The sequence below is a fragment of the Ceratotherium simum genome, chromosome 4, assembly GCF_057802395.1.
Source record: "Ceratotherium simum simum isolate JZ-2026a chromosome 4, ASM5780239v1, whole genome shotgun sequence".
Classification (NCBI taxonomy): domain Eukaryota; kingdom Metazoa; phylum Chordata; class Mammalia; order Perissodactyla; family Rhinocerotidae; genus Ceratotherium; species Ceratotherium simum.
Genome location: NC_141903.1, coordinates 8,740,557 through 8,882,762, shown reverse-complemented (window position 1 = coordinate 8,882,762; position 142,206 = coordinate 8,740,557). Strand labels below are relative to the sequence as shown.

At 48.9% G+C, this 142,206-nt stretch overlaps 2 protein-coding genes across 4 annotated transcripts; both read left to right on the top strand.

Annotated features, from left to right (window-relative positions):
• The first annotated feature begins 23,618 nt into the window (after positions 1 to 23,618).
• NPM1 (nucleophosmin 1) lies at positions 23,619 to 39,546 on the top strand. Of its 3 annotated transcripts, none has more exons than XM_087429432.1 (11): positions 23,619 to 23,785; positions 25,902 to 25,981; positions 26,585 to 26,704; positions 27,051 to 27,144; positions 27,498 to 27,604; positions 27,704 to 27,741; positions 31,834 to 31,882; positions 32,246 to 32,329; positions 33,268 to 33,369; positions 35,739 to 35,813; positions 39,190 to 39,546. In XM_087429432.1, the coding sequence occupies exons 1-11, from the start codon at positions 23,728 to 23,730 to the stop codon at positions 39,226 to 39,228; spliced, it is 846 nt and encodes a 281-aa protein (XP_087285558.1). In that variant the 5' UTR covers positions 23,619 to 23,727; the 3' UTR covers positions 39,229 to 39,546. The 3 variants fall into 3 exon arrangements, with proteins under 3 accessions (XP_087285558.1, XP_014641594.1, XP_004428585.1); XM_014786108.2 differs by having other exon boundaries at positions 27,704 to 27,771; positions 31,825 to 31,882; XM_004428528.2 differs by lacking the exons at positions 35,739 to 35,813; positions 39,190 to 39,546 and adding an exon at positions 34,441 to 34,787 and having other exon boundaries at positions 27,704 to 27,771; positions 31,825 to 31,882.
• Positions 39,547 to 39,709: 163 nt separating this feature from the next.
• On the top strand, positions 39,710 to 80,994 carry FGF18 (fibroblast growth factor 18). Its single transcript, XM_004428524.3, has 5 exons — positions 39,710 to 47,405; positions 47,574 to 47,610; positions 61,357 to 61,537; positions 73,143 to 73,249; positions 79,943 to 80,994. The coding sequence occupies exons 1-5, from the start codon at positions 47,374 to 47,376 to the stop codon at positions 80,207 to 80,209; spliced, it is 624 nt and encodes a 207-aa protein (XP_004428581.1). The 5' UTR covers positions 39,710 to 47,373; the 3' UTR covers positions 80,210 to 80,994.
• Positions 80,995 to 142,206: the final 61,212 nt, after the last annotated feature.

Here is a 142,206-nt window from a genome sequence, read left to right as displayed (position 1 = left end):
AAGTATGGGGAGAAAAGCATTCTCCATATCAATAGTTTATTAGCAGGTCCTTGGGATATGTAGATTTACTCCAGAAAAGAAATCAAATCTGGAACAGCAATGCAATAGAAGTCACCACTGATTACTTTTATGATAATCCATTGTCATTCTCCAAGATCCATCTGTCTTCTGCACAGGCAAAAAAGGTGAGTTCAAGGAGAGAATGGGGTAGGACTCACCACCTCTTCATCTTCTCTCAAATCCTTGATAGTGGCACTGATCTCTGCAATCCCTCCAGGAATGTGGTATTACTTTTAGTTTACTATTTTCATTGGTAACCATAAGTAGAGGCAGTTATGGTGGCTTCCACTTGACCTTTTCTCCCATAATAGTCCTCATTCCACAGGTCAGGGAACCAAGTGGAGGATTCTGCCAGCTGATGAATATATCTATGCCAATTATGCATTCTGAAGAAAGAAAATGACGAGCTCAGGTTGGCCAATTACCAGTTCAGTACACAGTGAGAGTCAGAAAGCCTCCATGGTGAGGTTTAAAGGCACTTTCATCCAGAGGGCAAACCACACTGAAAATTGGATCCAGGCCTTGATAGTAACAGAACCACAGAGGAGCCTGAAATTGTAGTCTCAGTAAGTCTCTTATGCCATGAGAGGGAAGGAATGGGCCCCTGAGACCTGGAATGGTGATATCTGGGGAGACCTTGCTTGACCTCATCGAAACTCCAGATCCTCTGATCACGTGGGCCTGCAAGAGTGGTCCACTGCCCCTTGCTGGAATCCCCTTGTCTGAAGATTACATATGTTCCAACCAAGGTAGATGCCTTTCAAGATGTTACTTGCCCTCCCCAATATCTGTCCACAACTCTCTTATTGGCTATTAGATCAATAACTAGAGTCAAGTCACAGCATGGCCTGAACCTGCTAGGGAAGAAAAGGGATTATTCCCTGAAGAAGTTGCAGGGCCTAGAACTGGGAAAAAATATCCACTGACAGGGAATCTTAAGGAGTGATAGGTGAATGCAAAGCTGAATAAGGAAGAGTTTGTTGATATGGAGGATCCTTCTGTGGTTTAGGATTCAGTACCTTAGCAAGGGCTCCTGGAGCAGCTCTAGCCAGGGTGGCTCCTGCAAGTTTGGAAAAAATGATGGCTTACATAAATAAAGGTGGATATACTAGAAGGTATTGGAGTGGAGTGCTGAGGAAGGGATCAGAAAGCTTATTAGGAGGACCTGAGAATCCACTGGATGATCAGGCGAGAGAGAGCCCAAAGGCTCTTCTTTTCACGGAGTGTTACAGAATGTCTTAGTAAGGGAGCCATTGTTATCACTGAGAAGCTCAGCATTGGCTGTTCTCTGGGGCTAGGTGGTGATTCTTAACTGCCAAAGGCAAGGTGGGTAGAATTACCCTAAGGGGCAGTAAGGCTGGAATAGTCACCAGAAGTCACTTGACTCCCAGTGATCTATTATAATGGCTAATAGACAACGGTGTTCCTTGAGACAAGAGGATGGGCAGTCAACAAAGAAACAGCAAGTATTTAGATGCTCTGATAAGATATACGTGGTTTAGAGGGTTAGAAGTTAAGCCCTACAAAGATTCAGAAGCCTACTACATTAGTGAAGTATTCAAGTAACCAGTATGGATGCAGGAGATATCCTCTGAGGTTAAGAACAAGTTACTGCACCTGGAAACTCCCACCACTAAAAGATGCCCAATGCTTATTAAACCTCTTTGGGTTTTGGAGGCAGCATGTTTCATACTAGGGAATACTGTTCTGACCATATATCAGGTGACTTGGAAGGATGCCAGTTCTGAGTTGGGTTCAGAGCCACAGAGGGCTCTGCAGCAGTTCCAGGCTGCAGTATAATGGGGCCTGCCACTTGGGCTATATGACTAACAGATCCCATTGTGCTAGTTATCTGTGGTAGATGAAGTCACCACGTGAAGTTTCTATCAAGCCTTTATGGGAGAAACACAATGCAGACCCCTAGGGTTCTGAAGCAAGGGCATGCTGTCTGTAATAAAGAACCACTCAAAAAATGGCTTCTGAAGTGTTACTGTGTTCTGGTAGAGACTGAGTATCTGACTGAAGGAATCAAGTGACTGTCAGACTTACTAAATCATAAGATTGGAGAGACAAGCAACACTCCACTGTACAATGGAAGCACATCCAGAACTGGGCTCAAGCAGGTCAAAAGGGTACAAGTTGTATGAACAGGTGGCCCAGACCCCATGTCATCTACCTCTATTGTACCGATGCTTGCCTATGGCCTCAAGGGAGGTTCCCTATGCCCAGCTGACTAAGAAGAAAAATTCTGGGCTGGTTCATAGATGAGTCAGTTCAATATGTAGGTGCAAGCTGGAAACTGACTGCTGTCACACAACGCCCCATCCAGAGGTGGTCCTGAAAGACAGCGGAGAGGGAAAATCCTCTCAGTGGGCAGATCTTTGGGTGATGCCCTTAGTCATCCTTTGTGTGGACAGCAAAGTGGTCTCGTGTAAGGAAATACATGGACTCATGGGCAGTAACAAATGGCTGGTTGGCCAGGGACTAGAAGGAACAGGATTGAAAGATCAGAGATAAGGAGGTCTGATAAGGGGAACAGGCATGTGGGACCTATGGAGTAGACACAAAATGTGCAGATCTTTGAATCACACATTGATGCCCGTCAGAGAGTATCCACTGCAGAAGAAGTACTGAATAATCTATGAATAAAGATGACCCATTCAGGAGATGTCATCCAGCTTCTGCCCCCACTCCAGTGCTCACAGAGTGGCTCATGAATGGAGTAATCATGGTGGCAGAGATGGATACTATTAGCATTGGCTTGCTCTCACCAAGGCTGATGAGGTAGTGCCCCTGCCAAACATCCAATCTGTCAGCAGCAGAAATTAATATTGAGCCCTAAATATGGTACCATTCCTAAAAGAGACCAACAAGCTACTTGGTGGAGATTTGGTAATATCGTCCCCTCCACTCCAGAAAGGACAGTGACTCATCCTGCTGGAATCTCACAAAGTGTTTGAATTACTGACACAGGATCCCATGTAACATCACCTTGGACCAAGGGGTCCACTTTATGGCACTGGGGAGTATCAATGGGCATGTAACCATGGGATCTATGGTCTTAGCTTATATCACGTCACTCAAAAGCTTCCACATTAACAGACCGTTGGAATGGCCTTTACAAGATGCTGCTAAGTCTGGAGATGACCCCCTGTCGGGTTAGGGTGCTATCCTTCAAGATGCGATATATACCAGCTGCCACTCTATGGTGCTGTTTTCCCATTAGATAGAATACATAGGTCCATGAACCAAGGAATGGTGGTAAGAGTGGCACTCTATCCATCACTCCCAGTGACCTTCTTGGGGACTTTGAAGTTCTCATCTCTGCAACTTTAGGTTAGGTGCATCTAGAGGTCCTGGCCTTTGATGGGAGGGTGGCTACGGTAGGTCAAGATATTTCCACCAGGGGACAATAAATATTCTGCTGAACTTAAAGCTATGGTTGCTATTGGAAGACTCGCAGACAAAGAAAGGAGTTATCATATTGCCAGGAGTAATTGACCTTTTTCTTCTTATAAAAAGGTAGAATTGCTTTGACATAATGAAGGAAGGAATATATCTGCAACTTAGGGAATCCACTGAGCAACTCTTGATGCTGCTATGTCTGGTGTGAACTGTGACAATTCAAGAAACATGGCCTGACAAGTAGACCATAACCAGAGGCTCAAGCCACTGGGGGTGAAGGTCTAGATTGCCCCAATAGGCAAACAACCCAGACCAGCAGAAGTGCTAGCTGAGGTGAGCAGGAGTCTAGAATGGTTGAGTGGTAGAGGAGGGAGATGATGACTATCAATAATAGCCTCAGGACCAACTACAGAAGCAGGCACTGTAGCTCATTCCATATCTCTTCCCTTGTACATCTATTTGGCTAGAAATTGTGATGATTTACCCTCCTGGAGAATCACTGGTTTGGACCTAATATGAGGCACAAGAGTAGTGAAAGTTATCAGTATTCTCCCCATCTCCTCTCAGTTTCCTTTACCATTTTGGAGCACATGAGCTCCCCATGTGCTTTTTCTTCCAACAGCCAGCACCTGCGTCCCTTTGTCGAAGGGCTGCCCTTAGGCTTCTGGGACCTGTGCCTCTGGGCACAGAGGGCCAAAGTGCTTGGGAATTCACAATTCCTGCTCCTCTCCCCCACCTTCAACACACACTCCCCAGCCCTTAACCAATCACTGAAGAGCGTGGAGGTCAGTGGATACTCCAGTAAATACTCCGGCTTCCTTGCCCCGCATCAGGACAATGGAGTAGGAGATCACTCAAAAATAAAATTAGTTCCTTACCCTCAAGGAACTCACTATGAGAAAGTCATGTAAATACAATAAAACATGGCAAAGTTAATAGTGGAGGTCAATGGAAGGGAAGTCCCTTCTTCTAACTAGCATGAGCCTCAACTGCTGCAAAATTTCTCCATCTTGAATGAAGCTGTTTGAGTACATCTTGAAACCCATAGCACATCTAGGTCACTTAATCATCAGGACCGCCCCCCCCCCATGGTGGTCCTTACATTTTCTCTCATTGAACTTTGACCTCTCCCCTCTAAAGCTGGAAGTGTCAAGCAAGGACATGATGAGAGAATGGGTTTAAAATACCTGCTAATAGAAGAACAGAGGTTAAGAAGGCAGTTTAGGCTCATCTCTAGATCCAGTCTCCAATTTGATATTGTGCAGTCTTTGCATGGTGTCTTTCAATGAAGTACAGCTCAACAAAATATATAGATGAAAGCAATTCAAATCTTCACTAAGTCTCTTGAAATAATGCCAAAGTGACAAAGTGGGAAGTAAATTTCTTAATGCAAAGAAAAAGTTATTCAGAATCTTCTTTGGGCAGGTGGACTGGAAATGTAGGAGGAGGATGGGGGAGAGGCAGTGAGTAACAATAAATCAATTATCTTTATCCCTACCATATGCATTTATATAAAATTATCTTTATTCATTTCTAATAAGTGGACATAGGAGAGAAGTATGTGCTGACTTAAATGGTCCCACTCCCCGCATGGAAAGCATAGTGTCTTGGGCAATGATTATCCATTGGCAGCCCAATAGCAGAGAGGTAAATGCATGGGTGTAGAAGGCAGGCAGAGATCTGTCTCTCCCTTTTACTAGCTATGGGTTTAGGGGAAGTTACTTAACCTGTTTAATCCTATTTTTGCATCTGCAAAATGGGGATTTTTATGGGTTAAATTGTGTCCTCCCAAAATTCATATGTCAAAGTCTTAGCCCCTAGTACTTCAAAGCGTGACCTTATTTGGGAGTAGGGCTCTTGCAGATGTAATTAGTTAAGTTAAAATGAGGTCATACTGGAGTAGGTTGGGCCCCTAATCCACCACAACTTATGTCCTTATTAAAAAGGGAAATTTGGACACAGACAGGCACACAGTGAGAGCGCCATGTGAAGATGAAGGCAGAGAGCAGGATAAGGCTTCTAAAAGCCAAGGAACCAACCCTGCCAACACCTTGAGCTTAGACTTCCAGCCTCCAGAACCATGAAACGGTACCTTTTTGTTGTTGAAGCACCCAGTCTATGGCACCCTTTCACGCTAGCCCTTGCAAACTAATACAGAGATTACAATAGTTACCTGCCCCATAGAGTTGTAGTGAGGATTAGACGAGATGATGCACAGGAAGTGTTTACTACAGTGATTGGCACATGGAAAGTACTTAAAAACTGGTTGCTATTATTATTGTTTAGAGTAGATTGATAGACCCAACCGACTATAAACATATGCACTGGGACAAAACATGTCCTGAAGTTGCCTCCCCAGTATCCACCCCAGGTCCTAGAGGATCTTGAGTCTTCCAGCCATGTGTCTTGGGTAGGCCTGACTCCTCCCTCAATTCTAGGATGTGCCTTCATGGCCTAAACCCTTCCCTGTAATCCCCATTCCCCTCCCACAGGGACTGGATGACAGATGAACAGGTAGCCTAGGCCTGAACTAACCATCACATAGCACTTCCCAGGCCATGGGGAGGGGGATGCTGGAAAAGGAACCTGCAACTGAAGATAATTCAATCAGAGAGAATCCCCAGACTTTTCTTTGACAGTTTGAAGAGAGATAGGCCTTCTGTCTCACCCCTCCCACCCCCCAGCCCCAGATATGAACAGAAAGCATGTCCATGTTGGTCCTATGAGGGAATTCAAACCAGGAACAGAGCTGATGAGAGTGGAGTTGAGAGAATTTCAGCGCCATCGTGGCCCTGATGACACCTTACACCACTGTACACCAAATGCCACCTGAATGCTGCCTCACCTCTTTGTTCCCAGCCCATTTGAGTCTGAGCTGGGTTCTATTATGAATGCGGCTTATTAAGCAGGCAGGACTTGGTAGGAGAAAAGCAGAAAACAGCTTTATTCTTTCTCACAGCTACTCTTTAAACTTACTTGGTTGATTCTCCTTCTCCGTCAGTGCAGCACGTTGAGCAGACCACTTAGTGTTCCCGCTCACTTTCAGGTATTAGAATAGTCTCATTTTCAGGTGCTGTAAGTCCAGGTCGAATTGAGTCAGAGCTTCAATTTCTGGTGTAGTTGAAAGCTTCTCAGGCCCATCAGGGCTTGAAAACCTGCAGGAGTGAAGGAGAAAAGTGGTCTCTTTTCTATTTCTTCACCTTGTTCACTCTTCCTCCCCTATGCATCCTGCAGTTTGGGGTACCCCAGGGTCAGGATGGAAGGCAAAGATGGGAGGAAAAAAAGCAGGATTTACCTTGATGGTGGTGGTTTAATCTGGCATCAGTGTCCTCCAGTAGTGGATGCCCAAATGCCAGCCTTGGGTCTCATGGGATGCTGTCATGACTTCTTCACAAACACACCTCTGATGCGGCACTATGGCATTGGAATTGTGCCCTCTGGCTGACCTTTCAGAGGTCACTCCCCTCGGCCTCTCTGAACCTCTCTGTGAACTAACATGGAGTAATTTCCAGGAAGAAAAAAAGCAAAGTAGAAAAAGGGCGTCTATAGTATGCTACCTTTCTGTAGTAAAGAAAGGGAAAATAAACTCCACAGGCATCTGCTCAACAGTGCCCTGTGAGCCATAGTGGAGCTTAGGCAAAAGGAAAAATACACACTCTTGGCTCTAATGGACGCAAATTCAAGAATAATGTTTTCAAATCTACTTCTTTGCTTACATTATTTTCAGTTGAGAGAATTGCCACGTTTGATCATTTCTTTTGACCAACTGGTGATCTTAAATAATTTTTGATTAACTTAAGCTGAAGTGAAATTATAATAAAATCTGTTTTGATATAAATAGTATTATTTAAATAATATTGTGAGTGTTAATCTACCTACATTTCAAATTTTCAATATTTTTTTTCAACAGCCTTAATGTTCTGGGGAAAAATTAGCCATTAAAAACTACTTAAGGGCCGGCCCCGTGGCTTGGTGGTTAAGTGAGCGCGCTCCACTGCTGGCGACCCGGGTTCGGATCCCGGGCTCGCACCGACGCGCTGCTTCTCCGGCCATGCTGAGGCCGCGTCCCACATACAGCAACTAGAAGGATGTGCAGCTGTGACACACAACTATCTACTGGGGCTTTGGGGGGAAAAATAAATAAATAAAATCTTAAAAAAAAAAAAAACTACTTAAAAACATGTACATAGGGGTGCACATTTTTCCTTTTCCTCAGGTCCCCATACGGCTCAGCTCAGTTATGATATTTATTTAAAAATTTGATCTTTTGTCATCATGAATTTTTTGCCTTAATTTTGATTTTTAAAAATATTGCTCTAAAATATTATTTATCTTGATTACTGATATTTTGGCCACCCTCTTACCTTAATTTTTGTTCCCAAGGTGAGTTCCTCAAACACCTCATCTAATCCAGTCCCTGCAGCTCAATTGTGCAAAAGAAACACAAAAAGGATAAACCAGAAACTAATACGAGATTGGTTATCTACAAGCAGTGGATGGGAATAGGGGAGAAAGAATAAGGGGGACCGACACCTCTCTGAGCAATTCTTTTCATATATTTCTGACTTTTAGAGCCATGCAAATGTTTCATATACTAAAAAAATGAATAAAATATAATCAACAAGAATGAGATAGGGCCCCAAATGGAACACCCACAAAAACAAATGAACCTGACCTTATTACAAATGAACAACATAACTATACGGGTGGCAGCAGAAAAGAACTAACCTAAGCAACTTTGGAATAGAATATTTTGACTATATACTCTAAGGCCAAAGGAAATAATTGAGCACAAATATTGAAATGGCTGATTCCAGGGCTAAGGCATGGCAAGTACAAGATGAATGTGAAACAGAAAATAGGAACTGAACACACAAAAAATAATAGAATAAGTCAAAAGGGCATAGGAGCCCATTTGAAGGGAGTCCAATAGCCAAATGCGGGAAAATTTGAGTGAGAAAGTAAATTCTAAGAGCAATAGATTATAATCCATAGAATAAAATAAGAATCATGAATCCATACTAATACAAATAAATAATTGAATAAATACAGAGGCGAGCAGGAAAAGTTCTTCTTTATAGCAGAATCCCAACTAGTAAATGGAAAGAGAAAAACGTTATTTGGCAAACATTATGGTAATAACTTTTTCTGTGTGTGTGTGAGGAAGATCAGCCCTGAGCTAACATCCATGCCAATCCTCCTCTTTTTGCTGAGGAAGACTGGCCCTGGGCTAACATCTGTGCCTATCTTCCTCCACTTTATATGGGATGCCACCACAGCATGGCTTGACAAGCGGTGCCTTGGTGCGCGCCCGGGATCCGAACCCAGGTCACCAGCAGCAGAGCGCACGCACTTAACCACTAAGCCACGGGGCTGGCCCCAGTAATAACTTTTCAGGTAAGAATCATGAATGCAAGCCAGAGTGAGTGAGTAAAATACCACAAGAAATGGGATATTTACTTAGTCTCAAACATCTTCCCACAGGATAGTTATTAATTACAAAGGGAAAAAGAGTAGCTTTATAGTGAAGAAACCAGGTGATCACTGGTTTGATCACTTAATCAAGTGATCAAAGTGAACATCATCAGAAATGGGACAAACATCATGTGCCTCCTGATAGGAGGCACTGGGAAGGACACAGCATCACTTCTGTGGTATTCTTAACAAAAGTGCATAACTTGCATTTAATCATGAGGAAACCTCAGCCAAACCCCAAAGGAAGGCTATTCTACAAGATAACTGACCAGTTAGCTTCACAAGTGTCGAGGTCATGGGAGACAAAGGCCTGTAGGAACTGTTCCAGATTAAAGGAGACTAAGGAGACATGACAGTTAAATGAGCAGTGTGATCCTGCATTGAACCACAGACCAGAAAACGGATATCAGTGAGACATTTGGTGAGATATGAATAAGGATTATAGATTAGATAATAGTATTGTATCAGTGTTAATTTCCTGGCTTTGATAATTGTATTGTGGTTATGTAAGATGGCAATATGTGAGGAATCTGGATGAAAGATATACGAAAATTCTTTGTACTATTTTTGCAATTTATTTAAATCTGGGAAAAAAATCAGCCTTGGTAGTCTGGGGTTGCCTCACCCCAGCAGGCAAAGTCCTCTTGGTAAGTCCTTTTAAGACTTCTATAGCCTGGCTACTTCTGGATGTGCCAAATTCTGGAAGTGCAGGCCAAGCCCACTACAGCTCTCTTTGCTTTGCCATCACACAGGCAGCTCTAGCCAGCCTCTGGCCTTCAGACTTTTCCAGGCAAGAGTCAGTCTCCAGGGGACATAGGTCAAGTTTTCCAGAACTCTCTTACCAGCCTTTGCTCCAGTCCGTGGTAGCACTGGGGCTAGCGGAGCCTCTTGACTTTGCTTGAGGTAAAGGCAGGGAATAACCCTCACTTCTAGGTCAAGAACTTTCAAAGAAATCCTCTGCCTCCTCTCCTCACTGACTCTCTAGTCTGGAGATGTGTGATGGGCTATAGGCCATAGGACTGGTTTAGCTACCTCCTAGTAGGTTCTGCATGGATGGTACACTTTGTCATCTGATTGGAGGCTGAACCCAGAGCCCGAGAAAATGGTTAAAATCCCATTTAACATCCTGTAATACCTGCAACTAAAAAAAATGGTGACATTCCCAACCAACACTTTCCTTTGTTTTGTTTGAAGAGACTCAATGGCACCCTTGTGAAGGATTCGTGCAAACACTCCTGAAGGCAAATGGAGCTGGTGAGCTGCCCATCAGCTGCCTCTTGATTAGAGACACTAGATGGTGAATTTCGGTGAGAGTGACATAAAACAAGCTCATATATAAGAAAGAATTTATGTAAGAGGAGGTTATCTATAAGATATCAAATATATCCAAATGTATTGGCCATCTTTTATTCAAGGCAGAGCTATGTGTTGGTTTGGATGGGATGGAAAGAGCCTTATTTTCACTCTATTCCTTGCTACTATTTGATGACAGATTAATCTTCCTCTCAAAGATCTTCAATGGCTACTCATTGACTACAGGAATCTTTAATCTGATATTTAAAGGCCTCCATGTTTTAGTTCTAGTTTTATTTTCCCAATTTTTTTAAACTCTAATTTTGCTTAGTGTAACCTCAGGCAAAAGGATGACTTGCTGGTCCCTTACATGCCCTGGGTTCCCTTCATTTATTTTCTCATTTCCTTTCCCTCACCTAGAACATGGTTCCTCTCCATCGATGCTTCAGGAGTCAGTTCAAATGCCAACTCCTCTGCAAGGACTTCCTCAGCTCCTTGAGTAGGGCATGAACGGCTTGAATCCCAGAGCTTACCACCTAGGCAGCTCTTCTGGCACTTGAACTTTTTCTGTACACCTTAGTTCTTCATCAATGATCCATTGGTTGTTCAGTAGCATGTTGTTTAATCTCCACATTTTTGTCACTTTCCCAGTTTTTTTTTCATGGTTCATTTCCAGTTTCATAGCCTTATGGTCTGAAAAGATGCTTGTTATGATTTCAATCTTCTTAAATTTATTGAGGCTTGCTTTGTTTCCCAACATATGGTCTATCCTAGAGAATGTTCCATGCGCGCTTGAGAAGAATGTGTAGTCAGCTGTTTTTGGATGGAGTGCTCTGTATATGTCTACTAGGTCCATCTCGTCCAGTTTTTCATTTAAGTCTACTATTTCTTTATTAACTTTTTGTCTGGATGATCTATCCATTGCTGTAAGTGGGGTGTTAAGATCCCCTACTATTATTGTGTTGTTGTTGATTTCTCCTTTTAGGTTTGTTAATAGTTGCTTTATGTACATTGGTGCTCCTATGTTGGTGCATATATATTTATAAGTGATATGTCTTCTTGATGTAGTGTCCCTTTTATCATTATATATTTCCCTTCTTTGTCTTTCTTAACCTGTTTTATCTTGAAGTCTACTTTGTCTGATATGAGTATGGCAACCCCTGCTTTCTTTTGTTTGCCATTAGCTTGGAGTATTGTCTTCCATCCTTTCACTCTGAGCCTGTGCTTGTCTTTAGTGCTAAGATGTGTTTCCTGAAGGCAGCATATTGTTGGGTCTTGCTTTTTAATCCATCCTGCCACTCTGTATCTTTAGATTGGAGAGTTCAATCCATTTACATTTAGGGTAATTATTGATATATGAGGGCTTAATGTTGCTGTTTTGTCACTTATTTTCTGGTTCTTTTGCATTTCCTTTGTTTCTTGTCCCATTTGTTTTGGACTGCCAATTCAGTTTGGTTGTTCTGTCTTATGACTCTTCCAGTTTTCTCTTTGTTTATCATATGTGGTTTTGCTTTGATTATTTGTTTAGTGGTTACCTTGAGGTTTGGGCAAAAAATCTTGTGTATGAGATAGTCCATTATCTGATGGCCTCCTATTTCCTTATACTAAGTCAATTCAGTCACTTTCCTCTTCCCCTTCTAAGTTGCTCTTGTTATACCTTATTCTATCTTGTGTTGTGGCTGTGTGTTTACAGTGATGAGGTTAAATTTATTTTTGGTGAATTTCTTCCTTTGATCTTTGAATTTAGTATTTAAGTGGTTGCTAACCTATTCCGGTAAAGATCTACTATTTCTCTGAGTTTGTCTACCTACTTTTCTCCTTCCTCCAAGCTTTGTGTTCCCTTTCTCTTCTTTTTTTCAGGCCTGAGGGCCTTCTTGAGTATTTCTTGTAGTGGGGGTCTCGTGGCCATGAACTCCCTTAGCTTTTGTTTATCTGGGAGAGTTACTATTTCTCCATCATATTTGAAGGATATTTTTGCTGGATAGAGTATTCTTGGCTGAAAGTTTTTGCCTTTCAGTATTTTGAATATATCATTCCAGTCTCTTCTAGCCTGAAAAGTTTCTGTTGAGAAATCCGCTGAGAGCCTGATGGGAGTTCCTTTGTACACTATTTTTTGTTTTTGTCTAGCTGCCCTTAATATTGTTTCTTTGTCATTGACCCTGGCTAGCCTTACCACTAGGTGTCGTGGTGAAGGCCTTTGTCTATTAATATATATAGGTGTCCTGTTGGCTTCGCTTACTGGTATTTCCTGCTCCTTCCCCAGATTTGGGAAATTCTCAGCTATCATTTCCTTGAATAGACTCTCTGTTCCTCTTTCCCTCTCCTCTCCCTTAGGAATACCTATAATTCTTACGTTACGTTTTCTAATAGAGTCAGGTATTTCTCGGAGTCTTTCTTCATTTCTTTTTAGTCTTAGTTCTCTCTCCTCTTCCATCTGGAGTATATCTGTATTCCTATCCTCTAAAGTACTAATTCTTTCCTCCATATTGTCAGCTCTGTTCTTTAAAGATTCCAGATTCTCCTTTATCTCCTCCATTGTGTTCTTCATCTCCATCAGCACTGATTGGTTTTTCTTTATGATTTCAATCTCTTTTGTGAAGAAACTCCTAATCTCATTGAATTGTTTGTCTGTGTTGTCTCGTATTTCATTGAGTGTTTTTATGATAGCTATTTTGAAATCTCTGTCATTTAGTTTATGGATTTCTGTGTCTTCATGGTTGATTTCTGGGTGCTTGTCATTTTGTTTCTGGTCTGGTGATTTCATATATTTTTGCATTGTGGTTCCTGTGTTGGTTTTGTTTTTCCTCATCCTGGAAATCTCTGGTTGCAATTTCCACCTGCCGCCACTGTCTGGTGGTAAAGGGCTGTGTAGTCTAAGCCCCCTGCGCTCTGCCCCGGTTTTTCTGCTGCGATCTGCAGTTCCCCCCCCCCCCCCGCTGCGATCCACGGGGTCCAATCGTTTAATCAGGTCTGCCGCGGATCACTAGGTCTGGTCTGGTTGGTTGAGCTGCAGAGTCCGGTTTGCGGGGAGGGGGGAGCTCTCTCTTTTGCCCTCTGGCTCCCTGACGTGGGAGGCTTCTCGTTTGCCCCTCTTTACCCGCTCTCTGGGGTGCTCAGATGTTGATGGTAGCCCTGTGGCTCCTCTGAGTCCTCTGTGCGGGAGTTTCCCACTGGCTGAGAGAGTCCAAAGAGCCACGGTTTCCCCGCCGCGGGCCGCCCCTCCCCCCTTTCTGGGAGCCGCGGGGACCGGGATCGCTGATCTGTTGGGGAGGGAGAGGAGTTCTCCTTACCTCTCCCCACTTCCTCCGGGGGCCCAGCACGTTCCGCTCTCAGATGTGCGGCAGTGTGGATCCCTCCACTCTAGCTTTTCACTGTCTGGGATTCCGTTGTTGGTCTGTGACTGTTGCTTTTGTTGTATCTTGTCGGGGGAAGAGTTCACGGGAAAGCTCACTCCGCCATGATGCTGAGAATTCCACCTTAGTTCTTGATATAGATGAGTTGTCTCCCTACACTGTAAGCATCCTTAGGGCAGTTTTTTTTTTTTTTTTTTGGTCTCATTTCTATTTGTATCATTGTACTTAATATAATTCTGTATCAGTTAGGAATGTGTTAAGCTGACTGACAGTGGCCAAGAAAAAAACGGGGTTTTCTTCTCTTTCATATAAGAAGTTCAGAGCAGGCATTGCTTATGTTGGTTCAGCTGCTCCACAACACCATGAAGAACCAGTTTTTTTGATTTTTATACTCTGTCATCTTTAGTATATTGGCTTTCATCCTCATGCTTTTTGTCTCATGGACATAAAATGACTACTCTACCTCCAGAAATCTTGTTCAGGTAGGAAAAAAGGAGATAGAGCAAGGGGCTTTTGTACCTCTCCGCCCTCATCAGACTTCTATTTACTTGTTTTACCCAGAATATATCACACAGCTTACCCCTACCCACAAGAGAGGCTGGGATCGAAGTATTTAGCTTTCCAGCCTCTATAGGAGAAAGTCCAGGGGGTCAGAAATGGGTGTTGAGTGAGTGCACTTACAGTATCTGACATGGTGCTTTGCATATATTTGGCATTCAATAAAATTATGTAGAACAAATATGTAAAGAATTATCCACATTATAACATCCAGTGAAAAGTGGCTTTTAAAATAATAACAATAAACAAGTGTTTTTGTTTCACTGGGAAATTTTAGGGGAAACTGCAACTTCAAACCTTAGGTTAAAAAGCAATGGAACCTATGGAATGGGAGAAAATATTTGCAAATCATATATCTGATAAGGGGTTAATATACAAAATATGTAAAGAACTCATACAACTCAGTGGCAAAAAAAACAAACAATTGGACTAAAAAATGGGCAGAGGGTCTAAACAGACATTTTTTCCAGAGAAGTCAGATGGCCAACATGTACTCAAAAAGATGCTCAACATCACTAATCATCAGGGAAACGCAAATCAAAACCATACAGAGATATCACCTCATACTTGTTAGAATGGCTACTATCTAAAAGATAAGAAATAACAAGTGTTGGCTAGGATGTGGAAAAAAGGGAATCCTTGTGTTGGGGGGAATGTAAATTGGTGCAGCCACTATGGAAAATAGTATGGAGAGTCCTCAAAAAATTAAAAATAGAACCACCATATGATCCAACAATTCCACTTCTGGGTATTTATCTGAAGGAAAATGAAAACACCAACTTGAAAAGACATCTGCACCCCATGTTCACTGCAACATTATTTACAATAGCCAAGACATGGAAACAACCTAAGTGTCCATTGACGGATGAATGGATAAAGAAAATGTGGCATATACACAATGGAATATTATTTAGCCATGAGAAAGAAGGAAATTCAGCCATTTGTGATAACATGGATGGACCATGAGGGCATTATGGTAAGTGAAATAAGTCATACAGAGAAAAGCAAATGCTGTATGATCTTACATGTAGAATCTAAAAAAAAATCATGAACTCATAGATACAGAGAACAGATTGGTCATTGCCAGAGTGAGGAGTGGGGGGTGGGCAAAATGCATGAAGTGGTTAAAAGGTACAAACTTCCAGTTATTAAATAAATAATTTAAAAAAAAAACAATTTTCTTGAACTTCTGTTTCTGACCAAGATGGATTAATAGGGACTTGATTTACATTTCCATTTTAAACAACTGAAAAATTGACAAAATATATAAAATAACCATTTTCAGACATTACAACAGACAGCACAGGGCAGTAATGCTTGAGAGAGAAAAAAAAATGGTTGCCCAGCTGAGTGCTTAGAGAAAGTTTCCAGGCCACAGCAAAGGGAGGAGGAATGCAAGTGGAGCCCTGTGGTCTCCTTGAGTCAAGGAGATAGAGTTGGGAGTTCAGGGAGGCCAAAGTGACTAGAGTTTGCAGGGCAGAATACTGGAGAGGAGAGAGCTACACATTCACACAGAGATCCAGAGATCTGCAGAGGTTCCTCCCAAATCCTCAGCTGCAGCCTGATCAGCCCAGGCGTGTGAGGGAACCACCTGAGATGGAGAAAGAACCACCCAAAAAGACCATGCAGAACAATCCCTGGAGTTCACACAGGGCTGGGGATGGTTGGTATTCCCACCAGCAAGAGTGGAAAAACCTCACGCTACCCAGGGCTTTTGGTAAAGTACTCAGAAGAGTTTTTGCCTCAGTAGTGGAGAAAAACGTAGCCTGAGATTAGAGCCTGCTTTAATTCCACCTAATGAAACTTGAAAGGAAGATTCAAAATAAATTAAACTCGTTCTATGTATCCTAACTGTTTGCCAGAACAAAACTCAAGAGTATTTTTTAAAACACAAGAATATTCAGCACCCATCAAGGTAAAACTCACAATAGCCAGCATCCAATAAAAAATTACCAGGCTACAAAGAAGAAGGAAAATTCAACCTACAATGAGGACAAAAATTAGTCAATCAAAACAGACCCAGAAGTAACACAGATGATAGAATTAATGGGGAAAGACATGAGAATAATTATTATATTACATACAGTCAAGAAGGTAGAGAATTATATAGCCATTATAAGGAAAACATGAGTGATGTAAAAAGACCCAAATAGAACTTCTAGAGACAAAAAATATGTCTGAGATGAAAAGTGCACTGAATGGGGTTAACAGCAGATTAGATATTACACAAAAAAGATTAGTAAACTTGAAGATATAGTAATAGAAGCTATCAAAAACCAAACATTAAGGGAAAAAAAGCCTGAAAAGAAAATGAATAGAGTATCAGTGACCTGGAGGATAACTCAAGCAGTTTAATACGTGTGTAATTGGAATTCCTGAAGGAGAGGAGATAAAAAAGGGGACAAGTAAATATTTTAAATAATAACAACTTGAAAATTTCCAAATTTGATGAAAACTATATATCTACAGATCCATGAAACGGAATGAACCCAGGCAAAAGGAACATGAATAAAACTATATTAAGGCACATTATAACCAAATTGCTTAAAATCAGAGATAAAGAGAAAATCTTAAAAGCAGTAAAAAAAAAAAAAGACACATAGAGAAGAACAAATATTAAAATGACAGCAGACTTCCTATTAGAAAAAAAATGCAAGCTAGCAGACAGTGGAATGACATCTTTAAAGCACTGAAAGAAAAAACTTCTAGAAGAAAATGTAAGAGAAAATTTTCTTGTCCTTTGGTTAGGCAAAGATTTTTAGATACTTCACCAAAAGCATGGGCTGTATAAGAAAAAATAATGATAAATAGCACTTCAGCAAGATGAAACACTTCTGCTCTTCAAAAGATATCTTTAAGGGAATAAAAAGACAAGTCACAGATTGGGAGAAAATATTTCCAATAACATAGATGATAAAGGACTTGTATCCAGAATATACGCAGACCTCTCAAAACTCAACAATAAGAAACAAACAACTCAATTTTAAAAACAGGCAAAAGATTTAAACTGACACGTCAACAAAGACGATATACAGATAGCAAATAAGCACATGAAAAGATGCACAACATCATTACTCATTAGGGAAATGCAAATTAAAACCACAATATGATGCCTCTACACACTTATTAGAATGTTTAAAATAAAAAAGCATTGGCGAGGATCTGTAGGAACTAAAACTCGCATATACTTTTGGTGGCAATGTAAAGTGATACAACAACTCTGGAAAACAGTTTGGCAGTTTCTGAAAAAGTGAAACATGGATCTACCATATGAACCAGGATTTCTACTCCTACATATTTATTCAAGAGAAAGGAAAGCATATACCTATATAAGTCTTGTCCACAATTTTGTATTATCCAAGACTGGAAACAACCAAAGTGTCTGTCAACAGAAGAATGGATAAGCAAATTGTGGTATATCCATACAATAGACTACTACTTAGCAATAAAGAGGAATGAATTATTGATATATGGACAACAGGGATGAATCTCGAAATAATTATTCTGCGTGAAAGAAGTGAGAAAAAAATACAGTGTATGATTCCATTTATATAAAATTCTAGAAAATGAAAACTAATCTATAGCAATAGAAAGCAGAACAGTTGTTGCCTGGGAATGTGGGGAGAGTGGTGAGGAGGGGTAGGAAAAAAGCATAACAAAGGGGCATAAGGAAGCCCTTGGGGCAATGGAAAAGTCGTCAGGCAGTGCATGACTGTTTATGCTGCCATGGAGTGAAGTCCAGGATATATTGCTAAGTAAGGGAAAAAAAAAATGAAGATGCAAAACATTGAGGATAGTATATTACCTTTTCTCTAAGAAAGTATTTCCTAGCTCTGTCCACTGAAGACTCCTAGAAAAACAACCAACTTAATAGCAACGAGCACCTTTCACAACCAGAATGTGATCTCTAACACCACTTCCCTCTAAAGGAATCAGGGTCCTTGCAAAGAAATGGCTGACTCCAGGTCAGGGGCAGGAAATATATAAGATGAGCCTGGAATATTCTTTCATACAAAAAAGTAAAAAAGCCGTCAAAGACCACTGGAGTCATTTCACAAAGACATCAAAGTCACCTTGAAGGGGCTTTCACTACCAAAATGGGCCATTTTGAGCACCAAAAAAAAAAAAAAAAAAAGAAAGAAATTGAAACACTGGCTATGTTAAAGTTCATGTGCTGCGGCCGGCCCGGTGGCGCAGCGGTTAAGTGCGCGCTCCGCTGTGGCGGCCGGAGGGTTTGCTGGCCCGGATCCCACGCGCACACCGACGCACCGCTTGTCAAGCCATGCTGTGGCGGTGTCCCATATAAAGTGGAGGAGGATGGGCACGGATGTTAGCCCAGGGCCAGTCTTCCTTGGCAAAAAGAGGAGGATTGGCATCGGATGTTAGCTCAGGGCTGATCTTCCTCACACACACACACACAAAAATCATGTGCACATAAAGATACCAAAAAAAAACTAGTCACCTTTGGAGACAGGGTTCCACCTATTATTTTGAAAACAAGTAAATAAAAGGAAAGATGCAATCATTTATGAACTATTTTTCAGGGTAACCAAATAATTGATAAGGGAAAGTTTTCCTTTATAGAAGGATTCCACTTAATAAATGCAGAAGGAATGACAGAATTAGAAATAATGCGTGGAGGCAATGATCAGTTAAAACTCTTAGGTGAACGGAGGATTTTATAAGGGAAGAATCAGACTGATAACACCTGAACTTATCACAAAGGACAGACAACCAAACATTGTGTGTCTCTTGTTGCAAGAGGATGTATACTTGCCATCTATGAAGTATTCTTGCCAAGAAAGTGAGCACGAGGCTGGTAAGACTACGGCAGAGCTGTCCAACAGAACTGTCTGCAATAGTGGAAATGTTTTTGTGTGCTATCCAATACGAGGAGCCATTAGCCAATAGCCACGTGGCTATTGAGCACTTAGCTAGTGAGAATGAGGAAGCGACTTTCAAATTTTAATTTAATTTAATTTTTTAAAATATTTTATTTATTTATTCCTCCCCTCCCCCCCAAAGCCCCAGTAGATAGTTGTGTGTCATAGCTGCACATCCTTCTAGTTGCTGTATGTGGGACACGGCCTCAGCATGGCCAGAGAAGCGGTGCATCGGTGCGCGCCTGGGATCCGAACCCGGGCTGCCAGCAGCGGAGTGCGCGCACTTAACCACTAAGCCACGGGGCCGGCCCTCAAATTTTAATTTTAATTAATTTAAATTTAAGTAGCCAAATATAGTTAGTGGCAACCACATTTGACAGAGCAGCTGTTGATCTACTAACTCATAGAAAACACAAGGGATAAGGAAACATGTTAAATGACAACATGTCTCAGTGTATAATGTGTAGACCTTGTTTGGATATTCACACAAACCAACTACAAGAGACATTTGGGGAAATTTGAACTGGATAATTCATAATATTAGGACTTATTTAAAACTTTGATTTGTATTATAATGGTATTATGTTTAGGCTTTAAAAATTGTTATCTTTTAAAGATACATACTAAGTATTTATAGATGAAAATATACATATCTAGGATTTTCTTTAAATGATCCAGCAGAGGGGGAGTGGGAAAGATGGTGGGAGGGTATATATGAAACAAGATTAGCTATATGTTGATAATTGTTGAAGCTGGGTGATGGGTATATTGGTGTTCATCATAATATTCTATTTCTGTGCGTGTTTGAAGATTTCCATCACCGATTGTGTTAACAAATGAAGAAATAAATAAAACCTGGAAATAGTATATATGTTCATCTTATGGAATATAATGCAACTCCTAAAAAGAATGCAGTGAGCTTCCATATATAATATCATGGAAAGGTAACTAAGCCACATGAAACGAAGAAGCGAAGTTGCAGAAAATTGCTATGGCCTGAACGTATTCCCCCCAGATTCATATGTTGAAATCCTAACCCCCAATGGTGATGGTATTAGGAGGTGGGGTCTTTGGGAGGTGATTAGTTCACGAAGGTGGAGTCCTCATGAATGGGATTAGTGCTCTTATAAAAGAGACCCCACAGAGATCCCTAGCGCTCTCCACCACCTGAGGATACAGGGAGAAGTCTACCACCTGGAAGAGAGTCCTCACCTGACCACATGGGCGCCCTGATCTTGGACTTCCAGCCTCCAGAACTGTGAGAAATAAATTTGTTGTTTATGAGCTACCAGTCTGTGGTATTTTGTTATAGCAGCCTAATGGACTAAGACAACAATATATAAAGGATGAGCCTATTTATGTAAACAATTAAAGTTGCATTTTTATGTACATATATTTGTAAGTAAATACCTGCCCTTTTACTGTACAAGTCCATTTCTTAGAAATACATATTACAAAACTACTTTAAGACATCCATAAGGATATATGTACAAAGATACTGTATCAGTCTGCTTGGGTTGCCATAAAAAAGTACTGCAGACTGGGTAGCTTAAACAACAGAAATTTGTCTTACACTTTTGGAGGCCTGGAAATCCAGGATGAAGGTGCCAGCTAATCCAATTCCCGGTAAGTGCTTTCTTCTGGCTTGCAGACAGCTGCCTTCTCACTGTGGCCTCACATAGAGGAAAGAGAGCGAGCTCTTGTGTCTCTTCCTCTTATAAGGAGGACACAAGTCCTATCAGATTAGGGCTGATCCTATGACCTCATTTAACCATTTAACCTTTATCACTCCCTCACAGGCTCTAACTCCAAATATAGTCACATTGAAGATTAGGGCTTCAACATATGAATTTTGGGGGGACACAAACGTTCAGTCCATAACATTTACTAAAGCATTATTTCTTTTCTTTTTTTTTTTTTAAAGATTTTATTTATTTATTTTTCCCCCAAAGCCCCAGTACATAGTTGTCTGTCATAGCTGCACATCCTTCTAATTGCTGTATGTGGGACGCGGCCTCAGCATGGCTGGAGGAGTGGTGCCTCGGTGTGCACCCGGGATCCGAACCCGGGCCGCCAGCAGCGGAGCGCACGCGCTTAACCGCTAAGCCACGGGGCCGGCCCTAAAGCATTATTTCTTATAGCAAAACTATGAAAACAATTTTAGCGTCTATCTATGGAGGAATGGATATTAAATCATAACATTTCCATATTATGTACTAGTTTGGACAAATGTCCAAAATATATTTTTGAATATGCAAAAAAGGTGAACAATATATAAATCACACACATTTAAAAAATACAAAAGAAAAAAAACCCAACTATGTAATCTCTCTCTCCCTATATATATAGTCTGGAAGGATAATCACACAACTATTAACAGTGATTACTCCTAGGGAATAGAAACAGGGATATGGAAAGAGAGGCATTTTACTTTTTCACGTGTATAGACCTAAATAACTTTAATTTATTAAAAAGATAGTGAGCATTCATTACATTTGTAAATCTGAAAAATGCAATGTGATTTTTTTAACTGCTTGATTCCATGATATCATATCTAGACTAGGTGCCTGAAATATTAAAACAACAAATGTATTTATAAAACATGAGCTATAGCTCCCATATGGTTCAGGCTCTGTACAGAGCTGAATTTGAATAATCATGGTCGAGAATCCAGAAAGAAATTACAAAGTAGTTCCAACTTTTACTTGCATGGGCTCAAAGAACATTAACCCCTTCTCCTACACTGTCCTGTAGCTCCTCTTGAGACTTTCTCATTCTAAATCCCCAGATTCTTCTCAGCCACAGTCCTCTCCTCCCTTTTATCAGCCTTTCTCATTCCATTACATAAATATCCTTCCAAGTCTCAGTTTTTTCTCTAGCAATTGTTCATCTTCTCCAACTCAAAAGATCCAAGAACCATGTTGGTGAAGGCTCTTCTTCACTTAGGGGTGAGGAAAAAGGTGGGGAACAGCTTGGCCTCATTCACATACTGGTCACACTGATTTCTCCAAATTTAGGATTTTGATTTTGTTAACTAATAATTGGTTCATGTGTTCTGTAGTTTATCTTCCCAACTGGATTGTCTTTGGGGAAAAAGTGGTAGGGGCATCACTGGCACTATTTTTACTCTTCACAGTACTTCTTATTGTCTGATCTGTTGACATAAAAGATTGTTAGAGGGGATCCTCAAAACTCACAGTGCCCTGGAGCTGCGGAGGTCCTCAGTTTGTCAAGGTGTAGCTGGTTTAGAATGCTAATTTCCAGGCTCACTCCCCAAGAGTCTAATTAAGGTTGCATTTCTTACAAGTTAGACGCTTTCTTTACAGCTCAGAACATTCTTAGGAATGTTCAAGATTGAGTAGTGCGCTATCTCACAGACTGGTCCCTACATAACCCTCCCAGCTCTTTTAGAAGGATGTTAGCACGGGACTCGGAGCTCGGGAACCATCTCATCACCCATTTGGGTACCTTACTTCATCTCTCTCACCCGTTTCCTTGTCTGCAAAGTGGGGATAGTCACACCGGCCTCACGGGACCTGATGTGGGGACTTATTGCAGGTACACAGCCCTCTTTTTTGTGTGTGTGAGGAAAATCAGCCCTGTGCTAACATCCATGCCAATCTTCCTCTTTTTTGCTGAGGAAGACTGGCCCTGCTCTAACATCCGTGCCCATCTTCCTCCACTTTATGTGGGACGACACCACAGCATGGCCTGACAAGCACTGCATCCGTGGGCGCCTGGGTTCCGGACTGGGGCCGCCAGCAGCGGAGCGCACACACTTAACCGCTATGCCACAGGCTTGCTCCAATACACAGCCCTTGTCTTTAGGGAGAAATCACCCAGCCCTGGTTCTTGCGGGGCTTCTATGGAAGAGGCTGACTCAGTTCTCTTTTGGCCCCAAAATGACATAAAGATGAGAGATTTCAACTTCGGAGATGTTTCCTCAGAAAGTACAGAGCTGTAAAAACAGAGTTGGGTAAGTGCGGCCAGCAGCTGCATCTTTTCTCGCCAACAAAGAATAATCCGTAGTCCACTCTTGTCTCTGGCACCTGAAGCTTTTAACTTGGGGGATACAACCCTGAGCCCGGGCCTTTAGGCAAGTCAAAAATCCTGAAGTGGTTATGCCTGTTTGGAGGTCTGCGAGGCACGAAGGGATGGAGAAAGGTGAAGCGAGCTGCTTTCTGGGTCACTTCTAACTGGCTGGCCCCCCACACCTAACACAGCTAAAACTTGCCGTCGCCATTTTGCAGGGTGGGCTGCGCAGGCTCTTGGCGCGACGCCCGCGCGCCTGGGCTGGAGAAGACGTGGAAGGCTTGGAGGCGGGGGAGCGCGCGCTACCAGGGGAAAGCACGCGTGCGCACGGGCGGCGGCGGCGGCGGAGGGGGTGGGGCCGGGGTACGAGTGCGCGTGCTCGGTGGGAGCCCGCGAAGTACCTGGAGGAGGTGGGGGGCGAGGTAGAAGGGAGTAATGTTGAAGAGCGCTTGCGCGGGAAGGCGACGGTCCGGGGAGGGGGGCTCCCGAGCACGCGCGCAGAGACGGGACTTGGTCAGCTCTCGCGAGAGCTTCAAGATGCTATATATGTGCGCAGGGAGCCCGCGTCCTTTCCCTGGTGTGATTCCGTCCTGCGCGGCTGTTTTGTGGAACAGTGGTCGTTTGTCTCCGTCCGCCTTCTCTCCCACCGAAGTGCGTGCCACCACCCCATGGAAGATTCGATGGACATGGACATGAGCCCCCTGAGGCCCCAGAACTATCTTTTCGGTAAGTGCTGGGGGGGCTGGAGCGAGGCCGAGCAGGCCTAGTGGCTTTGAGGTGGGGGGGGGGGCGGGAATTCTGAGGCCTGGGCCGGTGGAGAAAGGCAGGCAGGCTGGAGGCCTGGGGAGTGGGGCGCGAGCTGCCGGGGCCCTGCAGCCTGAGGGATGGGGAGCCAGGACAGGAGAGCCTGCGCGCCAAGGGTGGGACGGAGGGGCGGCCTGAAGCCTGGGGCGTGAGCGTCCGAGGCCCAGGGCCTTGGGGAAGGTGGAGCCGACAGGCTGAGGGTTCGGCGTTGCCTAGGGCGCACAGTCGAGCCCGGAGCGTGATTTCTTTTTAGGGGTGTGTGAGTTCGCAGGCTTCCGATTCCGCGCCGGTGTCTTCGGTGCTGGGCCTCGGCTTGGTGCAGGAGGTCGTGTGGGCTCGTCGTGTGAGCATGGGCCTCCTTTCCGGGGGAGAGGATACTTCAGCCTGGCGTTGTCCTCCGGCCTTGAGGCCTCAGGGTCAGGAGCTCTAGGGCCGAGAGTCGGCCCGGGTGCGTCGGCTGGTTACCGGGGGAGGGGAGGCCCGGCCGGGCGTGAGGAGGCCGCAACCGCTGGGAGCACGTGGTTGCCACGTGGTTGGGGCAAGGTGGGGGTGTGGGCGCTGCATCCGGGGCTCACTGATGTCCTGTCACCCCCGAGCCTGGGGTCCTGGGTTTTAGTTGAGGCTGTTGGGCGGGAAATGTTAGGTGAAGTGGCTGGTAGCGCCAGGATTCTGGAGGTCTTTGTTCATTGCTTAACATTTGCGTACTATGATGGTAGTTCTCATTTCTAGAGCCATTTTTCTGTCTTACCGCGATGGATGGAGTAGCCACTTTGCAGATGACGATACTGATGCTCAGAGAACTAAAGTGATTTAAAGAACGTTGCACTTGTAGGTAAATAGAGACTAGATCTAAACCAAGACCCTTGTCTCCAGAGCTGGTGCGTTATAAAGGATTGGTTTTTTGTTTTTTTGGAGAGGCCCATGGAGACAGTTTTCTTTGTGGCATCGAGCAAACAGTTTTTTTTTTTTTTTTTAAAGATGAGAAATGTGCCGAGAGTTCAGTTAGGTCGATAAGACCTGGTACTGTACTTGTAATTCTATACCAAGGTTTTGAGATCTCTCCCCCTCCTCAGCACACAGTGACATACTAAGGAGAGGCCTGGTTTGGCTTTCAATCGCAGTGAATTTGGTTGTTGAAGCCATTTCTTTGTGTCAGTCAGGCTTGGAAGTAAGCGCAAATCCTGCCCCAAATTTATTTTGTTTCTTTATATACCATGCTGAGATTTGTTAATTGAGCGATAACATTTAAACATATGCACCAGTAACTGTTAGATGGCAATTGAATGGAATCGTTTAAAGTTTCATTCTGATGGTATTTAAAACAATTTTCTTACTTGTGGAGTGGGAGTAGGTAACATGCACTATACATTAAGGCTTTTATTCTAGGCATCTTGAAGAGCTGAGGTTTCTGATCAATTTACACCCAAATATTTTTGTGTTAACCGTTTCTATTGGAAATATCTTTAGGATATATCTATTCTTTAAACATAATTTTTGAATGTGATTTAATGTACATCATTTCAGTTACTTGAAAGATGGAATGCTGGCCCCTTAACAAGTTTTAGGTCTTTGACATTTGTAGTTTTTCTGTTGTAAATACAAACTGTTCATGTAGGCATTTGTGTAACCATTCTCATTTCTAAATTTGCTGCTTTTCTTGGGAGTTGAGGTAGGTAATTTCAGCTTTTTTAAACAGTGGGATTTTACCAACATCGTACAATTTGGTTTCAGATACTTGTTTCAGTTACAGATTTACTAAATCTTTGAGCTTATTTCTGTCTGAGAATGGTAATAGTGTAGTTGAGAATCAAATAGTGTAATGGGAAAGTGGAATTTATAAAGCCCTAAGCCCTGTGTGGATGTTATATGATGTTTATACATGTTTGTGTTCAAGAGATCCAGAAAGAGATACTTCTGCCTTGCCTTCTGGTAGCCACAATAGTGAAAAACTAGTTCACAAATACTTTTTTAGTTACCCACACTGAAGTTTCATTGTTATTTTTTTCTCTGTTATCGTTGCTTTTTTCTTCATTTACAGGTTGTGAACTAAAGGCTGACAAAGATTATCACTTTAAGGTGGATAATGATGAAAATGAGCACCAGTTATCTTTAAGAACGGTACTTAAACTTTTCAAAATAAACTACTTAACCTTTGTCCATTTCAGTCTCTTAGTTCCTCCTCGTATGGCTTAATACTTAAGTATTTTTTATAACTGAGTGTTGTATATACCTGATTATACACCTCTGATAGAAAACCTGGCATTTTCACCACTCATTTGGTAATTATGTAAAGTCCAGTCACACTGTTGGTTCAGCTTTCCATATTTGTATACTTTGATGCCTCAGTTCCACTATAAAGCCCTTGAGGGTAGTGATAAATCTTTTGTGCCCTCCCACAGAGACTAGCCTCTGTTAGTGTCTAGACTGCTCAACTTGTAGTAGGTGGTCAATAAATGTTAGGTGATCCATACTGTGGATAGGTGGTGACATATACAACTATGTCATCAAATGCATTTTTATGCATTTGTTCAGATTTACTGAATATGAGAAATTGATGGGCAGGGTCAAATAAAAGTTGAAGACAACATTGTGCTCAAATTAGTTTTCCATCAGTGGTAATAATGAAAAGTTTATAGTTTTGTTTTTAAACAAACTTATTTTGGGGGGGAATTGTAAAAGAGTGGCAACTTAAAAGTTGAAGTACTATTTTTCTGTTCACAGGTCAGTTTAGGGGCTGGTGCAAAGGATGAATTGCACATCGTTGAAGCAGAGGCAATGAATTATGAAGGCAGTCCAATTAAAGTAACACTGGCAACTTTGAAAATGTCTGTACAGCCGACGGTAAGGACACTTTGGATTTTTGTCAAGGTCTAATTCTATTGCGTTAAAGGTAGGTATCATTTAGGTAACACCAAGGAGATAGAAAGGGGAATTAGGTTTGGTTCTTCCAGTAGTCACAGCTGCATCTTCTGTCACTAGGGTTAAATGATCAACTCTTGAACATGGTGGTTGCTGCTTGTTTATCAGAGGTGGAAAAATGGGTTCATTGGTTTGTTCATTTGGTTTACAGGTTTGCCTATAATCCTGTTACATAAATAATTTGTAGCTTATGAACAGGTTTATGCCAAACATTTAACCTTTTATTTTCGTTACAATATTTGGTGATATAAAAGTTTCTCTTTTTTAGGTTTCCCTTGGGGGCTTTGAAATAACACCACCTGTGGTCTTACGATTGAAGTGTGGTTCAGGGCCTGTGCATATTAGTGGACAGCACTTAGTAGGTATGTTATTTTTATGTATTATGTACTGTTTATTCTTTTTACTGCAGTTACTTTGTTCCCATTTTGGACTTTATAAAGCATGCTTAGTTCTAATACTAGTGTCTTTATAATAGGCTCATGCGAAACTAGTAATTTATAACTGGAAAAGCCTTTTTTTTGTTTTGCATTTAAAAACCTAGTAATAAGTATTAGCTCCCCAAATTCCTTTTTTGAAAATTTGTTTTTCTATTTGCTATTTTCCTAGTAGACTCACTTTTTAAACACTCATTACTATATATTGTCAGTGCCCTTTTTTCTGAGTTCTTGCTTCTTGGTGGAGTTTTAGTAGTGGCTAATAAAGAATTTTGTCTTAGCTGTGGAGGAAGATGCAGAGTCAGAAGATGAAGAGGAGGAGGATGTGAAACTCCTTAGTATATCTGGAAAGCGTTCTGCCCCTGGAAGTGGTAGCAAGGTTCCACAGGTATAGATGTAATTTACCACAGATATCTTATTCTGGAGTTAGTTTGGTGATTAGAATCAGCACTTGCTCATGAATATATACATATATTTTTTCCCCAAGAAAAAAGTAAAACTTGCTGCCGATGAAGATGATGATGACGAAGATGATGACGAAGATGATGATGAAGAGTAAGTAGTATGTTCTTAGAAACTTGACATAGTTACATGGGCGGAACTTTTAGGAAAATTATTTACCAAAGTCATCCTGTGGAATTAAATAGTAGTTTTAATTAAGTAAAGGGTAAATGGTTAGTGCTTGTCAGTTTGGGTTACATGAGCTGAGTTAAAGGATATTATCGGGACGGTGAACCTTAAAATATAGTGCATTGCGGATTTTCAGAAGGATAGAGTATGCAGCACTTCCCAAATGGATTTGACTAGGTACCTTTTTCCTGAGGAAGATTTAGTGGACACATTCCTGTACCCTAACAAGTCTGGTGTATTTTATGCTGAACAGCTTGTGATAAGTGGATTTGGTGGAAGGAGACTGTAAATCGCTCCAGCTACATTCATTTTGTAAGTTGTCACATGAGGATTTTTTTTCCCACAAAGGATTTTGGCCCATGGTTCTCTGGTCCTTATTGAGAAAATAAGATCCTGTAAGAGACTAGGATTTTCATGGAGAATTTAAAATTTGGTTGGAAACAAGATTTGATGGGTTTATTAAACTAGGTCAGGCTATGCTAAAGTTAATGCATGCTATGAAATAAAATGCTATTCATAATTGGTCTTTCGTATATGCAACAATAGAAGTCAGTAACTTCTAGTACATTGAATTTTTAGTTGCCTGTCAACATTGTCCCTGAGTCCTAAGTTTGTCTATATATATTTATTGAAAACAAAATTAAAATAGAATCTAAGGAAGACTGTGAGAACATGCACTAATTAATGATCGGATCTGGAAGTTAGGTTTTCAGTAACCTCAACTAGCCAAGCAGATAGTTCTTAAGGAAGACCTTTGAACATGACAGCAAAGGGAGAAAATAGGAAAAGGCTGAAAGAGTTAAATGCTTAAAAAATTCAAAATTACCTGCATGTCAAACTTATAAACAAATTCAATATAATTGGTGTTTGACTTATTACTTTAAGAAGATTTACCGTTAGTAAGAATTAAAATAATACACCCCAAGAGAAGAATGGGAAATGGGCTTAGAAAACAGAAATGAGAAATATGGATGGTGCTTAATTAGGCTTGAGTTTATTTAGTCTTTGGTGATTTCGAGTTACCTTTGTGTACATTTGCAAGTGAATGTCCGATAACATATTCACTGAGACTTTGGAGAGAGAGTCCCTTTCAGGAAGGTTTTGGAGTAGGACCTGATTGGGCTCTTGATTCTGCTTGGGCTTTGGAAGATTTCCTGTCGTTAAAATGGGGGTAATTCCTCATGTACTCACAATCTAAGATAGTTTGTGTTCTTGTTGTCTATGTCTCCTCTAAGTTGTCTTAAATTAGGTAGTGAGGGAGGAATGAAAAGTATAGATCTTGTCAAGGTCCAAATCAGTAAGTTTTCATACAAGGAAAGAAAGGGTTGTCATATGCATCGGTAGGGACAGTTAGTGGAGACCTTGAGGGTAACAAGTCTTAGTAGAAAATTGCACTAGTTAGGGGGCAGTGAAAATGTCAGATGCCTCAAGGTTTGTTAGTTGAAATAGTTATTATGTGGAAATGATAAGCCATGGTCCCAGAAGAATTGGAACTCACAAGATAAAAGAGAAATCGATAGGTCCTGTTTGGGGGATGGAAAGTATGGTGTGGGGTTAGTTGACTGCTATTGATGTAAGCAAGAAAAACAAACCCATTTAGTGCATTAAAAGTTAGAAACTTAATATAATGTGTGGTCCTCCATAAAAATACTCTTTTCCCTGTTTTATTAGGGGATATCCTAATAAAACTGGTTACAATAGTGGTTTTATAGAAATCATTGTAATCTTGTTTCTAGTATGGGGAGGCACATGTAGGAATGGGGTTCTAAGGCCAAAATTGACAAAAACACTTTCAAAGATCACTTAAAGACTGTATTTTTTATATGGCTTTATGTATATTATACAATGCTTGCTCTAGTTAACACGGTAAATTTTACTGCCCCAGTTTTGGGAAGATGGGTGTTTCTTTGGTTTCGCATAGATGAAGCTCCTCCTGTTTTATATTTAAAGTGTGGAAAATGGGGGGCCGGCCTGGTGACGGACGTAGTGGTTAAGTGCGTGTGCTGTGCTTCGGCAGCCCGGGGTTCGCAGGTTCGGATCCCGGGTGTGGACTGACACACTGCTTGTAAAGCCACGCTGTGGCAGCATCTCATATAAAGCAGAGGAAGATGGGCATGGATGTTGGCCCAGGGCCAGTTTTCCTCAGCAAAAAAAAAATGAAGTGTGGAAAAGAAACATTTTGGTCAGTATGTAATATTTGGTTTGTGAAGTAATTAAAACATGAACCGGTTCTACTGTTTGTTAGTATAGACTTTGTGGGCTTCTACAGTGATTGGATATCCCCCCCAATTCACCCCGTTAAAGTGTACAATTCTGTGGTTTTTAGTATATGCACAGTTGTGCAGCTGTTGCCACAATTTGAGAACATTTCAGCACCTCAGAAAGAAACCATGCTATAACCCCTCATCTTCCCCAGCTCTAGTCAACCACTAATGTACTTTGTTGTGTATAGATTTGCCTAGTTTGGATGTTGCATGTAAATGGAGTCATACAATATCTGCTCTTTTGTGACTGGTTTCTTTCACTTACCACAATGTTTTTAAGCTTCATCCATGTTGTAGCTTGTACCAGTACTTGTACTTGTCTTTGTTACTGAGTTGTGAGAATTTTTTTATGTTATTTTGGAAACAAGTCTCGTATCACATATGATTTGCAAATATTTTCTCCCATTGTGTGGGTTGTCTTTCTAATCTCTTGATGGTGTCCTTCGCACAACAGTTTAATTTTCACGTCTGGTTTATCTCTTGTTGATTGTGCTTTTGGTGCCAAACCTAAGAAACCATTTCCAAATCTTGTAAAAGTTTTACAGTTTTAGCTCTTATATTTAGATTTTTGTTTAGTTTTGAATTTATTTTTGTATATGATGAGAGGTGAGGGCCAACTTCATTTTACATGTGGATATCCAGCTGTCCCAGCACCATTTGTTACAGACTTCTTTCCCCTATTGAATGGTCTTGGCACTCTTGTGGAAAATAATTACCATAAATATATAGGTCTATTTCTGGACTCTTCAGTTCCATTCTCTTGATGTGTGTGTGTCTTTATGCCAGTAAAATAATGTCTTGATTTCTGTTACTTTGATTTTTATAGAGTTCTGTTCGAAATCACTAAGCGTGAACCCTCCAACTTTGTTCTTTTTCCAGATTGTTTTTGGGTTCCTTGAATTTCGATAAGAATTTTAGGATAGATGTCTACAGAGAAGCCAGCTGGGGTTCTTTCAGAGATTGTATTGAATCCCTAGATTATTTGGAGAGAGTTGCCACCTTAGCAGTATTATATGTACTGATGCATGAACATGGGTTGTGTTTCTATTTATTTATTTCAACTACCTCCCCCTCAATTTTAATTTTTTAATTTTTATTCTTTTTAGTTGTAAAAAACATAACAGTATTTACCATCTTAACCATTTTTCAAGCGTACTGTTCAGTAGTGTTAATCATATTCACATTGTTGTGTAACAGATCTCAAACTCTTTAGTCTAGTAGTACTGAAACTAAACCCATTGAAGAAAAAAGACCCATTTTCACCTCTCCTCAACACCTGGCAACCACCAATCTACTTTTGGTTTCTATAAAGAGTTTGACTTTAGATGCCTGATGTAAGTGGAATAATACAGTATTGTCTTTTTGTGACTGTCTTGTTTCACTTAGCATGTCCTCAGTTTATTCATGTGTAGCATGTGACAGAATTTCCTTTAAGACTATTTCATTATATTTATATATGACATTTTCGTGATCCATTTAACTGTTGGTGGACATTTGGGTTGCTTCCATCTCTTGGCAATTGTGAATAATGCTGCATTGAACATGAGTGTGCAGATATCTCTAAGTTCCTACTTTCAGTTCTTTTGTCAACCCCTAAAGTTTGAAAGTTCTTAATGTCTTGATCAACTAAACTTGTGGGTTCATCCAATTTCTTGATAGGCTTTTAGGGTTTGTGAGTGCATTGAATCAGTAATAATGACTTATTTCATTGTAGTGATGATGATGATGATTTTGATGAGGAGGAAGCTGAAGAAAAAGCTCCAGTAAAGAAAGTAAGTAGAATACAATGCTGAAAGATTGTCAGAGATAGCTAATAACAGAAAATGATGGAAATTTTTTAGTGCTATTTATTTGTTTTATTGTTAATGAAAGCTGGCTAGGGTGGAGATGATGATCTTAAATACTTAAAATTGGTCCTGAGTATGGCTGTCCTGAAAACTTTCCTAATAGTGGGGAATGATCTATTTTCTTTATCCATGTGGCCTTCTCCCTCTTTGTTAGCCCTTTTGCAACCTTTTGTCAAAATGATTGTTTCGCCTTAACCTGACTGCTGCTTTCCTTACATGGTTTGGGGCAATTTATTTTCACTGATTGTCATGTGGGGGGCATTGATTAAGATTAATTTCTAATTGCAGTCTATACGAGATACTCCAGCCAAAAATGCACAAAAATCGAACCAGAATGGAAAAGACTCCAAACCATCAACACCAAGATCAAAAGTAAGTGGCAACATAAACACACAAATACAGGCTTCATTGAAGTAGTTAGAAAAGTTAAAGGTTCTACTGTGGAAGAATCTAGTCTGTCTGAAATTTGATAGTCCTTTGGAGAACACCTGTAACTGGTATCTGAAGAGCTAAAATGTGCTTGTTGGTAATCATTGATATATATGGCTGCTGGCTTTCTAGTGGGGGAGAAAGCTAATAGATTTTTATTGTGATATTAACAGTTGTCTCCTATAAGGGATCTTACTTGTTGAGAGGTATATTTATCACATAGTGCAGTTTCTCAACCCTGGCTGCATATTAGAACCAAGTAGGGAGCTTAAAAGAACCCCAGTACCTGGGCTTGGAGATTATCATTTGCAGTGGGGCTTTGCATGGGCCCCAGGCATCAGTCAAGCTGCGTTGATTTTATTGCCTCTTTTTTTGGGGGCCTTCTGGTTTCATTTTTGATGGTATACTTTAAGTGTAGAACTTACCTGGTATTGAATATAAAGGCTCCAACTATTCCTATTCCTTTCTTAAGGAATGATTTTAAGAGCAAAAAATTATTGTTCAGACATGAATTCATTTATGATACAGTAACTCAACTCTGGTTGTATACTTGTTTTTACAAAGAAGGATTGTAAGAATTTTATTTATTGAGAAAATCTAGGTGGGATGGGTTGGGTTTCTTTTTGTTTGTTTGGTGAGGAAGATTGGCCCTGAGCTAACATCTGTGCCAGTCTTCCTCTGTTTTTGTATGTGGTGGCCACCACAGCATGGCTTTGATGAGTGGTGTAGGTTGGCACCCGGGATCCGAACCCCTGAACCCCAGGCCGCAGAAGTGGAGTGTGCCAAACTTAATCACTGTGCCACCAGGCCCGCCCCAGGATGAGTTTTTTAAGAGCTGTACTCTTCTGACCTTTTGAAATTCAACTTTTTTTCCCCCCCAGGGTCAAGAATCCTTCAAAAAACAGGAAAAAACTCCTAAAACACCAAAAGGACCTAGTTCTGTAGAAGACATTAAAGCAAAAATGCAAGCAAGTATAGAAAAAGTGAGTAAAATTATCTTTCTTAAAGGAACTAGATAGGTTTAGTTCCCCCCTCCCTCAAATTATACTTTTCCGGGGATTTGGAACAGGACTCTTCCTTATTTTTTTATCCTTAATATACTTGCCCCTTTTGTGTTGCGAAGTTTTTTCAAAAATGGATTACTAGTTACTTAACATTCATTTGTAATCTCTGTGGTGATTTTTTTTTACGTATTTGAAATTACATATGCTTGTTTTCCATTATAAAAGAAATACAAGTGAGTTGGTTGTTAAGATAACCTTCTGACCTTAAATGTTAAAATGAGATCAGGGAGAACACTTTGCTTGTTCTTCTGGTTGTAAAATGCTGCAGAACCAGCAGAGGGCGTATGAGTCTTTTATAAAATTGCAAATGGCTGGAAAAGTAGAGACTGGTTGATGTTATAGTTTAAAAAAAAATTTCTCATGATTGACTCTAGTCAAAAATATTTTCCAACAAATTGAATCACTTCTATTTGCCTTTTGACACCAAGGTGTCACCAGTCAAGACATGTGGTAATATCTTGAATTTTTGAGTGACTAATAGGCTTACATTTAGTCTCCTTTTGTTACAAATAGTGGAAACGTGAGAAGGGGATTAGCTCTTGTCTTGCTATTTACTTGAATTGGGGACTAAACTAAACTTGAGTGAACTCGGGACTCTTGGAATAATGGGTTTACATGTCTTAACACATTTGAGAGAAGCTTTATTTCCATGAATACTACTTTTAGACTCCAGTTATTGAGAATAAGTGTGGAATGGTGAGGAAAAGTTGCTGACTTCTTTCCCCATGTTTTTCTTGTACTTTCTAGGTTCTACATGGCTTCAGTAGGTTTCCTTTCCTTGTGTATTGATGAGTCAATTGGAAAAATAACGTTTTAGAACCAGAATGTATTTCTTGATTTTTGCTTTAGTACTGCTGTAAACCTTTTAGCCTTCCTGGTATCACTGCTTTCTTGATTTTTATTCCTTGCATACAGTGCTAAAATATGACATCTTTTAGATACCCCTCCCCCCCATTTTAATATGGTCCTATCTCCTTGGTTTAATTGCAGGCGCATTGAACAATCCTGGGCACTACTGGTAAATTAAGCCCAAAGATGGGGAGAGAGGAAAAGGAGAGACAAATATAGTCCATACTGAGTATCATCAACAATCCAGACTGAAGTCTTCTATTTTAATCTCAATCCCCTTTCCTGATTTGCCACCCACTCATGCCCCCTTCCAGGCTGGAAGCAATCTCACTTGATCTCCTAAAGCACTTTCTTTTGACTGCTGTGGTTCAGTGAACCTTAAACTTTGCTTTCTCTAACTTGTGCATTTGCCTCACCTCTGATCATGTTTTAATCACCTTTGTATCTCCCTAGCTGCTCAATAAATATTTGAATGAATCAAATAAGAATGTATGTGACAGTAATTTAAAACTGGAAATTATAGCGAGGTTTGTTTTCTAGGTGTTAGCTGCAATTAAGTATCTTATACTATACCTGATTCGTAACGTATTTTGTGCCATGGTCCTTCTGGCATTTGTGAAGCCGCCTTGATCTTTTTAAAAATGCATAAAAGATTCAGGTTACAAAGAAAATCAAAATTTAGTTACCAAATAAGAAACACAAGTGATATACCTAGTACATTATATAAGATAATTCCAAAGTGTGGTAAATATAAATGTTTGAGTGTATTTCCAATAATTTAATGCTTTGAAAATATTTGGTGATGAAATATTTTGAAAATAATTTGGTGCAATACTATTGTGGTTTCTTCCCTCTGTCCATAATTGAAGGTAATGCCAAATTTTAGAGATTAGTGAAATGTAATAACTAATTTTTCCCCCCATTTGCCTTCATATACTGCCTGAATTGACTCCCAAGTTAGCATTGCGCTGGACCTAGGTTCTTAGTATGTATCAATTCATCTTTTAACAATTTGGGTCACTTATATATATGGTACTCAAAAGGGGTATACATTTGTTTTGTATTGGGTTCTGGGGGTAGAGGGTGGTGATAAAACTGACTTTGATAATACAGTAGCAGTCAAGTTGACATATTTGAGTGCCTGAAGAATCTCAATTCTAGCTTATACTTGTATTTTTCAAGAGGCTGTGGAGAATTTGAAACTTTGACAGACCTATAAGTATGGTAGTACTATGCAAGACCAAGGTACTAATATGTTGGTCAATAGGTCTTTCTGGGCCTAAAGAGACTTTCAGTATTAAAATGAAAGAGTTGAAGAGACAAGGTGTGAACCAATGATCCATGTTATAGTCTGCAAATCTTTGAGGCATTTCAAAATGATATCTGCCTCAAAAACAGTGTTTTTATACTTACCTTTAATAATGCTTTTGTCTCAATAGGGTGGTTCTCTTCCCAAAGTGGAGGCCAAGTTCATCAATTATGTGAAGAATTGCTTCCGGATGACTGACCAGGAGGTAACTGAATTTTCTGGAGACATGACAAAAGTCAAAAATTGTTATTGTGATTTATTATGATTCTTCTTTTAGTCTCTCTAAGTGTTGGCTTCCTTTAAAAGGTTCCTAACCACAGACAATACTTCAGATTAAATACATGGAAACTCTTAAGAATTTAGTTGGAGGAGACTGAGAAGATGACTTTTTTAGTACATTTTCCCCAGCTTTTATATAGTTGGTAAATTCTTTCTTGGTTACTGAACTCAGTTTTACTTTTGGTTTTGTGTTGGCTAAGGAAATGAGCTGTGGTTTTCTTTGCTCTGCCCCATTTGGCTACTTGGGGCAGTCTGGTCTTTGCTTTCTTTTGAGTTGGCAGAGAGAACCATTTTCTCCATAGATCTTATGGGAAACACATTTTGCTGAAATCAACGTAAAGTGTAAAATCTGGAAGCAAGAAGCCAAATTGTAGTTAATAGATTAACTTGAGTCAGCTGTTAGATTTTGTATTTCTTACATGTGAAGATATTTTGTCAATAGAGGGAAATTCACACACTTATTTTTTTACTGTCTTGTTTACAGTTGTTGACTCAGGCTGTAAAGGAAATGTAAAAGCAGCTACATAAGGTTGCTAGACGTCATGTGTATACAGGATATATCTTGTGTTTAATGGTTTTTGTCAGGACTTCCTAAATCTCCTATATTCAGCTTTTTACAATGAATTAAGAAATTTGTCAGCTATTTTTCTGCCACAGTATTTAGTACTTAAATCACTTATATGGCAGTACTATTCTTAGGTTTGAAATCCTTTGAGTGGTTCAACACTGTTGACAGTTGTGTTTACCCTTGATTGACGTGGCCTTGAGATGATCAAATTGAATCTTTTCAATTCTTTTGGTTGCTACTTTTGTTTTTGTGTATATTTGAACCCCCAACTGCAAGTGTAAATTATGTGAATTTTCTGAATAGTTGACATTTATTAAATGTAAAAGTTGTTTTGAAACTCTGCAGTATGCAGTTAATTCAATATTGAAAATAGTGGCAAGTCAGATATAAACCAGCATGTACTAATGGTAAGCGTAAGAGATATATGATTTCTTCAACTAGTACCAAAGAAAGTGACAAAATAAAATTTTTTTTTTTTTTTTGAGGAAGATTGGCCCTGAGCTAACATCTGCCAACCCTCCTCTTTTTGCTGAGGAAGACTGGCCCTGGGCTAACATCCATGCCCATTTTCCTCCATTTTATATGGGGAGCCTGCCACAGCATGGCCTGACAAGTAGCACGTTGGTGCGTGCCCGGGATCCGAACCTGCGGACCCCGGGCCGCCACAGCAGAGTGGGCGCACTTAACTGCTTATGCTACCAGGCCGGCCCCCAAAATAAAATTTTTGATAAAGAAAAATTCAGATAAAGTAATAACAGCCAAAGTTGAAAGGGCCTTCCACTCAGTACTATAACATTAGTCTTGCAGCTGAAATGACTGACCTCAAACTCACTGCTGTCGTGGGCTGGCCTGGTGGTATAGTGGTTAAGTTTGCGTGCTCCGCTCTGGTGGCCTGGGGTTTCCAGCTTCGGATCCCGGGTGCAGCACCACTTACTCAAGCCATGCTGTGGCGGTGTCCCGTACAAGGTAGAGGAAGATGGGCACAGGTGTTAGCCCAGGGCCAGTCTTCCTCAGCAAAATGATTGGCAACAGATGTTAGCTCAGGGCTAATCTTCCTCACCAAAAAATAAAACAAAAAAAACAAACTCATTACTGTCAGAAGTATTTTGACTCCAAAACTGAAAGCATATTTTCAAGTGCCAGGATGAAATTTCTGCAATAATAAAAAATGTAATAGTTCAATTTACTGTTAGAGATTAACAAAACTCTGAATGCCTCAGGTTTTTATGGCATAGCTATAGATGCAAGTAATCACAGTGTATGAAAAAGTTTCCCATTGCAATTTTTCTTGTGAATATGGCATAGCTATAGATGCAAGTAATCACAGTGTATGAAAAAGTTTCCCATTGCAATTTTTCTTGTGAAACAGTTTCTTGTGAAACAGTTGCTTGTGAGGATTTGGCTAGTAAAATCTCTTCCAGATGGGATTTGAGAAATAATAGCAAATTTTTGCAGAAACTAGAATTAAGAGTTAATGAAAAAAATTGTACTGCTTTTTGTGGAGAGACTTCAGATACAAGTTTTGGTGAATGTTTGTGCAAAAGTGCAAACAATGTTTATTCAGAGTTGAAGGAACGTGAATGATTCTACAGAAGACATGTGCTGTCCTCATGTACTGATACTGGTCAAGCAGCATCTGATGTTTCTTTCGGCATTGGAGTGTCATAAAATGGTTCTTTAGCGATTATGTTGAACTGAATGATTAGAGAGGATTTTTGTGATATTTGTTGACATTTGGTGTTCAGTTCCCTTCCATTTGAAACCCAAGGGCTGTGTGTTAACAGTAGCTGAGAGAATCCTATATATTTGAAGCGCTGAAATCATACTTTTGAAGAAAAGGCCCTAAAAGTTCTTTGTGACATTTTTAATAATCCGTTGAGTAAAACCTACCTACTTCTTGTTCATAGTTTTAAATATCTCTTTAGCAGTAGGATTATGTAAATTTAAAGAAGAGCAAACTCATTGAAGTACTCCGTTGGTTTAAAGGAACTTGTTGAAACCTTCAAAGAGGTGACAAAAACATCAAGACTGTTCTTAAAAGAACAGTATTTATGAATAGGAAAAGAAATGCCAGCTTGAAGTAGATAATACTGTACTTATGACTATCATTTGAAATGGATTTTTCATCTAAAGAATTGATACTTTACGTGGATGTTACTAAATATCAACATAAGAACAAGTAGAATCCTCATGTTGAAGGAGGACAGAAGTTTTGGGCGATGCTCTTTTTTTTTTGTCAGTAGACAATGTTTTAAATCATTAGGAGATTTCAAGAATGGAAAAGCAAGCTATGTCATGGAAGATGAATTTATTATTGTGTGTCCCATGTACACATGCATAGGCTTAGAAGTAAATATATTTTACTTCTGTGTTTTCATTTGTTAAATCTGGCAGCCCTAAAGCAGATGACATTGAGGCAACATTGGCTAAACTGGTCTCTATCTTTCCTCTTGATTTCCTTAACTAAAGATACCTAAGCTGTTAAATGTGTATTAGTATAATTGACTTTGCTTACAAAGAATCACATTATTTTGTGTCTGAATTTGAAGTACTTGAAATTAAATTATGTTTGAGTATGTTTCCTTGAAATGATTTCTTAATTATCTAGAGTGAACCTTTATGGCGGTAGACTGAAAAATAGATATGTTGAACTGTACACAGAGACGTGGCTTAATTGATTGGTGTTTGTGAAGTGCTGTGGTTCTTTAACCACATTTCTTTTTTTTTTTCCCAGGCTATTCAAGATCTCTGGCAGTGGAGGAAGTCTCTTTAAGAAAATAGTTTAAACAGTTTGTTAAAATTTTCCGTCTTATTTCATTTCTGTAACAGTTGATATCTCGCTGTCCTTTTTATAATGCAGAGTGAGAACTTTCCCTACCGTGTCTGATAAATGTTGTCCAGGTTCCATTGCCAAGAATGTGTTGTCCAAAATGCCTGTTTAGTTTTTAAAGATGGAACTCCACCCTTTGCTTGGTTTTAAGTATGTATGGAATGTTATGATAGGACATAGTAGTAGTGGTGGTCAGACAAATGGAAATGGTGGGGAGACAAAAATATACATGTGAAATAAACTCAGTATTTTAATAAAGTAGCACTGTTTCTCTTTCTGTTATTTACCATCTTTATGTTTTGTCAAAGAAATGAATGTACATAGTTAAAAGGGTCAAATAGTATCCCAAAATTGCATGAGAAACAGTCCCTGCCCTACTCCTTGAAAAGGTTCTGCTTCCCAGAGTTAACCAATCTATTTTTCATTGTGAGGATTTAGTGCTTAGACCTGCTTACCTCCTGATAGTAATTATAACCATGCAAACGTATTTCCAAAATGTTCCATCAGACCCTCCTATCCACCTATCCTAGCCTTTTCACTCCCAAAGAAAATCTGACATGTTAAACAGCCTGTAGCAGCCTTTTTTAACCATGGTTCTTAATCTCACCCAGAACAGAAAATGATTTCTGTGACTATTTTCTCAATCTGCCCCAAATACTACACAATACCTTTTAGATCCATGTGAGAAAAATTAATTTATTGCTTGTGCTGGTTACATGAAGACATTCAGGGGCTACTCCTTAGAACCCCTTGATCTGTTTTACCAGGATTCAATTGTATGACGGTTGGGTTTAGATTCCTATTCTTACTCATGTTTTGCTGTAGTATATTTTCCAGTAGTTTCCTAATAGATGGGGGAAGTATTTTCTGAGTCCTTGTATATCTGAAAATGTTTTAACTTTTGACATAACACTCAATGCTTCCTTTTAGGTTGAATCGTTTTCTCAGAATTTTAAATGTATACCTTCTTTCTTAGCCTAGTCTTGTCATTTTCATGTATTCTTTTGTATATGCCTGGTTTTTCTGAGGGCTAAGTAAGATTGCCTTATTGCTGAAATTTTAGAATGTGTCTTGTAGTCTTGTTCTGGGCCCTTAGTGGACTGTGGGTCTGTTCTCCAGAGACTATTCTTCAATTCTGGGCCATTTTCTTGGGAGATTTCAGTCTTCCTACTTAACTTCCATTCATTCTTAGGTCTTCTGTTTGATTTCTTTTGGATGTTTTTCCTCATTCCTTTTTGTTTAAACTCTAGGAGAGAGATTTTCTGTCTCCAAATTTATGTTGGTTTTATTTTTTTAACTTGCAGATGCGCTCTTCCTTGGTTCTTTGGGGATGTAGTATCTAAAGTCTGAAGAAGCTTCTGTTATCCCATGCATTGTTTATTCATTTTGCTTTTTGCCCCTTCTCAGCCTGTTTATTTTACCTTTTATATTGATTAGGGGGGTGGCACTTGTTGACTGGGCTATAGTTCCAGATACTTTGGGGGATCTGCAGATGTTAGCCTTTTCATCTCTAGGGTGCTTTTCCCAAGTAATCTCATTTTGGAGAGTGGGGGGAAAAGGTTGGTGCAGTTCTGTTTTATATGATCCCAGTTTCCAGGTGTCGGTGACTCTTCTGGTCATTTACTTTAGGTTGTGGTTTTCTTCACCGAGTAATTCAGTTTCCTCTCTCCAGGACATCTCTGTCTTTGTAGCTTCTCTCTTTTTATACCTTTATTTTAATGGAGGCTCATAGGAGATGGTAAATCTTCAGTGTTGTTTCATTGGAAAGTACCTCCACTTTAAAGGATGTTTATATACTTCAGGTTTAAAAGATGATCTACTTTAAAGTGATAGGACAATCCCAAATAAAACACTTACCCAACCTACATGTTGATATAAAGTTAGTGGTCAAATAGTGCCATAGAGAACTACCTTAAAGTTGGGTCATTCCTTCCCTAGATAGTGTTTCACATTACAGTGTGTGAGATGAGTATGGTAGGTAATTATCAGTTAACATGTTCAGAAGTAGAAAGATACTTGTAGTATAATGTCTTAACCAGAATGTAGGTCTGAAATTTTTAGTGTTTGTGTTGCTTTGTGTAGAAGTTAAACCTTACTTTGGTTTAGCTGATGGGCACTTTTATGAGCAGGAAACCCAAAAGGACTTCTCACCATTCTGAGGGAAAGCGGTTGGCCGTAGTGGTTGTCCTATTCTCTCTCGCTAAAGCTAATCAGATCCATCTTTGAAAAGGTTCCAGATAGGGCTTGTTATTTGGAAGGGCAGAAATTAAGGATTTCCCTGTGTCACTTTAGTCACAAATAGTGCTAGTTATTAGACGTCAGCCAACTAAAGATGGTGGTATGATGGTAATCTGAAAATTGAACTGCTACTCCTAAGACCAATAAGGAAAAAACATTCTTGCCTCTCCTTTGTTCCTAGTACTACTCTTGATTTATAGTAGAGGAAGCTGTAAGAGACGCTGGTTTATTCTCCTTAATACTGGGAATTTAGAACATTTACTAGGAATAATAGCTGGTTTAGGTGGGTCTGGAGTTTGCCTGTTTTAAGTACTTGCTGATGGAATAATTGTATTTTCCTTCATTAAACCGTCACGCTGAATATGAATTTCTTAATGGCTTAGTCCTTAGCAGTACCATTTGTTATCCTGCAGCCATTTTCTTTAAAATCCTGACTTTTATTGCCTCTATTTGTACCTAACTGAAAAAATAAATATTTTTAATGTTTTTTTCCTTGTTTTTTTCTTTTTATTTGCCGATTTTCAGAATGACTTGATGTCCTAGCACCTGTGAAAGTGACTAGTGACTAGGAGTTAAGTATCCTGGATTAAGTATCCTGAATTCAGATTTTTATGTATTTGTATTTAGAACACTTTTATCTTTTGGCCAGTGGAATCCCTTTCAAGCTTGCTGCTACCGTCACAGACTCTAGTAGTCTTTGATACCAAGCTTCTTGCTTTTTAGTGTGACAAAAAATGTTCCAGGTTCATCTTGTTGATTTTGTTTCTCAGACCTGGAATGATCCATTTCTCCAAGGAGCTCTAGTTTCTTTTAAAAAACGAATGGCATCGAGAGACCACAGTCTGGGTGGGAGTGGTGCTTGTTAATAGTACGTTATTATTTAGCTGACTTAACTTATGGATGATCAGATCAGACACTTTGAAAAAGCAAGGGGAAAATTATTTTGTAAGAGCGTTTGGAGGGCAGAGATGCACTTGTTGGCTGACTGAAGGAAGCTTCTCTTCACTTGACAAATAATCATGTAAGGTTAGATCATGGATAAGAACTCTACAGAGCTGTTACCTTTGGCCTCAACCAAACTAGGTTAATAAGGCCATTTGGGGAGAGCAGATCAGGTTGTCTAAACTGGATCATGCAAGTGATGGGTAGTAATAGAATGAGGTTTATAGTGGTATGTCAAAGTTTGCAGACATGGTTTGACAACTACTAGCTTAACAAGAGGAGATAAACATTGTCTAGGGTGTGGAGCTCTTGTTTGAAATTGTTCAGGAAAAAAGGTTGAGAATCACAAATGTATACTGAGCTTATTAATCACAGGTATCGGTCTGGGCTCCAAAGTCATTTCAGAAAGTCTTAAACTACCTTCCAGTCAGTTGTTACCAAAGTGCCACTTGCTCCCTGACTCATGAGCTTGGCAGCAGAAGTGATTTAGTGCCGAGAAAGTTCCAAGAGCTGGTTTTGAGAAAATTTTAGCCTCATCTGTGTTAAGGATCTACTTTTCTTATTAAATTACTTGATCCTATTGAAGGCTCGAGGCTGTGCTTGTCCCGTGTTCTTAGGCTGGAGCTTCTCTTATCTTTGTCTCCAAAATGTTTGTATTCTACAGACTCCCTGAATTTTGTGAAGCTTAAGATTGGAGCGAGATGGAAAACAAGTGTCTGATTGTGGTGCTGTTAGTTTACTTCCACGTGAAAATGAGATAGGAAGAATTTAAACATTTAAATACATACTATGCCCCAAAGTTCTAAGTGCAGTAAGCAAAACAGTTAACTGCCCTGCAAGGCTTACATTCCATTGGGCTAGCAGTCAGCATACATTCTCAACTCCCTTTAAGACAGCTAGGTATTTTAGAGATGAGACTCTGCTCAGAAAATTGCCAGTTTACTAGCCTAGAGCTGGGAATTGAATGTGTCTGACTCCCAACACCAAACTAGCACACAGCTACCTACCCCAAACTGCCGTACTTTTGCCTGGAATGGTAACCACCTTGTCATTGGCTGCCTTACTGCCACTGTCGCACCATTCCAATTCATTCTTTACTTATCACCTGCACTAAGCTTTTTAAAAACACTGGATTTGGACCCTTAGTTGCAGAGCCTTTGATAGATAAATTGCCAAACAAATTGGTATATCCACACTATTGAGTACTACTTGGCAATAAAAAGGAACAACTACTGATAAAAGCAACGTTGCAGAGCCTTTGATAGATAAATTGCCAAACAAATTGGTATATCCACACTATTGAGTACTACTTGGCAATAAAAAGGAACAACTACTGATAAAAGCAACAACAGATGAGGATGAATCTCAAAAAATGCTGAGCAAAAATAAGCCAGACACAAGAGTGTACTGTATGCTTCTGTTTATGTGAAACTAGAATCCGGTGCCAGCAGATAATGGTAACATGGGACCAACGATGGGTGTGGGGAGGTTGCCTGAGAAAGAGGTGTTTACATAAGTATAAACATTTGTCAAATGCTGAACACACTTAAAATAGATTTAAAAATTGTACATAAATAGTCCCTTTAAAAAACAAGGTCTTTGATGGCTGCCTATGGGGCTCTGAGGGCCTACAAGGCATGATCAAGCATTTGCCTGTTCTCACCCTCATCTCTTGCCTCCTTCCCCCTGGCTAACCCTGTCTGTCACCTAGCAGTCTTTTCAACTTGCAGGGACTTGACATCTTTTGCCTGGAATATTCCTCTTGATGGCTGGCTCTCCTACCTTTGGGTCTCAGCCTAAGTATTCTCTATCCCACTGATTTCCTTCAAAGCACTGATAGCAAGCTAGAATTTATCTTGTGGCTTACTGCCCATCTTCCCTAGAAGTGAAGTGCTTTTTTAGAGCAAGGACCTTGTCTTCACCCAGGGCCTGACAACAGTGCAATCTGAATAAATAATAAATGAATTGATGAGAAGTGGCTACCAAATTAGTGGCACATATTAAGTGCTATATGAACATGTCACATTTAGCTAGGAAGAACTCAAGATTCATGTGTATGGTGAATAGGTATGTGAAAACTAGGTTTGAAGGTATGAATGATGGGAAGAAGGGTAAAATGATTGGGCTTGGAGTCAAAAGACAGATTCTGGTTAGACACCTCTTCAACTGTAAATTGAGAATGATCCTACTTCCTACTTCATGAAATTAAAGAAAAAAATAATGTGAAAATTAACCTGGAAACCATAATTAGGATTATTAACAACAGCTAAAACCTCTGGAGCCTTCTTTGTGTGCCAGACTCTGATCTCATTCAGTAACTCACAACAACTCCGAATTGTTCATGTTCACAGTCATGGTTTGTAGATGAGGAAGCAGAGTCTCAGACTGTTAACTGGAATTTATAAGTAAACGTTGGAGACAATATTCAAATCCAGGACCTCTAACTCTTGAGTTTATGCTTTTACTCAGAACTGTTCTCTTGACTGGATTTTTTGGTCAATCTTATTTGGGTGATAGTCTTATGTGTGAAATTGACAGATACACTTTATCTGAGCATTGAAAAAAATTGCAAGCATTTTAGATAGAACATAGTTATATACCCATTCCATTCAAAAGTAATAGAAAACAGTAATAGTATAGAAAACTGGAAGTATGACTCAGCCAGGAGATACTTAAAACACCCCACTTCAGCAGGTGGTATGCGAAAACCACCTCTTGACTGGTCTTTCAGAGGTCTTCCTGTAAAGCAAGATGAAGGATGGTGGCCATGAATCAGGCCCCGGTGGGAGCATTTCTGTCTATCTCTCCTTGTGGTTGGTCATTGCATCCTATCATTTTCTCCAGGACTTGGGACTTAGCAATTACTGCAAGACCAGTTCTGGCAATGAGAATGTCTTCAGTAGATCCAGCCCAGTGCTTCACACAACTTTCCCCATCACTCAGCACCTAGTTTTGAAAAGATTTTCTGCACTTGTGTCCAGTGCTGAAAAAGGCTATCTGTTTAAGATAGCCTCAGCTGTGAAAGGGGACTTAAAATAGCTTGCAGAGAGGCCTGATACATGGAACAATTGTTGATATTTCTTGTTCCATGACTCTAGGAAATAGCAGTGTTTTGACAGCACCTACCTCAGTTTACGGTCTAGTGAAATGGGAATATCAACCACAGCCAATGACACAAGGAGGTTTTTAACCAGATAGTCTGGATTCCTGAGTTATGCTTTCCGAGCTTGTTCTCCAGTTTCTTTCCCACTATGACCTGTTTCCTGTAGCATCAGGCCAAAGCAGAGCCTGGCTGTTGGCTCTAGACAGAGTGAGGCAGTTGTGTCTGATAAGAACCACCTACGTTTTGAGACTGGTGGGAAGGACAGGAGTGACGACTCTGAAGGGGCAGAGGCAGTGAGAAGAGGTGTTCTCAGAGGGGTCCTGGTTAAAGGAGTCAAATTGCTTAGTATCCAAAGGGAAGCAAACCTCAGCCAGGAGGCCGGGAAAGAGCCTAGAGTGGTCGCTGACCAGAGTCCTGGTTCCACCCGGGCCTGTAGCCCGCCAGGGCTGGGATTGCAGGGAAGCCTCGGGGCCGCTAGGTGGTAGCCGTGCGTTTCCAAAGCTAGCTCGCTTACCGGAGAGCCCAGCTGGGATCTCAAGAACCGACGCGGGAGCCCCAGAGGGGTTGGTAAGAGACGCCCTGGAGACCTCCTCCCCCTTAACGGCAGGGACGGAGAGATTGGAAGCAGGCTCAGAATCGCCAGCCGCCCGAGAGGGCCCCTGTCCTCCGTGGACTCACAGGGCGGGTAAAAGTGACCCCCCTTAAGTGGAGCCACCCCGGGGCTGGGCCTGACCCGCCCCCTCCTCGCTCCCCACTCAAGCGCTGGTGTGTGTGTGAGTGAGTGTGAGTAGCGAATGTGGGCGAGTGAGGACGTTCTGCACCTAACTGCATTCTTGGACACGGCCGCCTGCCCAATTCGGGCAGCGTTTGCGCCGCGGCGCGGGTCACTGCGCCCGGGCGCAGAGCTCCGACGACTTCCAGCGCTCACCAGCTCCAGCCTCGCGGGCTCTGTCCCTTCGGAGCTGCCGGTCCCATCGCCGAGAGTCTGAGCGCCTCCCTCCAACTCGGAGCCGGCAGGAGAAGGAGGAGGAGGCAGTGGAGAGGCCGCGGCAGGCAGGCAAGCAGGCAGGGCCGCCTTTGATGTGGGCGCGGCGCACCCTGGCGAGCTGAGCGCCTGTCCGGCCGCGCCCCGAGGGGGGAGCCCCCGGGCCCCGCATCCTCATTGTGCCGGCTCGGGCCCGGGCCCGCCCCCGGCCCCCCGCCCCCTCGCCGCCCGCGCGTAGAAAACGCCCCGGCCGCCGCCAGTGGTGGGAGGCGGCGATGCGCACGGCCGGAGAGACGCGGAGGAGGAGACATGAGCCGGCGGGCGCCCAGACGGAGCGGCCGTGACGTGTTCGTGCTGCAGCCGCGCTCCCCGGCTCCGGAGCGCTGACCGCTGGCCCGACCCAGCCCCGCGCCCCGGTCGGAGACCGCGCTCCAGCTTCCAGCCCCGCCGCGCATGTTGCCCCCGGAGTGATCTGGGCAGCCAGCCTCCCGCGGCCGCCCGGACGGACGGCCTGCCAGCAGTGAGCAAGCTTCCCCGCACGGGCCGGGTGCTTCCTGCACAGCGGCGGCCGCCCCGCAGCCCCCGCGCCAGCCCGGAGGGCGCAGCGCTCGGGAGGAGCCGCGCGGGGCGCTGATGCCGCAGGGCGCGCCGCGGAGCGCCCCGGAGCAGCAGAGTCTGCAGCAGCAGCAGCAGCCGGCGAGGAGGGAGCAGCAGCAGCGGCGGCGGCGGCGGCGGCGGCGGCGGAGGCGCCCGGTCCCGGCCGCGCGAAGCGGACATGTGCAGGCTGGGCTAGGAGCCGCCGCCTCCCCCCCGCCCAGCGATGTATTCAGCGCCCTCCGCCTGCACTTGCCTGTAAGCGCCCGCGCGCGGGACTGCCCACCCTGCCTGGCCGTCTGTCCGTGTGCCTGTGGCTCTGTCTGCCCGACCGGCTGTTCGTCTGACTTTCCGACTGCATATCTGTCTGTCTGCGCGCCCCCTCCCTCAAGTCCCACTAACCACCTCTCCATCTCTCTCCCGCAGGTGTTTACACTTCCTGCTGCTGTGCTTCCAGGTACAGGTACGTGGGCTCCCTACCCTGACCTCCCCCCGCCCCTACCTCGCGGTACACGCCGACCCCCCTTCCCCGGCGGGCCGCGCCGCCTCCCTGTGCCCCACCTCTCCTGGGCTCCGAGCCCAGTGCACCTGTTCCCAGGGCGCGGAAGGGCGGCTCCGCGCGCGCTCTGCGCGGGCGGGGGACCGGCCAAGGGCAAGGGGCTGTGCTGCGGGGCTCCGGCTGGCGCGGCCCATGTCGGCCTCGGCCGGGAGGAGATCCCCGGAGCCTGCGTGCTCAGCCGCTGCAATGTGCCCGGCTCCAAGCCTCCTGCCCGCAGCCGGCGAGGAGTTGGGACTTGGGATTTTCTCTGCCAACCATCCCTTAACGTCTCTGCTTGCTCTTCCAAACAAAAAGGCTCCTTTCAGCCGAGTGGATTTCGAGTCCAGGAAGAAAGCTTCAGTTGTAAATTACTCTGTGGTTTCAAAGGCGTTTGCAGCATTGAGAGAGAGAGAGAGACACGCGGACTAGGGGAGATGGGGTGAGAGGGAGCAGAGCCGGGCGCCTAGGCCGAGGAGCCGTTGCGGCCAGGCCGCTCCCGAATGGGCCGCGCTCCGCACACCCTCGCCCAAGGTGGTGCAGCCCTCCGCTGGTTCCCTGCCTTGCTCCCCGCTCTCGCTCGCTCCTCTCCGTGAATCAGAAGAGGGCTTGGCGCTCAGCCTGGAAAGCACTTGCTAAAATCTGATCTGTTACTTCAGCAGCTTTCAGACTCGGGAAGGTCTTGGCACGCAAACAGTTGGAACGCTGGGGCTTCCAAAGCCGTGGAAATGAAGGAAAAAGGGGGGGGGAGGGAAAGAAAAGAGGGAAAGAGGGAGCCGACTTCAGCCCCGATTAGAACCAGACCAGGGCTGCCTCAGCATTGGGGGGGGGGGCAAAGGGAAAGGGAATAGGAAGTGCCAGCTGCCCTAGCCCCCCAACCCACTTAGAGCTGTGAGGGAGGGGCCCTAGGAGGAGCTGGACGGGGGCCAAAAGAGATTATCTGCCCCTTCCCCCTCTGGGTTGAAGGCAGGTGTCCTCACAGGGTTAGAGAGGATGCTTAGGCCTTAGCCTTCTGGATTCCAGAGGTGCCAAGAGCGGGGAAAATGGTGGTTCCTGCAGTTTTGTGGCACAAGGAATCTTGTGTGTGTTGAGTGTTGTTCAGACTCAGCAGCCCCTTCAGTGTTTGTTGGTGGTAGGTCTGTTTATCTCTTCTCCCACTCCTGGGAGAGGACTGTTCCCGTCAGGATGGGCATTGAGCTGGGGGCAGCTAGTTGGGGCTGGGGGCTGGAAGGATGGATGGACAGACTGATGGGTTCTTTCCTCCTGTTGGCCAGGCTGGGGTCCCCAGTGACTCCTTGAATCAATATAACTGGAGTCAGTAACTTAAGACTGGCTGTTTGCCAAAGCAGATGTGACCCTGCGTGGTGGCGGGGGCGGGGAATGGCTGGTGTCAGAGAGAGAGGCCAGTGCCAAGCATGGCCTGCCTGGTTTGCAGCTGGGTCCCCAAGCAGAGGGCAGGCCCCAGGGTCATTCCAGGGGATCCGCTTGTCTGACCTGGGTGAGAGTTCTTTTCCGGAGTGCCGAGCCTGGGGATGGGGACGATGAAATGGGCGTGGAGGTAGAGAGATGGCCAAGGGCCTTGATGCCAGCTGCCTCTTGGTCCTTGAAGTGGGGGCCCTAGAGGGGCTGCTGTGTGGTCTTTGTGTTCTCTGGGGGAGTGTGAGGGAGAGAACCTGGATTCTGCATCCCACCTCCACCTCCTGGCCAGAGCTAGAGCCAGCCTCTGGGGGCGGGGGTGGGTGGAGCTGGGTGGTCTGTCTGGGTTTGGTCTATGTGGATTAGGCCTTCAAGCAGGTGAGGGAGCCTCCTCTCCCTCCACTCCTACCTCCCACTTCCTTTGCAGCCTTTCTCCCTTCCAAACTGCCATAAGACTAGCTGATGTTTTTAACCCGTAGTCCATGCACCCTGAGAATGTCTAAGGATGGGATTATGGGGGAGTCCGTGAAAAATTGCATGCAAAGTGGAACCCAAATGTGCTTGTGTCTGGGAGAGGGTTCTCAGTTCCCCACAGATTCTCAAAAGCACCTATGATTCCTAAAAGATAAAGCAACACTACCCTAGGGGGTTACGGAGAAGGTCGGCAGGCTCATGTCCCCATTCATGCTCTAGGGACAAAGGTGGAGTGGCCATTGGAGTTAGAGATGAGGGGTGGAACCCACGTGTTAGTTGCTGGGAGTCTGAAGTCTGCTCCCTGCAGAGGTGGTGTTGGGCAGGCACCATGGCAGCTCCTTCCTGGGCAGGGTGCACTTAGCGGGCGGTAGTGGAGCTCCCCTGGTGAGCAGGGGTTGGTCGAGGCCTCCCTGCACCGTGGGAAGGGCTCAGGGCTTTGCAAGCTGGTAGGCTGGGCCTAACCCCAGCTCCGTCTTTCCCTAGCTGTAGACCTCTGCGAGTCTTAGCTTCATCGTTTGTGGAATGGGTGGCTGTGAGGCTGAAGTGATGTATGATAGGTGTAGAAGTTTTACAAATTCTCCTCCACCCAAGAGGATGCATTGCTCTGCTGGGAAATGGATACACCTATGCCCTTCCCTCCCCCACCTCCCTGTTTTGTGGGGACTGGTCCAGTCCTAGCAATGGAGTTTCTGGGCTCCTCCTGTCTTCCCATCCATCAGCCACCAGGCCCCGAATGGGCCCCTGCCCCCAGCCACATTTCCGTGATCACAGTCAATGCCAGACACTGCCCTCCCTCTTCCCCCATGTGGTGAGCCCCGCCCTCACTCGCCAGCCACCCCAGGAAGTGGGAAGCTGGGAATTTAATAAAATCCCTTCTCCACACGACTTGGGACACCGTGGATGGCTCAAATCAGAAGAATTTAAAAAATTTCCAAGGGGAGCAAGCGGCGTGACCAGTCAATTGCTTTTCTGCACTTGGCTGAGCGCTGACAATGACACTGGGCTGGGCCTTTCATGCAGCTCAGCCGGCACCTGCCTGACATTGTTCCTGCCGCCAGGCTCGGCTAGGTCCTGGCCTTGCCCAGACAGGCCAGGCATGAGGCGGGCCAGGGCAGGGGGGGCTTCCGCCGGCCCCTTGTCCCTCCTGCGGAGCCACTTCCTTTCTCCCCACACGATGTGTTCAAGTTTGGAAGTTTCCTTCCCCGCCCGCTCTGGGCCTGACCACCCCCACACCTGGCCCCCTGGGGAGGTTTCCAACCTTTTTTCTTCAAGCTGGCAGGGATGGGGAAGCCAGAGACAGAGTCCTTCGGGACATAAGGAGGATGGGAAGCTGTCCTATTGGATAGCATTTTTGGTTTCTTTAATTAAAGCAGCAGCATCATCCATCCGTCCATACAGTCAGGTATTCATTCAACAAATACTCACTGGGAGCCTGCTTCTTGCTGGCCCTGGGAACAAGGCTAGTCAGTTCCTGGCCTCAAGGAGCTCCCAGTCTTGAGTCCCACCTCTCCTCTCCCAGGCTGTGAAGTGTAGTGACAGGACCAGTCATTCTCCTGTCTAGCAGAGGAGGAAACCAGGGCTGGGAGGTAAAAAGTGCTGCTTGTGAGAATTCCCAAGTGGCTCTTGCATCAGGAAGTTTGTTTCATTCTTCCTGCCATTCTACAAGGGAGACTGGAGTAGGAGGGGGTCGTATTCCTACTTCATAGATGGAGAAACTGAGGCACAGAACGGAGAAGGGATTTGTTCAAGGCCACGGCCAAGACTCAAGACTCTGGATTCAAGATCTTGTCTCCTTTCCACCACACCAGGCAGACTTTTTCAGAAAGAATACTGAAACTATTCAGAAAGAATACTGGTCGGGAAACAGCGTCCCAAGACACATGCTCTGGGTCCTCAGTGAGAGACCCTTTGGATATGCGTGTGGGGGATGATCAGAGCCCAGGTGGCTGTCTCTGTGGTTGAGGGAATCTGACTCGAAGTCTGCAGGCCCGGATCCCACTGGAATGTTCTAGTCTGAAAAGGTCCCGAACCAGAGGTGGGTGTCTTTGGGGTTGGGGCCTGGGGATTCAGCACCCCCCTCTCGGCTTCTTTCCCAGCATGGAGGGGAGGGCACGCTGCCAGTGCTCTGGCAGCCTAGCGGGGTCACCGGCTGTGAGATAAGGAGGGGGATTTTAGAAATTTCTTATGGTAGGCACGACCAGTGTCGGCAGGCTTGGGGCAGTGTGTCAGGGCCACGTCGCTGCCTCTGCCCTGCCCTGGGCAGCTCTCTTAGGCCCCCAAAGGTAGACAGAGGGGGACAGGGCGGAGACCTCCTGTCCTCAGCAGGCCGTCTTCGTTCTGACCTCATCCTCCAGCAGGAAAGTTGTGGGTGTGGGAAATCAGGGTGCAGGCAGGTCGGGCTAATGATGCTGGTAGCCTGGTAGCGGCTGCCATGTATGGCTTGCTCACGATGTGATGGCGCTTTCTTGCGCATCTAGGCTGTGCCTCACAACCAGCCCGGAATTAGGGAATTCTAGAGATGAAGAAAGTGAGCTCAGAGGCATGAAATAAGCTGCCTTTGGTTGCACAGCAAGAGAGAGGCAGAGCTGGATTCAACCCTGGGTCGCCCACTCTAGGACCCAGGCTTATTAAACAGCAGTATAAGGGCTCTGGAGTCTGCCAGCCTGGCTCAAGTAGTCGCTCTGCCTTGTCTTTGCTGTGTGACCTTGGACAAGTTACTTAACCTCCCTGGGTCTCAGCTTCTGCACTAGTAAAATGGGAAGAAAACAACCAACAAAACAGTCCCCACTTCCTAAGGGTGTGGAGTAAGGGGGAGTGCAGAGCCCAGTACTCTGAACTCTTCGTCTGGGTTTCAAGACCTAGCCCCTGTGCCTCTTGCTCTGGAAGGGCTCCCTTCCTCCCTCCCTGTCAGTGTTGTAAGCTCCCATGTCCCAGGGCACTGTCACCTCCTGGTGACTGGGGAGAGGGGAGCTGTTGACTGTTTTCTTTCTGAGGCCGGGGGCTGTCTGATGAACCTCTGTGTGCCGCCCCCTTTTAATGGGTCAGGTTGTCCCCCATTTGCAAGGACCCGGGCGGAGCACTCAGAGAAGGGCATGCCAACGGCCCGGCCGGGGTGGCCCGGGCTGGGGAGAGCCACTAGGCCTCGGAGGGCTGAGGCCTGCTGTCAGCGCTGTGGTCTGAGCATGGGGGTTTGTTCTGGAACATCAGCAGGTGAGCAGGCCCCTTGGGCTTTGGTCAGGCTTGCCGGTAGGGTCTCTGGCTGGGAGACGTTTGGGTTTCGTTTGCTCTGACATGTAAGTGGCATGAGGCCTCAGGCCCATTTGCAATGCCGCTGTGCCAAGACAGGGCCAGGGACAGGCCTCCTGTGGGCCACAGAACAGAAAGACTCTCAGGAGCCCTGGGTTGGAATCCTGGCTCTGTCACTGGCTCCTTGTATGACCTCTCTCTCTGTGCCTCGGTTTACCCACCTGGGTGTCAGTACAGTGAGCTAGGTGGCTTCTACAGCTTGAATGCATGGGCTTTGGCATAGGACAGACCTACGTTTGAATCTTGTCTGTGCTGCTGAGCAGCTATTCAGCAAATTTCTTAACCTTCAACCTCTGCACGTCGGTTTTCCCATTTATAAAATGGGGTAATGAAAAGTTCCTACTTCTTAAGGGCTATCGTGAGGACTACATGAGATAATGCACACAGAGTGGCTAGCACCATGGCTGACACTCAGTAAAGAATTGAGTAGTAGTAATTTCTCCCTCAGTTGTATGCTCTGTGTGTGTGTTAGGAATATCATGCTGCAGGGTCCTGAAGAAAGCTAAGGAGGGTGTGCTCCTTGCGTGGGTGACATCAGGCCTTCTCCAGCCTGAGGCTTTGGACTTAGATCTGGCTTTAATCCTCAGTGCACCACTCACAGGCTGTGTGGCCTTGGGCAAGATCTTGAACCTTTCTGAGTCTGCCTCCTGCTGGGCATTATAGGGATAATAATACCAATCCCGGGCCTGTTGGGAGGAGTGATTGAAGCCGTGTCCTGGACCAGGTATGCGGGAGGTACTCAGTTATGGTGCTGCTCCTGATTAGCAGTCAGCAAACGTTTGTGGGATGCCTGCTGCATGGCTGGCCCGGGACTGGGTTTTGAAGACGACATCCAAGACTCCAGCTTTGTCCTCAGTGTTCCCTGTGAAGACATGGCCGGCGCTTCAGGCAGCTTTATTTACCACTCTCGCCCTCCTCCCCCCTCTTGCCCCGCCTCTGCCTTGGAACCCCTTAGCACTTGGTCATTGTCTATGACCCAGTGTGTTCTCTGCTGGGGCTCACAGGGATGTGTAGGAGCTCAGGCTCTGGACCCAGCCTACGTGGGTCACACCCCGCCTCGGCCACTTGGTAGCCCCGTGATTGAGACTTGCTTGGCCTCTGTGAATCCTCTTAAATATGGGCATCGGGATAGAGCCTCCCTCTTGGGGTTGCTGAAGGGTGAATTGTGGTCACCCGGGGGAAGCGCTTGGCACAGCGCCCGGCTCATTGCGCGTCTTAAGTAATGACGGCCTCATTACTGGGAGCTGCGGTTACACGTGTGACTCTGGTGTGCCTAGAGGCCTCTTGTCCAGCAGCCTGTGGCTCCTGGAAGTCAAGGGAGGCCAGACCCATCCCGCGGGCCCTGCGGCGCCTGGCACAGACCTGGCTGCAGGATGAATGGTGGGTCAGTGAGGAGGGGTAGGGGGAACAGCTTCTCTGAGGGCCGGGCACCTGGATTGAGGCCCTTTACCTCCGGCCCCGTGTCAGTTGTGGGGCACAGGGGGCTCAGGACTTCCCCAGTCCTTGGGGACCCGAGAGAAATCTGAGGGATCTGTGCAGGGGGTGGAGCTCGAGGGTGCAGAGGGTACTCTGATGAAGGGCCCTGAAACCAGATGCGGGGCCAGAGGATCTGGCCAGAGAAGGTGCCCCATTTGAATCTTGAGATAGGAGCAAGCTGGGTGAAGACACTATGAGCCTGTGTGTGTATGGAAAAGCCATTGCAGGCACACATGGGACATTTATGCCTGGAGCAGGGAACAGCCTGATGTGCTCAGGGGACTCCAGGCTAGTTGGGTGGCTGGCGCATCAAGTTCAGGAATGGGGTAATGTAAAAGGCCGTGGTGGGCACTGAATGCTGGAATAAAGGGCTTGTCTGTTACCTCTCAGACATGCATGACCGCTCTCCCCACCCGAGGGCTTTAAGGAAGAGAGAAGGGAAACAGGGATTGCAGGGAAGGGGAAAAGGAGGGAAGAAGGGAGCATAGGTCTTCAGGGGTCCTGCCTCCTCCGCCCGGCTGGCTCCAGGGTTGACTGGCAGTGGCACCCATATTGACGATCTGTAGGGAGAAGGCTGATGTATGGGAAAAGGGAGCTCCCTGTCAGCTGCCTCGGGTGGCAGTGCCCCCCTCCCCTGCTGCTGGCTCAGCCCTGCCAATCAATACATTGATAGCCTTGGGAGCTTAATGGACAGGCTGGGGGTGGGGAAGGCCCTCTGCAGCGTCACTCTGTCCTGGCTGGATTGGGTGTGGGGAGTGCCAGGAGAAAGGGGAGAAGTCTGGGGCTGAAGGTGGGTGGGGGCGTCAATTTAAGCCTAGCTCCAATTGAGGGATGGGCCTGGCCTTCCTCCTCCTCCGCTTTCTGCCCAGGAGTGCCAGCTGGGGGAAATTCATGGGCTCTAGAGCCGGAGATGGGTTCAGATCTTGGCTCTCTCACTTTCTGTATGACTTGGGCGAGTCCCTTGGCCTCTCTCTGTCCCCCTTTGTCATGGGGGTGGTAATCACTCTGACCTGCCCAGGTTGTGCGAGGAGGAAGGAGACGGTGCCTGGAAAGTGCTTACCTCAGGCCCTGGCGCTGAGCAAGTGCCCATGAAGTGGGAGCCAATGTTAGTTTCGCTCTCAGCGATAATAACAACCTGCGGAGCACTAGGTCTGGCAGCGGCAGCTCCTGGGCTGAGTCCAGGCTGCTCTCGAGGAAGAGTTTGGGGAGTTGCATTTCAGGGTGGAGAGGGGGGCTGACTCTACCAGGGACTGCTCCTGGAGTGGGGTGCAGGGCTGAATCCAGAATTTGGAGAAGCTCTGAGAGCCTGGCACAGCTGGCCCGATGCTGCTGCTGGAGGAGGCAGGCGGTGGTGGAATGTGGCTGGGAGTCTGTAGGCTGCCCCTCCTGGGACCAGGGAGACCCTCCCTTTCTGGGCAGGCTGCCTGGGGACAGGGACACAGATCTGCCTTGTGAGGCCTCAAGGATGGGACCTGGGCGGAGGGGGCAGTCTGACCCCATCCTCCTCTCGTGGGCAGGGGGAGTGAGCTCAAGGCCCTCAGCCCTTTCATGTTGAATCCCCCGCCCCAGTCCCTGCCCCAGCTATGGCTTGTGGCCAGGACCAGTTCAGTCCTGAAAGGGGAAGGGAGATGGGTGAAGGAGAGAGAGCAGAATGGACGCAGGCAGAGCTGAAGCGGTGGAGAGCTTGGGTTTCAGACTGAGCTCGATTTACATCTTCATTCCTTTTCTAACCAGTTCTGTGGCTTTGGACAAGCTGTGCAACCTCTCTGAGCCTCAGTTTCCTCATCTGTAAAATGGGGCTAATAATCACACCAACTGGTAGGGCTGCTCTGGGGGTTACATAAGATAATTTACCCAAAGTGGTTCTCAGCGCAGAGGACGTGCTCAGTAAGTAGTGGCTGTTTAGAAAACAAAACAACAAAAAAAGAAAAAAAGTCATGGCTAGTGTTACTAATATAATCTTTTCCTGGGGTAAATATTATAAACAATCACCATTCTGCCGATGAGAAAACTGAGGGTTAAAGAAATCAGATAGGTTGGTGATGTGGGGTGGAGCCAGGTGACACCTGAGGTCAGTTAGTGCTGGTTATTGTGCTGTCGAATGTGTGCGGGGTGTGTGTCTGTGTGGGGTGTGTACTTAGGTGATGTGTGATGTGGCAGATGTCTGTGGGAGGTGGGAGTATGGCCCAGGAAGAAACAGGAAGCCCCCAAACATGGCTTCAGAGCCATGAGTGGGTGGGCGAGGCTGAAATCTTCAGCCAAAGGGAGCAGTGGTGGCTGTCAAATGCACTGGTGGGAGGGGGACCTGGGTTGATGTCTGGAAGCCAGCACTGGGTAGGTGGGGACTCACCCCAACCTCTTTTCACCCCACAGCAGGTTCCCACAAAGGTGCCTAAAAGAGGAGGCTTGGCAGGTAGGCAGGGACTGGAACCTAGAGGACCACACGTGGACGCTGCCCTCTGGGTAGTGGGGAGCCAGGCGGAGTGTGGAGCGGGGAAACGGCCTCCCCTGGTGTGTTAGAGAGCTGTGCTCCACCAGGATGAGAATGTAAGCAGGAGGCCACGGGCCCTGTCCTGCTGAGCGCAGTGTCTGTGCGGGGCCTGGGGGCAGAGCTGGAGGAAGAGCTGAACCTGTTTGGCCCTTGTTGCCCCTGTGCAGTTCCTGTATCGGAGAGTAAATATTTCCACCAGAGTCTAGGCCCTCAGGGCAGACTGGAGGGTAATTGGGGCATTAGGCTGCAGGGGGACCCCACTATAGGCCACCCCGCTGTGGGAAAAGCTATTCTGACCCCAAAGATAATCTGCGTATATGGGGTGGGGGAAGGCAGAGCGACAAAAGGCACCTTCCCCTGCACAAGGAGACGTCCTGTACGTGCCAGCTCTGCTCGCCTTGCAAGAGCTGTGGCAATTTGATTTTTTTCACACTGCAGCTCTCCAATGCCCCTAAAGATTGTGAACCTGGAGGGGTGTCAGCCAGGCAGAGAGCAGCTCCGACTGTCCTAGGAGGCCTGGAAGACAGGCCCTGTCTTAGGCAGTGAGGCCAAGTGACCTGCTACCCAGCAGGAAAGGAGGAGGGAGAGAATGTTCCTGAGTCGGCCCGCTTTGCGTGAGCTCTGCAGGCAGACCCTGGAGCTCTGTGGCCCTGGAGAGGGGCCTCAGAGGTCCGATCTGTGAAATGGGCTCTAACTGGTCCCCACCTCTACAAGTGGTTGGGGGAATTAGATGAGGTACTACATCTAGAGAGCTTCTTAGCAGCGTGTCTGGAACAGAGGAAAACTTAGCAAGTGATAGCTTTAAAAACGCCCCTTGGGGTGAGCCCGGTAGCATAGTGGTTGAGTCCACTCGCCCCACTTCGGTTGCCCGGCGTTCACGGGTTCAGATCCCGGGCGCGCACCGACGCACCACTTATCAAGCCATGCTGTGGCAGCGTCCCATATAAAGTAGAGGAAGATGGGCACGGATGTTAGCCCAGGGCCAATCTTCCTCAGCAAAAAGAGGAGGATTGGCAACAGATGTAAGTAAGCTCAGGGCTAATCTTCCTCACAAAAAAACGACAACAATGACAACAAAAAACACCCCTTGCTATCCCTCTGCTGGACACTGCTTGTCTGGGTAGTAAGTGGTGGGGCTGATTGTGGCCTCCAGGTCTCCCTTGTCCTAGCCACAGTCATTTAGCAAACATTTGCCAGGTGCCTCCTGGGGGCAGAGCTGGAGATCCAGCGATGAACCAGACAAGGGGGACTCTGGGGACAATAAGCCATTACAGTGTCCAGGGGCCCTAACCCAGCCTGGGGTGGGAAGCAGGAACGGTTTCCAGAAGAGGCACCTGAAGGCAGGTGTCAGCTGGGCAGAGGGGGCAGGGTGCCCTGGGCAGAGAACCCGGCTTGTGCAAAAGGCTGGAGCCCCCCAGAGGTCTTTCCCTGGAAGCTCAGGGGTCTCTCTGCCTTTTCAGTGGAATGGGCTCTGTTTCTGTGTCACAGGCCACCCCTGCTACCTCCCTCGGGATTGATCTGGCCACAGAGTGTGGCTTAAATGGTGGACGCTGGGCAAGATGGATTGTTCCCCTCACATCCTGGGGAAGGGCCACCGGATAGCCCTGCTGACCCCAGGTCACCTGCACTGCCTCTGTCCAGTGGGCCAGGGAGAAAATCGTTACTGTGAGGCTGGCTTCTGGGGCAGCACAGCCCCCCTCGGGGCCTGGGGTGAGGAGATGGGTTTGACCTCTGGTCGATAAGGTCTCCTGTGAGCAGGAGGAGAGGTGGGGGACAGGGAGGGAGGCTGGAGGCCTGCCCTTGGGGGAGGAGACAGGGCCGGCCACCTCAGGAAGTCATTCCAGGAAGGTGAGGGCCACGGGTGGGGGGTCTTCAGGACACATGCCCACCAGGTGTGTGCCTCAGGAGCACTGGAGTTCGTCCCTCCTTGAGGATCAGGATGTGAAATGAGGCAGGTCCCAGGTGTCATATCCTGGCTGTGAGTGGGGACAGGGGCTGGCCATCGAGGGTAGTGGAAGTGACAGATGTGCATGCCTGCTGGGCCAGCGGCCAGGCCCTGTGCCATGGGGCTGTGCAGCTCAGAGCAACCGACTGCAGTTTTCTGAGCCTTGGTTTCTACATCTGTTAAAAGGGGGTGATAACCTCTCCCGTGTTGCAGGGGTGTCAGGACGATCAAAAGCAATCACATCTTCCCAAACTGTAATCTGCGTTGCAGAAGTGCCCTGTCTGTAGGGACGGGGTCTGTGATCCCCTCATGTCCCCAGAGGGCCATCTGTTGGCAGGCTTCACTGCGAGCCTCTTCCAGGGCTGCCTGATCTTCTCTCAGCATTACCCCATTGAACACCTCCTCTGTGCTGGGTGCTGTTCTAAGACTTTATGTGTCTAACCACAGCAGCCCATGAGGCGGGTGCCCTTGTCATCACTCTCATGTTATAGGTGAGGAAACTGAGGCACGGAGAGGTCAATAACTTGCCTAGGCTCCCTTAGCTGGGGGATGGCACGCACGCCCTGGGTTTTGAACCTGGGTCCTGCTCCTGATCCACTGATGGGGCAGGTGGGGCCCACAAGGTAGGGCCAAAAGCAGGACTTTGGGGCCACGAGGCCTGGGCTAACTCTGCCATTGCCCACTGAGACCTTGTCAGTTCAGCTTTGGAGCCTCAGTTTCCTCATCTGTACTGTGTGGTAATGCTTCCACCCTGAGGATGGTTAAATAACCTGATCCAGCCTGTGGGGCCCAGGCTGGGGTGGGAGGACGTGTGCAGGTCAGCTGGGGGACAGAGACCCTGGGCTGGGTGGGGTGTAGCAATGAGGAGAAGGCAGGCCCTGCCCTTGGGAGCTCACGGCTGAGGGGTGAGACAGATGCGTGGGCAGCCCCGGTGCCAAGGGCTCTGTCATGGGCTGAGTGGGGCCTTGCTCTCGTGGGAATGGGATTCTGTGTGCCTAGCATCATGTCAGACCCTGTGGGCACACGGAACAAACCCAGGATGCTGTCTGCGCTTCAAGAATTGTTCAGCTTCCTGGTTAAGATGGGATGGGACAGGCCTACAATTAGCAGGGCCTAGGAAAACCTAATTTAAGGCTAAATGGAATGACAGGACTCCAGGTCTGTTCTACATTCATTCATTCAACAAATGTTTGCGTTTCTACTGTGCTACGTGCTGGAGATATAGCAGTGAATAAGAAAGAGACAGCTCCACCTTTCAGGGTGCTGCTGGTCTAGTAGGGGGAGACAGACAAACACAGGATAAAGAGATGTTAGGTCAGGTTGATAAATGTTAGAAAGAAAGACAAAGCATGGTAGAGAGATGGAGAGTGACAGAGGTACGGGCTGCCTCAGAAAAGCAGTCAAGGAAGGAAGGCCTGTCTCAGGATACGATGTTGAGGAGAGGCCTGAATGAAGTAGAGGAGCCAGAATGTAAAAATCTGGGGAAAAGCATGGAAGCAGAGGGAAGAGCAAGTGCAAGGGCCCTGAGGCAGGTATGTGCTATGTGTTTGGAATGCTCAGAGGCACAGTGAGGCAGCCAGTGTAACTGGCGGGGAGGGTGGTAGGAGATGAAGGTGGAAAAGCAGTTGGGGGCTCATCCTGCAGGGCCTTGAGGCCGAGATGGGGCTCTTTATCAAAACGTGATGGGAGGCCCTGGAGAGTGTGGAGGAGGAGAATTGCACAAGGTGATTGGGTTTGCAGGAGGCTAGACTACCAAGGGGCCGGGGTGGAAGCAGGAGGCTGGTGAGGAGGTGGGTGCACGTTGTCCAGGTGAGATGCCATGTTCTGGGAAGGGAGATGAGAGATCCATGTTGTTGTATCCAGAAGCAGCTTCCTGGAGGATGTGGTCAGACATGAACTAAACCTCTAGAGACACAGGGGATTTCTCTGAGAGATGCAAAGCGAAGACTGTTCTGCGAGGGGCTGGGGATGTGGGCAAATGCTTGGTGGTGTGGGCAAGTATGAGGATCCTTGGGGCATGGAGAGGGATGGGACTTGCCAGACCTCCCTCCTTCCCCACCGTGCACCCAAACAGTAGTTAGGTGCCCCCTCCATCCCCCTCCCGTCTCCATTTGGATTTTGGTACTTGTCTTCCCACTAGCTCACTTTATCCTCACAGCCACCCCGGGATGTATCGGAGAGGGGCTCTGCTGCACCGTTTTCCCAGGAAGGAATCTGGACAAACCGTGTGCTCAAGGGCACACGAGAAACCTCCACTCCATACTTCTTGCTTTAATTTGGGCTGTGGTGGAAAGATAGCATGCTTTGTTGTCAAACAGACCTAGGCCTGATTCTTAGCTTTGCCACTTCCTGGCTGGACCACTTTGGACAACTTGTCTCGCCTCTCTGAGCCTTGGTTGCCTCATCTGTGAAACGGAGGTAGTGACGGGGCAGCTATGAGTGTGTGCCGAGGCCTGGCCCTGAGCCAGCGCAGACGGGCCTGACTCTCTTCATTGTGCGCATGGCTCCTGCATGCAGGGACCCAGGACTTCCAGGGTGGCTCATGGATGCCCCTTTCCCTGCCCAGGTGCTGGCGGCCGAGGAGAACGTGGACTTCCGCATCCATGTGGAGAACCAGACGCGGGCTCGGGACGATGTGAGCCGTAAGCAGCTGCGGCTGTACCAGCTCTACAGCCGGACCAGCGGGAAACACATCCAGGTCTTGGGCCGCAGGATCAGTGCCCGAGGCGAGGACGGGGACAAGTATGGTAGGTGCCAACCCCCTCCTCCCCACCGTGCACACGCTCTTCCCGGCTTCTGACACCTCAGGTTCAAATCCCAGTTTTGCGGAGTCCTGGCTGTGTGATCTTGCACTTGGCGCTGAGCCTTTCTGGGCCTCAGTTTCCTTATCTGTAAAAATGGGGATACAAAAGTGCATCCCTGAGAGCCTTGTTGGGAGTACTAACTGCAGACGTGAATAAAAGTGCTTTTGCTGGTAAATGCCCCATAAATGGCAGTCGTCATGGGTATCAGTGGCTTGCCTGGGGACAGCCTAAAGCAGGTGGCTGCTCCCTGTGGCTTTGCTTCACCAGCCCCAGGTCCAGGCGCTCGGAGGCATGGGAGCCTCTGGGTAATGCTTTTTGGATGCTGCTGTTGGTGGTAGAAATCGGCCTGGTGTGAGTGTGAGTGCACATGTGCATGTGTGTGCGAGTGTGTGTGCATGTGCAAGTGTGTGTACTGTGAGCTTGTGCGCCTGTGAGGCATGGGCGCTCCCAGCACCCTGCGCCACGGTCCGCTTGACCTGCCCTTGACCCTGGAACTGCCCAGCCTTTCTCTGGGGTGTTTGGGAGGAGGAAGACACCCCGACTCCCCTTCCTCCCCAGGTCCCCAGGCCACAGAGACCTCAGCAGTGGGGAAGTGACAGGAGTCCACCTTTCCAAAGCTTGGAGGGGACTTGGGGACAGATGCTGAGCAAATACTGACCATGGCCCTCTCAGGTTCTGGGAGGTGTCCCAGGCCCCAACCTTGGGCCGGGGGAGCTGGGGCTGTGGGTGGCCCCAGTGCAGGGCTGGGCTGGAGTCCTGAGTGTGGGCTGCGGGCCTGCCAGCCTGGGCTTTTCTGGGACGATGCCCCCCACCTGCCTGCCGGCCCCTGCAGTCAAGACGTGACAACAAGACAAATAATTTCTTGGACCTTTTATCTTGGACACCATTTATTTTCTCTCTGCCCCGGGGCAGGACTGACCTCATATGAGGGCCCAAGAGTGGCAGCTGCACCGTCACTGGGGGCTGGGCCAGGCCAGGCCAGGCTGGGCCTTGCGTCCGTCCGGAGTCTCCAGGCCAGCTGCCTCCCCTCCCTTCTCCCTGGCCCATCCCTCCGCATTGCCTCCATCCCCCGCCTTCCCTCTTTCCCCTTCTTCCTGTCTTGGTCTGGCTGTTTCTCCTTTTATCTGGCCTCTCTCTCTCTGAGTCTTGCTCCCTTCCTTCCTGTTTCTCATCCTTTCCCCTCTCGGTTTCTGTCCCTCTCTCTGTCTCCCCGTCCCCCATCACCTCTGTCCTCCCTCCCTGGGACCACAGCCTTCCTGTCCCTCCTCCTCCCCTCTCCCAGGCCCTCTACTGGCCGCCTCTCTGGGGCCTCCCTCACCATGCCCCGCCTCCAGGACGCCTGGCTGTGCTGGGCAGACCCAGGTGGTGGCTTTCCCTGAGATTTGCTGTCCAGTTGCTGCCAGGGAAGGGGCAGCTGGCTGGCTGGGGTAGGAGGGAGGTGCCCTCCTGGGGAGTCCCCGGAGCTCTTGCTGGCTCCTCCAGGCTGGGAGAGTACAGGGGGGTCAGACTCTGGTCTGAACCATCTGCCACGCCCTGAGACAGGAGGCAGGAGCTCGGGAGGGAGAGGAGCCCGGGTATGGAGGGAGAGGAGCCCGGGTATGGCCGGCCCTTCACTCCAGAAGCCACTTGCCCTCTCATTTCCTTGCCTGAACTGGAGACTCAGGGGGTCTCACCTGCTGTGTGACCTCAGGCAAGCCCTTTGCCTTCTCTGGGCCTCGGTTTCCCTTCTGTACAATACAAGGGGAGGACTAGAGCAGTGTTTCTTTGACATTAGCGTGCGTGTGGATCACCGAGGCATCTTGCTAACTGCTGGTGTTGGTCGGTTGGTCTGGGGTGGGGCCTGAGCCCCACGTGTCTACCCTGGCCCCCAGGGTGCTGCTGGATGGCACTTTGAGCATCCAGGGGCTGGCCCATCGTGGCTGCTCCTCCAGCTCCACAAGCTCTAGGATTTAATCATTGTCTCTCAAGGAGGATGTTGATCACTCCTCCAACCCCTCAACACCCCGGGCAGCGGGCAGCGTGGGCCTTGCTGGTGGCTGCTGCTGCTCCATTTAAATGTCACATTAGAAACGCAGATGAGGCGAAGGGACCCCATCTGTGAGCCCTGGGAGAGGAAGTGAGACAATGGAGCCAATTGAGGCTTCCAATCTAGTTAATCAATACAAATATTATCGGGAGGGTGATTTATGTGGCCAAGCGGGCCAGGAGGACGAGCCTGTGTTAGAGGCCTGTCCTGCCTGTGGGGGAGGGACAGTAGTCCCTGTCAGGCCAGGGGGCCCAGGAAGTCCGAGAACCTGCTCCCTCCTTCTCAGGGCTCGGTCCAGCTGAAAGAGTGATGCAGTCTGAGACTTGCATTCATATAGTTAGAACGCAGTCTGGGAATTTCAGCAAACGCCAAGTATAAGCAGAATCCCTATGAACTGGAATCTGGAATCCCCACGAACACTCAGAATCTCAGATTCGACGGCATCCTGAGGTGCTAGACTCTGGGGTGGGCGCAAGGTGCAGGCCCACCTTTGTGTGGGAGCCCTGCCCAGGAGCTTTTGGCCTGCTTTGTGAGGTGGGCCATCCTTGGTGAAATCTGCATAGATGTCAGTGGGGCCTCTACACCGTGCTATTCTGTGGCCCCCTAAAGCTTTCCCAGAGCATTCCAAGGGCCCTGCAGGGGGCCTGGGCTCTGGAGGGAGAGGTATGCTGGCCAGGGGGCTGGAGGCATAGGTAGTGGGACACCTGACAGGTGGAGGGCTGGAGGGAGGGCCACTCTGCCCACCCCGGATTATTACATCAGCCCCGCCCCCTCTCGCCCTTGGTCTTGTCACCTCTGTCCTGCAGGCAGTTGCCACCTCAGGGAAACAGCACTGGACCAGGAGGCAGGACACCTGTGTTCCAGTTGCAGCTCTGCTGCTGAGCAGCCCCCAGAGCTTGGGACAGGCGTCGCGGGCTCTGGGCTCAGGTTTTTCATTTGCCATGTGAGGATGAGAAGGCCCCACTCCACCTGCCACCAAGCCTGATGTGCTTAGCTCAGGATGTGGAGGCATCAGCCCCTCCTGGCTGCAAGAGGCAGGGCTGCAGGGCCGGGACTCAAGTCTTAGAAGAGGAGAGCCGGGGGCCAGTGGGGCCTGCTCTCGGGGAGGCGGGGGGGGGCCCAGCACTGGGGATGGTGGGGTGGGGCAGCTCTGCTGTTATAAGCCATGTGATTGGATATTCCTGACTGCCGTCATTTGAAAGAACAGCTTCTCTACTTCATTAAAAAAAACAATAAAAACAAACTAACACCATTCTGCAGTAGGCCAGCCTCCCAGGACTGCCCGTGTCTGGAAGAGTCCTGGGGAGCCCTGGAGGGGCCCTGTTATCAGGGAGGTGGTCTTTCCAGGGGTTTGGCTTGTGGACTCGAGCTGGACGGGATTTGAATCTCAGCTCCACAACTTTCAAGCTGGAGACCTTGGATCTGAGTTGGCCTTTCTGATCCTGTTTCCTCTTCTGTGAAATGGGGTAATTGAAATGAGAGAGTATCTTATGCCCGAAGATTATATGATTATTACAGCAAGAATGTTAATAATAACCACCTGAACTCATTGCTGTTGGGGGGGTTGGGTAGGGTTACTGTCATGGGCTCTGGACGAGGTACCCTCTCAGGAACTGGTTCCTGGGGCTTCCAGAAGGGATCCTGTCTCTCTCCGGTCAGTGGGACCCTGGCAAGTCAGCTGCAGGTAGAAGAGCATGATTCTCCAGCATGATTGCAAGCACAGGAGTGGCCTGGCCATGCTTTGGCTGCTGTCTCAGGCTGGATGTGGTCTGGTCTCCTCTCAGTTCACGCCGGGGTCCCTCACTCACTCGGCACAGAATTACTGAGCACCGGGGATACGGTGCTGAGTGACACACCTGGTCCCAGCCCTCCAGGAGCTCCCAGGCTAGAGCCCCCGCTCCTTCCTAGGGGCTCACCCTGAGTAGGAAGAGCCGAGGCCCCTAACTTTCTGTGTGACCTTGGACCCTTCCCATCTCCTCCCTGCGCCTGGGTTTCCTCACCTTTAATGGGGGTGGAGTGCGGGGCGTGGAGTTAGTACTCTCCAGCTTCTCCAGCTCGGGCCTGGATGAGGCTGTGATTCCAGTTGTGTCTCTGCTGCTCGGGGTCACAGGGAGTCAGCCCACCCCAGCACTGACCCACCCCACTGGGCAGCCTCCCTGAACCCCCCTGCTCACCCTTGTCCCTCTGAGAACGTGAGCTCCTTGAAAGCAGTGACCTTTCTGTGTGTCCCCATGTCTAGGACAAGGCCTGGCAGAAAGCAGGCCCTCCCTGAAACGTTACTAGATGAATGAATAAAATAACTGGGGGGCAACTCAAAGCACAATCAGGCTGACTTGTGCAGCTCCGGCAGGAAGGGATTTGGGGTCTTCGGGGGCTTGTGCTGAGCTGGTGACGAGAGTGGGAACGGTCATCTGGTCCCCATTTCCCTTTGTGGTCCCTGCTGGAGGGCTGTGTTTGAGCAAGGAGTCAGGTCCCTTGGGCTGGCTGGTGTGGCTGAGGCAGCAGAGACCTCCTGCCCCGAGTCTGACGCCCCACAGGCCATTCTCCGTGTGGCAGTCCAAATGTGACACTGCCCCTGGGCTGATCCAGGCTCTCACCTCACTTAGAATGAAATCCATGTCCTTGGATCGGCAGGAAGGCTGGGTGGCCGGGCTCACGACTCCGCTCCAGCCTCGGGCTCCGCTGCCTGCTCCTTGGCCACTCTGCTCCAGCCACAGCAGCCTTCCTGCCAGTCCCTCCAGCACACCAAGCGTGTTCCAGTCTAAGGGCCTTTGCATCCTCAACCTGAGGATGCTCTTCTCCCAGTATCCTTGTGGCTTTTGCTCCCTCGTTTCACTCAGGCTACTGTTCGGTTGTCCCTTATCAGGGAGTTCTGGTCTCTGGCCCCTCGTGGGTATATTTCTCTTCCTAGCACTTAGCGCTACCTGAATTTCTACTGTGAACTTAGTTATTTGCTCTCTCTCTCTCTCCTGTTATAACGCAAACTCCTTCAGGGTAGGAGCTTTTGTATGTTTTGTTCACTGCTGTATTCCCATGCACAGAGCCAATACAAACAGGTGCTCAATATATGCTTGAGTTGGTGAATGCATGGTGACCCATGTGTGCATCCAGGAGTGTGGATGGCGTCGTTCCCCCTGGGGCAAGTGCCTGGCACAGAGCTCAGCACACAGTAGGTACTTGGTGAATTAATGTTCCCTCCCTCCCCCTCTCCCTCCCTCCCCCTCTCCCTCCCTCCTCCTCTCCCATCCTCCTTTCCAGCCAGCTAGCCTTGCACTGTGCAATGGAGATACAGTGAACAGCAGACCCAGCTTCCCCTAGAGGCTCTTCCAGTTGGGAAGGGGCATTAGCAGCTCAGTCTAAGCCCCTTCCCCTCTGAGCTCATGTCCCACAACTTCTGTCCCTGGTGAGGAGAGGCCACCCACACCTGACTGACTCTACAGTGGAAATGGCCACACTAGAGCCACAGCCAGGATTAAATATAGCTCCTGATCAATCCTATTGATTTTTCCCTCTTCCTTTCCAGCGAGCCCATGTGACCTCCGAACCTCCTTGGGGGACTTTAAGAGAAGGGGAATGGCGGGCACCTTTGGAGAAAGGCCATAGTGTGTGTGTGTGTGTGTGTGTGTGTGTGTGTGTGAGAGAGAGAGAGAATAGTGATGCTGAAACATCTCCAGAAGGGATTCCTTCTCCCCGCACCTGCACCTCTCTCCCTTCCTCTCAACCTGGTCCACCTTCAGAGGGGAGGAAGGGAGTATGATTCCGTGTGACCTCCCAGCGCCTTTTGTGATAAGGATGTTTCCTCCCTGGAGGGCGATGCCTGAAGAGCAGCCAGCAGCACTGTCAGCGTGTTGGAATCGCAGCGGGCAGCTGACTGCTGGCCACCCTGCGCAGGGCCCAGGTGAGGGGCCGGCTCTGCCCAGCCTCTCACTGACCCCTGGCTCCCTCCTGCTCTCGAAAGTCTTGGGGGGTTTACCCTGAGGATGGGGTAAAGAAACCCATTCTGCAGCTCATGTTTTCTCGGGCTCCCTCTCTCTGGTCCTGTCTCTGTGTCTCTCTTTGTATGTGCCTCTTTGGTTGCCTCTCTGTGCCTTTCCTGCCATATCTTACCCTTCAAAAGTCTGCAAAGTAAGGCCCTGAATCAGCCCCTGGGAGGCCCAGCTAGGGAATCACACTGGAATCAGTCAGTCAATCAATCAATCAATATCACTTCTTTCCTCTGCCATTGCCGGCCTGCGTGTCTGTTCCGCTCTGCCTCCATACCTCTGTCTGCCTCTCTGTCTCAGACTTGCTCTGAAGTTACTCTGCTTGTGTTCAAATTCTGGCCCTACCGTGTGACTCTGGGCAAGTAACTTAACTGATCAGTGCCTCAGTTTCTTCATCTGTAAAATGGGCTTAATAGTTCCTACCTCATCGGGCTGTTGTGAGGATCTAATGAGACATTCCATCTTCAGACTCTAACTAAGCACGGTGTCTGACAGATGGTAAATGCTCCAATAGGTATTACCTGTTATTTTTAAATTATCATTGTTACTCTACACATGTAAGAGAACAGGGAGAGGTAAGAAAAAAAAGACATGAGTTTTTTAGAGAAAAGGCTTTCTTTCCAGCTCCTTTTTCTTCCACTCTTCCTTTTCTCTTTCTGCTTTCTCCTCTGGAAGCTGGGGGAGGGAGTGGGTCCTTTGAGCTCTTTTACCTCCTGCTGTCCCCTCGGCCCCCAGCGTGGGCAGGCCCTGGGCGTCTGCTCTGTGCTGGCCCTGGTGAGACTGGCCCTGTGCGCTTTCCTTTCAGGGGAGCTATGTGGGCCCTCCATCCTGCACTCCCCCTCTGGTTCATACAGCCTTTTCTTCCCTTGATCAGATCTGAAGCCATTTCCTGCCTCTCTGGCTGTGGTTTGAAGCCAGCCTTCGATGCTCCTAAGTATCTGCTCAAAGGCGACCCCAGGCACCCCTTCCTCCCTCAAGGTCATTTGGAAGTAGAGCTGGGGAGGGATAGGGCTCCACCTTTGGCTCTGTGGGCATCTCCACCCACAGACCTCTGCCCCAAGAGAGTGAGGTCAAAGAGAAGAAGTTCCCTGCCAGCCTTTGGTGTTCATTCGCTCACTTCTCTAGGAACGGGACTGACGTGGAGGAGAGGGAGGGGTGCAGCAGACAGGCTAAGACCAAGACTTCTGGGTTAGCCTGCCTGGGTTTGAATTCTGCCTGGGTTTTAACTCCATCACTGTGTGACCTTGTGACTCAGTTTTGTCACCTGTAAAATGGGGATAATAATAATAGTTTTAAACTCATGAGATTGTTGTAAGGATTAAATGAGATAATGCATATAAGGTAGTTAGGACAGGGGCCAGCACATCATAAGCTCTAAATAAACGTAAGTTAACTGATACTTCCTAGAGGGGCAGAACCGAAAGAGGCCTTGGAAGTCATCTAGTCCTGGCCCAGAGGGATGGGATTTTTCCATTTGTCACACAGCAAGTCAGAATATGTGATAGTAAGCTCTGAGGCTGTGTCTGGGTGGGTGGGACCTCAGAGTTCTGGTGAGTGACATGAATAACCCCCGGGGAGAGCAGAGTGGCTAAGGGCATTGACTGCGGAGTCAGAGACTGGGTTTGGACTTCTGCTCTGCTTTTACCAGCTGTGTGTCTTTGGGCAAGTCCCTTCACCTCCCTGAATCTTGTTTTCTTTAACTCTTAAATAGCGTTAATCATAGCTACCTCACAAGGCTGTTTATTAAAATTTACTTATTGGTCATTTCCCATGAGCCAGGTATGGGCTAGGTGCTGGAAATCAGTGTGAATAAGACAGATGAGGCCCTGCCCTCATGCAGCTTACCTTCAGGTGGATAGAGACAGACAATACAAAAGGTCACAGATCAGACAATTTGGAGAAGAGTGCTGAGGAGAATGGAGCAGGGGATGTGTGGAGCTGGACTGAGGAGGGTGGTACCACGTTGGACAGCGTGGCCAGGGAAGGCCTCTCGGAGGAGGTGATATTTGAGTGGCAACCGAGAAGATGAAAAGCCTCTATGGGAAGCTCTAGGCAAAGCAATCTCCAGGCAGAGGGAACAGCAAGTGCAAAGGCACTGAGGTAGGAGTGTGCTTGATGTGTTAGGGAGGAACAGCAAGGAGGCCTCTTGGCTGGAGGGCTGTGAGCGGAGGGCGGGAAGTGGGGAGGGTCAGCAAGGGCCAGATCATGTCCCCCTTATGGGTCCCCGTGAAGAGGCTGGATTTTAAGTGGGTTGGAGATCCCTAGGAGGCTTTCAGTTATATTTTAAAAGGTTCCCTCTGGCAGATGTGTGGAGGGGTGGCTGGTGGGGGGCAAGAGTGGCAGAGGGAGGCGGCTGTTGAGTTGCGGGGACTGGAGGGGATGCTGGGGTGGTGAGGAGGTCTGGTGAGGAGTGGCACGAGAGAACGTCACCAGCTCCTCCTGCCTGGCCTGGTACAGGCCTCAGGAACAGAATTGAGCTGAGCTGAGGCTTCCAGCTCCTGAGAGCTGCATCTTAGGGGCTTGGGTCATGAGATGGAGAGCATGAGGCTGAGGACCCGGCAGGCCCCGGGGCAAACCTGGCCGGGGTGGGTGGGGTCTCTCTCTCTCTCTCTTTCTCTCTGAGAACTGCTGTTGCTATTACTCCCCAAAGACTTGACATAATTCTGGCCCGGCTCCCTCCTCATTATGTCATGCGCTGAGTGGAGTCTAGGTCACTCCATGCCTTGCTGCGGTCGGTTGGTCGGTCGGTCCGGTCGGTCCGGGGAGAACAGACTTCTGGTTCCCCAGGCGTGGCAGCCAGCGCAGGCCCTCCCCGCGTGAGCTGGAGGTGCAGTCTAGCCCCAGCCCCAGGCCCTTCGGACGGCTCAGACAAAGGCCGGGGCTCCCCATGGTGAGCTGTGGCTGATGAGTGGTGGGGGCTTGTGCTTTGAGCCACGTCTCCCCCCACCGGAGCTGGGGGCCCTCCCCTGGAGCCCAGGCCCCAGCAGAAGGAGGCAGGCAGACCTGATGTCAGCCCCTCCTGCTGGGTTGCTTCTCTGACCCTCAGTTTCTTACACTGTAAAATGGGGACAAGGACACCCAACCCCGTGGGGGTGTGTGACTTCAGTGGGCTCACATGGGAGCCATTGGGTGCGTAGTAGGAGCTGTTCTGAGGACAGAGGCCTGGGTGTGTGCTGGGAGAGGGGCAGACAGAGCAGTCTCCCCCTTGGACTCGCCTGGGCCCCAACCCTGTAGCCTTACCCCCTTCCTATAGTCTCCCATCCCTACCCCTCTCCTAGACCCAGAGAGGAGCACCACCCCCCCCACAGGTAGGGAAACTGAGGCTTGGAGGGGTGTGTGGCCAGGATGGCGATGCCAGAAATGGAATCAGACCCCATGAGTCCCAGCCCAAGGCATTTTCTGATGCACTTCATGGTGTGGGATCCCTGCGACCCTGGAGGATGCTGAGGAAGTTCAGGTCAGAGGGCACGCCTTGGGGAGGCCAGTTCTGTTCCGCCTCTGTCCTTTTACACACATCTGATTTTTACCCACTTTTACTTTTCTTTCAGGAAAACAGTTTTGTTTTGCAGTTATTAGGAAACTTAAACAACAGTTACAGTCTTTCCCCTACCCAGCCTCTGAGAACAGGGTGCTAGGCCCTTTCCAGCATCATTTTGTGTAATCCTCAGAATAACCACTGAAGATTAGGGATGATTATCCCCATTTTACAGGTGAGAAAACTGAGGCCCAAGGTCCAAGAGTTGGCAGGTGGGGCCAGGGATGCATTCCCAGATCTGTGCATTCCAAGTTCTCACCCTTCCTCACACATGCTGCCTTCTTCAGAAGCTCCTGGGATTGGGGACCTCCCGACCCCCCACAACTCCCATCTCCCAACTCCACAACATCCCATCCCGAGCTTTGTGAGAAGATGCAGAAAGCAAGTCCCAGGGCTGCTATAATGTTTGGCCTTGGGTTCCCAGGGACCGAGCTCCTGGGAAAGTTATGGGGAATTTGAATTAAAGGGGAGCAGGGAGGAGGAAGGGCTCGTAACCCCCTATCTCAGGATTGGCTAATGTTCTCCACTCAGTGTTTACTAGGGATGGGGGAAGGTGCAGAGAAGAATGTGCCCCCACCGTGTTTCTAGAATTACTAAATTCTTGTTAGATCTTTAAATTTTATGTAAATTCTTCTTTTTTTCCTTGGAAAGGTGGGTATCATATTTTAATTAGTAGCAGTGTCAAAGGAGGGCTAGATTAATTATTGGAAATCCTGAGTTCCAGATGGTTTTAATTTTCACAGCAGGGCACCAGGGTATATATTTTTAAATTTTTTTATTAAAATCATACCTAGTGTATTTTAGGGGCACTGAGGTACACTCTTTGTGGCTCCAAGGATACTGTATTTAGGGCTATGATTTTTGTTATGGAGAAGCAAGTCCCTTGTCACTGAAATTAAAATTTTGTGGGTGAGGGAGGGGCAGGTGCTGGGAAGCAAAGGGTCAGGGGAGGGAGGGTGAGAATGGGGGAATCATAGGCAAAGAAAGGGGTGGGAGAGCCAGGCACAGGGATTCAAGACCAGAGGGGAGAGAAGCTCAGAGAAGGCACATGGCCTACAAAGGCACATAGCACCCTACTGGGGAGAAAATGTGAACTGGCAGAGGGACAGGGCAGGGTCTGGACACAGCATGCCTAAGCAAGGGACAGTCACCCTTTGGCTACTTGATGTCCTTGTTCAGTCAGGGCTTTCGGGATTAGCTCTGGACACTCCCATCCTGAGGGAGGCTCTATGGGGCATGAATGGTTTAGCGTGGGGTCTCCCACCCTGGACCAGGGGGTATTGGGTCCTGACGGGGACATCTGGGCTCCTGGGAGTTAGTTACCTTTCAACTTTGGTGGCCTTGATTGAGGAAAGTGGAATATCCTGGAGAGCCTCCCTTCCCCGGGGGCCTCCAACCTCCCCTCCAGGGCTTCCCCACTTCAAAGAAGTGGGCAAAGGTGCAGGGTGGGAGGAGACACCAGCAGGGGTTCCAGATGTTTGCCATGGAGGAAGGGGCCTCTGACCTAAATTTTGGAGGAAGTAGCTTGATGTCCCCCAAGGAAGGGTGTGTGTGCACGAGCATACGTGTGCGTGCACGTGCGGTCACATGTAATCTGTCTGTCTGTCCCCTTGTTCCAGAGACTGCTACTTCTCTGGGGTTATTTCTATGCTGGCCATCCTGCTTTGGGGAATGAAACTGCGGGCAGGGGGAGGTCGGGGATGGGGGCGGAGGAGGGCACACTGGCATTTAGCCGTGAGGGGCAACACTCCCCTCCAGCTGGGCTGATCTGGGTCCCCAGTGGAGTCAAGAGAGGCTAGGGGGTGGGAACAGGTAGGGACAGCTTCCCTCTCCCTGCCTGAGGGGGCAGGGTGCCCCAATGGGACCTGTCAGAGGCCTCCCTCATTCCTGATTTTGAGGGAGTTGGGGGACCAGGGACTAGGTTAGGGGTCATGTCACTGAGCCTTTGCCACACCATTGCTCCTGGTAAAACAATGTGTCTTGTTCTCCTTCTGCCTTTCGAAGCCCAGCTCCTAGTGGAGACAGACACCTTTGGTAGTCAAGTCCGGATCAAGGGCAAGGAGACGGAATTCTACCTGTGTATGAACCGGAAAGGCAAGCTCGTGGGGAAGGTGAGTGATGGTCTGGAATTCCCGGGGAACTTGGACGGGTCCTCCCTGGCAGCCTTGGTAGCTGGAACAGGGTGTCCAAGGCCTTGTTAGCCCTAAATGGACAACAGTCCCTGTGTGTGTGTGTGTGTGTTATTTCCCCTGTAATCTCTTCCTTTCGTCCCCCCACCCCTCTTCTTCTCTGGCCCCATACCTGCAGCCTGCCAGGCCATGGTATCCATGGCTGACTTGGGAGCACGCGAGCCCCTGATCTCTCCAGGTGGGTGTGGAGCTCTGGCTTGCTCCATAGTGGGAAAACCCTCAAGGGGCTCTGGGGCTCCCCGCCTGCATGTACCTGACGTCTGGGAGCAGGGAACTGGCAGGCCAGCGGCTGGGGCTGCAGCATCATTTTTAATAATCACAGGGGTTTACAGCACCGGAACCGACCGGCCAGTCAGGGCTGGGCCTCACAGTTCTAGCATTTCAGGAAGAGTTTATTTCTTGGGAACGGGCAAGAGAGCTGCATATAACAAAGCAGGGAGAGGGTGGTGTGCATGGGGTGGACCCACCTGCGAGGGGCTCTGAGCCTCCACCGATGCTGCTTCTTGGTGCCCCCCTTTTTCTTGGGCGTGCTTGTTTGTGAAGTTCATGCACTCACTTCCTTTGGGTGTTCCAGTGGAAGGTGTTCCTGGCAGTAGCTCTATGGTGGAGTCATGTTCTGCATCCCCTTCTCTCTGCAAGGACCCTGCTCACCCCCATATCCAATTTGTATAATGGGGGGGGGCTTCTGCTGGACAGGTGGAGTGAGGGTGGAGGGCAGACCCAGATTCCAAGGAGGGGCAAGGCCCTGGCTGATTCTTTGCATTTATTACACCTTGTTGGGGGGAGGCAGCAAGACCCCTCTTCTTGTTTAAGCCGTGTTTTTGATTTCCTGAATCCCCCAACTCTCATTCCTCTTCCCCTCTCCCATACCCAGTGTCTGGGGAGAGTGTGACAGGCCAGGGCCCTGAGCCAGGGGATTGTCGAATTATTATGTTAATAATAACGGTACCAACAGCCGTTAACTGAGCTCCTACTTTCTGCCAGGCGCTGGGCGAAAATGCTCCCAGATGGCCCCATGATGTTGGTACCACTACCATCCCCATTTCACAGAGGAGAAAGCTGAGGCTGGGCCAGTCCCGGGCGCTTGTCCCAGGTCCCACGCTAGAGCTGGCCGGGATTCGAAGCCCAGTTTGGAAGGCAAAGATTCCAGCCGCGCTGCCCACACCCACCGGAGCTGCTCAAAGAGCGAAATCACAGTAATCCGCTCGCGCGGCTGCGCCGCCGAGGAGTGGTTTCAATTAGTGATTCACTTTCCGCGTCCGAGGCGAGGCCGGCCGCGCGGGTGCCCCGGCCGGGCCGTGCGTTTCCTGCCCCGCGCCCGCGCTGTGTCCCCGCCCAGCCCCGACCTGCGCGCAGCGGCCGCGCGGCCGCCCGTTTCGCTGCTGCAAGGCGGGGGCGCGCAGCCCGCCGTGCCGGCCCGCGCCCCTCCCGGCCCGTCTGCGCGCTTCCCGGCATCTTGACCCCAGGAGGGCCGTCCTGGGGTCAGCAGAGCAGCCCCGTCCCCTCGGGCCGCTCCCCTCCGCCCGCCCGCCGGCTGGCCGCTGAGTCACCGCTTCCACAGGAGCCGGCTCCGATTTCCTGCCCCCTCGCCCTCTCTCCCGTCATTAATATTGGGGACGGTTCAGCTGGCAGGGAGGCCTGGCGCAGCCCGGGGAGGCCCGCCTGCCCCCCCATTCCCTCCCCCCGCCCCTCGCTGCAGCTCCCCCATCATCCCCTTCCAGGCCCCGGTCTCTGGGCTGGCCTGGCAGGCTCCAGAGGCGCCCCTGAATCCACCTGTCCCGACTTTGCCCCGGCAGGTCCCCTGCGTCTGGCCCAGCGCCCCACACTCGCCCTGGCTGCTGCAGCCGCAGGCCCTCCGGTTACTGCTCTATCACAGACTCCCGGCCAGGCAGACCCAAGTCCGGGGATTACCCCTCCCAGCTGGTGCTGTGTCCCCTCCTTCCCCGACTCCTGCCTCGGTTCTGGCCTCACACCTTCACAGGAATCGTTCCCTCAGCTGCCTCAGGCAGGGGCTCCCAGCCGCAGGCTCCTCCTCCAGGCCTTTCCCCACTGCCCACCCTCAGCTTTCTAAAGCACAAAGGGATCGGTCCCCCCTGCCCTCCACCCCCAACCCAGCTCAGAAACCAACCGGGAGCCTCGCGCCCTACCAGAGAAAGGCCACACTCCTTGGGGGGAGCCTTCCTGGCCTCACGGCCCTGCCACCTGCCCTCACATTCCTTCTGCAGTAGACACATGGCTCTGCCAACCTCCACTCCCTGGATGGGGCCTTCAGGCTTTGTACATGCTGTTCTCTCTGCCGGACTGCCCTTCCTCGTCCGTCTGCCCCTGAGTCTTGGCTCATCCTTCAGTAGCCTCTAGCTTCCCTCACCCATCGGTCAGTGCACCCACCCCGGAGCCTACAGTGCCTTGCACAGCCTTCTGCTGCCCGTCTGCTAACGTGGGTCGTCACTGTCTGTCTTCGTGCCTACATCCCCCACTATACTGGGACCTCACTGAGGGCCGATCTGGATCCATTCATCCACGCTCCACGTGCCTGCCCAAGGGGCTGCAAGGGCACCGAAGAAACAGAAATATGGTTTTTGCTTTATGAGGACTGACTCTTAACCTATAGCCAGAATTATCCACATCAGGCTAGGGAACCAATGTGCCCTGGCCTCGCTGAGCCTCAGTGTCCTCTCCTGTAAAATGAGAATGATGATGCTGGCACTTAGTAGGCACTTACTTGTTAGATGTGAGTTCCCTTCCTCTTTGAAGCCAGGTCACAAAGTCAGTCCTTCACCGTGGGATCCGTTGGCCTCGGCTTCTTCGGCTCTGGCTCCTTTGAAGTGGCTCCACAGGATGGCTTTCTCGGGTAGTCTTGACCCTAGGTGCCAACCTTGCACATATCTGGCCACATCTGGGCACATCATTGAGCCCCAACAGAGCCTTTTCAGATGCTCCAGGCTCTTGGCTGCAGCTACTCCCTCTGCTGCGTTGTACCAAACATGTACCAAAGCTCTGCCTCTGAGCCCCTCTTCTCCTTGCCACCTCTCTGCACCTCACATCCATCTGGCCCAGGAGGTGGTACTTCCTTTCATTCCATCGCTAGTTGTGGAGGGTCGAGCACTATGTACTAGGCATTTTTCCCCATCTCTAGAGATTTTATACAGATTGATTTTTTTCTCATCTGCTCCCTCCTTATGATCACTGGTGAGTCCTCTTTGGGGCAACAAAGGGCCCCAGACCCTTTCGGGGCAGGGGGATGCCCTACCCACCACCACTTCTTTGTGAAGACTGCTTTGATTGTGACTGAAATCCAACTCAAAATGCCTTAAGCAAAAAAGGAATTTTTTGCCTATGAAACTAAAAAATGTCCAGGGGGTACTTCTAGTTTCAAATAAGCCTGGATCTAGGGGCCAAATGATGTCATCAGGATTCAGTCTTCAGATCAAACAGAAGGAATAGGACTCCAGTTTGGAAAGAAGGAGGTTGGAGTGGGAGTGGAGGAGAGATGATCAAATTCTACTAAATCACCAAGGTTCTGGGATGGGATATTCACTTACTCTCTAAATACTGATGATCTGCTTGGTGGAACCAATTGAGTCAGCATTTCTGGCGGTGGGGGGCAGGGAGGGGGCGGCCCAAGCACAGGTGTTTTAAATCTCTGCAGGCGATCAGCAGGGTGGTAGAGGTAGTCAGGAGCAAAGGCGAGGGTCGAGCCCAGATGCGGCCTGCTGTTAACTTCTTACCCGCCGTGTCTGAGTTACTGGTGGGGAACTTGTGACCATCCTGGGCCCCATGGCTCCTCCTACCTGGCGCCTGAGCTCTGGGGTGTTGGGGTTTCAGCCCAAAGCCCAGCTCCTCAACCCTCGTAAGTACACCCAGACACATGTGAGCACGTCCTTGCACATCCACGACCTTGCTCCATGCTGATGGTGGCCATGTGGGCCTGGGGAAGGGGAGGTGTTGTGACCAGCAGTGCCTGCTCCTCCACACCCTTTCTCCTCGTGGGCTTGTCTGAAACTGGACAGAGCAGAAGCAGCTGCAGTGGCAAATGCAGGTTCAAATCCTAGCTCTGCCACTTACAAGCTCCATGACCTTGGGCAAGGCCTTTTGCCTCTTCGAACTCTGTTTTCTTCCACCCAGTAGAGTCTACGTCAGCGAGTTAAGAGGATTGAATGAAATAATGGATGCGGAGATGTCTGGCCTATAGTTGGCAATCAATAAATGCTGAATGAATGAGTGAATGAATGAGTAGGGAGACCAAGTGGGCCAGGCAGAGAGCTCCAGCCCTCTGCTCGCTCTGTCCCCTTCTCAACAGGAGGGGCCTCTCGTAGCTCATGACTGTCTCTGGGACATTAGTAAGGGATCCAGGAGGCGGAGTCGATTTTCTGTTAGAGGAAGACCCTTTTCTGTGTCACCCCACCGTTCCCACCCCAGCAGAACTCTCATTCATTCAGCCACAAGTGCCCTGAGCACCCTGTCAGGCTAAAACCTGTGCTGAGCCACGAGGGCAACTGAGGAGTGGGCCCCACCTCCTGAAGCTCTTGGGGGCAGGCAGATACAGTATTGCTCTGTCGGGGGGTGGGAGGCGGAATGGGTTACAAGGGGGTTCAGAAGATGGAGTATGTGAGTCCAATAAAGCTTGATGCTTGAATGGAGCCTTGAAAGAAAAGGAGGAAATGCCCAGGGAGATAGATGGCAGTCGGGGAAGGCTTCCCAGAGGAGGTGGTTACTGAGCTGAGCCTTGAAGGATGAAGGCAGTTTTCCAGGCAGTGGCAGGTATTCTAGGGTGGGGAAAACAGCATGGTGTAGCCCTTGTTCAGTTTGCTCTGACTATCCTGGTGAGACTGGCCAAGGGACCTGGACTCAGGTTGGAGAGGCAGCTTTCAGAATTCTCCACGGGGGACCCGGAGTCCAGAGACCACCCCTCTCTACCCACCTTGCAGTTATGCCCCAACTGCCCTCACAAGGTTCCTCTATGCTCACCCCGCCCACAGTGTCCTCTGGATCCCACGTGTCTCCTAGGCCCACCCCCTTCCTGCTCTGCAGCCTCCTCGAAAGATCTCGTCCTGCAGAGAATGTTTTCTTACCCTGCCTGTCCCTGTCTGCACAGTTCAGCACTTTGTCTGCCGGGCCCAATCTTGCCCTCCGCTCAAAGGTGAATGTTCCTGGAAGCTCCAGCCCGTTTCCCACTTCAAACAAAAGGCTGGAACTCGCACCCCTGTCTCCATGCACAGCCAGACTGTTGGGCTTCCAACTTGGCTGGGCATCCGTCCGTAACGAGGAGTGGGCCCGGCCTAAATTTGGAGATGTTAGTTGGAAACTTGAGTGCTGCTAATTCAGGCCTTCCAACTTTGTGTTTCCCACTCTTCCACATCGAGCAATTCGCTGTCTCGGGGAGGAGGTTCAGAGCCCTGCCTCCCACCACCCTTTGTCGGGATCAGATCCAAGGAGGGAGGCCAGACTGTCCCAACCACCTGATCTTTGGAAATGATTTCACAAGTTCCTACTGTGCGCTAGCCTCGTTTATAAGCGTCATTCCTCACAGTATCTCTATGACGCAGGGGTCATTGTCCCCATTTGGTAAGGCGAGGAATCCGAGGTTTAGAGAGTGGAATGAACTAGCCTGAGGTCACACAAGGAAGTGTTAGACTTGATTCAGCTTCTGACTCCAAGTCTAGGGATCCTTGCCCGGCATACCTAGTCTCCTGGGGAGTTTACATGTCTGCTCAGGAGACTGAAATCTCAGAACTGAGGGCATAAGCTCTGGAGTTTGGCTAAAGCTCTTATTTTTGGAAGCCCTCACCCCTCTTCACATCAAACAATAAAATGCACCACATCCCACATTAAATGTAATTTATATTGAACTGCAGAGCAGTGGAGCTGAGCGGCAGTGGGGTAGCTGCCTTCTTGTTGGGTTCTGTGCACATCTGTGGGGATTCCTTTCTGCTGCAAGTGATAGAACACAATCTCAACTGGTTTAATGGAAAGGAGATATTATTGGCACGCATAACAGTGAGGTAATGAGCTTCAGATGCAGCTCGGTCCAGAGCCCAAAGGATGCCACCAGGACTTGGTTTCTCTCAATGTCTTCCTCTTGGCTTTGCTTCCTGTGTGCTGGCTTTGTTGTCAGAAAGGTTTTCCCTTCATGGTGATTAAAATGGCTGCCTTTGCTTCAGCCTTACATGTACCCCAGATTTAAATCAGCCTATGTTTTTGGGGATTGCTTATACAAGGGTCTCGAGGAACACTCTGATTGGACAGCTCAGACCACATGCCCAGCCCTGGACCAGTCACTGGGAAATAATGTTTTGATTGGCTAGATCTGGGTCTCTTGTTCTGGTAGAGTTGAGGTGGAAGCCCCTGGCTACAGAGTGGAGAGTGGGGAAGGGATGGATTCTTGAATGATAATGGGAGTCTGTTACCTAATTGGCAAATGGGGAAGGATGCAGAGGCCAATGTGACACATCCACTCCACAGATCCACAAAGTGCAATTGCTGAGGCCAAAGCTTGGGTCAGGCTCTCTATGCTCCTGTTCCAAGCCTCGGCCACCTGCCCATGCCCTCTCCACGCAGCTCTGCCCCTCGCACCTGCCCTCTCCCTTCTCACCTCCTCCTTCTCTCCCCCTGTAGCCTGATGGCACCAGCAAGGAGTGTGTGTTCATCGAGAAGGTCCTGGAGAACAACTACACAGCCCTGATGTCAGCCAAGTACTCGGGCTGGTACGTGGGCTTCACCAAGAAGGGGCGGCCTCGGAAGGGCCCCAAGACCCGGGAGAACCAGCAGGACGTGCACTTCATGAAGCGCTACCCCAAGGGGCAGGCGGAGCTACAGAAGCCCTTCAAGTACACCACAGTGACCAAGAGGTCCCGGCGGATCCGCCCCACGCACCCCGGCTAGGCCGCCGGCCGCGCCCACACTCACAGAGAACTGCATCAGAGGAATATTTTTACATGAAAAATAAGGAAGAAGCTCTATTTTTGTACATTGTGTTTAAAAGAAGACAAAAACTGAACCAAAACTCTTGGGGGAGGGGGAGCGATCAGGATTTTATTGTTGACTTGAAAACCCCTATGACAAAAGACTCACGCAAAGGGACTGTTGTCAACGCACAGGTGCTTGTCTCTCTAGGAACAGACAACTCTAGACTCGTCCCCAGAGGAGGACTTGAATGAGGAAAACGACACTCTGAGAAACCAAAGTCCTTTTTCCCAAAGGTTCTGAAAGCAAAAAAAAAAAAAAAAAGCAAAGAAAAAAGGAGAGAAAAACAAAGAGAAAGTAGTACCCTCCCCCACCCACAAACTCTCCCTCTTCCCCAATCCCCTATCCCTGCCCCAAACTCCAACAAAAATCGCTCTCTGGTTTGCAGTCATTTATTTATTGTCCGCTGCAAGCTGTCCCGAGACACCGCGCAGGGAAGGCTGCCCCTCGGAGTTCTCGGCGCCTCGGCTTCCGACGACAGACGGCCTCGTCCAATCACGGTGACCCTGCATTGCTCGCAGTTCTGGAGGATGCTGCTACCCACCTTCCGTGACTCCGTGACCTAGTACACCAATGATAAGGGAATATTTTAAAACCAGCTATATTATATATATTATATATATATAAGCTATTTATTTCACCTCTCTGTATATTGCAGTTTCATGAACCAAGTATTACTGCCTCAACAATTAAAAACAATCGACAAATTATTTAAAAAACCGTGAGGGAGTGGTGGCCGGGGGCGGGGCTCAGGCGGGGCAGGCCCTCTCTGTTTCATTCTTGACTGTGGTCTTGGTGCTGAGACTGGGGGTGGGGGGATGGGGAGTGGAGGAGGCGGGTAGCCGGGTGCTCTTTGCTCATTCATTAATTCACTGGTTCATTCAACCTCGGCTATGCTGCAGGCACCGTTCTAGGCACTGAGAAAGCAGCCTTAAGTACCTTAAGCACATGGAGATCCTTGCCTTCAGAGAGGTTGCATTCAAATGAGTCATTGATTCGATGACTGATTTAGTCATACTTTTCACATACGTTTACTCGGCACCTCCTATGCGCCAAGGGGTTATTCTAGGCACTGGGGATTTATCAAAGAACACACACACACAATCCCAGCGGGCAGGGAACTTCACTTACAGTAATCCACTATTCATTGCTTCATTTGTTGGTTTATTGATGGCATCCCTTATTCAACATATATTTATCAAGCACTTACTAAGTGCCAGGCACTCTTTTAGGGACTGGGACTTCATCAAAGAACAAAGCAGACAAAAAATCATGCCTCATGGAGCTCGCAGTCTAGGGATTATTGCTTGGGTCATTTGTGGGGTCCACATCTGGGTTTTGAGGCACAGGCTGAATAAGACAGTGATGGTCCCCGCTCTCCCCCAGTGGTGGTGGAGGAGTTAGAGCCCAGGTCAGGTGGGGACCTGGTGTTTCTCTCCTCAGACTCCCTGGCTGGAGAGTGAGGAGTCTGTCTGCCTCGTTACCTTCCAGGGGCCCTTTCTTCTAGGTCTTCTTCCCCAGGGCCTGCCTAGGATGAGGGGGAAAGGCCAGGTCAGTCTTGGGGTGGAAGGCAGATTGGGTGGGAGGTTGACGGAGGACAAATTTGCTTCCTCTGGGGTCCTACGGCTGTCACCTGCCTCTCTTGAGACTGGCCAGGAGAGGTCCCCAGTGAGACCCTATGGAGAGGAGGGGACGGGAGCAGGAGTACCTCCTCTGCAGAGGGCTCCTGGCTGGAGAGGGGGTCGGCTTCTGAGCTGCGTGCTCCCTCTGCGACCCGCCAGAGCTCCGGCTAAGCACAACTCTCGGTTCTTCCTCCCTGCATTATGACGGCTCCCTCTTCATCCTTGTGCCCTGTCCCACGTGTCTGGGGCTTGCCCCCCTGCCTGTCACAGCACATCTCCTTAGGGCTTTGTGAAGCCCTTTCAGGTGCACAGTCTCATTGTGATCTCAGGACAACTTACAAGGAAGGTACTATTATTATCCCCATTTCATCCATGAGGAGACTGAGGCCCAGAAACATTTAGCTGCTTCCCCAAGACCACAGGATAAGAAAGTGCTGGGGCCGGTATCCAAATGCTGGACTCTCCAGGGCTGCAGTAGCTGCCCTTTGGTGAGTGCCTGCTGTGTTCCCGACCCCCTGCTGGGTGCTTGACGTATACCGCCTGGGCGTCCACCAGACGTCCCCGTGTGGGACACAGTACTCCTAACTGCCGCCTGGGCCAGATGAGCAGACTGAGGCTCAGAGAGGTCGTCGAAGTGTCCCCGGCCTCCGTGAGCAGGGGACTGAGTCTGAGACCCTTGGTGATAGTAATTGTGATAGCGGCTGTCATTTATTGAGCACTCGTTATATGTCAGTTCCTTTCACACTCTATTATTTAATTTAAAAATAACCCCACAAGGTGGGTGTGTACTACCTTTTGCACTAAAAATTTCAGAGGAGTGAAATGAGCTGCCTAGAGCAATCCAAGCCAGAACATCGTGGAGCCAGAATTCCATCAATCGTTCATTCATTCATCCAAAAAGTATGTGTTGAGTTTACTCGGTGCCAGGTGTTGTTCCAGCGGGTGGAGATACAGCAGTGAATTGAGCAGAGCCCCTGACCTCATAGAGCTTACATTCCACTGGGGAAGATCAACAATAAACCAAATGGACACAAAATATGTCAGATATTGGTAAATCATAAGGAAAAATCAAATAGGGTGAGTGGATAGAGGGTGGGGGGGCTGCTATTTTAGATAGGGTGGTCAGGGAAGGCCTCTGGAGGGGAGACCCACATAAACACCGAGGGGAAGAACATTCCAGACAGAGGGAACAGAGAGAGCTAAGGCCTGAGGCCTGTCATGGAATAAGAAGGTGCCGCTGGGGCTGGAGCAGAGTGGATGGGGAGGGGAGGGGAGTTTTGGAGGGAGCCAGACTTGTGATTTTACTCAGAGTGAGAGGGGGAGCCACGTGTGATGTGCCTTACACTTCAAAGGGACTGCTCTGGCCACTGTGTGGAGAAGGACGGGCAGACTCCAGCCTGGGGCTGCCTGACTCCAGCCTGGGGCTGCCTGACGCCACAACCCGGGCTCTCACCACGACCCTGGGCCGCCTGCTGCTGCCTCGACCTGACCCCTCAGGCTGCCGGCACCTCCCATACTCAATACCTTGCCTTTGCGCCATCCCGGCGATCAATGAGACCAGTGGTTTTTCCTTTTCCTGCCCCTCTAGAGAATCCCTAACTTTGGAAGATGTGGGCCCAGCTTCTGCTTACTTTAGACGGAGCTTTCTAGACGTTTCCCGAGCTATGAGAAATATGTTCGTGATAAGCACGCTGGACTGGCAGGAAGATTTCCCAGCCACAGGTGTTGTCTTCTTAGGATGCTCGCTTGAGGGAGCTGAGTGTTTCCTCAGTCCAGCTGAGTAGGGAACCCTTTCAGAACACCTACTATGTACCAAGCACCATCTTATTGAATCCACCCAACCAGCCTCTGGGGTGGGCATTGTTAGGCTCACTTTATAGAGCAGGTTCAGAGAGGTGGAGTTGCTTGTCTGAGGTCACACAGCTAGTAAACAGAGGAGCTGGGATTTGAGCCCAGGTCTGTCTGTCTCTAGAGCTGTGGCTTGACCCAAGCCTGGATGCTTGGAGCTCTCGGCATCTGTCCAGGGTTTCAGTCCCCCTCTCTCTTGCTCCCCTCGTCCTGCCTTGTGTCTCTCACCTCCCAACCCACCAGAGGGAGGAGACAGATGTAGACCACATTCCCAGGTGCCTAATGATAGCCCTTCCCTGACCCTCTGTACTTTCCCCAGGATGTCATTGTCACAAAGGGTACAGGGACCTGGGACCAGAGGCACTTGAGTTTGTTTTCAGCTTGGCCACTTTGCCAGCTCTGTGACCTTGGGCACATCATATCTTTTCTGAGCCGTATCCCTTGTTAATCCAATTGTTTTTACCTCGCGGGGCCAACATAATGTTCAAAAGAGATGGCAGAGCAAATGGGGATTATTCCCGCCCAGTAAGAGCTGGAAGGCCCCCATGCAGGGGCTTTATCCTCAGTCTTCTCTCTCCGTTTCCCTTCAACCTCGTCACTTGAGAGAGAAAGCAACCACCACCAACCCAGGCAGGGGAAGTGACTTACTCCAGGGCACCCAGGGAGTTAATGACAGAGCCCATTAGATGACCAATGATTAGTGACAATAAACACGTGGGGTGGCAGGAGGAGGTGAGCCAGGGCTCTTCCAGGGAGTTCAAGGGTCAGGGGCCCCTTCAATGGTCCCTCTTAGCATCCTTCCCAAATTTCCATCTCTGACTCCAAAAAGCAGAGGGCAGGGAGGAGAGGGATGAGGTCTCTTAGTCGCGGGCCCTCACCCTCTGCCCCCCACGCCCATGTGGTGCCACGTAACTGAGGGACAGAGTGAGTAAGGACGGACCCTTGCCAGCATTTGAAGGAGCCAGCAGGCAAGAACAGTGGGATCAGCTGCCGCATCAGGGAGAGAAGTGGGTGTGGGGACGAGGGTGGTCTCTCTACCTGCCTGCCCTAACCATGGGCATCATTTGGATTCAGCCTCCTGCCTCTATGGCCACCTTCCCCCCAAACTGGGGAAGGAGAGAGAAGTGACATTCGTCAGGCAGCAGCTCTAGATCAACGCTTCGGATCCCCATATTGTGCCCACGCCCAGTTGAGGATGGGTCCTGTGCAGAGTGAGCTCTTGGAACCTTAGCTATTACTATGATCGCATTTGATTGGCACAAGAACCTGGCAAGATAGGTGTTAGGAGGCCCATTTCATAAATGGGGAAACTGAGACCCATAGAAGAATGCGATTGGCCCCAGGTCCCACGGTAGAAAGTGTCAGAGCCAGATCGGAACCCAGGCCTCCCTGTTCCCACTTTCCACTTCCCCATCATTCCTCTTCATCCCTGCTTTTGTCGAGGTGGAGAGGGGAATAAAGCCTCAAAACTTGGGGCAAGAGAAGTAAAGTGCCCCAGCTCCGGGGTTGGGGAGGACATGACAACCAGGAGAGGCTGTGTCTGGGGGTGTTCCTGCCCACCAGGTGAACCGTGGGGTGGGGCGAGGCAGAACCCAGGCTGAGTGCCAGAAGTGACAGAGGTGCCCCCTGGGTGCCGGCCCAGCTGGAGCCTAACAAGGCTGGGCTGGGATGCCCGCAGCTTGAAAGCCCCATAAATGGGCATAGCCCTCCCTCCCCAGCCGCAGGATTGGGGCTCCCAAAGAAACAATAGTGAATTAGGTGCTAAAGATGTGAAGGCTGCTCCCCAACCATGCAATTAGGTAGTGGGTCTGTTACAAACATTAGGCGGGGAGTTGGGGACCAGATGGTGGCAAGGCTCACCCTGGGCTGTCCGGTCCCGGAACTGCCTGGCCTCCTGGCTGAGGTTTCCAGCTCTGGCAAGGAGGGAAGGCGGCAGGTAGCCCCGGTGTGTGGCCCCCTGCAGAGCAGGCCAGTAATTAATCAGGCATTCCTCCCCTCCCTCGGGTAGCTTCACGGACCTAATTAGCACTTGCTAGAATTTCTGCCCAGCTCCTCTGCTCGTGGAAGGAGCAAGTCTTTCAATGTTCCAGCCTCCCAGGCTGACCACTCTGCTGCTGCAGGCCCCGTGTGAGCCCTCTGGGGTGGGTCAGAGGTGCTGGCTGATTTTAAAAGATTGTCACAGACTGAAATTTCATTTGCCTGCCCCACACGGGGCTAATTGTCATCTATTGAGCACCAGGTTTGTGTGGGCATTTTACCCAATTCTCTTTTCTAATTCTCACCACAATTCTCTGAGATAGTTATTTTTATCTGCTTCTTACCAATGAGGAAACTGAGGCTCAAGGAAGGGAGGTCACTTGTTCAAGGTCATCTGTCTGATTCCACAAATTTTGCACATGACTCTTATACCATAAAGCAGCCCTCCAGGGAGTTGATGTTACCCGTTTTTTTTTTTTTTTCCCCCCTCAAAGCCCCAGTAGATAGTTGTATGTCAGAGCTGCACATCCTTCTAGTTGCTGTATGTGGGACACGGCCTCAGCATGGCTGGAGAAGCGGTGCATCGGTGCACGCCCGGGTTCGGATCCCGGGCCGCCAGCAGCGGAGTGCATGCACTTAACTGCTAAGCCACGGGGCCGCCCAATGTTACCCGTTTTACAAAGACAGAGGATCAGAGAGGTGAAGCGACATGCTCAAAGTCACACAGTTATTAAGTAGTGAAGCCAGTATTTGAAACTAGGTCTGTTGGGTTCTATAATCTTACCTTTCTGCTCCTCCTGACCCTCCACTATTGTCCGTGTGTTATTCTGCATTCTTTTGGATACAAGTGCCAGAAACACATGAAAACTGACTTAAGCCACGAAGAAAATTTATTGGCTTGTGTTTCAGAAAAGTGCACAGGTATCTGGCTTCAGGCAAAGCTGGATCCAGGTGCTCAGAGAGCTCCCTGCTTTCTGCTCTGTTGGCTTCATTCTCAGGAGGGTTTTCCCTGTAGTTCCAGGCTTACATCCTACTGGCTTAATAACGTCAGAGGAAAGAGAATATATCTTTCCCAGAGGCTCCAGTATATGTCCCAGGGCTGACTCTGATTGGATTAATCTTCTCGCTTACATAGCCTTTGAACTAATCACTGTGATCAGGGAGACAGAATAGTTTCAGCGGCCAGACCTAGGTCATGGGCCAATCCCCGGAGCTGGACGGGGGAGGCATTGGCTAGCCCCACCAACTCTGAGGTCTGAAAGTGGGGAAGGGGTGGTTTCCCAAAGGTATATGGAAGAATATGGCAGTGTTATTACCAGAAGAAAGGGGCAAAAGCAGGAAAAGTCTATTCCAGTGGCTCTCCACTTGGGCATGCATCAGAGTTCCCAGCAGGACTTGTTAACACGCAGATTGCTGGGGCCTCACCCCAGCGGGTTCTGCTTCAATAGGTTTGGGGTGCCCAAGCATTTGCAAGTTCCCAGGGGATACTGAAGCTGCTGGTCTGGGGGGGTCGCACTTAGAGAACCGCTGGCCTGCTCCTTTCTCTTATCCTCATTCTCCCCAGCCTCATCTTATCCTATTGCCGTAAGGGATGTGTTCCAATCTAGGGCCTTCAGAATTGGGACACAAGTCCGTCGGGCTCTGGGAGGGCTTTCCACGAGGTCCATGGGTGGCACAATCTTTTGTGGGAATCCTGTACAGATCCTCAGCTTTCCCAAGTGCCCTTTCCTAAACCGTGCTGGAGAATGCCCATGCGCCGGCCGCTCCCCTCCCCACCACCCTTTCCCCAGAGCCCTCCTCCACTTCACACTAGAAAGGTACACCTCTCACCCTCCCTGCATCTTGCTGTAGGTGTCGCCTGGGGTGTAGAAGACTCCAGATGGCAGAATGAAGGGATGGTATCAGTGTGGGGCAATCCCTTTAATCATGGTGCCACGAATCTGAAATAAGGCCTTGTGCTCTCCCCTGTCTTATGTTGACCTGTTCTGGAAGGGTGAAATATGGATCCTGTTTTGATGCAGGTTGGGTTATTCTGAATTCCGATATATTGTACAGTGGGATGGTGGGAGTACTGACAATTTTCCTTTAATTACCTTGTCTCTTTCATTCCCCAAATATGTCCTAGAATGCATTCACTATTAAGAGAGGGTTTTGTAAAAGCAAAAGAAGTATTAATGGTGGGAGTAACTTATTTTATTTAGGGGACACAAACTCATGGCTAAGTTCCCTGCAGTATCTATCCATCTATCTGTCTATCTACCTGCCTACCTACCTACCTACCAAACCATCTTAGTATGACAGTGTTCAAGATTTGGAAAAAGCATTCTGGGAAATGCCAATCTGGGTGGGTGAAGTGTGTCCTACTGAGCCGCGATGAGAAAGAGCCTGGTGGGTTTCTCCTCCGCCCCATCCTTGGTCCATGTCTCTGTGCAGTATTTTGCCCAGTTTTCAGGAGGAGGAGGTGAAATGTTCCGAACTTACTTCCTACAGGCCATCTTTGAGTAAATCATCTTGTATCGGGAGAAGTTAGTGTTTTATATTTTCTTGAACATTTATTCAGACTTATAGGGGAAATATTTTAATTAAGCTTTTGCAAGAAGATTACTGGCTACTATAGATCCACATTCATTTTTACTTGGGTGTAAATCTCTTATGTGCTGTCACTTGTCACTGCTCATTTAATCTTCTCTGTGTATTTATTAGATTTAGATGAACTTAATTATGTGTGGCATGGATTCTACTGAAATGATATAATTTACAAAATTATTTAAGGGGGCTCATGAACAAAAAAAGTGTCAAGACCCTGTTCTAGTCCAATCCATGCGTCTGTAGGCTCTATACCCACACCCAGATGTACAGTCTCAATCCAGCGACATTTCCCTGGGCACTGGCCGCTTGCCTGCCAGCAGCTGGGAGCATAGGTGCCTCAACACGGTCCCTCGGGGGTCCGCCAGGAGGTAGACCTTGGGGAGCTCACCGGTGAACGCTGTGCACAGGTGGATGGTAAAGCAGCAGGAGAAGGAGTGTGTAGAACGAGGCCCAAAATCTTTGGATGCACAGAGGACGAGGAGATTCACTGGGAAAGGTGTGGGGAGTCAGGAGACTCTGGAAGGCTGACTGGAGGTTTAACTGCAAAGAGAAATGAGGGAAGGGCAGCCAGGCAGAAGGAACAGCAAGTGCAAAGGTGGAGAGGAGCAAAAAGACACGAAGGTTTAAAGAAATACCGCGTGACAGGAAGTGCCAGGTGCAGCGATGGGAGATGAAGCTGGGAGGGGAGAGAGGCAAGACAGTCAAGGCTGTGGCTTTCAGAGTCCCCCATTTTTGCAAAGCACTCTTGCACTGTGCACCCATATCCATGTCCACGCGTACCCTGCTCTGCACATGCGTGATCAGTCACACTCCGATACCATGGACAAGTGCACACACCAGCACTGTGATAGCACAAGGTCACGCCTCCCTCTTCCCTGCTTCCTCCTTCCTTCCTGCTTCCAACACTTTCTGAGTGCCTTCTCCATACCGAGTTCCTTGGAGATAAAGCAATGGATCTGGCACAGTCTCTGCCCCCATGGCTCTTATTGAGGACACAGACAGTTAACAGTGACCACACACTGTGACAAATGACACAATAGGCAAGGAGAGTACAAAGGGGGAGTCAGAGAGGCTCCCTAGAGGAAGAGTCGTGGAAGCTGAGACTGGAAAGGATGAGGAAGCACTGGCAGGAACAGAAGGGGGTGGGAGGGGGAAGCATTTTTAGGTAGAAGCAGCAGCGTGTGCAAAGAGCTGGCTAAGAGAGCACAGCCTCCAGAAAACACTGAAAAGGGGCCAGGGGAGGATTTAGGATTTCAGTATAGGGGGGCAACCTGGTTGGCAAAAATGGGGGAGGGGATGTTTCTAGGGAACTCGCCTTGGGTTTCTGGTTTTTTGGGGAAGCTAGGGGCCAGGGCTGATGGACATCGATGATGGTCGTGGGTACCAAACCTCCCTCAAGCACCTCTGGGGGCCGCGTTAGAGGCGGGTGTGGCTGCGGTCCTCATCAGCTCTCACCTCACAGTTTTAGCAGCCATTGAAGATCACAGCCTGCCTCAGTGGTTCCCAACCAGGGTGATTTTGTCCCCCAGGAACACTTGGCAGTGTGTGGAGACACTTTCAGTTGTCACAACTGGGGGGCTGCTCCTGGCATCTAGCTGGTAGAGTCCAGGGGTGCTGCTAAACATCCTACAATGTACAGGCCCCACAACAAAGAATTATCTGGTCCAAAATGTCAATTGTGCTGAGGTTGAAACACTTTGGCCTAGATCCATTCTTTCAGGAGGGTGGCAAAATGGTGATTTTCTAGTTCTATCATTTCTTCTGCATTTATCGACTGGGATTCTTCTATCAACAAGAACTTTCCCCCATCAACTATTCAGTTACCCCAAGAGACAATTCATACAAGAAAGACAAGTGCCTGGTTATTTACCAGTTTTCAGAATAATGAGTTAACTAGCATCATTCAAAGATGACCAATGCATTCTTTTAGTATCATCATGGAAATTTTTAAAAACTTATTTAATGTCTTTCAATCCATGGCAGTCGTCATTCTTTTTTGAAGGTCAAGTTCTTCCTTCTTTGACCAGGGAGGACTCCTTCTGGTGGCTCTTGTGTCCTTTTGTCATTGCCCTAGTATTCTGATGGCTTCTTTGCTTCCTGGTGTGAAGAGATGTCCCCAGTTCGTCTGGGACATTTCCCACCCCACCCTGGGATCAGCTCTTTCTCCCAGCACCCTGGTGCGTTATAGTGGAGAATGTCAGGGCTTATGGAGGGTTCCAAGACATGATCTCTACAAACCTCTTCACGCAGATCCTGGGACAAAATGAGTGCTCATCTAATGCTCTGGTTATTTTAAGGACAGAGGTCAACTCCCCCAAGTTGCTTTCCCCAACCTCCAGTGCATTCCAACACCTGCTTTCTGTACCTCCAGACGGTCTGGGGCAGGGCCTGAGCGTAACGAGGGTTCAGGTTAGCTGGGGAAGGTTGCAAGTAGCAGCTTTGTTGGGCAGAGGTTCCTGCCAGCCAAGAGAGCACGTCTGTCCCTCCGTTAGAAGCCAGGGTGAGCCGGCAGAAGAGGGAGCAGTTAGCTAATTCAGGAGTCAAGGCCTTGCTTTTGTTTTCGCTGTCAATTTTAATCCTGCACTAACCTTTGACCTAAGCCTTGGGGCAATTAGCGCCAGCTCATGAAGTGGTGGTGGGTTTGAACTTCTGCCTTCCTCCCCAGGCTGAGTCAATACCTTTGTCTTCTATTACATCATAATTGAGGTAAAAGGGTTTATTTAAGCCAACTAATGATTATTTCCCACAATAGAACCTCCATCCCGGTTAGTGAATCGGCTCTTCCAGGCATCCTGTGTTTTGTCTGCAACCAAAGCCTGTATTTTGTTGACTGCTTTGTCCTCTTCTCTCCTTCCTCCTGGCTTCTCTCTCCCTCCTCCCGTCCCTCCCCTTTGCCCTCACAGTTCAATTCAGTAAATTCCATGTAACTAGCATTCACACAGCACCTCCGAGAGGCGTTAGGCGGACCAGGCCCTTAGATCCTAGTACAGTTTTGGCCCACCCTGGAAGGATCACACAGCCTAGTGACAGAGACAGACTCATAAACAGATAAATTATAAATTATACTGTGGTGTGATAAGAGCAAAGTCATTCAACAAGTCTAGACAAAGGAGATAGACGGTGTGGAGTGGTCTTTGTGCAGAAACGTCTAGAAGGGGAGACAAGACTGGAGACATTTGAACCACTAGACATGAGGCTTCCAAGGACCGCAGAGGGATTTTACCCAAGTGGCCTGAAGGGTAGTCATTTAAATGGCTGGGGCAGACTTCTCGCTACTGAGCATTAGGTTCAGGTTGCCTGCTCCCCTGTGAGGTCATGTACTTCAGAGAAGCCTTGCACCAATCTCATCCTCAGGGGCTGAGTCTTGTTTCATCAAAGCCAGTCATGCTAATTGCATTCCCCTTGCCAGTGACTGGCTGAAGACAGGGGTGTATGACTCTATTCTGGCCAATGAGCTATGAGGGGAAGTCTGTTGAGGGGTGACAGTGGGGCATGACTCTATGGAAGTTTCTTAACTCTTAAAAACAGACAAAAGGAAGTCATGATCCCTTTTCTGAGTCTGGATTTTGATGAGGATGTGATGGCTGGAGCTGTTGTAGTCGTCTTGCAACCATGAAGAGAACTAGCTGCTATACTGAGGATGGCAGAGCAAAGAGATGGAAGGAACCTGGATCCTGGATGCCATTGTTCAGCTGCTGAATTAAGCCACGTGGGGCCTTCCTGCCTTGAGACTTCTCATCATCTGAGATAACAAAATTCTCCTGTGTTTAAGTCTCTTTCAGTTGGGTTTTCTATTATGTGTTGCTGAAAGCTTCCCAACTGATACAGAAGGGGAGGTAGAATTTGAAGAATGAATCATGAGAAGGGAAAGAGCATTTCAGAAGGGGATACAGCCCAGACAAAGGAGCTGAGAAAATAGAAAATGTGCATGGGGTGGGGAGGATGGTGAGTGCATGGAAGGTCTAGTTCTGAGAGGTGAGGCCAGGTGGGGTTCAGCCAGGCTAGGCAGCACCCCCTTTCCCCTCTCTTCCTGCTTCCTTCTGTTCCTCTGTTTCTCTTAATGGGGTCCTCTTCTCCAGTCAGTCTCCTCTCCAAATGTACCTGGGAGGGAGATGCAGGTAGCAGCAATCTTAGCCTAGATATAAAATGTTTATTGAGTATTCACTCTGTGCCAGGCCTCACACTGGGGTGAAATGAATGAGACATGGTCCTCTCTGAACAGACCTCCCAGTCTGGGGACAGAGACAAAAACATGAACCTCTGTTTCTCCACATGTGGTCAGTTTCAGGTGAGCGGGTTTAGATGGCTCATGGACTAGCATATGTCTTTTATTTTAACAGTTACAAGTTTATTTTGATGATCAATTTCTATATATGGCAGAAATATAAATTTTCCTTTTAAATACATTAAAAAAAAATGTTAATTTGGGGCTGGCCCGGTGGCGTAGTGGTTAAGTGTGTGTGCTCCGCTTCGGCAGCCTGGGGTTCGCATGTTAGGATGCCGGTGTGCACTGATGCACTGCTTGTCAAGCCATGCTGTGGTGGTGTCCCATATAAAGTAGAGGAAGATGGGCACCAATGTTAGCCTAGGGCCAATCTTCCTCAGCAAAAAGGGGAGGATTGGCATCGGATGTTAGCTCAGGGCTAATCTTCCTCACACACACACACACAAAAAAGTTAATTTAAGGAAAACTAGTCGGTAATGTTACAGGTGGTATGTAGATATGGTAAAACATGTGCAATGGAATAAAATAAACATGTGCAAATGTGCGCGTGCATGTGTGTGTGTGAGGTGTGTTTATCTGCTCAATCTTTTTTCAGTCATATGAGAACAGATTTCTGGTCTTTCAGGAACTGCTGTTTCTGTATTTTATGTGGTTTCACTGGGAGACGCCATGTACATATATGACCTTCCCTACCCCCACCATATTAAATTGGCCCAGATTTTCTGTTAGGATTTTTCAAACCATGAAAAGCCTCTCTCTGGTGGCAGAAGCTATGAGACATGAAGCTTGGGAGCTGCTGGCCTGTTCCTTCACCCACCAAGGATGCTGACCTGGAGTGAGGGAGGCGGGAAAGAGAAGGAGAAATGGGAAATACAGTCCATTCTCATTATTTGTGGTATCATGTTCTATAAAGTCACCACAAATTGAATTAGGGAATATGAACCATTGCTCCTAGGGGAAATACAGGGTTAGGTTCCTGTGAGCCTCTGTCACAACATTTTTACCAACTGATCAATATATAACCTCGTTTTATCTGTTTCTGTTTAAAGCCATGTTATTTAATATACATCGTTGACTCATTAACATTAAACTCACGGCCAGTAGCACTGTAACTCACGCGTGAATGCAGCTTATCTGACACGTGTTTTCTCTGTAAGGCACATCGCAGCTTGCGCACACGTAAGAACACTAGACAGCACTTCAGCCCTGTGCTTGGGGACCGTTTTCAACAGTGAAATAGCCAAAGAAAGCACTAGATGAGAAAAATGTCGCACTAAATAGACTACAAAAAGGACATTTGTTTACTACATGAGAGCTGAGACAGGAAAGCAGAGTGTCACGTTGTCCAACCTTAGCTGGACATGTGTGCGTCGGATGACTTGAATTTTTCACCACTCTGCACATGTCCATGAATAACCATGAAAACGCCACAAATATTGATTTGGGGGTTGGAAATAAATTTTAGCAAGTAGGTGAATTCACAAATAGAGAATCCATGAAAAATGAGAATCGACTGTAAGGTAGGTAGATAGACGGATAGAGATAGAGAAAAGAGAGAGCGCATGAGTGGGTGGGAGCTTGCTCAGCTCTGGATGTGTTTGAGTCACTGGCTCTAGCTCCTTCTCTGCCCTTCTTTTGGTTTGAATATTTAATTTTTATTTGATTAGATGAGGTATTTCGAGGTCCTCTCTACATCCCACCCTCTTTTGTTTTACCCTAAGCCGATTCAATTGGAGTTCTGTTGCTTGCAACCAAAAGAGTTCTGACTTGGTATATAAAGTTCTTGGCACATAGTAGGTCCTCAATGAATGTGAGTCCCTTCCTTCCTTCATGAAATGCAAGGTTGGCTAAAGGTAACCAATGAATGTATGTCATAGGGAGAGGCAGTAGTGAGGAGAAGGAGGGCTTCATAATAACAAAACAAAAGGAACAACTTCCTTCCAGCTCTTTCCTTTACCCTTAACAGCAGCAGTCACTTCTTGCCACGTTCCAGTACAGATGGAAAAGTCACTGAATTACAAACCCAGTTGCAAGCTATTTTTGGTGAAGTTGTGTGTGTGTGTGTGTGTGTGTGTGTTTGTGTGTGTAATGTACGCATTGGGATTCTTGGCCACCGCCTCTGTTTGTATCAGCTGTCAGCAAATCAGAGGCGCCATACACGTTTGTCATAATTCATTACATTAATTAACCACGTTTGAGAACTGGGGGCAGGCCAGAGGGGACGTGGGGGAGGGAAGCCTCCACATTGTTGTGTCTGAACCTCCTGGGTCAGAATTTCCACGGTTTGATGGGCTGCCATTGCCTGCACATGTGTCCCCTGACACGCGGACCTTGATGAAATCATCATGTTTACATCTTTGAATATTCTCTGCAGATGATGCCCGTGGCGGGAAGCCAGAGGCAGAGAGCATCCCAGAACTTGGCTCTGAAGGCCCATCTCTGTACTCAAAAGAGTTTGGAATTACCCTGACGTTCGATACCAAACTGGGCATCCTTCTCTAGCCCATCCCTCTCTGGCCAGTTCCCTGGGCAGGTTGCCTGGCCTAGGCCTTCTGCAGGACAAATGGCGCCAGCTGTACCACCCCCACTCAAGACCCGGTGGGTGAAGCCGTCCTCTCTCCACGTCCCTCATTTCAGTGAATGATGCCATCGCCCACTCGGCTGCCAGGCTTGGAAACTGCGAGTAATTCTTGACTCTTTTGCACATCCAATCTGCCTCCATATCCTGTTGATTCCTCTTTGTTACCCTTTCTCAGGTCCTTGCACTTCTTTAGCTCTGCTTTCCACTGCCCTGTCTGGGCCTCCGTCACCTCTCATCTGCACACAGCAACAGCCGCATCTCTGGCCTCTTTTTTTCCTGTCTCTCTCTTCCATCTTTCCTGCAGGCTGTCGCCAGAGAGATTTTTCTAAAATGCAAATAGAAGCATGTCACTCTCCTGTTGCATTCCTTCATGCTTTCCCATTGACCTTGGATTCTTTACAATGGCTTATGAGGCCCTTCCTGACGTGGCCTGCCAATCATTGATTCATGTCCATTTCCAAACCTTATTCTCCAGCGTCCCTATGAGTTCTTCCAATAAATTTCTGGTGCCTAAGTTAGTTTCTATTGTATGCAATAGATTCTTGAATCATCAAATTTATATTTGTTCTGCATGTTAGATTAAGGGCAAATTTGTTAATTTTTCTCAATAAAAACATCCTACATTCTAATCATGTGCTCAGTAATGGGGACCCACTTGGTGTTTGGTCACTGGGTCTTTGGTGCTTAGAAACAAGGTCCTCAGCGACATTATTTAAGCTACTGCATCAAACCTTACCTGAAGCCAGTAACAAAAAATTTCCAGTGTCTTGAGTCAACAGATTCTCCTTATGTTCGAATTAAGTTTTCTGTGACTTTCAACTTGACACAGACATTGAATCACAAACTGTTTTTGGACAAGGACAATGCCTGCTTCATTCTGACCCTAATTATCTGCTAGGGTGGGCTTTTTATTTGTATTATCCAGGTCTCTTACCCATGTCTTCCCTACCTGGTGATGAGAGTAATTACCCTCTGCACATCACTTACGGTTTATAAAGCACTCTCATATCCATCATCTCATTTAAACCTGTCAACAGTCCTGGGAGGTGTGTGTAGTTGTATCCATTTTATAAATGAGAGAACTGAGGTTCGAGAGGGAAAAGGCTTGCCCTTTTCACATGACAGTGAAAAGCATGGCTAGTGTATAATCCTGTCCTCTGCTTCAGAACTTGTATATCTTCTTATATTCATGCACTCATTAATTCATTCAAGAACAGCAAAAATGATTGAATGCCTACTGATGCCAAATGATTGAATGTGCAGAGATCTTGCTAGACTTTGGAAATACATTGGTGAACAAGACAGAGCCCCTGTCCCTAAAGAACTTACTGACTAGCAGGAGACACAGACCATGGCAGTGGTCTGTGATGGGGGCACCTCTTCATTCTGAGCCTGGATAGCTGGTCAGCAGGCCACCAGCAGAGGGGACGAGCATCAGCCGCTTCCAGTCTCTCTGTCTCTGTGTGAGATTCAAATTCCAGGCTGGGTGGGATGGGAGGCAGGTTAGAGCAGGTTAGAACAGACCACGTGCAACGGGGAAGAGGCAATTCTGTAAGAGGAAACTGGAACACTGCCTGGAAGGGGAAATAGGAACTACAAATGTCTACCATAATTCAGCACACTGAGCCACTTTCTGGGTTCCAGGGTCATGGTGCCTGGGTGATGATCAAGAACCACGGTTGCTACACTCTAACTTTTACTAAGTGATTTCACAATTTTGGACATCAGGTTTTTGTCCCCTTACGTCCTTTTGACTTATTTTGGAACCATTTTCTATGAGTAAGAATGTTGCTAAATCTTTTAGGGAGAAGGTAGAGGTTGGTGAGGAGAGCCAATGCATGTTTTCCTCTTCTTCTGCAGTAACGTAAATACCTACTCTGTACTCTCTGAACCCCACCCATGGCAGACATGACTAATCAATTCTGACGTTCTTTCCCACTGAGCCCAGATAAAGCCTCGGAAAACTTATTATAGTCCTCCAGGCAACCACAATGAATTGACCAGAGTTGGCATATGAGGTGAAACCTATTTGCTAGTCCTGTTTTTGGGACTGCAGGACCTTGGGAAAATTCCTTCCTTTCTCTGGGCCTCAGTTTCCCCATCTGTTAAATAGTGGCCCAAAGGATCTGTAAGGTTCCTTCTAGTTCTGACAGTGTGGGAATGGGAGATCTTCAAGTCACTGGGTGGGAAGGCACCTTGTGGAGCAGGCTTTTAGGCTCTAGATGGAGTTTCTCTACCCTTTACTTCCCCCTTCTCCTGGGACCTTCAGGACTGGGAAGTGGGTGGGAATCACCCTGTGCTGGGACACAGATTAAATACTTCCCTCACAATCTGTGCAGGTAACACGGCTAGAGAACACCTGAGGCTCAGGGGTGTGGATTCGAGGAGCAAAATCATTGCAAGAATGGTCACCATTTATCAAGTGCCTGCTGTACCTGCCTGGCCCCACCTCTCATCTTCAGCACAACCCTTCAAGTTAATATTCTCATTCTTCTTTTGCAGACAAGGGCGCTGACCTTGGACGGTTACCCACACACTCATCCCGTGGCAGAGTCAGGATTAGAGCTCGGGTTCTGCGTCCAGCTCTTGCCCCAGTTCCACCTCCCTCAGAAAAGCCCTAAGGGCACGGTCTTGATTACTTATTGGGATTTGCCAAGCCCCGGCGCAGCTCCAGTCCTCCTCCCCCTGGGGTGCCACTCTGTCTCTGCACCCAACACTGTCACACTGTTGTTGCTCTACCCAGATCCCCTGGTTCCCTTTTCCTTTCTCTGAGGCCCTCCTTTGGCTTCTGTGTTCTGTATATCTGTCGGCCTGCGCACATACTCTCTTTGCAGGGTTGCCCAGGGCTACAGAAGCTTCACTCTGGGTCGTGCCCAAAAACTTATGCTCTCCTTCCACCTCACACCAGGGCGTCCTTGGCCGGTGCCTGGCTAGTACTGGAGTATGAAACCCCAGCGCCCATGTCCCGGTCTGCACAAACTCTGAGGAGCAAGGTCCGCTTCAGAGTCTCTAAGCAGGATCAGGCTGAGCTGGGCCTTTGCCTCAGTTTGCCCCTTCCTTGGCTTCCTTCTCTTCCCTGTTGTCCTTCTTCCATTCTCTTACTGAAAGCAGTTCCTTGATAAATCACTTGCCTTCAAATACTCAGCTCAGAGTCTGCTCTGGACAAGCTGACCTAAGATATCTTCCTTCCGTCTATTTCTTAGGAAATTACTCAATCATAATAACTGAGATTTATAGAATTCGTTGCAAAGCATTTTTGGATAGATGATCTTAACAGTTCTTTGCACATGCAGTTCTGTCTGCCCGGAATGCCCTCCCACTGCCACTTCACCGCTGGACCCAGTTCAATCCTCACTTCCTCTGGGAAGCTGCTCTGCTCAACTGAATGGGGTTAGTTCCTTTCTCCTTTGTGTCCCCCATGGTGGCAGAGACCTGCTGGAGACTCACCAATCCTGGCTCCTCAATTCCTAGGCTCCCATGCTGTTAAGTGGAGCAGCGTCACTGGTTCTAGCCAATGGAACATGGGCAAGTGAGGTACGCAATTTCTGGGCCAGGCCATAAAATGTTCCATGCAGTCCTCCATGACGCCTCTCTCTTGCTTGTTGGCTGATATCTGGTAAAGGATTCCAGTAGAAGACTCCAAGAAGGCCTGGATCTCGTAAAGATTACATGGAACAGAAGCCCTTGCCAATGCATGGCACCATGTGATGTCTTATGAAGCCACTAAGATGTCAGGGTTATTTGTTAGAGCAGCTTGCATTGAATGCCCTGGCTAATAGGTTCAGCGTCTTATAATTCATCTATTGTCTCAACAATAGATGTAACACATGTAAAATCATGTGGCAACAATCATGCTGCGTTGTAATTGGTTACTTATCGATCTGTCTCATTCAATGGGCTGGAAGCTCCTTGAGAGCAGATACAAGATTTATCTCTCTATGCCCAGTGCCCAGCTCAAGAAGATGTTCCGTATTTGTTTGTTCAATGAATGCATGAAAACACTGTGAGATGCTGCATAATAATCTAGTTTGCCGGCTCTGGAGTTGGTGGCTGGGCTGGAATCCTTGCTCTTTCTTGTGTCGCTTGAATGACCTTGGGCAAGTTACTCAACCTCTCTGAGCTTTGTTTCCTAATCTGTGAAGCAGAGATAATAGAAGTATCTACTTCACAGAATCGTTGTGAGGATGGAATGAGGTCATGTGTTCAGCCAGAGCCTGGCAAGTAGTAAAGCACTCAATAAATGTAACTCTTATAGCTATTATCATCCCCATTGACACTGAAATTCAGAGAGGTTGCTTGACTGACCCAACCTCACTCAGTAAGGGGCAGAGATGGCCCTTGCATCCGGATCTTCCTTCTGCTATGCATCAAGGAGTAAGTCGAGAGCTTGTCTGTCAGCTTGAGCTTTTCCCCTGGAGTTCTGGATGACAGCCAGTATCCCCAGGAGGAGTGGGGACCTAGGAATTTGTAATGCCTTCAGGTGCTGGTTGAGGCAAAGGGCCTGAGTGACTTCCCTGGGGGGAATCATGCACCTGCTTGAAAGACCCCCCAGGGTGGAGACCTGGCCGGACCCAGGGCCCCCACCCTGGAGACGCCAGCCGCACCCAGGGGCACCCCTTGTTGCCAGGGACAGGCATCGGCCACGGGACCGTGCGGCCAGCTTCACCATTTTCCAGGCTCTCTTTTCTTGTCCCTCAACTTATATCTCTCCTCCTCCTCCTCCTCCAGAAAAATACGCAGCAGTTTTCAAGCTGCTTTGGCAGTATTGGAGATTGAATTTCGAGACCAGCAGACTCTGAGAACGGGAGCCCAGAGGAAGGCTTTTAGCTCTGCGACCCAGACGGCAGGAAGCTCTGGGGTTTCCTGAAGGGTGGGGGACATGGGGGCACTCCAGGGTTTCCCTGGGCTGCATGGGAGGGGCCCAGCTTGAGGCTGACTTCAGTCCCCTGGGAAGCCAGGGCCTGGATCCAGCTGGAGAGAGAAAGCCCACTGGGAATGCTGGGGAATTCCAGGGGATCCTGGCCCCCTTGGTGGTGAGGACCCCCAGCAGTCCTAGGGGACCCAGAGAAGTGCCCTGCTGGGGCCAGGGCTGGCCTACTCTGTGGGTGATGAGCTCCATTCCTTTTCTGGCTCCTGTCCCCGCTCTGAAACACCCCGCGTGCTTGCCCCCTCCTCTGCCATTTTCCTGGCCTGCCCTCTCCTCCCCTTGCACCACCTGGTGCCCGCCACTCACATTCTAGATCCCCCTTCTTTGTAAGTCTTTGCAGCTGACCCTTTTGCCTCCTACAGCCTCAGCTGGGCTCCCCCTCAGAGATTGTCTGTGGGGAGCATGTCCTGTCCTAACCTGAGAATGCCTTGAGGGCAGTGCGTCAGTGAACGAATGAATGAACCAGTGGGGGAATGAATGAGTGAATGAATGAATGAACAGAAAAGTGGCTGCCTCTGCTAATGAATGAATGAGTCACTGAGTGCATGAGGGAATGAATGCACTTGCCCAAGTGGGTGAGCTGGGGGGTTTTGGGGTGGCCCCTGGGGGCAGGGGCAGCAGCAGCCGCAGGAAAGGAGGCCTTGACCGGCTGGGGAAAGGGGCCGCCTCAGCTCGTTATCTCAGGAGGACCCAGCGGGCTGAGGGTCCCTTCTCTGGTGCACAGTGCTCTGTGCACTGCTCTGTGCACCTCCTGGCTCCTGTGTCCCCAGGCTCCCATCCTTGGCCATGCTTGGAGGAGAACCCTCCTGGCCCCCGCCCTTGGGTTTTCTTGGCAGGATCCTCCTCGGAGGCTGTTTCTCTTGGATGAAGCCTCTCTCTGACCCCTCCTCCCCTCCCCAAGTCCCCATAAAATGTTCAAAGTATTTTCTTTTACTCAATAAAGCAAACAAAGGCGAGGGCAGCCTTGAGGTCTGAATCTGCAGCCCTTGGCTCTGCTCAGCCGAGGCTCGCAAACCACCTCCACGCCAGAGTCTCTGGGGACCCTCCTGTGTGCTCCACTTCACAGACGGGAAAGCAAGGCTCAGAGGGTAGAGGTCATTCTGCTAAGAGTGGCAGGCAGAGACTTGACCTTGGGCCTTCGGATTCAGATCTGGGGAGAACCATCCCCCTCTCAGGGGCCCCTCTCCACCTCACTTTGGTTCCGGTGGGTGACAGCACGAGGAGGCCTTGGGCTGGGTCCTAGGCAGCCTCTGCGGTGAGTCTGCAGTTCCTTCTGTGAGAGGCTCCGGTATGGCTCCGTGCCTCCCTGCTGAACATCTGCTGTACATAGGCAGGAGGATGGCAGAGCCGAGGGGAAGGATCCCCTGCTGCTGCAAAGGAGGTCAGGCGTCCCCGCCCGGAGCTCCCCAGGACTGATGAGATTTGAGTGGGTGTGGGGCAGGCAGATCCATGGAGAGGAACTCAATTGACTGAGCACACTCTACGTGCCAGGCATTCATTACAACAGCCCCGAAGGCAGGTACTATCATCATGATCTTCAGATGAGGGAACTAAGGCCGGGAGAGGTGACATGTCAAGGTCACGCAGGTGGAAGTGGCAGAGCCAGGATTTGACCCCAGCATTTGTCAGACTCCAAAGCCCAGGTTCTAACCCATCCTCCTAGTTGGGCGAGAGCTTGAGGGGGAGGGGACACGTACAGGTGTGGACTGGTGTCAGAACTACGGGGCGCCAGGCTAAGGGTAAGGGCTCACCCAGGCTCCTGGTTTTGTGCCCTCCTGTGACGGACAGCTAAGCCTGGGGATTTCCCTGCAGGTGGGGTCTTTCTATTCTCGCAGGAGTCTGGAGTCTCCTTGCTGAATCAGTTCTTCTAGAAGCCTAACCACTCGCTTTAGTCTTCTGTGGAGATAGACGCTCTCCAGCCTCAATTGTGGGCTGGTCCCCCTTCTGCCTGCCCTAACCCCAAAGCCCAGTGGTAGGTGGGGCCTGCTCCTCAGGAAAGGGGGTTCCCTCTAGACATCCGTGTCCTCCACCCCCCTTTCCATCGCTGGCCCTGACTGGCCCCCTGGGCCCCGGCTCGAGAACAGACACTCACCCCTTTGCCAAGCACGGAGTGGGAAGGGAAGGGCTGCAGCAGCCCCGGCCAGGAGTCCCAGCCAGGGAACGGGATCAAGAGCGGATGGGATGACTGGGGCTGCCGAGGGGCCAGGACCCAGGCAGGGACCTGGGGCTGGGGCGGGCTGGGGTGGCCTGGAGGTCAAGTGGGGAGCAGGGGCTCCCTATCCCCAGCTCCACCTGGCTGTGAAAGTCAGGAGTCTTGCAGCTGCAGCTGGAGGGGGCATACAGTGGGGAAGAGGCTTGCCCACTCTCTCTTCTTAAAGGGGCCAGAGCTCTTAAAGGAGCATGATGCACTGGGGAGGGGCACAGGAGATGGCAGCCTCTGAGGCCTGGGGTCAGAGCTCAGTGCCTTCCCACAGGCAGTGGGGCCCCTGCTCTTGGAGATGCCTTGGTTTCCTGCTTCCTCACGGCAGGGTGTCCGGCTGGGCCTGTTCCCACGTGAGGGCCATGGGCTCGCCCCATCCACCTCGTCCTTTGGGTCTAGTCCTGGGCCGGGCCCAGAAGAGCGCGTCACTGATTACTAAAGAGCAGACGACTTTGGTGAGTGGACCGGGTTGGAGCTGGGAGTTGGTAGCACAGACTCCAAACAGAGCCCTTCCCTGACTCAGTTTCCTCTTGGTCTCCCAGACCCCGCATATCCCCGTGGTCTGAATGGAACCCGGCAGGGATGGGCGCCCCCTGGTTGGGCTGTTCTCTGAGCTCTCCCACTCTCAAGGTCTCCTTCCCTTCTGGCGACATCACCTCCACTTACCCCAAAGTCCCCAGCCCCGTAGCATATCTAAGGTCCATGATGGGCTTTTCAGGCATCATAAATGGACATCATAGCTTAGTATTTAAGGGACCAGACAGGCTGAGTTCAAATCCCCACTCTGTCCATTCCCGGCTGTGTCTCAGTTTCCTCATCTTGTAAATGGAGCCACAAGTAATGCTATATCAGAGGACTGTTGAAAGGATTCCATCAGTTAATGCAGCTCAAGAAATTAGAACAGGTACAATAGATGGTAGCCAGAATTTGAACTCAGGTCCAGCTGGTGCCAAAGCCTGCTTTCTTTCTGTCACCATGTGCCCTGGGATCAAACGCTCATTGGGAGCCCGTGGCCGGTGAGTGCTGAGGTCAGGGCTAGAGCTGGCATCTCATCAGGGTCCTGGAGACCAGTGACCTCCTCCAGCTGAAGAGAATCCGTTCCTCCCTCCCACTAGCCTAATTCCACAGATCCCAAGAATGATGGACAGTCGTGCAGGGTAGAAGTAGCCCTGGAGCCCGCAGTCTCTTGCCCTCCCTGGGCCTCAGCCTCCCCACCTGTAGGTTGGGAAGATCCACAAAGGCAGCATGGGTCTCAGCTGAGCTATAACGCGTGAGAAAGCTTTGAGGAGATGCAGCGGGCAAGGCCTCCCAGGTTGATGGACAGAAAAGGGCCTTCGGAGAGTGGGGAGTGAGCTGGCTGTGTCCACAGCCTCGGACCTCGGCCTTGCCCGGCAGCTGGGCCTGGACTCCAGCTCGTGGGCCTGCGGGGACTTCCCTGCTCCAGGCTGACCCCTTCCCTGCTGCAGAGCTGCTGCTGCCCGCCAGGCACACCCTCTCTGCCGGGCTTGGGGGCTCCTGTGTGTGAACATGGCTGGGGCTTCTCTCAGGGGCCGAGGTGGAGGGGATCCTGAGCACATGCTGTGCCCCACGCCTGGAGCCCCCGTGGAGTCAGCCGAGGCCGCCGGCTCAGCCGTCCTTCCCGGAGCCTCTGCAGTCCTCCTGGCTGCCGCGGGCAGATTCCCGGTGAATGGTGCTCCTGAGACCGCCGCGGGCCCAGGCTGCGTCATTCCCACCCTCCCTGAGCCCTGGGACCGGCTGGGCAGGGCTCCAGCCCTGGGAACTCCGCCTGCTGCTGCTTTTTCCTTCTCCTTCGAAACCCCACTCCATGATTCAATGAAATGTCCTCTGCTCCCCGTCGCCTGGCTTGGCCAAGCTGACCTTGTAGGGAGAGAGCACCGGACCTGGAGTTCAAGTTCTGGTCTGCATTCTGCCTTGGGTGCCCTGTGTGACCTCGGGACAGGCCCTTCCCCTCTGTGGGCCTCAGTTTCTCCACCTGTAAAATGGAGCTGGAGGATGGTAGTGAGGGTGCATGTAGCAATAGAAGAAGGAAGAACTGCCTTTGTGCCCTCCCGAGCCTGTCTCCTAGCTCCATGGGGGGCACCGTTCTTTCTTCGCAGAGAAGTTTACTCAGGGGTCTAAGCTGGACCTCTCTGCTCTGCCCTCCCTGCCAAGCCAGCTTACAGATCACTGGTCCCAGGCCCAGCTGTGGTAGCCTTGGGTTGAAACTCATCCTGAGTCCCAAGAAGGTCCACCCCTAAGGTCTAGGCCCCACCTGACCTCCCTTCACTACCCTCCTACCCCCAGGCTTAAGGCTAAGGCGCCCCTCCATGTGGGGCTTCACCACTAGAGGGCGCCCACCACTCCCCAAAACATGATTAAAAAAACAAAGCCAAAATGCTCACCCCAACCGAACTTAATGATAACAGCCACCATTTTTGGAATATTTATATGTGTCAGGTCCTGTACCAATCCCCACAACACCCCCAGGAGGTAGATAGTGCCATCATCTCCACTTAACAGATGATATGCTGAGGTTTGGAGAAGTGAAATGATTGACCCAAGGTAGTCAGGGACAGAGCTGGAACCAGCATCCGTGTCCAACCAGGGTCAATCCCAGGCCCAGAGCTCTGGGCTCAGTGGCCCCCAGAGTCGGCTGTCGAGGTGGGGGATGATGGCTGGGATGGGAACTAGAGATGGGAGCTGGGACTGAGACGATCAGAGACCACTGAAGCGAATGGTTGCAAACTTAAAAAAACATTCAGCAGGGTCTGTAATAGTCGGACTAATAGGTAACATCCATGACGCACTCACCATGCGCCAGGCACAATCCAAGGATTCTACATATGTGAGCTTGCCTGCAACTTGAAACTACCCAATGCGGGTGTTCTAGTGTGACATCCATTTTACAGATGAGGAAACTGAGACTCAACAAGGCCAACTGTCTCGCCCAAGCCTACTCTTTTGAACCCCGGTCTGTTTGCCTCCACAGCTTGTGACTCTTAACTTCTACACTGTGCTGTCTTGTTTTAGATGAATCTTATCTGGAGTCTCAACATTTAAGAGAGAAAAGCAGGTGGCAGCAGAGGAGGTGGGGACAGCTCACAGACGCCAGAGGCTCCCCAGGCCACACTTGGAAGACCTCTGATTAGATGCACCCCTCTCTGGGCCCAGAGAGGAGCAGGGACTTAGCTGAGGGCACAGAGCTGGTTAAGGGCAGAGCAGAAGATCCCAGGCCTCCAGGCCTCCTGGCCCCCTGTCCACTGCCTGCTCTCTCTGTGTGCTGCACAGACTTCGAGACAAGTGTAAGATCCTGTCTAGGTCAGGCCTGGGTGCCTGGGGTAGGTGCTTCAGTCCTCGGCCTCAGCAACTGAGCGGTGAATGTCTTTCCCCTGGTGATGAGACCTTAGTCCTAACTGGAAACCTCTGGGACACATGGGCTGTGGCAGCCAAGAGGTGGCTTGGGGGATAGATATCTGGTCTCCCATAATCTCCATCAGTCCTTCCCCCAAGCCATCCCAAACAAGCAGCCCCATCCCACGTCTGACCAGTGTGCAGCCCCAAAGCCCCTCTGGGGTAAGATGCCAGAGCAGCCAGTAGTCATGTGAGTTGAATCAGTGGTCTCCTGGCAGCATGTCCAGCACAGGAGCACTGGGTGGGATGCGGTCTCTGCCCTGGGTGAGGCTCTCTTTCGGTGCAGTGGGATGACAACCTGATCCCTGGTCCTGCCTTGGGTCCACCTTATTACTTTGCAAGAGTTGAATGTTTGGAATTTTCTGGCTTCTGCAGTGATGCTGGAGTAACTCAGTTCAGCTGCAGTGTGGGCAGCAAATCCCTGCAGCTGGGGAGAGTTGTTGGGGGGGTCAGCCTGGGGCTGTGGGCATCGGAACTAATACTGTGTGCACTACTGGGGACCAGGCCAGCGCTAAGCGTGATTGCACTGAATTCTGACAACAACCTGGGAGGTAGGAACTCGTCTGCTTTCACCCCTTCACGCAGATGAGTAACTAGAGCTCACAGTCCAGTTAGAAAGACGAAGGCCAATCAGGGACACACAACACAACAGCACCAGGGCCACAAGCCCATGTGAAGCAGGGCCAGATGGGCAAGGTAAATAAGTGAGGGGGCAAGTGTGAGACGACAGGGAATGGTGGGGATTGTGGCGACCTTCAGAGACATACCTTAGGATGGTGGGGTGGTGGCTGCTGGTAGCTCTAGTCCCTTTTCACACAATGTGGTCAGAGCCTCTAGTTTGTTTTTGTGTGTGTGAGGAAGATTAGCCCTGAGCTAACATCCGATGCCAATCCTCCTCCTTTTTCTGAGGAAGACTGGCCCTGGGCTAACATCTGTGCCCAGATTCCTCTACTTTATATGCAACGCCGCCACAGCATGGCTTGAGACGCAGTGCATTGGTGTGCGCCCAGGATCCGAACCCGCAAACCCCGGGCCGCCGAAGTGGAGCATGCGCACTTAACCGCTACGCCCCTGGGCCAGCCCCTGGAGCCTCTAGTTTTTTAAGCCAAATCAGAAATTTTGATATTTGTGTGAACTCTTCCATTTTCCAAAACTTTGAAAATTAATTTAAAACTAATTTTAGAAATCTGGGGGGGAAAAGCATATATCAGAAAAGGTAGATATTAAAAAAAAATCTGGGCAGCCCAAACAAAGCTGTAGACCAAATCCAACCTGATAATATGTCGTAGGGGCCTATGGGGTCCTTGAGGCCGGGCCCCTAACTCAGCCTAGGAGGGTCCCCCAGAAAGAAAACCTAGCCTGAGGGTGAGGCGAGATTAGGAGAGGACGCATCAGGAGAAGGGTGAAGTGGGGGGTGGGGGGCACACAGCATGAGCAAAGGCAGGGCGGGGGCTGCAGGGAGTGTGGCTTTGCAAGCGTCCCCCATCTCATGGCGCCTCTACTACCTTCATCCCTGCTAGGGGAAACTTCCATTTTAGGTGGCCCCAAAGTAGGAGTTATGGTTTTTTGGGGTAAAAGGAAAGGGAGAGAAGGGACTCCCAAGAAACATACGAGAGATTCCCTTTGTTGGGGCAAAGGGCCAGCAAACTCCAGGGACAGACTATTTTCTGTTCCCAGTTTTAAATTGGGTTTTGTTCTTTGCAGGAATATCCCTGTCATGGGCAAAAGCCCTGTATTTGGGGGGCAAAAGCCCTGTATTTGGGGTGCTTTGGGCAATGAAGGAGAGAGGGCTTGGGGAAAAGTGGGGTGGAGAGGGGCCAGCAGCTGGTGGCCCAGGTCACCAGATAGGCAGAGGTGACCACAGAACAGCCGGCAGTGGGACAGAAAACAATGAGGGGAAGACTGGCATCCACGCGGGGGCTCCTCAGAAGCATTCAGGAGAGCCCCGCATTTCCTGCAGCCACGTGTGGGGTGGGGCTGGAGTGATTGTGTCTGGAGGTTGAAGGGAAGGGTGGCCCCAGCTGACGTAAGGTGACACATGATGAGATGGCATTTGGTGGAGCTGCTGGGAAGGCTCCAGACACAGTGTGGTGTGACAGAGCCCCACTCCACACCCTGGCTCATCGTCTGCAGGGGAAGGTGGTTTGACCCAGATTAAGAAGGCGAGTATTTTCATCTCATGAGTCAGTCCTCCCTGATCGGTGGCGGCTTTGCATTAATGAGAATTTCAGGCTGCATCTGTTCAGCCAGGAAGCGTGCAGAGATGGATTAGTGATGCCTGCTAAGGGTGCAGGAGTGGGGACAGTTCTATTCCTGGATGTCGCTCGCTCACACACACACCTCCAAAGGAAAAGAGGTTCTTGTCTTTGCTCTCAAGTTCTCTTGACCCAGCTCCCCTCCCTCCATGACTTCAGACATTTCCCCTCAGAGGGCCTCACTGTGGCGTGTGACTCACCTTCCCCTCTGGGACCTGGCTTCCACATCTGTGAAAGGGCAGTGCAATGCTGACAGTGAAAATAACACCCACCCTGCCTATCTTGCAAGGTAAAATGACCTCTTTGTTATGTGAGTCCATCCTTATAAATGCTTGTCTGTGAGATTAGACTCAATTCCACAGTTTTACGTATTGTGACTTGATAACGCATTTTAATATCTGGTAGAGCAAGAGCTCCCCCACCCCAATCGTTCTTTTGTCTCAAACATTTCATGGCTTTTCTCTCACAATTATCTTTCAAGACAAACTCTAGGATCATTTCGCCGAGTTGTGACAAGACATGAGATCTTCTTTGGTGATTCTGTACGGTGATTTTATGGAGACTAATGCTTAAGAGTGTGGGCTGTGTAGTCCAACAGCTGGGGTTCACATCCCGGCCCACCCCCCACCTGTGTGATTTGGGCAAAGACTTAACCTTTCCAGCCTCCGTTTCATTATCTGTAGATGGGGCTCATAGCGGCACCAACTTTATAAAGTTCTTAATGAGGATTACACACGATAATCCATGTGCAGCGTTTAGAAACGTGCCCGGCATGTGGCGGGCACACAGTGACTGAGGGCCGGTGTTAGTGTCATCTGGTGTGTCCTCGCTCCCCTCTGCTTCCCGCTCAAGCCTGCGGTCCACAGCAGTGATGATGGCAGTGGGTGGGCTTGTAGGGGTATGAAGGAGCCAGGGGTTGGCAAGTGACTCCACACCATGCGACACACGTCTACCGCAGAGGATGCCGTCAGGGACGTCAGAATAAATGCCGTATGGTCCTTGACCTCAGGGGCCACAGTGTGGGGAGGAGGCAGGCACAATGCTGTAGTCACTGTACAGGGTGCTAGAAGGTTCTGTCTGAGCCCAGAGAGAGGGATGACTCACCCCAGGCTGTCGGGGCACTGGGAAGACTTCTAGGCAGAGGGGACCCAGGAGAAAGCTGGGACCATTCAAGGAACTGGGCGTGGCCGGAGCAGCTGCCTCGGGAGACAAGTTTGGGGAACCCTTGGCCCCCCATGAGTGCTTTGAGTGTCAGGCTAGGTGGTTTAGGCTTTGTTCCAAGGGCAATGGGGAGTCAGTAAAAGTCTTAAAATGGGTGGAGGGGGTTGGGACCCGGTGAAGGCCATGTGTGGGACATGAGAACGTTAGCAGGTCACCGGCAGGGGCGTCCTTGGCATGCGCTGACTGCAGCCCCGGTGGACTCCCCGGCACAAGCAGGACGGGGACCTCTCTTCCACGCCAGCTCTGGGAGGCGTGGAGCAGCTGCCCATCTGCTCAGACTTATTGAGAGAATCTTCCTCCTCGCTTCCCTCCCTGGGTCCCTCCTCCCTCCTCCACGCTTTCTCCTGCTCTCTGCCTCCCGTGCATCCCTGGCCCGTTTGCACCTCTCTTCTCTTTCTTCCATCCTGTTGCTCAATCCTAAGTTCCACCAACAGTTTCTAGCTTCAGATGGAACATTTATCCTTGTTGGCACCTCATGTATCTGGCCACAGAGGACAACGTGGATGGAAGCGAAAACGAAAGATGTCTGAGCAGCAAATGTAGGAGTCATCAAGTCTGTATCCCTTACGCATCGGAGATTCTTCCCACCCGGGATTCTCACTGAGCACCTCCCTCTCACTTTAACCATAATCTGAGCATTATTTCCTACCAGGTTTTCAGATACCACATTTTGAAGCAACACGTTACAAACGCATCCTAGAATTTCAATATGTCATTATTTTATCATTTACCATATTTTATTACTTTTTATTTAATTTTTTATTACTGTTACTTTTTCTGATGATAAGCACAACAGACACACTGTAAAAGTTCTGAGAAAATGCAGACTTGTAAACAATGCTGTGATGGTTAACTTTATTGTCAAATTGGCTGGGCCATGGTGCCCAGATATGTGGTCAAACAATATTCTGGATGTTTCTGTGAGGGTGTTTTTGGATGAGATTAACATTTAAATTATATCCAGTTGATCCATGGTGCTGTTGAGTTCAGCCACGTCCTTACTGATCTTCCGCCTGCCGGCTCTGTCTAGTACTGAGAGAGCAGCGCTAGGTCTCCAGCTACAATGGTGGATTCATCTCGTTCTCCTTGCAGGTCTTAGCTCTTGCCTCATGTATTTTGATGTTCTGTTTTCAGGCACATACACGTTAAGGATTGTTATGTCTTCTTGGAGTATTGACCTCTTTGTCATCGTGTACTATCTCTTTTTATCCCTTTAAATTTGTGGACTTTGAGTAAAGCAGATTGCCCTGCATAATGCGGGTAGGCCTCATCTGATCAGTTGAAGGCCTGAATAGGCCTGAATAGACTGACCTCCCCTGAGCAAGAGGGAATTCTGCAGCAGATGGCTGTTGGACGTGAACTGCAACATCGGCTCTTATCTGGGTCTCCAGGCTGCCATCCCACCCTGTAAGATTTTGGAGAAAACCTAGATGACCTTGGACATGAGGATGACTTTTTAGATGCGACACCAAAGGTACAATCCATGAAAGAAATAATTGATACGCTGGACTTCATTAGAATTAAAAACTTCTGCTCCGTGAAAGATAATGTCAAGAGAATGAGAAGACAAGTCACAGACTGGGAAAAAATATTTGCAAAAGACATGTCTGATAAAGGAGTGTTACCCAAAATATACAAAGAAGTCTTAAAACTCAATAATAAGAATATGAACAATCCAATTAAAAAATGGGCAAAAGACCTACTGAAAAGACATCTCCCCAAAGAAAATATACAGATGGCAAGTAAGCATATGAAAAGATCATATATCGTTAGGGAATTGCAAATTAAAATGATGTTAAGATAACACTACACACCTATGAAAGTGGCAAAATCCAAAATACTGACAACACCAAATGCTGGCAAGAATATGAAGCAATAAGCAAAATGGTACAGCCACTATGAAAAACAGTTTGGCAGTTTCTTATAAAACTAAACATACTCTTACCATATGATCTAGCGATTGTGCTCCTTGATATTTACCCAAATAAGTTGAAAACATATGTTCACACCAAAACCTACACATGGATGTTTATAGAAGCTTTATTCCTAATCGCAAAAGCTTGGAGGCAATCAAGACGTCGTTCAGTAGGTGGATGGATTAATAAACTGTGGTACATCCAGACAATGGAATATTATTCAGTGCTAAAAAGAAATGAGCTATCAAGTCATGAAGAGACATGGAGGAACATTAAATGCATATTACTAAGTGAAAGAAGCCAGTCTGAAAAGCCTACATACTGTGTGGTTCCAACTATACAACATTCTGGAAAAGGCAAAACTATTGAAACAGTAAAAAAATTAGTGGTTGCCAGGGGTTAGGGAGGTGGAAGGGATGAATAGGCAGAGCACAGAGGGTTTTTAGGGCAGTGAAACTATTTTATATGATACTACAATGATGAATACATGTCAGTATACATTTGTCCAATCCCATAGAATGTTCAACACCAAGAGTGACCCCTAATGTAAACTATGGACTTAGGGTGATAATGATATGTCATTGTAGGTTCATCAATTGTAACAACTGCATCACTCTGGTGGGAGATGTTGATGGGAAGGAGGTTGTGCCTGTGTGGGGTTGGGGGCAGGGTATACAGGAACTCAGTATTTTCCACTCAATTTTGCTATGAACCTAAAATTGCTCTAAAAGATAAAGTTTATTGATTTATGAAAATCATCCCCTCAAAACACCGCTATCAAGAATAGCACATATCCTTTTGGAATATTTTATAAAATATCTATCTATTATATATACATTTATTAATGTTATATGCACTGTAGACCTTTCTACAACTTGCTTTTTACCTTATTTTGTTTTACATATCTTTCATTGCTACTAACATCCCCGTTTTCTTCAATGGATTCATATTGTACCACAATTTATTTAGTTAATCTTCTCTTGATGGTCATTTGTATTTTTTAAAATTTCTTACTATAAATGCCATAACAAAATTCCTATCTTTGTGTGTTTGCCCAAGTTTTACTTTAAGATAAATCCTAGACGTGAACTTGCTCAATTATCTTCCAAAAATGTTGATTCAATTTAGATCCCTACTAAGACTACATAAGAGAGCCTGTTTTCTCACACTCTCAGCACTAACATTAACTTTTTTTTTTTTTTTTGGTGAGGAAGATGGGCCCTGAGCGCAGCTTGATGAGTGGTGTAGGTCCGCACCTGGGATCTGGGCCATGAACCCCAGGCCACCAAAGTGGAGTGGGTGAACTTAACCACTACACCACCGGTTCAGCCCCAAACATTAACATTTTTAATCTTTATCAAAAGAAGATGCAAAAAAAAAGTTCATCTTCTTGTTTAAATATAGAGTTTTAGGATTACTGGTGAGGTGAAGGATTTTTTCATATATGCAATGGCCATTTTTAGTTCTCTGTATTGCCTTTATTGTCATTTCACCTTGTGTATTCTCTCACTGCCTTGATATTGTGTCTCTTCTAAATACCTGCTGAGAGCTGAGCACAGCATTTAAGGCACAGCGAGTGAGTGAGTGCGTGAATGAATGAATGAAAAACCATGACCACTCAGATCTCAGAGATGTACAGGGTGGAGAGAAATTCCCCACTTGGTATCATGGTTCAAAAATGAATCTCTTTCTGTGCCTGGCCAGAGGAGGGCCTGGCAGAGGGAAGTGCCCTATCGCAAGGAGAACTGGAGGCTCCTCATGTGAGCAAGGGCCAAGAACACCCTCCTGCCTAACGTGAGAATGTGGAACTGGGCCTCACTGCACACCAGCACATTCCCACTTCAGTCATCCAAGTGCCCCGTGGGGTAAATACCACATTTATGCACTTTGTAAGGGGAGATGTGTTTTGGAGGAATTTATCTGCAAAAATCATAGAGCTGGACACTGGTGAGATTTACTGAGAAAAGATAAACAGAACAATAACCCAGGTAAATCCACAGTTTGCCGTCACTCTCCAACGATTTCTGTTAAGTGCGCTCTGGAGAATGGGCCACACTGACTAGCGTTCCAGCCAATCAGAACGTTCAGAGTCCAGGATAATGCAGCCAACCAGCGCTCAGCATTCCTCTGATGCAGAATCCAGCTGGCTCAGCAAGGAATTCATTTCCGCTGATGACAGAACTTTAGGGGCTCAACTGGAGAAGTGGTTAATGGGGGCACTTTCCAAGAATTAGAAGTCAATTGAAAAAGCAAAGCCCACACAATTGTTAACATAATCATTAACATTTACTGAGCACTTACGCATCAATCACCTTCAAAATGCCCTCAGAGGGGCCGACCCCGTGGCTTGGCGGTTAAGTGCGCGCGCTCCGCTGCTGGCGGCCCGGGTTCGGATCCCAGGTGCACACCAACGCACTGCTTGTCTGGCCATGCTGAGGCCGCGTCCCACATACAGCAACTAGAAGGATGTGCAGCTATGACATACAACTATCTATTGGGGCTTTGGGGGGAAAAAAATAAAATAAATTAAAAAAAAATTTAAAAAATGCCCTCAGAGAGGGTAAGTATCCTCCCTGAGGTCACACCGTGGTCCACACCCCAGAACCCCGACTGCTCCACCACCTCTGTGAAATACTGTCATCACTGATACTGAACAAGTACTTCCGGTGTGCCAGGTACTGAGCTGGGGACGTTAGATGTGAACTGTACACAAGAACTCTATGAAGTGGGTGCTATCACTTTATTTTATGTGGTGACTGATAAAATAATAATAAAAAATCTGAAACCTATCCTAAATATGTCTCCCATTAGGAGAGACTTTGACAAAGGAGGAAATGTGAATCTTGATCCTTCATGCAAACCACCCCCCAAAACCAAAAACCGCAAAGTCTAGCCCATGTAATTATTTAACAAATATTCATTGAATGAATAAGTCAGGGAGTGAGACAGTACAGGGAGACCGAATGGAAAGCCACCAAGAGTGACAGGTGACAACTCTTAGCTGGACCCAAAAAGGTTTACTGAATGCTCAAAGAAAGGGCAAAGCACTGTGACTAACTATAATCCAAGGCAGAAGATGTGAGAAATGGATTGTGGGACAGTGGGACTCGGGTGCTCCACATCCTTTGCCCTGTCCCAACCCCCTACATGGTCATCAGAGCATTGAGGGTCAGCTCTGGTACCCTCCAGGTGGCCCTCAACACATACAGTGCCCCCACTTACACGCAGGGGCTCCAGCACCATCAGCCGGACACGCACAGACCTAGAGTCACAGCAGGTGAGCCCCACACACAGCTGGCTGTGCTCGTTGTCACGGATACACCCATATGCAGACAGCTGTGTGCGCGTAGGCGCACACGCACACTCATGCACGCACACACATTTCTTTGAGGATCCTGTGGAATCCCTAAAAAAGGAATTCCTCCCCTACATGCCTTTCTGTTGTTGCTGGTTTGACGGCTTGACAGTTTGACCCCCGACATTTACTGCGTGCCCTGCACTGTGCTGAGCCTCGGGGCCTGGCCTTGGAGGCCAGGAGGGAGAGTCGCCAACTCAGGACTCAGGAGGACTCAGGTTAAGGGGGAAAAAGTGTTGGTAAACCCATGGTGTTGCTGGTGGGCCTGTTGGGGAGAGCTTGTCAGAAAAGCAATGGGGACTTGGCTCTGGCTCAGACATCTTCCAGGAACACAGAAAACAACCACATTTTACTAATTATAGCGAAGGCAAACACGCTGTGATTACAGCTAAATTACATTAAGACATAACTGGCTGGCTCGGCTGGGCTCTATCTCTCTGGCTCAGGTTTCAGCCAGGCTGGGCAGAGACACAGGCGGGCAGGCCAGCGAGGCCTTGGCCAGGAGGGTGCACAGCCCTATCCTTGTGGGGTCGTGACCCTGGCTCGACTTTGGGGAGTCCCAGGGCCAGTCCCAACTTGGGCAACCAGCATCTTCCTCTCCCCAAAAGGGGCTTCCCCAGGCCCCCGGGGTTGGAACAAAGTGCAGAGAGGGCCGCTGAGTCATCCAGCCCGTGTTCTCCTTCCCTCTCAGAGCTGCGGGTCAGAGAAATTCAGGGCTGCAAGGAAGGTAACTTGAGCGGGTTGTTTTTCTAAACCCTTTCTCCTGTTGCGGCCACCGACTCTGTCTTTTCCATCCAGGTCCCGTCTACACCTGCCAAGAAGGGCTTGGCACCTGTTTAGGGAATGGGGGGTTGGACCCTCTACCCTCATTCTCCATGTAATTATTCCCAGAGGGCCAAGGTCTGATTCATGCCTCAGTGGTAGGAGGGAGGAAGGAAGGAGGGAGGGAGGAAGGAAGGAGGGAGGGAGGAAGGAAGGAGGGAGAGAGGAAGGAAGGAGGGAGGGAGGAAGGAAGGAGGGAGGGAAGAAGGAAGGAGGGAGGGAAGAAGGAAGGAGGGAGGGAGGAAGGAAGGACGAAGGGAGGAAGCAGGAAGGAAGGAGGAAGGAAGGAGGAAGGGGAAGGAAGGAGGAAGGGAGGAAGAAAGGAAGGAAGGGAGGGAAGAAGAAAGGAAGGGGGAAGGAAGGAGGAAGGAGGAAGAAAGGAAGGAAGGGAGGGAAGAAGAAAGGAAGGGGAAGGAAGGAGGAAGGGAGGAAGAAAGGAAGGAAGGGAGGGAAGAAGAAAGGAAGGGGGAAGGAAGGAGGAAGGGAGGAAGAAAGGAAGGAAGGAGGGAAGAAGAAAGGAAGGGGGAAGGAAGGAGGAAGGGAGGAAGAAGGGGGAGGGAGGAGGAAAGGAAGGAAGGGAGGGAAGAAGAAAGGAAGGGGAAGGAAGGAGGAAGGGAGGAAGAAGGGGGAGGGAGGAGGAAAGGAAGGAAGGGAGGGAAGAAGAAAGGAAGGGGAAGGAAGGAGGAAGGGAGGAAGAAGGGGGAGGGAGGAGGAAAGGAAGGAAGGGAGGGAAGAAGAAAGGAAGGGGGAAGGAAGGAGGGAAGAAAGGAGGGAGGGAGGAGAAGGGAGGGAGAGGGAGGGAGGAAGAAAAGGTGGGAAGACGCAGACGGTAATCAGTGTAGGAAAGACAACTTACCGGGTGTTGGCCAAATGCCAGGCATTGTCCACACAGCATCTCCTTGCATCTTCACAGCAGCCTGGAGGACAGGAACCCCGCCTTACTCTTCATGGGTTCTAGAGCTGTGCAGCGTGTAGGTACTCAGTAATCGTTTCAGCAATTTCTTGAATGAGCACGTGAGGCCAGTGAGCTAGGTAATACCGCTATTTGTAGGTGGGGCTCCTGGATCTCAGCTGGGGCAGTGACAACTGTGACATCATGGAATTGGGGTTCAAATCCAGTGGTTGGGCTCCAAAGCCCCCTCATTCACCCCTGCACCCAGGCTGCTCATTTTTGGGTGCTAATGTAAGTGGCCACTCCAGTGACCACACAGCCCCCAGTTATGATGGGACTTTGGTCTTCAGCCTCAATCTTATCCGGCTTGGGGCTGAACCAAGTGGCTGAGGCCCAGTCCTACCTTTTATTCTGCCAGGCACTGTGCTTTAAATGTATTATCTCATTTCACCCTCACACTACAATCTGGGGAGGGGATGGTTTTCAAAATCCTCATTTTTTAGATAAGGACCCTAGGGCTCAGAGAGGTAAAGTGACTTGCCCAAGCTCACACAGCTGTTCACTGGGGGTGCTGGGGTTCCCATCCTGGTCCCATCCTACACCAAGCACCACACTGTCAGGTCAGAGTCCCTGTGGGGCCAGGTCTCTGGTTACCTCCGCATGGCTTGTCTGATGGCCAAGGGCAGGAGGTAGGGCGAGGCCTCTCCCCTCTGAGCACAGACCCTGTAGCTGTTCCCCAAGCCTTCTGACTATGAGGACAGGCTTTGGCCAGGGTCCCTGGGCTCAGCTCAGGGAAAACACACCAGCCTGTGCCCGGCGCCTGCGGAGCTGGGCCCATCCCAGATCCAGGGGCAGCAGGAGGTGTGGCCACGGGCATGAGGAGCAGCTGGGCTGTGGTCTGGTGGCCACTGCGTTCTGGCCAGTTATGCTGGTGTTTACAGTCCACATTTTTAATAATCTGATGTTATGTTTGGCCCTAGATCCCTTCTGCAGGGGCTAAGGCTTGCCTCCAAGATGGTCTTCTAGTTCCTTCCAACTCCTGCCCTGAAATGAGCTGGGAAGAGAGAGAGAGACCTAGAGGGAGGTGGGGACTCGGAGACAGATGTGGGTGCAGAGGGGGAGGGAACATCACCTGACATTTATGGAGCTCCTACTGTGTGCCAAGTGCATTTCTTACATTAGTTTTCTTTGATCCCCACACCGACCCAGTATGGTAGGTTTTCTCTACCCATTTTGTGGATAAAACTGAGGCCCAAAGGCTGAAGCTGCCTGTTCAAGGTCACACATCCAGAGGGGGTGAGGCTGGGTCAACCTCAGCTGTGTTGGCTCCAAAGCCTGGCTCTTTCCCACGATGCTTGTTGAGCTACAGGTGCAGCTGGGCATGTGCTCCCTTAGGAGGACTCATCTACTCTTGTCCTGTGCCTTTCCCAGGGGGCAGTCAAGCTATCTTCCAGGTTTGGGGGAGGACAGAGGTGAATGGCTATTCTGGGGGCAGAGAACTCCAGACCTTGGGCCATCCCTTTCCTCTCCCATCCCATTCGGTCCTTAGCACAGTCTGCCCCAGCCCCAGCTGGTGGGGAGGCATAACTCAGACTTGCAGTTAAAGGCGAGCTTCCAGCCCATGCCTGACAGCCCCGCCGGCTCCACTGAGTCAGGAAGGGCAGGGCCAGGCCTTCGCTTTTAGGAGAAGATCCAGTGTGGAGCCAGGCCTGGCTGAAGCTGTGAAAGACTGTCATCTCCCTTCCTTGTCTCGCTTCTCTCTGGTGTGGGGAAGGGACAGTGAAGTCAGGTCGCAGCACCAGCACTTAGTCGCTGTGTGAGTATGAAAATCATCACTCTAATAATGATGCACCCCTTTTGTCCCATAGACTGGGCTGAGTACTTTCCATCATTCTCTGAATCCTCACAACAGCCCTTTGAAGTAGATCAGGTTATTGTTTCCATCTTACAGATGTGGAATTTGCCTGTGATTGCACAGCCAGCAAGTGGCAGAGGCCACACTGTCAACTGCCATGTCACAGCGCTTTCTATGACTGTAGCCCTGAGCCTCAGTTTCTTCATCTATAAAAGGGGACTGCTAGTTCCAACTCAAAGAACTGGCATGACAATGCAGTGAGAAAATGAAGGTAAAATCCTCAGGAAATAGTAGGGTCCTGAGAAATATTAGTTGCCTCAGTTGGTCAGTCATTCAACAAGTGTTAGTGGGTTCCTGGCTGTGCCGGGCACGGGGCTGGGTGTTGGGAGAGCGCAGGGAACCCACAGACGAAGTCTCTCCCCGTGGAGCTCACAGCCCAGTGGTGAACACAAGCACTAAGCAGATCATCATGCAGGGAAGTGCATATTTGGGGGGCAGAGGGGTTCTCCCCCATCTCCTCTGCAGCAGCCAGGAAAACCCTGGGTAGTCTGTTCCGGTAGCTCAACCCAACCCAGGTAAAAATGTGCTACTTCTATAGACGAGTGTTACCTGCTGGGCAGCTGGGAGCTGGCTCAGCGGATGGGAGGACTCATGTCAAGGTCTGTGGAGGCTGTGTGGAGCAGGCCTATCCCTGCCTATTGTGGAGTTGACTAACCATCTCTGCTGCTTAGTCCTTGCGAGTGATGTCACTTCTGGGAGCCTCAGTTTACCTGGTCTGTGAAATGGGGGTCTTAATAGCCACCTCTCTGATCGTTTTGAAGCTTTAGGGGAAGAATGAATGTGAAGCTGGAATTAGTTCTCATGCTTTACTAGGTGCTATGCTAAGCACGTGACAAGCATTGGTTAATTTAATTCTTGTCACAAACCCCTGAAGGAGGTGCCTTCACTATCCCCGTGTTACAGAGGGGGACACTAAGGCTCAGGAAAAATTAAGGAACTTGGCCAAGATCACGAAACTGGTAATAGAGTTTACAGCAGAGAATAAAACACGTGAAGACACTGCAAATAAATAAAAACCACAACAACAATTTATGGAGTCCCCACTAGGTGCCAGGCAATTTGTGTATGAACCTAGATCTGCCTGCTTCAAAAGTGACTTTTCTATTTTGACTCTAGGGCCTTTAGGGGTGGTAGGGGGAGTTTGGGGACAGCAGTTCCATTTGGCCCTGGCCTCGCTCTAGATATAGAGGGTGTTCAATAGTCTCTCCAAATGAGATTACACATAGTTAGGATTTCCAGATTTAGCAAAAAAATAAAAAATAAAAAATAAAGTCTTTCAGAAACACAACAAATGATTTTTTAGTGTAATTATGTTCCACATATTCTAGTTCCTTCTAATTGTTAAGCATGGACATACCTGTATTACAACATTATTTGCGGTTTATCGGAAATTCGAATTTTACTGGGCATTCTATATTTTATCTGGCCACCCTACATACTGCCCCAGAACCACCCTGATGGGATTAAGAGAAGACAAGTTTTACCCCAAACTTGTTAAACTGCCCTGCCTGTGGTGCTATCTGGATTGATATTTTTAAAAATTCCTGAAGTTATCTTGGAACTATCTTGCATTTTGTGGGGGTTAAAAATCTTTAATTTGTTCAGTGCTAATATTTAAAACAGGTGACAGTGTTTTGTAACGTTGAATTGACATTTGGGTGGACAAATTATGGCCCATAGGCCAAATCCAGTCCAAAATAAAATATATTTTATTTATACAAATAAAAATTTATTGGACACAGCCACACCCATTCGTTTATGTGTTGTCCAAGGCTATTTTCACTCTACAATGGCAGAGTGCACCTGTTGCGACAGAGCCCATACGGCCCGCAAACCCAAAATATGTATTATCTGGCCCTTCACCGAAAGCTTCCCGGCCCCATTGCTGTTATTATTCCTATTGATCAGAGCTTGCACTCTTAGCAGTAGCAATGTACAAGTGGTCCTTGCGTGTGGAGGTGGTAGAAGGGTGACTAGAGTTTGGGCCATGCTGAGAGGCCATTTCTAAGCCTCTCAGCATCCTACCTGACACGCGGTGGGTGTCCAGGGGGAGTGGGCCCTCCTCCCCCTTTTTTCTCAAATTTCCTTCACCTTCTCCTCTTGAAAAGGGAACTCCCAATCAACCCCCTTCCTCTCCCATGGAGGTCTGCTCTGTAAATTCAAAGCAGGTTTCTGCTGCGTTTTGAGCCCTGTCTGCTTTCCACAAATTTCACCTGGCTAAAACTAGTCATGTGCATAATCCCTCGATTAAAGTCTTCAGCCGAGGGGGGAGGTCTGTGCCCTGATCCTGGGCAGCCCTCCCTCTTTCTTCTTGACAACCCCATCTGCCTGTCAAGTGGGGTGCAGAATGTGTTGAGTTCCCATCCCTGGGGCTTGGTGTTCAGCTGGGTTTAATCACAGCCCTCCTTGGAGAGGGTCAGTGTGCAGATTGGAAACAGGAGAAGTGATGGGTCAGGCAGCAGCATCTGGGAATTCACCCACTGCCTGCTGTTTCATACCTGCCTCCCTTCCCCAGACCTGGAGAGATGAGTCACCTCTCCTGCCCGAACACACAAAAGGAGTCCCTCCTTTTTTTCCTCCATCTGTCCATCCACATATCCATCCATCCATCCATCCATCCATCCATCCATCCATCCATCCATCCATCCAAACCTTCAATCTCAGAGCCAATTTTCCTCACCTAAGACAAACTCTCACTGATATTCAAATAAATTGTTGTCAATAACTGTAAAGGGTCTGAGATGTTACCTACTTGTAAGTTAACAAGTTAGCCTGCATTATCTCATGGATGCTGGCAGAAGACACAAGACTCTGGGGTCAGAGACAAAGGATATTATTACCCACAGCACAGAAGGCAGTATAAGCTTCACTAATGGGGGCGATGTGGAGGGGCCAGGTGGATGCTGCACATGCAGTGGGTTTGTGTCACAGCTGAGGAACCCCAAGCTGAGGGAACCCCAAGTTGGATCATTGTAAGGATCCAACCCCAAATTGGATCCTTATAATGGGCAGAAAACTTGCCTGACTTTTTCCCTGAAGGAAGACATTTTTTTTTGTTATACTGGACAGTAGACACACTTGCCCACTGCTCTGGAGGGAGACACCATCACTATCTGCCAGGGTTGTTCACTATACAGATATCCTTGAAAAGGTAGTTAGAGCCTTGGCTCCCAAGATGTGTAGAAAAGCGAGAGACCATAGAGAATTGTCTCCCAACAACTGTTGATTTGTTTCCCTGAATTAACTATCTGAGCTTTCTTAATGATTGTTTTTGTACACAACATGAGCAGCGTTCACAACTGTCGTGAATTATTGCAGGCTTTTATGCGTGCAACACTACATTATCCTTTAACTGACTGAGAAGATGTAAATCCTACAAGGCAATTTCCACACAGTTACATTTGGACTTATTGCCGATGTTTGAAAGTAAATATTCGGATATTAACAATAAGCCTGAATTGTGTGTCTTGTATGTATCAGTGATGTTGTTACAATGATTGGGCATGATGGGAAATCTATGTGATTGCATGATCATTTATCACGCATAGTTTAGAGATGCCAAAAATGACGGTGGAGTTGGCATTTGGCTATGGGCTTTCTAAAGCTGAGGCCAAGGCTGAAGCCAAACAGCAGTTTCGGGCTGAATTCTGAGGCTGAAATTGAATGTTGATGCATCTCAAATTATAATACAGAGTGGTGTTATAATACCGGTCCATTCATTCGGAATCAAGTGGCATGGGGAGTTGGGGAGGGGACAGAGGGCTGCAGGAGCAGATGAGTGGGCTCACTTAATGCAACCTCTGGTGACCACGGATGACCTTCCTGGGAGAGATGAAATCTAAGGTTGGGCTCTGTAGGATGAGTGGGAGTTAGGTAGATGCGGGTGGGGAAAGAGCATTTGAGGCCAAAGGACTAGCATGTGCCAAGGCTCAGAGGAGAGAGAGAAAATGAGTGCCTAGTGTGTTCTGGAAACTGAAAGAAGCTCAGAGTGGCTAGAGCATCGAGAGCAAGTGGTGTGTGTGTGAGGTGTGTTTGGGGGTGGAGCAGGGCTGAGAGTAGTGGAAAATGGTGTGAGAAGGGAGACAAGACTCAAGATCAGGGTGAATCGTGCAGCCTTGCAAGGGCTCGGGTTCCATCTGAAACACAGGGAGGGCCACGCCAGGGCTTTAGGTCGGGCTGGCCATCAGGGCTGTGCTTTAGAAAGATTCTCCGATGGGAGATGTGGAGAATGGATCAGAGCGGGCTGGCTACAGGTGACCAGGGAGCAGGCTGATGTCTTCCAGGGGAGGGAGCAGAGCAAGCCTCCTGGGCCTGTGGCTGGGAGGAGCTGGAGTGGAGGTCAGAGAGGGCTGTTCCTCGAGCCCCACTGACCCCATCTCTCCGCTGAGGGCTGAGCAACGCAGGCCTTTTCCCACCCTCAGCTCCTCTGATAGTAGAGGTAACGATTCAGATTCCCATTACCTGCCTGTTTCGGCCCTGCCACAAGTTCTTTCTAGATCTTCCCGTTGCAGGTACCTCTGGGTTCAGCTGACTGAGCTGGTCGGCCGGAGTTGGAATAAGAGTGATGCCACATTGTGTGAGTCCTTGCTATACACCAGGCTCACTGCTTACCGCACATTATCTCATCTTGATTCCAATGAGCTACAGGGACTGTGAAAGGAGATGGTGCGTGGTAAGCACAGTGTCTGGTTAAGCAAGACAAGGTTAAAGTTAAGTGACTTGAGCAAGGTCACCAGCTGGCAAAGGGCAGAGCCTGGAGTTCTCCCAAAGTGGTCTAGTTCCAGCACCCAGACGCTGAGCCGCTGTGGTGAACTGCCATCCTGAATAGGAAGCATTCTAAGCCAGGGGATGCAGGGTGGTGTTCAGCACAGTGAATGACAGCACAGACTCTGACCCGGCAGAGCGGCCTCTGGCTATAAACAGCCCTCTGTACTGGGAGTCCCAGAATGCTAGCTCTGTGAGGAGGCAGGTGCCAGTGGGGACTGCTGAGCACTTAGCTGTGTGCCAGGCATAGGGGTGGCCTGGAGGAGGCCTCATTTTGGCCTCCCTGCTCAAGGCCTGGGGGAGAGACTGGCTAACTGTGCCCCAAATCTGTTTTCTCTTCTTCCCCCTGGCTCCCAGCTAGACTTATGTTTCCCCATTGCCTTGCAGCTAAGTGAGGCCATGACTGAGATTCGGCCAGTGGAGGGAGGGTGGGAGTAATGACGCTATTGCTAGGCCCTAAAGCTTCCGGCAGGATCCTTTGTGCTCTCTCTCCTCTTCCATTTCCTGACCATTTGCAGATGATTCAGAAGACTCTGAGGCCCTGGGAGATGCTGGAGCCACAAGGTGGAAAGATCCTGGGTCCCTGAGTGACATCATGAAGCAGAGCCACCAACCTCTCACCACCATGGGATTTGACATGAGCAAGAAATAAGTATGTATTTGGTTAGGCCACAGGACATTTGGGGCTTTTAAATTATAATTATTATTATTTTTACAGTATTTAGTGTGACTGACTTTGACTACTGTAGCCCCCCTGGTCCAGCCTAGACTTGACCCTCTAGTCCTCAGCCCACAAGCCGTGTCTGCTGCTTCCCTCTCCCCTTCCCTCTTTCTCCACTCCGAGCTGCACTGTGATTGCTGAGGCATCCCTGCTGCAGTCCTGGGATGGGCACCTCCCTCTTTCCTTGGCTTTAAGGCCATTTGGTCCTATGTCTTGGTGGTGCAATGGAAGGAATTTTTGGCTCAAACTTGGGTTTGATTCTCCACTCTGCCATTTAGGGTCATTTAATGAGCATTTACCATGTACCAGGCACTGTTCTACGTGCTTTAGATGAATTAACTCCCTGCAGCCTTGAGATAGGCACCCAAGGTCTATCCCCACCCAAGGTCACAGAGCCATAAGCGGTAGAACCAGGATTCACAACCAGTCAGCCTGGCTCCAGGGCTCAGGACTGTAACCACTTCCTCTCTTCCTTGCCTACTTCCCATGCACAGCCCAGCTTCCGCGTCACTTGGTAAATGGATCAGAACAGTATTTCCAAGCGTGAAATGAGCTGCCTCTAGAACGCAGAAAGTCCTATCAGGCACGGTGTTCCCTCCTTCATGGTGGGAGCTGTGAGATGCCATAAGTTGTTCTTTACTTTCGAGGGAGTTGACTCAACATGCCCCAGGACTACTGGACCCCTAAAAATGTCACTGATGTGGCAGGTCCCTGAATCTTCATATTGTTTCTCCTGCCCTCTGTAGAGCAGATTTCTTACCAAGGGCTTCAATATGCTTGCCACTTCTTGTTTATCTGGCCTGGTCGTTCATGCTGCAGCTTTCCAATATATTGATCTACTGGGATATTCCCTGGAATGCCCAGATTGTCCACATCTCTTTGGAGTGTATTATGACAAAGGTTGGGAGAACTAACATGGCCTTGGGAAATACTGTTATCCACCCCACAGGAATATGAACTGCTTCTGGTCCCCCATCCTAATAGAGACAGAAATGAATGCATTCTCCAGATCAATGGCCGTATACCATGTACCTGACACCATGTTAATCTGCTATAGCCATGACACCACCTCCAACACAGCAGCTGCAATTGAAGCTACTTGGTTGAGTTAGTGGTAGTCTCCTGTTCTCTCCTTTGGCAGGCATGGCACTTCTCTGGCTGGGTTATGTTGAGATTAATCCTAGTTATTGGTCTGGCGGCCATCTAGCAGATGAGGGTAGATTCTGAGTGAGGTAGGTCCTATCTTTCAAGACAGAGGACTTGCATCGTCTTCAAATGGGAGAAAAATGCTAGCATTTAACAGGGAGTGGTGGACCACTTCTGCACACTCACAGGGTTCAGGGAAACTCAGGGATTCTAGATTTTTAAGTGCATTGACCCACATGTCCCCATACCAATCCTTAGAGACCCACTCCTTCTAAGCAGGACTATGACTCTGGCATAGCAGACTTGTTAGAAAATCCGATCTTCTCTGAAGCCTCACTTTTAGCTACTCCAGGCGTGATGCTCAGCGTCCTCTGTCCTCTCCTGCAGGAGATGGAATCCCTTCTTAGGTTTCAAGGAAGGAGAACTTCTTGCTTTTACCCTTCACTTTCAGTTGTTAATTAATCCCTCTCAGCCTTGTACTGTCTTTCTCCAGTGTATCGATGACACTTGGCAATAGTCGTCTGCTTGCAGAATTGTTATAACGACCATTTCCCCTAACCTCTCAAACGTCTAAGGTATTGGCACCTGTGCTACATTCCCTTCCACCAGCGTCCCATCACATTTCACCACTAGTGACAGTTTTTGGAGTTGCACCACTGTAGCATGGCAGGGCAGTCCTCCGAGGGGGTGAGGAAAGCAAGCCTGGGCAGAGGGAGAAGTTGAGCTGCCATGCAGTGGAACAAAGGCCTTCCCAATCCCGTGGGGACCTCTGGAGCTGGGATGGTACTTCTGGGTTGTTGGAATTGAGGCAAGGGGACCGGTTGTTGGATGTGAGCTGCTCCTGGAAGGGTGTAGCCTTGGATGTGGCAGCTCACTTTGGCTGAGGGCAGTTCCTGGAGAGGGACTCAGCTGTGTGCCATCGTCAGATGACACCGCAGGCAGCTGGGGAATGCGTGCCTCGGTCCTGAAGGGGGCGATCTCCGTGGTGCATCACAGCTTCCTCTACCCATCGTCCCCGTTCCATGCCTCTCAGCGTCCCTGTTGTCCACATCAGTGACCTCAGTTCCTCATCATTATAGTGGCTCCCTCCCTCGCCTTTCTGTATGTATGTATGTATGTATATGAAGTTTTCTGGGAGAGTACATGAAACACTGTTAATAATAGTGGGGAACTGGGGAGCTGGAAAATACAGGTGTGAAGACGGCTTACTTTTCACTTATACAATCTTAGTTTTGTACCATGTGCATTTATTTTTATATACATACACGCATTTGTAAAGTAAATTAATAACAAGCCTAGGAAAATGAAGTGCAACTGAAAAATACGCCATTTCCCAGGCAATTTGCAAAATCGTTACTAATCACATTTTCCCTGATCATCGAAGGGTTAAATAACCATTTTAGCATCCTTTCAACATTTTACAAAGGGAAATGCGTATTTCCCTTTTCTTTCAAAAGGCTTTGCTCTAAAGCATCGGGCTCTGTACTTTACCTACAGGACCTCATTCAGTATCTCACTTTATCCACCCAACCCTTGAAGTGGCTCTTAGCACTACCCCACTTTTATCGGTGAGGAAACCGAGGTCCAGAGAGGTTAAATGATGGTGCGGCATGCTAATGTTCTTCCTCTCCATGACAGTAAACTGCTCCTTTTCTTTGACTCCCACAATCCCCTCTGGAGGCAAGACAGGGATTCTTACGGACAATTTGCTAATAAGGAACTGAGATATGGATGGGGGTCACCAGGGCACTGGTAGGTCCTGAACCAGGGCTTATGACTCCCAGGCCAGGCCTATGTCCCTCAGTGTTGGGGCCCTGAGTGGGCTCAGGAGCCTTTAAAGGAACGACATGGTGGGCTGGGAGGCCAGGGGCCCCGGAGTCAGGAGGTCATCACCCTGCCCTGCCCTAACCTCAGTTTCTCACACCAACCAAGGGGTCAGGGGGGAAGGGACTTTATGGCCGAGGGGATTTATGGCAGAGACAACAGTTTGGCCTCTGAGCTGCACTGGCCTGAGCCACCCAGGGAGCAGTTTTACACACACCCCTGCAGCCCCCAAATGGGGTTTCCAGCTGGAGCTCTGGGGCCCACCTCTTGGCTGGAGCTTGATATGGCCCCATTTCCCATCTGTGCGGGAGCCCTACAGGGTCCGTCTGCTCCTGTGAACCCTCCATGAACCCCGGAGAAAGAGGGAGCGGCTTGGAGGGGCCCCTGGTAGGGGCCAAACTCCTCCCAGGAGCTCAGAGCTGGGGGAGGTCAGGGCCCCGCCAGGGGAGCCACCAGTCCTCTGGGATCCCCTTACTGCTCCCCCTAGAGAAGTCTGTTTGTGGCCCTGAGGCCCCTCTGTTCACACAGGATTGTCACCTACTCATTCCTTCTGACTCAAGCCTCTACCCTCAGTTCTCTGCATTTGAGTTCCAGCTGCTCATATCTCCGCATCTGCTGAATGTCCCCCCAGCACTTCCCTAGGAACCGCCAACCCAACGTGCCCAAACTTGAACTGCCCACTGCCTCCCCTTCCTCTCCTATCGGCTTGTTCTCAGGCAGTGGTACTTCCATTTATCTCAGCTCTCAAGACAGGAACGTGGAGTCCTCCTTGATGCCTTCATCTTCTTTCAGTCACCAAGACCTGCCAATGCTGCTTTAGAAATATCTCCCAACTCCGTAGACCTGAGGGAAGAGATCTCAGTATTTTTTTTCTTAAGGCCTTCAACTGATTGGATGAGGCCCATCCCCATTAAGGAGGATAATCTGCTTTACTCAAAGTCTGCTGGTGTAAATGTTAAGCTCACCTAAAAAATATCTTCACAGCAACATCTAGACTGGTGTTTGACCAAATGTCTGGGTACTGTGGCCTAGCTAACTTGACACATGAAATTAACCATCACAGCATGTATGTGTTTTTGTATACATGGAAAGTGGATGGCTGGATCCACTTTTCACTGAATGGGTCAATGAATGAAAAGTGGATGATTGGACATGTGGACGGGATGATGGATAGTACATGGTTGGTTATGTGTTTGGATGGGAGGATGAATGAATGAATGAACAGATGGGTGAATGAATCATGGAATGATTGGTTGAATAAGTAGGTGGGGGGGCAGATAGATAGATGGGTGGATATGTGTATGAATGGGTGATTGGTTGGGTAGTAAATGTGTGGGTGAGTGGACCAATGGGTGATTGAATGGTTGGTTGGGTAGTCGGATGTTGTCGAGTGGAATCTGGTTGGATGAAGTGCTGATGGATGCATATATACATTCACTGACGGACGGCTGTGTGAATGCTTGTGTGAGGGGATGAGTGGATTGATGGATAATTGAATGATTAAGTGTAGAGATTAGATGTAGGTATGAATGGATGGAAGGGTGGGTAAATGAGTGGACGAATGTGTGAATAGATGTATTGGGCAGTGGATTTCATTGGGAAAATACTAAATTGGAAAAATCCTGAAGACAGCAAGTCCTTTATTAAGGAAGAAAGAGTTGGTAGAAGGAAAGTAACATATCATGTACCATTTATGTGATTTGTACAAGTTCTTTCATTTCTCTGAGCCTCTGTTTCTTCATCTAAAAAAAGAGAAATTAAATCCTATGTACCTGGCAGGGTGCTGTGAGGCTCCAGTGAGATACGTGTGCAAGTGTCTGGCACAGTGCCCTGAATATTGCTAAGTTCTCAAAAATGTCAGTTTTCTGCATTCCTCTGCCTCTCTTCCTCCTTCTTCCTTACACTTGGCTGGTAGCTTGTGATTTACAGGGCAAAGTCCTACCGAGGTCTCCTCTGAACCACCTCCCACCCCAGCTTCAATATAAACACATCCCTGACATTGCTGACACGGCCTCCTGAGCCCCACACTCAGGCGCAGATTAGCCCCCCTCAACCTCTCTCATCCTAAAAGGGCTGGTGCTGGCTGAGCTTCCTGCTCCAGCTGGGGTGATTTCTTTGTCCTCAATGGCCCAGAGACGACATCTGGGCCTGGCTACTGCTTCTCCTTGACTCTTCTCATGATGCTCAAAATGATGAGAGACACATTTAGTCCCCTTGGCAGTGGCAACAATTTCTCCTGGAGAGATGAGAGACACGTACGAGGCCACACACACAGACAAAGTTTCTATCGGGGCCCTCGGTAGGAAGAAGTTTGTGATACAGCTTGGGAGTCTAAGAAACCTGGGTTTGAATCCTGGCTCTGCCATTTTGGGGCTGTATGATTTTGGAGATGTTGCTTTCTTTTTCTGAGACTCAGTGCCCTTATCTGTAAAATGGGAATAATATTGCCCACCTCACAAGGCCTTTGTGAGGAAGAATTAAAATAATTGTGGACAAAGTGTCTGGCACATAGTAGGCACTAAATAAATACCAATTCCCATCCTCACTGGAAAAGGTCTGGCTGGGAAAGAAAGACCTAAGGTGTGTCAATGTGGGTGACATCTATGTATTTGAGGCCCCGGTGGAGCAGTTGGTAGGGAAAAGGGGGTGAGTGCGTGGATTGATGGATTCGTTCACTAACATTAATTTAAAATCAGCTTAACTGAGGTATAATTTATCCACCATAAACTGCATCCACTTGAAGTGAACAATTTGATGAATTTCAACAGATGTCTGCACCAGTGAAACCACCACCGCGGTCAAGATACAGAACACTACCCCGACTCCCACCCCCAGGAGACTTTGCGCCCTTCTGCATTTCATCCCTCCCTCCAACCCCGCTCCCAGGCAACCGCTTATCTGCTTTCTGCCACTGTGGATTAGTCTGCATTTTCTAGAATTTTGTATAAATGGAATCACACGGTGTGCACTCTTTGTGTCTGACTCCTTGCACTCTGATTAATGACTTGGGGATTCATCCATGTGATTGCCTATATCAGTAATCCATTCTTTTAAATTGCTGACTTGTATTCCATAGTAGACCACCTTTTATTTATCATCAACATATTTCTTTATTAATTTCTTTACTCATTATTCAAACGTGTACTTATTTGTTTATTATTTACTACTTTTTCCATTCATCCATCTCACCAATATTTACTGTGTGCCCACTCCACGCCAGGTACCGCTCTGTGATAGCACCAGAGCATATATTATGTGTATATGTTAAAGGTATAAATATATATACACACATACCTTTATTAAAGGTGCTGGCACTGAAGCAGGAAACACAGGAGAGAAGTGCCTGCCCTGAAGGGAGGAGATCATGTTCTATGAGATATAAGCAAATCAGTCTGCGACAGGCTGTGATAAATGATATGAAGAGAGAGAAAGCAGGTGTGGGGTAGGTGCTGTAGAGGTGTGTGCTACGTTACATGAAGTGGTTGGAGAAGGTGGCTTGGCCCCAGCTCTGCAGATATTTGGGGGATGAGCAGACAGAAAGAGAGTCAGAAAGTGCAGGGATCTTGGTGTACGTGCATGTTTGTGATATTCAAAGCAAAGCAAGTCTGGAAGGTCTGGACTGAAGATATAAAATGGGAGTAGTGGACGTTCAGAGAACACATTTGGAGGAGTAAGGCTGATGAGACCCACCCCCAAGGGAGCTGTGTAGATGCAGGACTGAGCCCCGAGGCTCTCCAGTATTTAGGGGCAGCAGCTGAGGGGTAATCAGCCGGGCAGGAAGGAGTGCCAGAGGGCAGGAGGGAACCAGGAGAGACAGGTCCAGAAGCTCAGTGCGAAGTGGGTTTGAAGGAGGGGGGAGGGATCACCTGTGCCAAATGCTGCTGGGGGACGGAGGAGGAGGAGGAAGAAGAGGAGCACTGCAAAGGGACCACTGGCTGTGGCGACCAGAGGTCTCGGGCATCACGGAAATGCAGTAGTCGTGGAAGGCGTGGAAGGCGGGGGTGGTGGAAGCGGGGTCGGGAGAGTGGGTCGAGGGGAGGCGGAGGTAGTGAACACAGACTCCTGAGGCATTCTACCGTAAGGGGAGAAGAAAGGTGGGGTGATCACTGATGGGAGGTGTGGGGTCGAGGAGTTTATTATTTTTAAGCTAGGCACTATTTGGCATATTTTTATGCCAATGGAATTTAGTCAGCATTTGCTAAAGGCTTTCTCTTTCCAGGCATGGCGCTATCGACTCCATTCTTGCTTCTCAGTTTTTCAAGACTTTTGTCCCTTCCTTCACTTTTAAGTAACTGCTTTCTGTAGAGGAGGATGGTGCCTGAGTGGATCCCAAGAGCCAGAGAGTGGGCTGGGGAGAGGGAGGAGCTGGGCAGAGGGGAGATGTCTTAGCCTGTCTGGATGGCCTTCTTCTCCTCCATCCCGGAAGAGCCAGCCAGCATGGGGAGAAAGCAGGACTGAGTCCTCCCCAGTCTCCGGCTGAATTGGGAAAGGCATCACCTCAGCCCTGCTGAGAGCCGAGAGGAGGCCCCAGGAAGGGGAGTGGGCGGAGGCGGGAACTGTGCCCTTTGGCGGTGACTCGGTGACTTGGGCTGGCTCTGGGAATGAGATGAGCCCGGCACCTGCTCTGAGGTCACCTTCCTGGCCCAAAGGCCTTGGGTCAGCCCCTCCTTATGTCCATTTCCTCCAGCCTGCAGGCCTTGGGGACTGGGAGGGCCCGGACAAGCAGCCAGAAGGGGCTTCCTTGCCTTTGGACAGGATCCCACTTGGACCTGGCTTTTTTCTTTCCTTTGGAGGCTGCTTGGGAGGGTGTGTGGAGTCTGACAGATATGGGCATGAATCTGGTTCCATGACATTTTCTAGGGAAGACTAAGGTGACCAACTTGTCCCAATTTGCCCGGGGCCTTTCCCATATTTAGCATTGAAAGTCTCATGTTCTGGGAAATCCCCCAGTCCCAGGCAAACTGGGTGGGTAGGTCACCCTAGACACAAGCAGTGGCTGTGTCTGAAACTCAAGCGCAAGGACTGACCCAACCAGCCTGTGAGAGGCAGTACAGGAGAGGGGCAAGAGCCCAGACAGCAACGCTGGCTCACTGCCTACCAGCTGCGGGACCCAGATAAGTAGCTTAACTTCTCTGTACCTCAATGTATCCATCTGTAAAATGGAGATAATCATAGCTCCTATCTTATAGGGGTTTCATGAAGATTATACATAAAGCATTTAAAAGTATCTAGCTCATAATAAGTACTCAGTATAGTCATGCATTGCTTAATGACGGGGATACGTTCTGAAAAATGGGTTGTTAGGTGATTTTGTCATTGTGAGAACATCACAGAGTGTACTTACACAAACCTGGATGGTATAGCCTACTATACACCTAGGCCGTATGGTACTAACCTTATGGGACCACCGTCATATATGGGGTCCCTCGTTGACCAAAACATCATTATGTGGCTCAGGACTGTAGATGTTAGTGTTTAGCTACTGTTTGTAACCTCAGTGGCCATGTCAGGTACCCAGGTACTCAGCAGGTGTTTGTTTATTTATCTATTTACTGAATTTGTGACTGAATGAATGAGTGGTAAGAGTGTATACAAGGTGCTAGGGGTAACCAGCAGAAAGAGAGACTGATTCTATTCAGCAGGAATCAGAGAAAACTTCACAGAGGGGCTAATACTTGGGCTGGGTGTTGTAGGTTGAGTAGGAGTTTTCCAGTTAGATAAGGGCAAGGGAAAGGTATCCCTACCAGAAGGAACAGCCTGTGCAAGGGCAGAGAGGTGTGAGCAAGTGATGGAGTTGCTTCCCTTCCAGCCGAGGCACAGCTGGCTTTAGACACAGCTCAGCAACTCAGAGAAACCAAATCTCACAGGGTTGGTTTTCCTAAGAGATTTTCCTACACGTGTGATTGTAAATGCTCCTCCCCCTGCCCAGTCTATGTTTTTCAATTCTGTACCCTAGCATCCAGCTCCGTGCCTGGTACACAGTAGGTGCTCAATAAATATTTATTGCCCATCAGCTCTGTACCTGCTACTGTGTTAAGTGCCTTATGTGTATTGCCCTCACTTAATCTTTACTATTACTATCTCCCACTTTAAAGATAAGAAAATTGAGGTTTGAAATAAAGGACCTGCTTGAGCAAAGTCCAAGAGCTGGTAAGGGATACGCTGGCGTTCAAAACTAGTGATGTCTGCCTCCAGGTTAAGCTTCCAAACTTCCCCTTACATATTTCTTTAGTTCTTGGCAAATGGTACCTCTGGCTACAGTTCTGAGAACAGGAGGAGGTTGGTTGAAGTCTAGGGTCTCTGCTTCTACTCCAGTGGGGAAGTAACTCAGTTCAATTCAACTCAATAAACGAATCGTGGTTCCCCGCTACACGAGGCGGGGCCTCGTCCTGCAGAGATCAGGCAGGTGGGCTGTGGAGCCAGGCTGCTTGAGCTCACGTCTTGGCTCCAGGCTTCCCAGCAGTGTGGTCCTGGGCAAGTCACTGCTCCTCTGTGGCCTTGGTTTCCCCTCCTCTAAAATGGGGAATTGAATGAGTTCAAGCAGAGCCTGGCATGTGGTGAGCCCTCAATGTGCACTCGCTGCTGTCATAGCTAACTCCATCACCACAGAGTCCCAGGCCCTGTGCAGTCATCAGATGGCAGAGACACAGCAGGGAGTAACGTGTGACCCTGCCCTGGAGGAGCTCAGAGGACGGCAGGGGAGGACGACAGAGAGCGCTCAGAGGAGCGGGCTGGGCAGCAGGCCCCCCCTTTAGGAGTCGTTGGCTGGTGGATTTTACTTAATCCACAGGGATAGGGGACAACACTTGGAGCAGGAAGGCAGAGCGGGGAGAAAAGTTGTTGAAGACAAGCTCAGGGTACTCAATACAGGCAGAGAAAGCAGCACCCCAAAAAGGGTGAGCAGCTGCCCCCAGTCCCGGGCAAACTGGGATATCTGGTCATCTTAGCCCCAAAGGAGACGGAAGGAACAGCCAGAGGTAGGAGAAAACCAGGAGAGCCAGGAGGTTTGAAGAAGAAGGGAGGGATAACCACCATCGCTGCCAGGAGACCAAGACACGCACCCCTGGATACGGCGACGTGGCCATCGTTGATGGACTGGACGAGCTCAGCCTCTGGGAATGTGGGGTTGAAAGTTTGACTGAAGTGAGTTAAAGATGGGAGAGACCAGAACATTTAAAAATGCTGACAGGAGGGACCCAGCAGAGGAGAAAATGGAGATTCAGGGGAGGGGGCAGATGGGAGTCAGACTGACAGAGGAGATGGGACGGGGGAGCCCAGCTTCGGGGACAGGCCTTGGGTGGCAATTGGACCACCATCTCCGTGGTAACGGGAGAGAAGGAGGAGAGCAAGGGGCAGCAGGGGGTTTGCTGGGGGAGACATAGGGATCCCCATCTGAAGGCCTCCATTTTCTTTATGATCTTTATGAAGATCAAGACAAGCCCATCTCTTGAGGGAAAGGGAAGGGGCTTGGGTGAGGGTGAGGTGAGGGAGGAAGAGGGTTGCCATCAGAGAGTGGAGGAGTGGAAAGGAGCAATGAAATAGCCATTGTGGGGAGAGGGAAAGCAAGCTGGCTAGAGCAGGGGGGTGCTGGCACTGGGGGGCCCCAGTGCAGGTGGGGGATGGAGACTCCAGAGATGAGGGGCCCACGTGGGTGAGTGTCCTTGGCTGAGCTCAGCTGTTTGGGGCAGGAGCAGAGGAGGTGGAGGTGGGCTCATCCAGGCTTGTGGGTCAGCTAGGTCAGGCTGACGGAGGCAGAGAGGGCCGGGAGGGGAGAGGATGTAGTGATGGCAATGACCAGCATGGGATCCGGGCTGGGGAAGAGGCAGAGGACTCAGGCAGGGAGCAATAGAGGGAGATGCTGGAGCTAGTGGCTGCGTCTGAGAACTGTTCCAGTGGAGGTACAGGAACAAGTGAACCACAAAGACGGGGTTGCAGTTGGAGAATGTAATGCTTGAATTGTTGGTGGTGGAGGCAGTGCAGTTTCCGGTGACGACAAGTTATGTCACCTGATTTGGAGTGGAGGAAGGGGCATTGGTGACGAGGAAGTCCAAGGTCAGAGAGGCCAGGGTGTTGGTTGGGATGTCTGTGGGGGCGTCCAAGTGACCCAGGGCAACGGCAAGAGGTGGGGGGCAGGGGGAGGGAGTCCTCAGGGAGCGAAGAGTGATTGAGAGGCTGGTGGACGATAGTAATGGGGGTGAAGTACAGCCAGTCAACCTGAACCCCAAAGGAGAAGGGTGTTTGGGGAAGAGGATGGAGCAGCAAAGGTCATAAAGTGGCCATGGGGAGAAAGAGGGCACCACCTCCACCTTCTTTCTCTGAGGTGTGAGAGGAAATCCAGATTCTCTTGGGAGGGCCAGAGGGGAGGATATCCTCAAGGGAGAGGCAGCTCTGATGGAGCCATGGAGTGGAGGATCCGAGGAGAGGGGGAAGCTGTGTGTGTGTGAAGGAGTGTGCTGTTTATGGAGCTGGAGTTCTGGTGCACCATGAGAAAGTTCTAGAAGGACGGGAGGTGAGAAGCTGGGCCAAAGGAGAAACCACGCAGAGAGTATGGGGATGAGAATTCGAGGGGATGGGCTGCCCTTCAGGGATGTGAGGCCTTGCTCTGGGTCCCTCTGGTGACTTGGAGAAGTGTGGAGACCTGGGCCCAGTAGGATTCAGCTGAGGCCCAGAAATGTGACCAGAAGTTACAAGGTGGTGGTGGGGGTGGTGATGTGGTGCTCCAGGGAAAGGGTGGAGGGGCCTCTATGCCACCTCCTGGGGTGGGGGCCTGAGTCCTAGAGGCTGGGCCCCCCAGGGCCGGTCCCAGCTGGCTCTGAGAGGACACCACGCTCTCCCCACCCTCTGACCCCTGGGTCAGAGGCCTGTCTGCTCTGAGGCTGGGAGTTTGTGGCTGGCCTGAGCCAGCTGCTTGGAGGGGAGGAGGCCCCTGCAACGACCGACCGGCTCTTTCACACCCTGAGGAAAAACAAACCCATCTGCAAAAACCCAGAGGTGTGAGGTGGGGGCTTGGCAAACGGCGGCTGTGAAGGAGGAGCAGAGGAGCCTCCCGGTCAGTCTTCCCGCTGAGACAGTGTGGGAAGGCCGGCCAGGCCGGGCCTGCGATCCAGTCCCCCTCCCTACGTGGGGCCTCGAGCAGGGCCTCCGGAGAGCAGTGTGGGGCTGGGAAGGACTCGGAAGCACCTGGAGGAGCGGGAGGCTCCGGGGACACTGCAGCTCAGAGGGCTGGCTGAGCGTGAGCACTGTGCAGGGAGTCAGGAGACCCCACCCATGCCCCCCAGAGTTTTGAGTGCCCTGGGGCTGTCGAGAGGTTCCCACCTCGGGCCTCAGTTTCCTCTGCTGTCCAGTTGCGGGTGTCCGTGGCCTGGGATGCTCTCTCTGGCTGGTGAGGGCGTTTAGGCCCTCCCAGTACGGGCGGAAGGGCCCAGGCAGAGGCCCGGAGTGCCCACCCGCTCCGGGCACCGGGAGCCGGAGCCGGGAGCCGGCTCGAGTTCCATTCCTGAATATCAATGAGCAGGCGCAGGAATGTCTGCCGCACAGCTGGCTGCGGGCAGGCGGGCGGGGCGGGAAGGGAGGAAGCGGCCCGCCCGGCCCTCCTGGACCCACCTGCCCGGCAGCAGCAGGCAGGGCAGCCGCGGGCGGGACAGACCCTTCTGAAGCCGCGGTCACCGCGTGCACTCTGCGCCCTCACCCTTTAAGTCTCAAACAGACTCCAGAGTGACGCGCTGTCACTCCCCTGACTCGCTCGCTCTCCCCCTCCGGGAAGAGGCAGCACCGGGACTCACGGCCGGGGCCTCTCCAGCTCCAGACCTGTGATGTTTGCACTGTGCTGCCCTGCGGCTGGGGAAGCTGCACACTCGGCCAGCTCGGAGCCCGCTGAGCTCAGAGCCGCGGTCATTCATCTCTTCGTGCAAAGATTTCTGCGCCAGGCTGGTGTGGGTGCCGGGGAGACAGCTGTGAGCAGGCCAGGGAGGTTTTAGGGACCAGAGAGAAAAGGATAACCGAATGTGATTCACTCTCGGCCTCTCGTGGGTCGTGTGGAAAAGCCGGTGGAGGCGGCGTTCCTCTGCAGTGCTGAGCCCTCCCCGCAACTAGCAAGAGCGTTTACCAATGAGCCACATCTCCAGACTGACCCCTGCAACCTCAGGAGAGAGAAAGCCTTGGGGAATGGGGACACCAGTGACCAACTCCCAAATGTGCTGGGGCCTGGGACAGGCACAGGGAGGGGAAGGATATCAAGATTATTCGGCAAGGTGTCTGTGCACGGAGCTCAGAGACCAGTGTGGGAAACAACCCCATAACCAGGTCGTCGTGGAGCAGAGAGCCAGGGTAGAGAGATGACAGGGGCCAGGTAGGAGGAAGGCCTCAGACGTGGGGACAGTGGGGCCAGATGTTGTAGGAAGAGTGAGAATTCCTCGAGGGATGGAATAAGGAAGGGCATTCCGGGCAGAAGGGACGGTACTTCTGGAGGCCTTGCAGCATGCTGTAGCATTGCTGGGATGTTGGCCGGGTATGTGAGGCTGGACGTGGGCCTAAGCCTGGAGAGGGGGTGAGGGATGGACAACAAAGGGGTCACTGAAGGACATTCCAGCCTTACTCCCTGGCCTGGAAAACCATTCCAAATGCGTTTAATCGTGTGTGGTGAGCTGATCGGGGCTGCCCATGAAGCAAGACAAGGTCTCGAGGCTGACTGGCCCACACCTCCACAGGCGCTAGGGCTGAGTCCGGGCCATGCCTGCCACCATCTGCAAAGGGGGAGCTGTAACGATGTACCCGTGGCAAGGGGTCCGGTGGCTGCTGGGCCCCACTTACTTGGGCATAAAACAGCGTTTGAAGCCTGTCTCACCTAGACCAAGTTCAACCCCAGGACCCAAGGCTGAGTAACCTTGACAAGTCCTTTCCTCTCTCCATGCCTCAGTTTCCCTGTGGGCTCAGGGATGCTCTCCAACATCCTCATTCCGATGTCTCAAGGAGAGGTAGAGTTGGGTGGCCACACAGAAGGTGGCTGGAGAAGCAGATTTAGTTAGCTGTGGCTGTCATTTCTAAGCCCTGGCCCCTCTGGGGAGTGGTGAGGATGAGGAGACCGAGAGCTGCATGGACTGGCTGCAGTGGTCTCACTGGGGGGCCAGCCACTGGAGGAGGCCACATCGCTGGAAGCCAGCACCTGGACATCCACGGGGTTTAGCCCCTTGCCTAGGCCTGGGGTGGGGAGTAGAGGCAGAACTGGGGCGTTGGTCCTGTTATCCAGAGAGACCAAGATGCATATCCAGCCCTGGGAGTCACCCATCCATCCCTCCGTTCATTTAAGGATGAATTGTTGAGCACAGGCACATTCTAGCTATGTGATCAATAATGGACAGTGAAATAATGGACATAGGAAGCATGGCAGAAATGCCAGAAGGATCTCACTGTGGCAGTGGGTCCACTCCACTGAGCACTTAAGGAACTCCATACTTCCTGTGTGTGCCCAGGGAGCCACTTCATCCCCGCGAGCCTCAGTTTCCTCCTCTGTATAGTGGGGTTTCATGGTCTCCACCTGCAGTGCTGTCGTGAGTTTCATGAGATGATGGATGGAGAACACCTGGCATGGTACAGGGACTCTGTGTGAAGGTTGCCATCTGTATTCATCACGGCGGCGTGACTGAGCCTCCAGATAACATGGCATGGTGGCAGGACCAACCAAGGGGACTAGAAGAAAGAGGGCAATGGGGTTGAAGAGCTGGCAACGTCCCAGCCGTGTGACAGCGGGCCAGTCCTTCAGCTTCTCTGAATCCTCATTTGTGAATCAGTGATAATAATTCCTACCTTGCAGGGTTGGGGTGAAGACGAAAGGGATCTCAGAGGCGCAAGGTGAACGTCAGCCTTTTTCCACTCCCCATCTCAGAGGGCATGAGCTGGGGCATCTGACTCCCAAGGCCTGGGGGGAGAATCAAGAGGCTTCTCCAGACGGCCTGGAAGTCCCTGCATTCATCCACAAGCCATTGGGAAAGCCCTCTGTGGAGAGCTTGTGACACAGTGACGGACAAGACAGACGAGGTCCCTGTTCTCACGGAGCCTCTAGACTGGGGGGTAGGGAGGGCAAAGAATACCAAATACAGAGCAGTTCGTGAGAAGTGCTCTGAAGGAAAACTCCAGGGAGCTGTGATAGCATCTCAAGGGGCTGCTTAAGATGAAGTCAGAGAAAGCTTCCCGAAGGACGTGGCCTTTGAGTGGTAACCTGAAAGGCAAGAAGGAACCAGCTGTTTGAAAGTTGGGCAAAGAGAGCAGAGCAAGTTCAAAGGCCCTGGGGTTGCAAGGACTTTGGAGGCTTGAGAAAGCAAAGGAGGCCATGCTAGCAGGGAGTTTCCTGTATGATGGGAAGAACATAAGATATTCAGTTGGAAAGTCAGGTACAGGCCAAATCAGACGGGCAGATTCGTTTCTGTAGATGGTGATGACTCATATTTGCCAGTGAAGGAAACTGAGGACTTAGAGGTTAAGCCACCTGTCCAAGGTCGAGTTGGCAAGAGATGGAGCCCAGGTGGGTCTCCAGTGTTGAACCCTGTTGGAGGCAAGGGGCAAAGCCCTCAGGTGCTCTGAGGTCCCCCCACCCTCTCGAGGGGAGAGGGCAGGAGAGGCCCAGTCTAGGAGAGAGAACATCGTGTCTGTGGGAGAGAGTCAGAAGAGGCAGCAGCCTAAACACACGACAGACCCCGGCCAGCCCGGCTGCCAGCACAACTGCTTGTGTGGCTGCCAAGGAGCCAGATGCCGCTTCTGGAAAAAATATCTTCCTGGCTTGGCACTCCCTGGCCGGCCTGCCTGCCATGCAAGGGGAGGAGGGGGCTGCCGAGCGTGGGCCGGCGGCCGCTTAGCACCCCAGAACGGCACTGCTGTGCCTTTGAAGCCAGGGCAGGAACAGGGAAGGGAGGGGGCCGGGAGGATGCAAGCAAAATATTTTCGCTAAAAATATTCTGGTGCAGGAGAAGATCTTTTTTCTTTTTTTCCCCTACTCTTGCTGGAAAACCAAAGTCTTATTAAAACAACACCAGAATATTTCATGTTGATATCAATTAGGCAAAGGAGAAGGAATCTTGAATTTTCCTCCCTGCCAGTTTCACATAAAAGGAATATTCTCCCAGAGGCCAAAGGATGAAGGTTTTTAGTTTTTTCCTTTTCTGCAAAAAATTCCTGCAATGTGGATGGAAAGTTCCTCATGTCTGAGAGCTTCCTGAGAAGTTGGGGCTCTAGACCCTGAAGCCAAATTCTCCCCCTAAGCTGGGTGGGGCAGGGCCGGTGGCTGGCCCCTTCAGAGGGCCCTCTGAACCTGTCAAGGACGGACGCAGCCAGGCCTGCTCGGCCCTGAGGCCCGACCTGTGTGCTCTACAAGGCCCCTGGCCAGCTGGCCACAGAGCCAATGGCCAGGAGATGGGCAGATACAGACAGAGCATTTGGCCTCTGTCTCTGGCACTTGTCATCAAAGCTTCCCAGGCAGTGCCAAGACAAGGAGTCCACTCTGAGGTGCCAGACCTGGCTGAGGCCCCTCTTCCCGGTTTAGGCCTTTCATAACCCTGATGGCAGCACCATTTCTGCACACCTATTATGTGCCAGGCTCTTTAAAATATATATGGATGTACTATCTCATTTAGTCCTCACAAGGACTACAAGAGAGGAAGGCTATATTATCCCCAATGCCCCTCAGAAAACTGGGGCTCGGTGTCACAGAGGTAGTAAGCTGCTGTGACAAGATTTGAACCCAAGTCCTTCCAACTCTGAAGTCTGTGCTCCGTTGTCTGTCACAGCCTGCCTGTTGATGACCCATTGGCTCAAAGTTTGGTCTCCCATTGAGCGTTATTTCCGTCCTCCAACTCCAGACCAGAGATCCAGGAAATTACCCCTTCAGCAATATTTTCTCTTCTCCTCAGATTTCTGAATTTCCTTTATTTATGTATTAATTCATTCATTAATTTATTCCTTCATTCAACCGTCCTCTCATGTATCTCTTTATCATCTACGCATCCATCCATCCATCCACCCACCTACCTTCCATCCATCCATTTTTCTACTCACACATTCTACCACCCATCCATTCCATATTTGCTGAGTGTCAGACACCGAGATGTAGAAATGACTAGAATACAGCTCCTGCTCAGGTCCCGTTCAGATTCATCAAATATTGGAGGTGGAACATAATCTTACAAAGTATCTAAGCCCATTCCTCCTCCCATGTAGTCCAGGTAGGAGGAAGTATCTTTATTCTACAGACGAGAAAAGTGCAGTCCAGGGAAAGCAGTGAGAATGCTGGGAAGTTGTGCTGTGTAGTAGAAGGGTTGAGAGCCTTGAAGTCAAAACAGATCTGAGTTCCAGGCCCATTTCTTTGCCCTGCTAGCTGGCTGGCTTTGTGAAAGTCACTGAAACTCTGTGACTGCAGGGGAGAGCAGTAAGCGAGCTCAGAGAGGGCTCCAGACCATGGAGGGCTTTGCAGGCCATTGTTAAGAACTCTGGCATCTACTCTGAGTAAGAGGGTACCATTGCAGGATTTTGACCAGAGAGACACGACCTGACAAGTTTTAAAAGGATCACTTTCTGGTTTTGGTGTAGAGCATAGCTACCAGGAGGCAGGGGTACAAGCAGAGGGATGACCAGTTAGGAAGCTACTGCAACAATCCCAGCATAGATGATGCTGGTTTGGACCAGGGTGACAGCAGTGGAGGCGGCGAGAGCCATCAATATCTGATGTGAGGTGTGGGAGGAAGAGAGGCATCAAGGATGGCTTCATGGTTTTATGCCTGGACCCCTGGGAGGATGGAGTTGCCATCACTGAGAGGGGGAAGGCCCTGTGGGTGGAGCTGGTTTGGAGGGAAGATCAGGAGTTCACGTGTGGAAGTGTTGAGTCGGATATGTCCACTAGATATCTGAGTGGTGACGTTGAGTAGGCAGTTAGGTGGCAGTCTGGGCTCAGGAGCAGGTCTGGGCCAGAGGTATAAATCTGGGAGTCATTGGTATACGAATGGTGTTTAAAGCCTTGAGACTGGAAGGATCACAAATCGAGTGAGTGTAGACAGAGAAGAGACAAGGACTAAGGACTGAGCCATTGACCTTTCATCGTTAAGAGATTTTACTAATATACAGCGAGTTCTCAGTGTACAGACGGGAAGAAAACATGGTCACGGCCCTCACAAAGTGTGCCTTCTAAAGAGGGCAACAGACACGGAAGGAACCGGGAAGTTCATGAGGCCAACAAGCTTTAGGAGAGGGTCAGCTCGAGGGCTGTCGGAGCCCAGAGGTGGCACCTCATCCAGCCCAGGGGGCACCGCAGCCTGGCCTGTTGCAGTTCCGCTCTGACTGATGTTGCCTGGCCTGGGCCTGCGTGACTGTTAGTACCCCCGGACCTATTCTCGTCCACAGAAGGGGGATGGGAGAGGTGTGTGGGACTCTAACCCGGATTTTGGGAGCTCATGTAGTTCTCTCCATAGCCCTATCAGATAAGTACTATTAACATCCCCATTTGAAAGATGAGGAATCTGAACCTCAGAAAGGGGAAGCCTCGGGCCTCGGGCCTAACTTTAAAGATCATGCACTTAACACAAGGAAGAGAGAGAAGGGGATGCAGAAGGATGCTGAGAAAGAGGGCTCAGAATCTTCTCTGTGACTTGGGTCTCTCTCCTAGTAGGGAGCTCTGGGGCCCGCTGGAGTCCAAACTCAGGTGCTGTCAGGGGCTGGGCAAGGGAC

Bases quoted from the DNA above. Each gene is read 5' to 3' on its own strand.
- NPM1 (XM_014786108.2), top strand. From the start codon at position 23,728: ATGGAAGATTCGATGGACATGGACATGAGCCCCCTGAGGCCCCAGAAC. The intron at 25,982-26,584 runs GTACTTAAACTT...TTCTGTTCACAG, and splicing joins ACCAGTTATCTTTAAGAACG to GTCAGTTTAGGGGCTGGTGC. The intron at 27,145-27,497 runs GTATGTTATTTT...ATTTTGTCTTAG, and splicing joins TAGTGGACAGCACTTAGTAG to CTGTGGAGGAAGATGCAGAG.
- FGF18 (XM_004428524.3), top strand. From the start codon at position 47,374: ATGTATTCAGCGCCCTCCGCCTGCACTTGCCT. The intron at 47,611-61,356 runs GTACGTGGGCTC...TTCCCTGCCCAG, and splicing joins TGCTGTGCTTCCAGGTACAG to GTGCTGGCGGCCGAGGAGAA. The intron at 73,250-79,942 runs GTGAGTGATGGT...CTCCCCCTGTAG, and splicing joins AAGGCAAGCTCGTGGGGAAG to CCTGATGGCACCAGCAAGGA.